The sequence below is a fragment of the Gobius niger genome (assembly GCF_951799975.1).
Source record: "Gobius niger genome assembly, chromosome: 22".
Lineage (NCBI taxonomy): Eukaryota > Metazoa > Chordata > Actinopteri > Gobiiformes > Gobiidae > Gobius > Gobius niger.
In genome coordinates, this window is record NC_136873.1 from 16,128,196 (window position 1) to 16,250,091 (window position 121,896).

At 42.1% G+C, this 121,896-nt stretch overlaps 1 protein-coding gene across 1 annotated transcript; it reads left to right on the forward strand.

Annotated features, from left to right (window-relative positions):
• Positions 1-56,521: 56,521 nt before the first annotated feature.
• Positions 56,522-121,275, forward strand: arid3a (AT-rich interactive domain 3A; the record flags this gene model as incomplete). The annotated part of the gene is made up of 8 exons (XM_079580798.1): positions 56,522-56,974; positions 58,393-58,678; positions 106,438-106,510; positions 111,604-111,787; positions 113,423-113,670; positions 113,741-114,031; positions 118,706-118,795; positions 121,151-121,275. The coding sequence occupies exons 1-8, from the start codon at positions 56,652-56,654 to the stop codon at positions 121,273-121,275; spliced, it is 1,620 nt and encodes a 539-aa protein (XP_079436924.1). The 5' UTR covers positions 56,522-56,651.
• Positions 121,276-121,896: the final 621 nt, after the last annotated feature.

The window sequence follows — 121,896 nt, forward strand, 5'->3', positions numbered from 1 at the left end:
CCGAAGGGGGAGGAGCGGGAGGGGGGCCTCTGCTGATTCAGAGGTTAGGAATTTGCATCTGATCGCTGTTTGTCAACCAATGAGTGCAGAAAGGCGAAAAAAAAAAAAAAAAAAAAAAGGCCCCCTGTGTCTCCACGCCTCTTCACCCCCCCCCGCCGTGTGCGCGTGCAGTGTGTCCGTCCTGCCTGTCTATCTATCTATCTATCTATCTATCTATCTATCTGTCGGTCAGTCCGTCAGTCCGCGCGCGCTATGTGAGCTCGGATGAAACCAAACTCTCTCTCTCTCTCTCTCTCTCTCTCCTCCCTCCCTCTCCTCCCTCGCTCCCCCCAAACACAATTACAGCCCGAGCCCCTGGATATCATGCAGTCACGAGAAGCCACTTTATTATCACAACTACTACTGCTAGCTAATAAAGCTAACAACCGCCACCAGCGACGCCGCCTCCACCACCACGACCGAGCCCCCGGCGTGTGACTCGAAACGACGAGCCCAGGAGAGGAATGAGTCTTCCGGCTACACGCACAGGCGCACACCGACGGAAACCCCACTAGTAAGTTTTTTTTAATTTATTTTATTTTATTTATTTTATTTGAATCTACGTCCACCTTTTTGCTAATTTCTGTGCGCGCGTGACCTTCTTTCTTGCGTATCGACTTTACGGCGGGTGAGGTTGACGTTTTCTTGCTTTTTTTTCTTTCGCAGAGTATATTTACGTCAACGTCAGCGTCCCCCCACGTCTTTATCGATACGTCGTTATCAAATCGCCCGATCAATTCCGAGAGAGTGCAACGTCGCCGCTAAAAAAATATATATATATACATTTTTTTTTTTTTAAACGCCTTTATTGTACGTTTGTTATAGGCTATTTGTGAAACGTTGGTGTGAAATTAAGCTAAAAAAATAAGGTTTTTTTTTGTAGCTACGCCTGGGCGCGAGGACGGGCGATCGTTTTGGTGGAAATTGACTTGTAATTGTGTTGACTGAGGTGAACGTGAGCCAAAAAAGTTCATATTTTGACAGCAGTCGCACGTGTAATGTTTGTTAAGCGTGCCAGACATAGGTCCTGTTTATTTTAATTCATGTCGTTATGTTTGTAGGATTTTACGGTCACGTATTAACGCCTGTCAGGACGGTGGGTTTCAGTTGAGAGAAGTTGGTCTAAAGCTCGTGGGCCGCTGTCTCTCTCCGCTTCACCGTTTGTGGCGTTTAACCGGTTTCTAATCTTCAAAGGGAGGCAAAGTACACGTTTCTCGGACCATGGGTTCTCAAGCCGCGGGCCGGGGACCCTCGCTTGCCCGTGCTATTTATGTAGGTCACTGGCTCCGTCGTGTACTTCAGGCGCAGTGTTGCCTGTCCGCTGCCTGTAACGTTAGATCAAATTGCATAATAAGCGACAAAGAACGGTGTCAAGCCGCGTTCAGGGACCGAATGGACGGAGTGTTTGGGCGAAAGAGCCGATGTTTGGATAGACTTGGTTTGGTTTAGTCCTGTTTCCATATGGTTCACTCCTGGTTTAGTTAAAGGTGGGTCTGAAGTGGCCCTGGCTGGTTTCTTTAGTTCAGACCAGCTTTAGTCCCTGATTATAGTCCAGGTGGAGCCCTGGTTTAGGCTTGTTTTGGTCCTGGTTTGTAAATACTTCTGGATTGTTGTACTTTACCTCAGGGCAGCTGTGGCTACAACAGCAGCTTACCACCACCAAGTATGGACTGAATGAACAATGACTACAGACAGTGTGGCGCTTTGAGAAACTTGGTAATACTGGCTTGTAAAGTGCAATACAAATGTAAACCATTATGATTATTATTTTGTTTAAACCTAATTTAGGCCTGGTTTAGCCCTTGTTAAAGAGACTACGGTATGCGGGGTTTAAAAATGTTAAATTAAGTATTTTCCTCCCCCTACATGTTCCAGCCATGTCGATTAATCGATAAGTCGACGACTAGGGCTGAAACAACTAATCGATTACTAAAATAGTTGTCAACTATTTCAGTAATCGATTAATCGTTTTCTAGTAAACACAGACTAAAGTAGAGCAAAAAAGACATGAGAATTATGTATTTTGGATGAAAACCTACTTTGTTTTTAAAGTGAGGGTCTGCAGTGTTTTGTACATTATAAATTTCATAAATATCTGTCTTTGTCTCGTCCAATCAGAAGCAGAATTAGCACAAAGAGCTTCCTGCAAATGTTTACTTTAAGTTTACTCCATCAACATGTCCTCAAGCGGCGCCACTTTAGCTTTATGTGGTAAAAAAAATGGAAAAAATACAATTTCCACGCACCTTTCACAGCCAAGCGAATAATCGATTAATCGTGAAAATAATCGGTAGATTAGTCGATAACCAAAATAATCGTTAGTTGCAGCGACGACTAATCGATTATTGAAATAGTCAACAACTATTTTAGTAATCGATTAATCGTTTTCTGGTTCACACAGACTCAAATAGAGCAAAAATGACATGAAAATGTAGTATTTTTTATGAAAACCTACTTTGTTTTTAGAGTTAGGGTCTGTAGTGTTTTGAACACTGTACATTTCATGAATATCTGTTTGTGTCTCATCCTGTCAGAAGCAGAATTAACGCGAAGAGCCTCCTACAAACACTTACTTTAAGTTTCCTCCATCAACATGTCCTCAAGCGGAGCCACTTCAGCGTTATGTAATAAACAATACAAAAAATCCTACACCATTCACAGCCAGTCGACTCATCGTAAAAATAATCCATAGATTACAAAATAATTGTTAGTTGCAGCCCTTATGTGTAGAATGAGCTCAGACCTGTTCACCACCACTGCACTTGTAACTTCAAGTCCGAAGTGCCTCATGCACAAGCTAAACATAGAAGCTGCAGTTCCGTGTAAGGCCTGTGGTGGCAGTAGTGAGGATAAAACTGACCAACTTGTATCTCGCCCCTTTAAGGTCTGGTTTAGTCCAGGTTCAATCAAGACATCGAACAAACCTCCACCTATAAGTGTAGAAGTGGACGACCATGCAAAAGTGCATCACCGGTTATCTCTTCTGAGGAGGCGAAGAGTGTTTGGTGTTAATCCGGTAATAATGTCGACTTTCTACAGTATTAAATCATGGGGATGTCCACTCCTCTGACCTCCCTGCTGGACATTTTTGATCCGTCCACATTGAAAAATCATAGCCGATCCCTGTCAGTATGAGCTGCTGCCGTTTAGGATCCCCGTTTGTTCACACAACCGCTGTAAAAACTCCTTTGTACCACACATACATCAAATGAATGAATGAGAACAACTACTACTATGTGACTGTGTTAAGTCGGGCAACCGTGGGTCTTTTTGTAACGTCTTTATGTCCTTGTATTTGTATTTACGTTTGCAAGTGACGAAATTCTCCCTCAAACAGAGAGACAAGCAATAAAATCAATCCAGTGAAGCTTTGTGGGTTAGTTTAGTCCGAGTTAAGGTTAGTTTAGACCTGGTTTAGTCTTAGTTAAGATCTACCTGGGGCTGGTTCAGTCTGTGTAAAGTGTAAAATAAGCTCGGTGTAGAACAGAGTTTGGCCTGGAGTAGTTTTGGTCTAGCTAGAACATGAAATGAAATGTCAAGTCAAAGCATTTATATATAAAGAGATTGCAAAATAATGATGACAGCACAGTAAAGCGTTTGTTAATACTTATTTCATCATATCTAAACATTTTCCAAAGCTTTGCTCATGTGTTACTCATTCATAAGCAGTTAAAGAGCGATTACTCTTTTATTCAGTGCGTGAATAAGACTTTCCCATCTCTGACCAGTCCCTGACCTTAACCAGACTCGCTCACATTATCGATTCAAGTTTACAACGGTAAGTAAACAGGGTCTTACGAAATGCGGTTTTATGCCACAGCGATGATTACATTTTGAACAGTTTATTACATAATGGCTGTGGGGATTCAGTCGAGGTCTTTAGCAGCCGGGTTCACACACTCAAGCGGATATTGAGCGACGATAGAAAAGGATAAAATGGCTTCTTTACGTGCATTTGTGCGCCAAAGCAGCGGTTCCTCTTCCCCTGAACTATACCTTTGTAATATAAACACTTCGTAATAAACACTTGCAACATACGGAAACACATGAGTGGAGGCGAGCGCGTTATAATGTGGAAACTGTTTTAAGATATTTTGTTGACAGAGCAGCCTGGTTTAGAGCTGGTTTGCATCAGGTTTAGTTCTCGTTCTTGCCTGGTTTAGAGCTGGTTTGCATCAGGTTTAGTTCTCGTTCTTGCCTGGTTTAGAGCTGGTTTGCATCAGGTTTAGTTCTCGTTCTTGCCTGGTTTAGAGCTGGTTTGCATCAGGTTTAGTTCTCGTTCTTGCCTGGTTCAGAGCTGGTTTGCATCAGGTTTAGTTCTCGTTCTTGCCTGGTTCAGAGCTGGTTTGCCTCAGGTTTAGTTCTCGTTCTTGCCTGGTTCAGAGCTGGTTTGCATCATGTTTAGTTCTCGTTCTTGCCTGGTTTAGAGCTGGTTTGCCTCAGGTTTAGTTCTCGTTCTTGCCTGGTTCAGAGCTGGTTTGCATCAGGTTTAGTTCTCGTTCTTACCTGGTTTAGAGCTGGTTTGCGTCAGGTTTAGTTCTCGTTCTTGCCTGGTTCAGAGCTGGTTTGCGTCAGGTTTAGTTCTCGTTCTTACCTGGTTTAGAGCTGGTTTGCGTCAGGTTTAGTTCTCGTTCTTGCCTGGTTTAGAGCTGGTTTGCGTCAGGTTTAGTTCTCGTTCTTGCCTGGTTTAGAGCTGATTTGCGTCAGGTTTAGTTCTCGTTCTTGCCTGGTTTAGAGCTGGTTTGCGTCAGGTTTAGTTCTCGTTCTTGCCTGGTTTAGAGCTGGTTTGCGTCAGGTTTAGTTCTCGTTCTTGCCTGGTTTAGAGCTGATTTGCGTCAGGTTTAGTTCTCGTTCTTGCCTGGTTTAGAGCTGGTTTGCGTCAGGTTTAGTTCTCGTTCTTGCCTGGTTTAGAGCTGGTTTGCGTCAGGTTTAGTTCTCGTTCTTGCCTGGTTTAGAGCTGGTTTGCGTCAGGTTTAGTTCTTGCACTGGCCTGGTTTAGAGCTGGTTTGCGTCAGGTTTAGTTCTCATTCTTACCTGGTTTAGAGCTGGTTTGCCTCAGGTTTAGTTCTTGCACTGGCCTGGTTTAGAGCTGGTTTGCGTCAGGTTTAGTTCTCGTTCTTGCCTGGTTTAGAGCTGGTTTGCGTCAGGTTTAGTTCTCGTTCTTGCCTGGTTTAGAGCTGGTTTGCGTCAGGTTTAGTTCCCGTTCTTACCTGGTTTAGAGCTGGTTTGCATCAGGTTTAGTTCTCGTTCTTGCCTGGTTCAGAGCTGGTTTGCATCAGGTTTAGTTCTCGTTCTTGCCTGGTTCAGAGCTGGTTTGCGTCAGGTTTAGTTCTCGTTCTTGCCTGGTTTACAGCCGGTTTGCATCAGGTTTAGTTCTCGTTCTTGCCTGGTTTAGAGCTGGTTTGCATCAGGTTTAGTTCTCGTTCTTGCCTGGTTTAGAGCTGGTTTGCATCAGGTTTAGTTCTCGTTCTTGCCTGGTTCAGAGCTGGTTTGCATCAGGTTTAGTTCTCGTTCTTGCCTGGTTCAGAGCTGGTTTGCCTCAGGTTTAGTTCTCGTTCTTGCCTGGTTCAGAGCTGGTTTGCATCAGGTTTAGTTCTCGTTCTTGCCTGGTTTAGAGCTGGTTTGCCTCAGGTTTAGTTCTCGTTCTTGCCTGGTTCAGAGCTGGTTTGCATCAGGTTTAGTTCTCGTTCTTACCTGGTTTAGAGCTGGTTTGCGTCAGGTTTAGTTCTCGTTCTTGCCTGGTTTAGAGCTGGTTTGCGTCAGGTTTAGTTCTCGTTCTTGCCTGGTTCAGAGCTGGTTTGCGTCAGGTTTAGTTCTCGTTCTTACCTGGTTTAGAGCTGGTTTGCGTCAGGTTTAGTTCTCGTTCTTGCCTGGTTTAGAGCTGATTTGCGTCAGGTTTAGTTCTCGTTCTTGCCTGGTTTAGAGCTGGTTTGCGTCAGGTTTAGTTCTCGTTCTTGCCTGGTTTAGAGCTGATTTGCGTCAGGTTTAGTTCTCGTTCTTGCCTGGTTTAGAGCTGGTTTGCGTCAGGTTTAGTTCTTGCACTGGCCTGGTTTAGAGCTGGTTTGCGTCAGGTTTAGTTCTCGTTCTTACCTGGTTTAGAGCTGGTTTGCCTCAGGTTTAGTTCTTGCACTGGCCTGGTTTAGAGCTGGTTTGCGTCAGGTTTAGTTCTCGTTCTTGCCTGGTTTAGAGCTGGTTTGCGTCAGGTTTAGTTCTCGTTCTTGCCTGGTTTAGAGCTGGTTTGCGTCAGGTTTAGTTCCCGTTCTTACCTGGTTTAGAGCTGGTTTGCATCAGGTTTAGTTCTCGTTCTTGCCTGGTTCAGAGCTGGTTTGCATCAGGTTTAGTTCTCGTTCTTGCCTGGTTCAGAGCTGGTTTGCGTCAGGTTTAGTTCTCGTTCTTGCCTGGTTTACAGCCGGTTTGCATCAGGTTTAGTTCTCGTTCTTGCCTGGTTTAGAGCTGGTTTGCGTCAGGTTTAGTTCTCGTTCTTGCCTGGTTTACAGCCGGTTTGCATCAGGTTTAGTTCTCGTTCTTGCCTGGTTTAGAGCTGGTTTGCATCAGGTTTAGTTCTCGTTCTTGCCTGGTTTACAGCCGGTTTGCATCAGGTTTAGTTCTCGTTCTTGCCTGGTTCAGAGCTGGTTTGCCTCAGATTTAGTTCTCGTTCTTGCCTGGTTTAGAGCTGGTTTGCAATAAGTTTAGTTCTCGTTCTTGCCTGGTTTAGAGCTGGTTTGCATCAGGTTTAGTTCTCGTTCTTGCCTGGTTTAGAGCTGGTTTGCGTCAGATTTAGTTCTCGTTCTTGCCTGGTTTAGAGCTGGTTTGCGTCAGATTTAGTTCTCGTTCTTGCCTGGTTTAGAGCTGGTTTGCGTCAGATTTAGTTCTCGTTCTTGCCTGGTTCAGAGCTGGTTTGCGTCAGGTTTAGTTCTCGTTCTTGCCTGGTTTACAGCTGGTTTGCCTCAGGTATAGTTCTCTCACTGGCCTGATTTAGAGCTGGTCTAGTTTAGTACCAGCTCCCAGTTTAGCACATGTTTAGAACAGCAGTACTTTTCGCAGTCTCGGACACATGCTTGTGACTTTTGCGTCCCACCTCGCCGTATGTGAGGTGCAAATGGAGGTGATACTATTTGCATAAAGCCTATGTGCACAGTCCTCTCGGCGGTATCTGTTGAGACGCTAAACAAAGGCGCGGCGTCTGCGCATGACACGATAATGCAAAACAAAAGCTATATTATGAACTTTTTTTTCGCTGCCGGGCTTGAATTTCCTGCTAAACCTGACATTAGAACATGACAGGGACTGTGGAGCAGCGTCTTCAACGGATTCTTTGCATCACAGCTGTATGTTTTAAAGGAGACGCGTCACACAAATGTCACTCCTTGGGGCTTTTGTGTCATGTTATAATAGTCGTATAGTGTGTTGGTCCATTGTCTGACCCAGCCTTATAAGAAGCCTCGTGTTTTGTGGCCAAATGTATGTTTTTAAGACGAGACGCTGCATAGGGACAAATATGTAGAGATTTAAATTTTAAACTTCTGTTGTAGTTTACCGACATCAATATGAGACACAAATGTATTGCAAGGTTTCTGTCATTTTCTGTTGTCATGAAAATAAGGCATTTGATACATAAAACTTGCCGACGAAATTGAAATAATGGATAGAGCCGGATTTACATGTGTAGTTTTATTTTGTGACATATTAGATATAAAGATTTTTTCAGATCTTGTTACGTTTTTGAATAAGCTAGAAGTGAACGTTCTAATTTTGCCTTGTTTTTTTTATACAAAGCTCAATGGAAAAAAAAACATTCAAAAAATATTGTTAGGTCCAAGACTGGAAAGTTTGGAACGACGTCAGGCTCGTGGGCCATAACCGGCCCTTCAGCTTTGAACCTCTGGCCTCAAGATTATGCTGAGGAAGATTATTACACAAATCAGAGATCTAATGCCTGTACCTTTGAAATACTGTCAATTCCCTTAGCACAGGGGTGTCCAAGCGTTTTTTCATGGGGGCCGTGTATGGAAGCGTATACGGGGTGAAGGGCCATAGTTCAGTGGTCAGTGGTGTGGAGCCGTTGATTAAAGTATGTTAAAGGAATAGTTCACTGTTTTTCCATGCTGAGATATGTTCTTACCTGAGCTTAGACGAGTTGATCCGTACCTGTCTGGTCTTTGCGCATGCCCGTGGAAGAGCGTGGTCGCTTCTAACTTCACTCCGTTTGGAGCTATAGGAATACATTGGGAGAGGCCAAATGCTAACAACATCTTGCGTCGTTTTGCGCGACTGAGGGCACGCACAAAGACCAGACAGGTACGCATCAACTCGTCTAAGCTCAGGTAAGAACATATCTCAGTGTGGAAAACTGGTGAACTATTCCTTTAAGCAGTGGATTTAATTGTGTGTCACACCTTTTATTTATGCTTAAAATCTTAATGTCGGCTCTGTCTCACAATAAAATGTTAGTTGTTAGGTTAGAATTGTGTAGAATTATTAAACTTAATGTAAAAATCACCATCTATGGTGATTTGTGTCGATTAAGCAAGAAGGGCCACCAAAAATTTGTCCGAGGGAAGCATTTGGCACTTGGGCCTGACTTTGGACACCCCTGCTTTAGCAGAACTAGACCTGTTGCGATAATAAAATCTGAAATGTGATGTATCGAGGCAGGAAAATGCAACGTTTATTAAAGACCTTTTCAGGCCCAGAAAGTTTGTTTTTGTTTGAAAGGTACATATTGAAATGAAATACAATAAAACACAACTTACTTATGGGTAAAAAATGAAGCACAACATTAGACAAAGAAGGGGAAAACTGCAAATACATGTAATGTACAGACGATAAGTATTGAGCCCAATAATGTATTGTTTATCTGTCATTTATTGAGCGATAAGTCGATATAGTAATTATTGTGACAGCTCTAAGCAGAACACCCATTTAGGCCATAGACAGTGATGCTTTTTGACAAAGGGCCTGGTCCTGCTCATGGTCCTTTGACAAATCGGCCCTCGACCAATACTGATTTTTCACCAAGCTGCCACGTCTTGCCTTGATATTCTCAAGAAGAAACGTGGCTGAAATGTCTGCTTTTGGCAGCGCCTCGGCTTTACAATCTCACAAAACTCCCATTTGCATAGCTGCTCTGTTTAAGACAGCGCGGGTGCGCTGGAATCGTTGCCCAGGACACCCCCCTCACCCCGGCTGGAGGGAGTGTTTGGCGACAGGCCGCTGCAGTGCTTCGGTTCTCCCCGGGACAGGCGCTCCTGTCTGGCTTCTTCATCGTCTTGAGGGCTGACGGTGGTGGTGGTGGGGGAGGTGGGAGGTGGAAGTGGTGAATGGGGGAAGGCACAGGAAGCGTGTTGGCTGTAAAATGAAAAAGTCCTGTATAGCGCTCTTGTTTGGATGACCTTACACTTTGAAGGGCCACCACTGGTAAAAGCGGAGAAAGGGACGACATTTTAGAGGCCGTTTGTCTTTTTATGTTTGTGTTCGGCAGCATTGTCTAATTGCAACGTTGATTCGATTGCGGTTAATTGCGCGCACAGAAAAATTGCTGCAAGTAGCCAGTATGAGTTGCAAGTTACTGTAACAAAATACCAGTTTCCTTGCCCTGTAAATGCGTACGTTTTGCTGTGGAATGGTGGCCTCCCTGTAATAGTTGGAGCCACTAAGCCTCCCTCCACTGACCACTCCTTAACGTGAGTGGCACTCATAAACTGCTGCCGTGCTGCCACACCGTGCAATTTGGAACTGCGGAGTTATAAATTATATCAAATTATAGTCGTCTCATAAACTGAGGCAATAGGTCTCTCTTCTTTGTAGCACTAGCTTGCGTAACGCCCATAGGAACTTTGAAGAAGGCTTTTAAGGCGAGACACTGCAGGTGAAAAAAATTATATTTACAGATATCAATTTGAAACTGTTGCTGTCGATCACTGGCATAAATGTGAGAAAAAAATACATTGTAAGTTTTCTGTCATTTTATCTTTTCATATAAGAACAAGGTGTTTTATGCCTAAAAATGCCCCAAATTTCCCATCTTTTCGGCGACAAAATCTGAATAATGGATAGAGCCACATTCAAATTTATGGTTTCATTTTATTGATAAATGAGTTGCCAAGACTTTCTCTGAGGGGATTTTGGATTTCTTGCTTAGTTTTAAAAATAAGCTGTTTTTTAGTGGAAAATTTTGTAAAAATGTAATTTTCGCCTCATTTTTTGACATTCAAAACTCAATAAATGGGGCTAGGGATTAAATAATAAAAAATCCCTCTGAAAAAATCTTCCAAATATTGTTCAGTCCAAGGCTGGAAAATGTGAAGTCTTTAGGTCCGACTGACGTGGACATAGCGTCGCCACAATGACAGAAAAATGTGTTTTGAGAAAAAGGCCCTTGAAATTGCATTCTCCCATATAAGTCTATGGGGGAACATTGAATCAGCGCAATATTTAAACATGTTATTGTGAAGATTAGGCATATATTTGGTTTCCGGGTGAAAGCTTATATGTTCAGAGACCAATTTGGCCCAAAACCTGAAAACTGAAAAAAAATGACTTTTGCCTGTAGTGTCTCCCCTTGATATTGTAGGATTATAGGAGAATATGAACATAATTGGGATTGTTTTGACTCAGGTTTATGTTTTAAACCAGTTATCTGCCCTCCACTTTTAACTTTAAGATCTTACACATATATTTCAGCAACTACAAGGTCTTAGCTTTCAACTGAGGCATTGCACCGGCCAATAGGGTTTAAACAAATGCACAACAAAAACGTTAGCGAAAGCACTGATTCATATGCTTACTGAAACAAGTGCTACAACATGTTTGTAGAGGACTAAACTACAGCGTTTGATGATGAATCCATGTCCTTAAGTTATTTTCTGTGGGAATTTGTCATCCACATCGTAAAAGGTGAAAATCCTACTTTTAGCGCGAGTTAATGGGGTGCGTGATTGAAAGCGTGCCTTCTTGAGCGGGCCCATTCTGTGCTGAAGAATTGCTCCGTGCCGCTGCTGGGTTTCACAGCTGCAGATAACAATAGCAGCCGCTTCCCGCTAATACCCGCGTGTCCCATTGAACCGTGAGTGGACAGGAACAGGGCGACGGGGCCGGCCTTGGCGTCTTCATACACTCACCGCGAGCCCATTGCCCCAGGAAACGGCAGAATGTGGAAGTGGCTCAGTGGAAAGCTATGGGAAAGTGTAGGATTGATAGCCGAGTCATGGTTTGCAAACTAGCTACAAATGGGGATTGTTATAAACCGTCTTTTGAGCACTTTATCACAGATTTACTTTTGATAATATTCATGGGATTCGCCTGAAAGTCAGTCGCCATGTTGCTGTAGCATCTGTCTAACACATAAACACTGTAGCCACATGCTAGCAGAGGAGTTTAAAGACAACTCCAGGGTGAATCCACTCACCCATTCACGCTCGCATTCATACGGCAGCCGGGGTTCGCAATCCGTGTCCAGATCCTTTGTTTTCTTTCAACATAAAAGACATGCGCTAGCTACAGTTTGCTAACATTAGCTTGGAATGTCGCTGCATGATTGTCGGCTAATTTTTAATTCTTTAATTTTTGGCATAGCAATTACTAAACGGTGAAAATTAGTCAGCTAGCATATTTGTTAGCATGTTCGAATCCTCTAAAACCCATACACACTTTTTAGATTACTGATTTAAAAGAATAGGCCACCGTTTTTACATACTGAGATATGTTCTTACCTTAGCTTTGACGAGTTCTTTAGGACCTGTCTGATCTTCCCCCGTGCCTTCAGTCACGTAAACACAGCGCAGACGGCGTTAGCATTTAGCCTCTCCCTCTTCAAAATCCAGGCAGTAATCTTCACTTTACTGTGCGGATGCCAAACTACTCCTGGTATTATTACGCCTTACAATATAGTTCCCCCTTTTTTCCGCTTAGAAAATCCACATTGTTTAATTGTGTGTAATTATACTTTGTAGTGGAACACTTCACGTAACCATATTTAAATAGGGAAAACGTGGAAGAGCTTGGTAGCTTCTATCTTGACCTGTTTTGGAGCTATAGAGGAGAGAGGGAGAGGCTAAATGCTAACGCCGTCTGCGCTGTGTTTACGTGACTGAAGGCACGGGTGAAGATCAGACAGGTCCTAAAGAACTCGTCAAAGCTAAGGTAAGAACATATCTCAGTATGTAAAAACGGTGGCCTATTCCTTTAAAGTATGATTGTGCCTAGTTGTGAATGAGAGATTTTTTTTCTTCAAATTAGTACATCCATGTGTGGGACTGGATTTGCTGGATTTGGGCATACACGATTCAAAACATCAGCGTATTTGTATTTCTGAAGAGAATATGTGAACAAAGTACAGCCTTTTGAAAATAATAATAAGCAAAAAAAAAAGAAAACGCCCAAAACCCAGTGACAGGCAGCATGACTGGAATTTACAATGTATTTAACTTGTTTACAGAGTCTCTGTGTGGAACCACCCCCTTCTCTGGATTTGAGATTTTCTCTTTCGAAATAGTGATTTTTATCAAGAAATAAGCAGAATACAGCCTATGTTACATACAAAACAGGAATTCGTCCTGGAGTGCCCCTCTACAGGCAGCTGTGGCAATCACACGTGGCAAAACGGTTAATACAAGCTTTCATTTGCAGCTAACACCATGCTAACAAATGAATGATGCTGCGATGAACACCTACTACTCAGATTAGGTCAAGTTTTTGTTTATGGACTTTGAAAATGTGGAGGACGGTTCCGGGGTCCGTCCACTACTCATGAAAATGCAGGAAGTCCCAAACAATGTCACAAACGGCTGCAGAATGAGGGCAGTTGAGCATACGTTTGTAATCCACAATCTACCCTGCCTTCTTCACATTTTGGAGATCGGAAACCCGGAGCATTAGCTTTGGCGGTTTGGCCACTGGTACCATATGTTAGACTGGGTCAGGCAGATTAGCGATTAGCCTTTTGTGAGCGACGTGATTGGCCCTACGCCGTCTGCAGGATGTGATAAGGGGATCGCCGCAGGAAAGCAGACATGCTCTAACTGCAAAAAGTGTTTTTGTGACTGATTGTGTGGGAGGGAAATCGCTTTAGTCCCTGTTTAGTGTTTTTCATGCCTTGTTTTTTGACACCACTTGATAAAACGACGCAGTTCTCAAATCATAGCGCTGTCCTCACGCTGCGCGGCCCTGGCCCTGACTTTAATCACACTTGTATCCGAACCCGCTGCTAAATCTCTTTTGTAAACATTCGCCGCCTGCACTCGCTCAATATTAGCACAGTAGGAAGTTGTGCCGCGCCAAGCTCTTGTGTTTGTCTTGGCGCCGATTAGTCATGCTCTCACACCTCTTTGTGTCGATGCAGTCTGTGGAGAGCATCTGGAGACGGGACAGTCCGGAGAGGGAACGCTGTTACACGTGCGTGAGCTCAGGCCTGAAGTATTTAAACATGTCAAGGAACTCCTGTTTGCGAATCCGAGCAAGTTGTTTTCAGACGGCAGAATGCAGCGTTTTCTGTTTTTTCCCTTCAATTTGATCTTTTTTACATTTAAAAAGACATTAAAAACATTCTCGCCCGTCCAACCCTCCCCCCCCTCTCAATATTTACAGGTATCACAATGGTCTCATACACACACACACACACACACACACACCTACACCTGGCCTCTACGCTCAAACACACACTCAGACACACACACACACACACACACAACACACAACACAATCAAAATCAAGTACATAAGGCTGGGTACAGATGAACAAGGTGAGGAAATTCCTTCAGATGATCCGTCCTCCCCGGGAGCAGCAGAACAGCCACGGCCGCCCGGGCACCGGTGTAACGTCGAGATGCACTTCTTTGTCAAGCTGCACTGACAGTATCAACGCGCATGTCTTTGTCTCTCATTAAAAACAAGTTATTAACAGCTGGTAAACTTTGTCCTGCATAATATTACGTAACTAAAGAGCAGACGACTCTTTCCTCAGCAACTTTTATGACATTTAAACGGTCATGCTTTCTGATTATTGATAAAACTTGTGCTTTTTTTTGTTTTTAAAGCCAATATCTTCAACAGACAGATATTTAAAGGCAAATTGTTTTAGCAGCTACGTCATTTACTAATTACATTTAGAATAGACTGCCTAATTCAACAGTAAAATGTATGAAATCAGGAACGAGAAGTAGTGCAACTCAACAAGCCGTCTGTTTCGATTGTACACCGGCACAAGGGTCCCCATAGGAGGCGCGGCAGAGACACCACACCTCCACCTGGGCACCCACAGGACAGCACCCACACAGCCACAGCCTGTCACCGCTCCCGAGGCAAAGGGCCCCTTCAGAGGAAACACTGGAGATTAGAAGCAGTATAAAAACACTAATAAAAGTTTAAAAAACAGAAAGAAAAAGTAGTAAAACAAGAAATACATTTTGAAAAATCAATACATATAATGAGTTCTCAAGACGAATAGATAGATACTTGAATAAATAGGACTAAAATAAAGAACTAAATAGATATCAGTTAAAAGTTAGGCTAAAAATAAAATAAAAAACACCTACAGCCTATAGCAAAAGCCTTTAACAAATATGGCTTATGAACATGGTAGAAATAGACCTTTCAGATGAACAAAATATAAATCCTTTTCACTCACAGAAAAATTCCCTCTGCTCGGACCTGCTGTGGCCTACACAGAAGTCTTAAAAATCCCGAAAGTCGATTGATTTTGGTTTATTTAGTTGCACAATGGTACAAAGGGTGATCCTATTTTCAGTGGGGGCTGGGCGTCGGTGTCTTTGATGTGTTTGAGTCCGATAATATTTTGTCTGCTTTGTCCAGAGCTCGGGGGGTAAATAAATGAACGTCCCGTAGGCTTTTCGGAGGAACGCCTTAGATATTTTGCTCGCGATGGTGATAATTTTCCGGAATCACGATTATTTCAGTCTTGTGAGATTTTGTGAAGAACGGGAGTTAGAGTTACGCAACACGACCTTTTAATGGGGATTTCTGCTTAAATTTAGAATCTAAGATCACGCCTTTTTGACCCGCCCCATTTCAGTTTTATATCACGACATCTATCATTTCAAGAAATATATCCAAATGCAAAATTTTCAAACGTCTAGGATCAAAAATAATGTGCAAAAAGAAAAGGTGAAAGTCTACATCTTGGATCGTCCCACTTTCATTCATTTTTTTCGACACAGAAGACAACAATGGCGTTAGACGTGTCCGAAAATTGCCGCTTTGATGTTTTTTTTTCTCCCCCCTGAAATGGTCGGACCTGTTGTGCGCTTTAGCTCGAGGGTGGGACATGTCCCGGGGCCGCTTCAGTGAAAGACAAGCAAGACTCTTTTGTTCTGGAAATGTCGCAGGCGGGAGACATCTGTCCAAAAGTCATGCGTGGACTCATCTGACTGGACCGGCGGCTTTCGTGACATTTCACACTGATGACAATATTCCATCCGTAGATTGTGGGCCGTGACTTCTCCGATTTGTAAGCCACTTTTAAATGTGCGCTACAAAAAGTGAATATCAAGCATTGGCTTAAATGACTGGAATTGAGGAAATGTATCTTGTTTTGAGCGGTTTTCACTCATTTAGACACTTTTCCTGATCGGACCAAGTTTACTTTGCTTGTTTGAGGACATTTCAGACCAGTTCTAGGTAGGGATGGGCGATACCACATTTTTTGGAATCGATACGATACCGATACTTTTGGGGTCTATTTTCTCGATACCGACATTTCTAAAACTGGTTATTTTATATATTTAATAGGTACATTTAAATGATATTACTTTAACTGGTTATTTATACAATGTTAATGTGAAATTAAATACATAAGCAAAGTTTAAAAGTATACTTTAATGACAAACAGAATCTAAACCAGAATGTAATGGCTGGCTTAATTCAATCCCCTGCTCCTGTGGACTGTTTTGGCTCAGAACAAAGATGTAAATTGTACTTTTATGTTTAAAATTGCTGCCACGCCTATTTTTTACATATGCAAATTAGTATCGATACTTTTTGCCCGATATCGATACTTAAAAATTAGCCGTTTGGTATCGATATATCGATACTGTGGTATCGATCCGCCCATCCCTAGTTCTAGGGTAAATCTCGCTTGAAATAAGAAAGTAAAATTGCCAATGAGATAAGACCTATTTTCTTACCCCATTGGCAAAGAAAATGACCTGAAATAAGGACGAAATGTATCGAAACGAGTCAGAAACGTCTCAGAACAAGTGAAATAATCTAGGACAAATGCCCAACAGCATCTTAACTAGTCAAAACAACTAAAATTTGGATTATTATGCTCAAATTGAGATGTTTATACTGATCTAGTTAGTTACTGTTTGCAGTGTGCACTCGTAAATTGCAGTTGCCGCAAAAACTCCAGTTCCACCAGTGTGATCAGTCCACAGTGTTGTTTGTTTATCTTCTCTGTTAAAGATAAACTCTCCGTTATAGTTCGAGCCCTTCAGCCGCCGCCGGGAGAGGAGTTGTGCGCCGGCCAAGAGAGCACATGTCTGGAGCTGTAAAACAAGCAGTCTGGAGTGTGGCTTGGCTGCCGTTCAACTCGTTTTCTGCCAAAAGCTGCGTTTGTGTGCGGCCCCACCATCGAGCGAGCGAGCGGCACGTGGCCCTCTCTGACGCTGCCAAAAAACATGACGGAAACGGCTCACTACGTACGGCCACGCTGCTTGGGCCTCAGCCACGGGGGGAATCCCAGGAATCATGACGCCGCAGAGGGAGAGAGGGAGGAGGAGAGGCGAGAGAGAGGGAAAGGAAAGGAAAAGGGAAGAAGACGGATTATGAGGGACGCAGAGCTGTGGTGAGGAGGGCCGAGTTGGAGGTATAGCCTAACTACACACTTTCAAACAAGCTACATGATCAATCAATTTGGACAAAAACATTCTTGATAATCGATTTTAGGGGGTTAAGGCCTACTTAAATCAGAAAATATATCAGTATCATTTTTCCTTTATTACATATGTGGCCAGGGGCGGACTGGGACTGAAAAACAGCCCTGGACTCTGGCCAGCCTGGTCCAAAATAACATAAATGCGACACTTCCACAAAGACCACCCGCCTTAACCGAGAGCATTTTCTCCAGTTCGGCTTTACCCAAACCTAAAGGCTTCTCAACTGGAGAGAGAAACAACGCCTATCTAGAAAAATGGCGGTAACTTTTTGTCACGTTGTCGATGCATTTCTGTCAGGTTCTTGTTGCTTTATCATTACTTTTTGTGGCTTTTTGGTGTGTTTTTATCACTTTTTTGTTGTGTTTTCGTTTCTTGTTGTTTGTTTTTTTTGTCAGGTTTTTGCACTACAAAAAGTAAATATCAAGCATTGTCTTAAATGACTTGAATTGAGGAAATGTATCTTGTTTTGAGCGGTTTTCACTCATTTCCTGATCGGACCAAGTTTACTTTGCTTGTTTGAGGACATTTCAGACCAGTTCTAGGGTAAATCTCGCTTGAAATAAGAAAGTAAAATTGCCAATGAGATAAGACCAATTTTCTTACCCCATTGGCAAAGAAAATGACCTGAAATAAGGACGAAATGTATCGAAACGAGTCAGAAACATCTCAGAACACGTGAAATAACCCAGGACAAATGCCCAAGAACTTCTTAACTAGTCAAAACAACTAAAATTTGTATTATTAAGCTAAAATTGAGATGTTTATACTGATCTAGTTAAATACTTTTTGCAGTGTGTTGCTTTTTCATTACTTTTTGTGGCTTTTTGGTGTGTTTTCATCACTTTTTTGTCGCTTTTTTGTTGTGTTTTCGTTTCTTGTTGTTTGTTTGTTTTGTTGTCATGTTTTGGTTGTTTTTTTCATTGCTTTTTTCATTGCTTCGTCGTCACGTTTTCGTCACATTTTGTTGTGTTTTTGTTGCTTTTCCAGCACATTTTTATTCTTGGAGGCTTTTCTTTTAAGCTTTTAGATTTGGGTAAAGCTCGGTTGTGCCCGGGGGTGAGAGCCAGTGGCCCTTCTGTGCTCTTCCAGAATGGACATATGGCCAGTCCGCCCCTGTATATGGCCCAATTTCTCCTCTTTCAATCTGTTTACTCTTTTAATATCGATATGTACCATAATCGACCGCTATGCATATGGACAGTAAGGCTGGGACAAAATATCGGATCAGATCGCAAGTAATTCTTACACATTTTAAGATAAACATAATGCTTCATCATAATGACTTACTGTATCTCAATGGCCCCTGAGCATCGTGATACGTATCGAAATGTGACAAAAGTGTATCGTCCCAGTCCTAGTGAACGTAGGCCACAAAAATCTGCCCAAGAAAACCGCAACTGGATGTTCTCTAGCAGCGGGGAGTTTAAAAGAAAAGTGCAGAACTGAAAAACTGGCACAGCGGTGTGGGGTGAACGACACATTTTTGACAATTTTTTTTTGAAAGAATATGAAAGATAACACCAAAAGTTTTTTTCAGTTCGTGGTTGTGTGAAGCCATTTGTGGTGAAAAAACAGAGTTGTCTCTTTTTAAATCATAATGAAAAAGGAATGTGCCAAAATGACCCTGATCCAAAGTTTACATACCCCTGGTCTGTGTATTAAATCGTTTAATGACAGCTCGGAGCCTTTTGTGGTAGTTGTGGACAAGGTTCTGTTCATAATCTAATGGTAAAGCGGCCCATTCCTCTTGATCATAATCTTTTGATCAGGGCCATTTTTGGTACTTTCTTTTTTCATTATGATTTAAAAAGAGTAAAGTCCTTCGGCCCTGGGTCTCTATAGCCTGTCCGTCCATGGGAGTGGATCTCTCCTTCTGTGGTTCTCCCCAAGGTTTCTCTTCTCTCCTGCCGGGTTTTTGAGTTTTTCCTTGCCGTGCTGGAGAGTCTAAGGACGGGGGACGCCCACGCCGCTCGTCGCTACCTTCTATTGGACATTATATTTGCCTGGACTCACCTTAACTTTTAATTGTCATATTTATTGCTCTGTTTTATTGCCTTAATGTTCGGTGCCGCCCTGTGAGGCCACTTCTGTTGTGATATTAGGCTATACAAAACCATTAAACTTGAAACTTGAACTTAAAAGTCCGTTCACCACAAATGGAAAAGAAACCTTGTGTGTTATCTTTCATACACTTTGAAATATAGCATGTAAGCTTTATTTGTATAGCACATTTCACAGACAAAAAGCCACAAAGTGCTTCACAACACAGTTTAAAAACAAAAGAAAGTACACACACAGTATAAAAGGCCAAGACAGCACCAAAAGTCATAACAGTCATAGTCTAAAAATTCAATAATTCTGCCGGGGTATGTAAACTTTTGAGCACAACTGTATTTGAAAATCTGACAAGAAAAAGAAATTACACAGTACAGCAAACCTCACCACTACAGCCTGAAGTAAAGAGCTTTTTTTTCCTGCAAATGCCAAGTGGTTCTCAAGTGGTTTTGGCTTCGGGACCCACTAATACCCAAAACAACCCAATAATATGAATTTTAACAGAATCTAGTGTGTTTCCATGCAGTTTCAGATGGAAAAAAAGGTTCCCTAGACCCACTGAAAATGGGTCTAGGGGTTGTGCAGAGTCCCAAAGTGACAGTTGAGTCCGAGAGCACAGTCCCTGTAAATGGTTTCTTTGTAAAGCGATGTTTTGTGAAACATTTCAGCAGCTGTCGGGGTTCCTGCTCCTGCCTGTTCGTCTCCACAGTCTCGCACATGCTCAGTACGTCAGCAGAGAATCCAGGACAGGGGCGGACTGGCCACATGTCCATTCTGGAAGAGCACAGAGGGGCCACTGGCTCTAGGGCCACCGGTCCCGCCTCAACCGAGCTTTACCCAAATCTAAAAGCTAAAAAGAAAAGCATCAAAATAGCGAGAAAAAAAGAGGATGAAAACAAAACAAAAATGTGCTGGAAAAGCAACAAAAACATGAGTAAAAACACAAACAAATGAAAAAAACAACAAAAATATGACAAAAAAGACGTGACAAAAAGTTACCATCACTTTTGTAGGTCTTACATTGTTGCTCTCCAGTCGAGAAGCTTTTAGATTTGGGTAAAGCCCAGTATAAAAAAACATGAATCTAAAAGGAATTCCGTGGAGTATGGTGTACCACAAGGTTCTATTTTGGGACCACTATTATTCATTATTTATATTAATGATTTTGCTTCTGTTTCTACGACCACCTTTCCCGTTCTTTTTGCTGATGATAAAAATAAACAAATAAACAAAAATGAAAAGTCAACCTGGGGAAAATGCACTCGTTAATGTTAAGGCGGGTGGTTAGAGGTTAAAATATGTATTTGTGGAGGTCACAATTACGCTAATTTGGGCCAGGCTGGTCAGAGTCCAGGGCTGTTTTTCAGTCCCAGTCCGCCCCTGATCCAGGATACTCCATTGACATACTCCACAACGAGCTGGATACTATCAGAGTATAATATTAATGTTCCACTCGACCTCATTTACCTGAATATTTGCATATTAACTTTGTTTTGCACAATACCGTGAACCCGCCCACAAACGAAAACAACTGTGGAGATGACAAGCCAAAACACTCAAAGGTCCGTCCCGCACACCTCGTCTTCATGGGTTTGGGAAACATCACAATAAACAGCGCATAAACGGGTCCGTCCGGTTTTGTTTTTGGCTTTTGCGCGTCAGCCGGACCCTCACCCCTCCTCCGCTCTAAACACGCCATACCATCAGGCTATAGGGTTACTACGGAGCAGGCGGCAACACGCTCTGCAGTGAATGAGAGGCCTGAGCCAGGGCTGGAGATTTGACACATACGTTTACATGTAGTCCTGCTGTTTCGCTCGCCGTACGTATCCGAAACCGCGTGGTGAAAGTCTGATGATGAAAGTCTAGCCTGCGGTCATGTCTTGTGTCCAGTGTTGGGGGTAAGGCGTAAGTTTGTCGCTTTATTTTCCCTGTAATGTTTCCTTTACACATGTTGTCTCGTGTTTTCTGTTCGTAGGAGTCCCTCACCACGTCTGTTGACAAATTCTTCGAAGATCCATTTGTGAATCATTCAATTGTGGACTGTTGCTGCAGTTTGTGGGGAGTGGCCCTCCATGAAAAAAATGTTTGGACACCCCTGGTACTATAGATCATGGACTACATAGAATATCAATGGACTCGAGGGTTGCTTCCATAGAAATCACAGAAATGCCTTTAGTTTTCTGAGCCTGTCCCTTTAGCGTAAATACGACACTTCCACAAATACCTCTTACAACCTCTTACAACCCGCCTTAACCGAGAGCATTTTCTCCAGTTCGGCTTTACCCAAATCCAAAGGGTTCTTGACTGGAGAGCAACACTGTAACGCCTCATTTGAAAGCTCAAATCTAGAAAAGTGATGGTAGCTTTTTGTCACGTTGTCGCTCCGTTTTTGTTTGTTTTTGTTGCTTTTTGCTGTTTTTCATTCCTTTTTTTGTGGCTTTTTGCCGTGTTTTCGTCACTTTTTTGTCATTTTTTCGTTGTGTTTTCGTCTCTTGTTTTTCTTGGGTTTTTTTTGTCATGTTTTTGTTGTTTTTTCCACTGCTTTTAACATTGCTTTGTCATCACGTTTTCGTCACATTTTGTTTTGTTTTTGTCACTTTTTTGTTGCTTTTCCAGCACATTTTTTGTTTTTGGATGCTTTTCTTTTAAGCTTTTAGATTTGGGTAAAGCTCGGTTGCGCCCGGGGGTAAGGGTAAGGTAAAGTGAGAGGCGGGACCGGTGGCCCTAGAGCCAGTGGCCCTTCTGTGCTCTTCCAGAATGGACAAATGGCCAGTCTGACCCTGCCTACAAGCATTTTGCTAGCTTGACTTGAATCCCAGACCTGATTTAAATGAATTTAAATGAATTGGGACAACAGGGGCAATACAAATGTATGGGGAGGTGTGGTTCCTTTATCATTTACATATTATAAGATGCTGTTTTAGTGGCCTCTGGATGTGTGTCTGACTCCACAAAAAGCAGAAACTGAACTGAATTTGAGTTAGCATTTAGCTCAGAGGACAATTATAGACGCTACTTTCCCGACGCTAATCTAAAGTAAAATCTCCAAAGGTCTGTACATTCATTAATGATTTCTAACAAGGCCTAATGTGGTCGATGGGTTGGCATCAGCTGAGAACATCTGGATTGTTTATAATTTGCGATGTTTGGTGGCTAATGCTAACAGGTCTAGGAAAAAAACGCTGAGCAGGCTAACAGACTCTGAAAAGTCTCCCGAACTATCCTACTCACTATGGTTGCTTCCCCCAGAGCGTTCAACACGTTTGGCTGTGTCATTGGAGCTTCATTATTTAGAATAGAGTGAAAATGATAAAGAAAATAGCGAAAGGAAAAAAAAGGGGATGCTGTTGCACACATTGAGGTAAGAATGACAAGCCTGCGTTCAATATTGACTTAAAGAAGTTTTAAAGTTACAATGGGAAGTCTATTACAGCGAGGGGTAATACAAGTGTTTATGGGATGCTTGGAGGGTCTTTCATCTCCCCCTGGTGTCTCTGGACAGAAAACCATGTTTGCAACTTGGCTGCCACCGGTCCGGAGAAAGCAATACACACTAATGAAATCACTCACAGCCAAGTGTGAGTGAAAAAAAATATTTCCATTGTATAATTGGATGCACAGTAACCCTCTCTCCCTTCGCCTTTCCTGTCAGCGTCGTATTTACTCGCCAAGACAATTAAGAAGTTAAAAAATCGTAACTTGCTACGACACCTGCAGTTGCGCTTATGGCCTCTAGGGGGAAGAGTTACTTAGTACTGCTTTAATATTCTCTCTCCCATTCATTCACAATGGCAAATATGGGTGCAGTACACTGTTTTGGCCACCATCGTCAAATTGGGGGCGCTGTTTCACTCCTTTCGCAAAGTTCAGGAAACACTGTTGTGGCGTTTCCTTCTGGGGCCCCGCTCTGTGATAAACACCAGGTGGGGCCCCAGAAGGGCGTTGTAGCATCAACTTTCCCAGTTTTCCAACTTTTATTGCAAAGGTTGTTTACCGTCACAAAGCTCTTTCAAAATGGTTTCAAAATGATCTAATGTGGCATTTTCTTTGAGTTAACAAACGGATGAGGTAAAGTCACTGTAGGTGCTGTAGATACAGGTGTACGTGAGCTATGTTGCTACAATTGTTGGTTTTGTGTTAATAAAACTAGGCTTTTGCCATAGCTAACATTTGTTTTAATGTAGTGTGTTATTTGCATAGATAGGATCAAATGCAAATATATACCGAAAAATAAAATAAAGTAACTATTTGCATTTGTAAAGTGTTTCACGCTTGACTTCGCCGTGTTTGGCCCGCGCTCCACAGGCACTTTTCCATTTTGGCCTCGGAGACAAAACATTTGGGCATCCCTGCTCTATGGTATTGATACAGACAGTGTTTGGGAGAATACTTTGTAATTGTATTTAGTTACAGAATACTGAATACTTTCCATGAAATGTTTTTTTTTGTAATGTTTCCAGTTACTTCGTCCAGTCTAAGTATTGTATTCTGAATACTTAGGATACTTTCACGTTGATTTGCATTATATGGAATGCAGTGGGCGACTGCAGTCAAATTCACGGGTCACAAGGACAAATTTTGCTGTACAGTTGTGTATACTGACTTATAAAGCTCCTTATGAATATTTATGTGTAAATACAGCGTATAATTGTTAGAACGCCTGTGGGAACGCCTGTGATAAACCTCTTTACCACTAATTAGGAACTCCAAAACGCTCCTGGCAAATGCACAGGAGCAGATCATATGACGCACATGTGCATTGTTTGTATGAACTGAGGCGTTTTAAATCTATATATCATCTTAGGAGGAAAAACAGGTCATCATTAAAAGTTACTTCTTTATAATATTATGAATATTGAGCTAAAATGTAATGATTGAGCTCTGTGATGTATTCCTTTGATTTGAGGAAAGTAATGGTATTAAATACTCTCAAATGAAAGTGTAACTGTACCAGAATACACTTACACTTGGAACTGTTCTAGTCCTCTGTGGAACTGTTCTAGTCCTCTGTGGAACTGTTCTAGTCCTCTGTGGAACTGTTCTAGTCCTCTGTGGAACTGTTCTAGTCCTTTGTGGAACTGTTCTAGTCCTCTGTGGAACTGTTCTAGTCCTCTGTGGAACTGTTCTAGTCCTCTGTGGCACTGTTGTAGTCCTCTGTGGCACTGTTCTAGTCCTCTGTGGCACTGTTCTAGTCCTCTGTGGAACTGTTCTAGTCCTCTGTGGAACTGTTCTAGTCCTCTGTGGCACTGTTCTAGTCCTCTGTGGAACTGTTGTAGTCTTGTGGAACTGTTGTAGTCCTCTGTGGAAGTGTTATAGTCCTCTGTGGAACTGTTGTAGTCCTCTGTGGAACTGTTGTAGTCCTCTGTGGAACTGTTATAGTCCTCTGTGGAACTGTTGTAGTCTTGTGGAACTGTTGTAGTCCTCTGTGGCACTGTTGTAGTCCTCTGTGGAACTGTTGTAGTCCTCTGTGGAGCTGTTCTATTCCTCTGTGGAACTGTTGTAGTCCTCTGTGGAACTGTTGTAGTCCTCTGTGGAGCTGTTCTATTCCTCTGTGGAGCTGTTCTAGTCCTCTGTGGAACTGTTCTAGTCCTCTGTGGAACTGTTGTAGTCCTCTGTGGAGCTGTTCTATTCCTCTGTGGAGCTGTTCTAGTCCTCTGTGGAACTGTTCTAGTCCTCTGTGGAACTGTTCTAGTCCTCTGTGGAACTGTTGTAGTCCTCTGTGGAACTATTGTAGTCCTCTGTGGAACTGTTGTAGTCCTCTGTGGAACTATTGTAGTCCTCTGTGGAACTGTTGTAGTCCTCTGTGGAACTGTTGTAGTCCTCTGTGGAACTGTTGTAGTCCTCTGTGGAACTGTTGTAGTCCTCTGTGGAGCTGTTCTAGTCCTCTGTGGAACTGTTGTAGTCCTCTGTGGAGCTGTTCTAGTCCTCTGTGGAACTGTTGTAGTCCTCTGTGGAACTGTTGTAGTCCTCTGTGGAACTGTTGTAGTCCTCTGTGGAGCTGTTGTAGTCCTCTGTGGAACTGTTGTAGTCCTCTGTGGAACTGTTGTAGTCCTCTGTGGAACTGTTGTAGTCCTCTGTGGAACTGTTGTAGTCCTCTGTGGAGCTGTTCTAGTCCTCTGTGGAACTGTTGTAATCCTCTGTGGAACTGTTCTAGTCCTCTGTGGAGCTGTTCTAGTCCTCTGTGGAACTGTTCTTGTCCTCTGTGGAACTGTTCTAGTCCTCTGTGGCACTGTTCTAGTCCTCTGTGGAACTGTTCTAGTCCTCTGTGGAACTGTTTTAGTCCTCTGTGGAACTGTTGTAGTCCTCTGTGGAACTGTTGTAGTCCTCTGTGGAACTGTTCTAGTCCTCTGTGGAACTGTTGTAGTCCTCTGTGGAACTGTTCTAGTCCTCTGTGGAACTGTTCTAGTCCTCTGTGGAACTGTTCTAGTCTTGTGGAACTGTTGTAGTCCTCTGTGGCACTGTTGTAGTCCTCTGTGGAACTGTTGTAGTCCTCTGTGGAGCTGTTCTATTCCTCTGTGGAACTGTTGTAGTCTTGTGGAACTGTTGTAGTCCTCTGTGGCACTGTTGTAGTCCTCTGTGGAACTGTTGTAGTCCTCTGTGGAGCTGTTCTATTCCTCTGTGGAACTGTTGTAGTCCTCTGTGGAACTGTTGTAGTCCTCTGTGGAGCTGTTCTATTCCTCTGTGGAGCTGTTCTAGTCCTCTGTGGAACTGTTCTAGTCCTCTGTGGAACTGTTGTAGTCCTCTGTGGAGCTGTTCTATTCCTCTGTGGAGCTGTTCTAGTCCTCTGTGGAACTGTTCTAGTCCTCTGTGGAACTGTTCTAGTCCTCTGTGGAACTGTTGTAGTCCTCTGTGGAACTATTGTAGTCCTCTGTGGAACTGTTGTAGTCCTCTGTGGAACTATTGTAGTCCTCTGTGGAACTGTTGTAGTCCTCTGTGGAACTGTTGTAGTCCTCTGTGGAACTGTTGTAGTCCTCTGTGGAACTGTTGTAGTCCTCTGTGGAGCTGTTCTAGTCCTCTGTGGAACTGTTGTAGTCCTCTGTGGAACTGTTGTAGTCCTCTGTGGAACTGTTGTAGTCCTCTGTGGAACTGTTGTAGTCCTCTGTGGAGCTGTTCTAGTCCTCTGTGGAACTGTTGTAGTCCTCTGTGGAGCTGTTCTAGTCCTCTGTGGAGCTGTTCTAGTCCTCTGTGGAACTGTTCTTGTCCTCTGTGGAACTGTTCTAGTCCTCTGTGGCACTGTTCTAGTCCTCTGTGGAACTGTTCTAGTCCTCTGTGGAACTGTTCTAGTCCTCTGTGGAACTGTTGTAGTCCTCTGTGGAACTGTTGTAGTCCTCTGTGGAACTGTTCTAGTCCTCTGTGGAACTGTTGTAGTCCTCTGTGGAACTGTTCTAGTCCTCTGTGGAACTGTTCTAGTCCTCTGTGGAACTGTTCTAGTCCTCTGTGGAACTGTTCTAGTCCTCTGTGGAACTGTTGTAGTCCTCTGTGGAACTGTTGTAGTCCTCTGTGGAACTGTTCTAGTCCTCTGTGGAACTGTTGTAGTCCTCTGTGGAACTGTTCTAGTCCTCTGTGGAACTGTTCTAGTCCTCTGTGGAACTGTTCTAGTCCTCTGTGGCACTGTTCTAGTCCTGAACTGTTCTAGTCCTCTGTGGAACTGTTGTAGTCCTCTGTGGAACTGTTCTAGTCCTCTGTGGAGCTGTTCTAGTCCTCTGTGGAACTGTTCTAGTCCTCTGTGGAACTGTTCTAGTCCTCTGTGGAACTGTTCTAGTCCTCTGTGGAACTGTTCTAGTCCTCTGTGGAGCTGTTCTAGTCCTCTGTGGAGCTGTTCTAGTCCTCTGTGGAACTGTTCTAGTCCTCTGTGGAACTGTTGTAGTCCTCTGTGGAACTGTTGTAGTCCTCTGTGGAACTGTTGTAGTCCTCTGTGGCACTGTTGTAGTCCTCTGTGGCACTGTTGTAGTCCTCTGTGGAACTGTTCTAGTCCTCTGTGGAACTGTTGTAGTCCTCTGTGGAACTGTTCTAGTCCTCTGTGGAACTGTTCTAGTCCTCTGTGGAACTGTTCTTGTCCTCCTGAGAGTTTAAACAGGCCTCGAGCTTGTGTGTGTCTTACATTACAGTTCAAGAGTGAGGAGAAGCCAGGTCGTCTTTTACTCAGTCAACCCAGTCCGGTGGAGGAGAACCAAGGGTCAGGCGTAGTGCGTGACTGCGCCGTGCCACACTTCCTGAATGCGCTCTTGTTGGTGCTGGACGTGAATGGAGCCAGTGTGAGGGTCTGTGGAGGTAATGCTATGAGGAATGTGCCACAGCTGACCTAATAACTGCGTCTATGTGCTCCGTACTGCGCGGGCTGAATGGATTACACTCAACAGTTAGCTGGTTATGCTACACGCTCACCTGTTTGCACGACCGGGGCATCGTGCCAAGAAGGACGTCGTCCAAGAGCACTGAGGAAACCCGGATGAGCTCGGAGCCTCTCAAGGCCCATTATGCGTTACGTTCGAAGGTTTCTGTTTGTTTCCTGCGGGAATCTAGTTGATAGTCCGGGATTAATAAAGTATATTCTATCACATTATCACAAATTATGAACGATCCAGATGTTTTCAGGTCACATTTCAAAGCATTAATGAATGTAGAGACCTTCTGAGCTTTTACTTTACATACAAATTAGCGTATAAAAGTGTCCTCTGAGCTAAATGCTAACTCCAATTTGGGCGTTCTGCTCTCCCAAAATTCCACCTGATGGGCGGGGGGGAGCGTTTAAAAAAAAAAAACATCCGTCGTTGCCTATTTCACTTCCGGTTGATTTAATGTAATGGCGAATATGGCTTACAAGCGACTGACAGTGCCTGAATTGCGTGAAAGGTTGAAGAGAAAGGGTGTTTCGAGTGTGGGGAAACGAAAGGAGGAATTGTTGTTGCTAGTTGAACGAGCGGATGGTGTTTATGAAGATTTAGAAGAAGATGAGAGCGAGCAGAGTGAACGAAAACGTCTGTGTGCGCGAGTGAAAGATGGCGACAATGTGAATGAAGTTCAGCTGAGAGGGAAGAATGTGATGATGAATGATCTTCAACTATAGCTACACACGATCTGCACAAGGATCTCCCTAGCATTTAAGCACATATCCAGCCCATATGTCCGAATAAAGGACTATTATGTGTGCCAGTGGACGATGGTTATTCCAGGTTAGCCCCGTTAGCTTGTTACAATCGCCTACAGCTCATTGTTGATGAAAAATCCGTAACAAACCACAAATGCATCAAGCCCGGCTCAGTGTGTGATCGTCTCAAAGGCTGCTTTATATAGTTACCGGCTGTATTTACGTTATTATTGCATAATACTTGTTTTCACCGGAGCTATGCGCTGCTAAGGAGCTAGTTAGCTCCGGCCGAGCGGTTAGCAGCTCGGCTACGGACTTATTTTTTGACATGGCTGATGTTCTGTAGCTAACATTAGCATATATAGCATGAAGCTTACATTAGATTTGTGGTTAGCATTGTCCTTTTTTCAATTATTTGTGGGCTGTTGAAGCAATTTGCTCCCCTCCATGTCTCTTTATTAGAAAAATATGTTCAAAATTCAGCCTTTGTTGAAGTAATGGCGGAGTTCATTTGTTTTCCCCCCTCTGGCTGTTCAAATAGGATATATGGACAATTCCAAAGATGGCGTGTGTGTCTATAGGGCTGATTCTTTCCGACTGAGCCATTAGCAGTAGTCAAATCACCCTGACTGTTTTTAAGCCTCATTTAAAGTCTCTGCGCAAACTTCATGGAAATGGGATGGATACGCAGACTATGCCTTAGTCAAAAGATTTCGTGCAAACGATAGTAAAGCAGGCTATAGATACAGACGGCATCTCGTCATAGAAGGGGGCGTGGCTTCGCCGAGGGGGAAAATAGAATCTTTAGAGAAACACAATTTTTCACTCTTTTTTGCCATTTTCTGATGGAATATCAACTTATTTATCACACATAAATAAAGTCAGGTGTAAATCGGGCCCATATGGATATTTTCTCACCGCAGATTGTTCAGTAGAAGTGAAAAAACGGCAGTTGTAGCAAGCGCTAGCTAACCGTTAGCATTAGCCCGATGCTAACATGTAGCATCAAGTTAGCATTCTCCGTTTTTTATGTATTTATGGGCTGTTGAACCACTTTGCCCCTCCCCATGTCGTTGTTTCTTTCTTTAGTAGAAAACTATATTCATAATTCAGCGTTTGTTAAAGTAGTTTTTGAATAATTAGAGAAAGTTTAGATTTTTCTCCAAATTGTTTTCCCCCTTAACTGTTTTCCAACATGATCATATATGGGCGAGTCCAGAGATGCCGGCTGTATCTATAGAGTTCGGGAATGTGACGTCATATCGCTAAGCATTATGGGATTAGCAGCCATTGTAAACTAATGGAGATTATAAAAGTTAAAATACTGGAGTTATTGTTCACATTAAACCACTTGGAGACCACGGTGTGTTAGATGTATTTACCAGCAGTATCTCAGCAGCTAACGGAGTCGTTCCACTGTTTTTTTCTCCACTTTTTATACTGTTTTTAGCTAATGTTAGTCTATGGAAATGTATGCTAACAGCTGCAAAGATGGCGGATCTCCATGGTAACTGTGGACATTCCCGTACTCTATAGGCAAAGGTTTTCTTATACATCTGTTTGTGCCTATGCTCTCAGTCAGGCTTAGCAAATGTTTAAAAAAATAAAATAAAATATGACAGCAGCTGGTTTTAAACAAAATCTCCACTCCATTTCCCCCCTCATGTTTGTATCAGTAATATTCAGCGAAGGTTTCATATTCATATCTCTAAAGTAAATCGCATAATAGCTGTGTTTTAAATGAACATACAGCAGTGAGTAACATGGAGAACACCTGTGCTATTTGCTCAGGAAGTGGATACGATCAGCCCAAATCCTGTTTTACCACCAACATGTTATGCACACCATTACATAAGGGCGCATAACAAAGCTGAGTGGGCCGGTCACAAAGGAGCACATACGTACATATGATGTGATGCGTGCACGGAGATGAGATCCGCCTGGCGTAAAGATCTGCACAGGACAAAGGTCTGTTTGTCTGGGGCCGTGCGCGGGAACATTGGGTCCCGGCATGAGGTGGATCTGCGACGGTTAATTACGTACTCCCCACCCAGGGCGGCCAGTTTAACGCCATTTATGGGAATCGACATGGCCACAATGAAACACCCCCTCCGTTCAGATTCAGTGAGCTTTTCAAACACGCCCAGGAGCTCTTTAGGCAAGAAATAACGGCTAGCTGCAAAGTATGTCGCCAAATGATATATCTTAAAGGTGCTAGATGCAAGTTATCCATTTTATACTCACTACTGCCACCTCAGGTCATACGTGTAACAGCACCTTCTGTATTAAGCTCGTGCGTGACGGCACTTCGGACCCGAATTAACACCTTTTTGAGTGACAGTGCAGGATTTTAGAGGCAGATGTGGTGAACAGGTCTGAGCTCATTCTACACATTACACTACATTGTCTTAAATGACTTGAATTGAGGAAATGTATCCTGTTTTGAGCGGTTTTCACTCATTTAGACACTTTTCCTGATCGGACCAAGTTTACTTTGCTTTGTTTGAGGACATTTCAGACCAGTTCTAGGGTAAATCTCGCTTGAAATAAGAAAGTAAAATTGCCAATGAGATAAGACCAATTTTCTTACCCCATTGGCAAAGAAAATGACCTGAAATAAGGACGAAATGTATCGAAACGAGTCAGAAACATCTCAGAACAAGTGAAATAATCTAGGACAAATGCCCAAGAACTTCTTAACTAGTCAAAACAACTAAGATTTGGATTATTATGCTCAAATTGAGATGTTTATACTGATCTAGTTAAATTTTTGAAAACAGTTAAGGGGGAAAACAATTTTGAAAAAATGAATTTTTTCTCTAATTATTCAAAAACTACTGTAACAAATGCTGAAATATGAACATAGATTCTACTAAATAATGACACAAAGACATAGGGAGGAGCAAAGTGGTTCAACAGCCCATAAATACATAAATAACGGAGAATGCTAACTTGATGCTACATGTTAGCATCGGGCTAATGCTAACGGATAGCTAGCGCTTGCTACAACTGCTGTTTTTTCACTTCTACTGAACAATCTGCTGTGAGAAAATATCCAAATGGGCCCGATTTAGACTTGACTTTATTTGTATGTGATAAATACGTTGATATTCCACCAGAAAATGGCAAAAAAGAGTGAAAAATTGTGTTTCTCTAAAGATTCTATTTTCCCCCTCGGCGAAGCCACGCCCCCTTCTATGACAAGATGCCGTCTGTATCTATAGTCGCTTTAAAGTCACAGAGGTCTGTCATCTCACTGAGACAGAAATGTTTTGCAAAAACAGCCTTAAGGTAAAAGCTAACTGAAAACATTTGCAAAAATCAATTTTAGTCATTCATTTCTCTTGTGCCCTGTTTTGATACAGATGTGTCTAGTTTTGACACGATTTCATGATTTCATTTTTAAATGGAGAGTACTAAGCACTAGGGCTGGGACGATCCACTTTTGTCACGATCCGATACGTATCACGATACTCAGGGGCCGATCCGATACGTATTGCGATACAGTAAGTAATTATGATGAGTAATGTGTTTACCTTAAAATGTGTAAAAAAAAAAACGGAATTTGTCCAATTGACAGTTGTTGAAGTGTTAAGATTGAAAAGTGCATTTACTCAAAATGTAACAAAGTGCTGTGTAACAAAGGAGTGTATAATAAAAATACCTCCAAACACAGGTATTGAAAGTATTGCGATACTTGGTGTTGTAGCAAAAAGTATTGTGATCCTGATCCGGTCCGACATTGTGTCCCAGCCCTACTGATGTGCAACATTTAAGACAGTACTAGAACTAGGAATGTCCCGATCCGATGTTCAGTGTTGGTATCATTAGCTGATGCAGTAAAGCTGCAAAGTTTATTGATATTGAATCACAATCGGGGTTTTGACAACTGTAATAACCAAACCTCTGTCTCGGGCATTTGAGTGAAGATAAGATAAGATAGGATCGAATTGTGGAGCCTCTGGTCTCAGGTTCAGCTGCGACAGATCAAAGTTTGTCTGTCTTTCCATAAAGCAGATATTAAAGTGTTCAGATAAACGCTCTGTTATTCCATCTCTGACTTGTTTTAGTCACGTGGCTGTCCCCCAGAGGTACTCTACTCTGAATGTCGGGGAAAACTCCTCCAGAAGAGGGCGCTGTCCACATAAAACCAAGCATTTTTTGAAAATAGATTATTGTGTTTTGCTTTAATTTGGGGCAATTTGAGCAAGAATGTGTTGTGTGACAAGACTCCCTTCACTCATCATTTTAGCAGTTCATGCATCTGAATGTATCAAATTTAAAAATAGCATATCGAATTGCAATCGCAGTTAGTTATTTAAAGAGTATCGGATTGGATCGGTAGTGACTATATCGGGTCTAATCCACTAAAAAGGTGCATCTGTGGCGCAGAAGCTCCGGCCTGCAGTCTCACCGCGGCGCTGCTAATGCTACCGCTAATGCTACTCCCGCTAACAGCCGCAGCTTGAGCACTCACTGAGGACGCTCTACAGCAGCTAAAAACAAAACAACGGCAAAGAAAAGATGCTTGTTACCTTTGCAGCCCTGGCATTTATATTTTACAGAGGAGCCAGAAACTCCAGAGGTCCAACAGTGGAGATGCACAACAATTAGAACGACTTGCACTTATGTCTTTTACAGTTTTACAACAGCCTTCAGAAGCAGATAGAGCTCAAACTATAACATCTGCTTTAATGTTGTTTTGTGAACAGCTAATTAGATGCGGCAAAACTGTTTTTTGCTATAATGTAAAATGCCGATTTTAGCCTCTATATTACCTAACATTTCCTTCTCATTTTAACAAATCAAAACTAAATTCAAACCTTCTCGCATTTTTAATATAATAGATTGCCAAGATGGTGAAACTACTGTATTATGCAATAGGGCTGTGCAATTAATCGAAATTAGATAACGATTTCGATTACAACAGTAAACGATTACAAAATTAGCATAATCGCAAAAAATCGATTATATATATATATATATTTTTTTTTACTATTTTATATATATATATTTTTTTACAAAATGTTTTTTTTTTTTACTATTTTTTTTTTTTTGCAAAGCAGACTTGCGTTATTTCAGGCCGCTGGGATTATTTTCCCTTCGCTTTTCTCGTGCCGTGGCTCATGCTTTTGTCTGACATAAAAACAAACGTCGCTGTGTGATGATGTCATCAGGCCGCGCTGCTCAGTTTGCTTGCGCAGGTGTGAGGGCTGGCCAGCAGGGGGCAGGTGTGAAACAGGGAGCTCTCTTTAATCGAGGCAAACTTGAAATCATTTGTACTTTTATGACTGTTCAGAAAACATAAAGTGTAGTGTAGTGTTTTGATTAATTAATAAATAAAATAAAGATAGACTTTTTTTTAAAGGCAACAAATAATCGTTTGAATAATTGTGATTTCAATTATGACAAAAATAATCGTGATTATTATTTTTTCAATAATCGAGCAGCCCTAGGTTTACTGTTTATTAGACTTACAAAGAATATCTTATATATTATTAATATCGGATCAGGACATCTCTACCTAGAGCTCAGCTAATGAATAGTTTAGTTTTAATCCCCAGTTTGAAGTTTTTCCTGTTAAAGTCATGGCACGTCACGATTTTAACTTAGTTTCACATCCTGATATAGTATCCTACATATTTATTTTTTTAAATGCAAGGCTTAATTCAAATTTAGAATCAGAGAAATCAGATCTGTAATGAAATAGTGGATGTGTGCATTGAAGGCTGTGTGTAAAAATGTAGTTTTGCTTTAACTGACTATCATTGCAATCCAGATTACCGGGTTGTTCACACAGTTATAGTTTTAAAAGCTGCTATCTGATTTTGCATCTGCCTTTCCCCTGGTGATGACTGAATAAAATGTCCCCGCCCACGGCCCCAGGCAGGCGCCGTGCCGTGTCTGCGAGCAGGTTACGCTCCGAACAATCCGGTTTTCTCTCATTCTCGCACAAAACTGTTATTTTAGTTTCAACCGACAGACCCCACCCCGATATCAGCTTTATCAGGGAGGAGCGGCCCGACACATGACACCGCGGACACGCACTTAATCCACTGGTACACTTGTGCTTCTGCTATTGGCTGTCGTCAGAGAGGTTCAGGGTCAGGAGCTGAGTGTCACAAATGGCACCAAAATGTACAAGAAGAGCTAGAATGAACACAACAATAAATGATCTGGATTGTGCTGGCGACTGAGAAAGAACATGTGAGTGGATTTTTAATTCTTTCGAACGGTTCGAGTCCTGGCCCGTGCAGTTTGCAGAGTGTCTCTCCTCCTTCCTCACAACATATTAGTACAACATATTATTACCGTAAATTCTCTTAATACTGGCCTGTATTCCATTAGCGGCCGGGTCTCTAACAGAGGCCTTTTATTAGAAACTATAGCGGTAGAAATATTCCCCATGTTAGGAATTTATCTCATACTGGTGTAAATGAAAAACTCACGTACAGGAAGTAAACAAACGGAAACCCGGGCCGATGGGGACGCTGCGGAGGAGCTGATCCGAGCGTAACTTTGACACAGATTTAGCCACTTTTCAAACCTCCAGTGACTATATTTGGAAACAGGGCAAATAGAAAATGTTGTGTGACCCTCCAGGGTTTTAATAAAGTCACCATCGCGTCTTCAAAGCACGTCCAGCTGCTCCGTGTGCAGGTCAGTCCCACGCCTCAAAATAACTCCTCCCATCAGCGCGAGCGTCTCGTCTTCTCTCGGGTCAGTCTCATGATCGATCACAAACACAAACGCTCCGTCTAAACACGCCTTTTACACAAGATAACAACAAATAATCCGGTCCGCGGTAAAAACGAAACAGAAACCTGCAGTGACACTGATGTCAATGCTCCGCTAACAGCAACGAAACACTTCCTGTTGTCCCGACAAAATAAAAGGCGTCAATGTTCCAGCCGCTGGGAGAGGGTTTGAAATGTTAATTAATAAATGAACCTAATATTTTAGGTGCAAATGGACACAAATCTCGTTTTTCTTCGTTTTCCTGGTCGTCCGTTTTGCTCCAATAGAAATAAAGGCCTGTCTCTAATTGTGGCCTGGTTCCAATAAAGGCCTGGTCCCAGATGCCCTCGAGTAAATAAAGGCCCGGGCCTATATTAGAGCATTTACGGTACTTCAACAAAATACGGGAATGTAGTGGTCATTACATTATGAGTAACTTCCGGTTCAAGTGCATTTGCATGGTTTATGTTGATGTGCAGTGGATGTCTCTGAGCTGGTCTGGTGTTGCCTCGGGGCCCCCCCAAAACAGCTGGAGGAGGTCTGCTGCGTGGATAGGGAAGTCTGGGCATCTCAGCTCAGACTTCCCCTTATGAGAGACCAACAGGCCCGGTTAGAATCGTGAGGCCGTCCTTCCGTGGACCCACCACCTGCAGGAGGAGCCATAGAGGGCCCGGCAATGGACAAGTGGAAGGAAATGAATGGTTGGAGGTTTACAGAGATTTCTTCGGCAGAAACAGCACCTATAGTTTTGGAGTTTGGATGAGACAATGGAAGATTGAAACCGGGACCTCTAGCTGTGAAGCACAAGTGCTAACTAATAATAATAAACTTCAAGCTTCGGCTGTTTAATCCTATGTGATGCTTTTTGTTTTCTGGTCAATTATAATTGTTAAAGGGACTATATCGAGTTTAAAAATGTTAAAACTAAGTATTTTCCTCCCCCTACATGTTCCAGCCATGTCCTAATGTGTTGAATGAGCCCAGACCTGTGTGCTGTCATGCTACAGTTTAATATAGAGACTGCAGTTACACGTAAGACCTGAGGTGGCAGTAGTGAGGGTGAAATGACCAACTTGCGTCTAGTCTCTTTAAAGGAATAGGCCACCGTTTTTACATACTGAGATATGTTCTTACCTTAGCTTTGACGAGTTCATTAGGACCTGTCTGATCTTCACCCGTGCCTTCAGTCACGTAAACACAGCGCAGACGGCGTTAGCATTTAGCCTCTCCCTCTCTCCTCTATAGCTCCAAAACAGGTCAAGATAGAAGCTACCAAGCTCTTCCACGTTTTCCCTATTTAAATATGGTTTAAAATTGGCATCCGCACAGTAAAGGCATCCGCACAGTAAAGTGAAGATTTCTGCGCGGATTTCGAACTACTCCTGGTATTATTACGCCTTACAATATAGTTCCCCCCTTTTATCCGCTTAGAAAATCCACATTGTTTAATTTTGTGTAATTATACTTTGTAGTGGAACACTTCACGTAACCATATTTAAATAGGGAAAACGTGGAAGAGCTTGGTAGCTTCTATCTTGACCTGTTTTGGAGCTATAGAGGAGAGAGGGAGAGGCTAAATGCTAACGCCGTCTGCGCTGTGTTTACGTGACTGAAGGCACGGGTGAAGACCAGACAGGTCCTAAAGAACTCGTCAAAGCTAAGGTAAGAACATATCTCAGTATGTAAAAACGGTGGCCTGTTCCTTTAAGTCAAAGGTGGGTCCTTAACATTGTGCTTCATACTATGTTACATTAAAAAATGCAGCAAATTTTCCAGTAAAATAAAAAAAAAACAGCGCTAAAGGCTAGCCGTGATAGCATTATAGTTAAGTTAAGTGCTTAGTCGTACAACAACGTACAAAATGCAGTCGTACAACAACAAAATTAGGGTCAGGTGTTGGGAGTAGGGGAAACTGAAGAACCCTGCCTTCAGTGATCCTCTGAAACAATGCAGCACCTTCTGTCTGTTTCAGAGCGTGGTGTCCTGCACTGGTGAGCTTCTCTGATGATCTGTTATTTTTGTACCAACTTGGCTATTAGACAACTCGGTTCCTTTCTGTCTCTGAATTTGGTGAGAGATACATCAATAATCCAGCATTGGTTCAAGCAGTTGCGCGGCTGTAGGTGATGTAGATTAGAATGTATGGACTGTTCTCCCCCTCCATGGAGGCTTCCAACACGATCCGCTGTGGGCGTTCCCAAAGATGCCACCGTTAGGCTAGGTGTTGCCATGGAGTGACACGTTTCATTCATCAAGATCATTGACAGTGTTTGATCGCTGTATGTCCCGCCTTCTCTTCGTGCGGGCGCTAGAACTCGCCTGATATAAAACGTAGGCTAATCTAAATGTATGTTAGCCTAGTATTATGTTGTGAGCCTTCTCCTTTTTAACAATCCTCCTCAATATCCTGCTGACCTATAGCTAGTGCTCAGAATAAAGTCATCCCCAAAGCCTTATCTCAGGGTCTAATTAAAATGTAATGATTTTCAATAAATGTCAATATCTCGCATTAGACTTTAGCTCTCGGATTAGCGTCTTGTTGCTAGCGTCGGTCCTGCTAACTCCCCACACACACACACACGCACATGTGGTGTTATCAGGTGGAGTTGGACCCTCTTATCAGCTGCCATGTTTGCTCAATCCCTTTGTGCTCTCCTCTGCACCAAAAGACCCCTTCGCCCTTTTCACGTAGTCATTTGACTGGCCGCAATCACCGAAAAGCAAACAAAGATTTACCACGGGGTGTTTAATGAAAGCGTTTGGAAATGCTTCAGTCCTGATCTGGAGTCAGTCCTCAGCTTTGCAATTTCACATGGTCTAGCAGGGGTGGACTGGCCATATGCCCATTCTGGAAGAGCTCAGAAGGGCCACTGGCTCTAGGGCCGCCGGTCCCACCTCAACCGAGCTTTACCCAAATCTAAAAGCTGAAAGGGAAAGCATCAAAATGGCGAGAAAAAGAGGATGAAAACAAAACAAAAATGTGCTGGAAAAGCAACAAAAACATGATAAAAACACAACAAAAAATGATTGAAAAATAATTTAAAAAACAACAAAAATATGACAAAATGTGGCGACGTGACGAAAAGTTTCCGTCACTTTTGTAGGTCTTAGCTTTCAAATGAGGCGTTGCATTGTTGCTCTCCAGTCAAGAAGCTTTTAGTTTTGGGTAAAGCCCAGTATGATAAAAAACATGAATCTAAAAGGAATTCCGTGGAGTATGGTGTACCACAAGGTTCAATTTTGGGACCACTATTATTTATCATTTATATTAAAGATTTTGCTTCTGTTTCTACGACCACCTTTCCCGTTCTTTTTGCTGATGATACCGATCAAAAAATAATAATAAAAAGCCGAACTGGGCACATGCACTCGTTAATGTTAAGGCGGGTGGTTAGAGGTTAAAATATATATTTGTGGAAGTGTCACAATTACGCTAATTTGGGCCAGGCTGGTCAGAGTCCAGGGCTGTTTTTCAGTCCCAGTCCAGCCCCTGTATTCTCGTCTTTTGTCAAATATTGATGCTCCTGGATACGGCTGCATGATTTTATTGGCCATTGTGAGTGAACAGGTTTACAACGCGGATTTTTCTTTTTCTTTTTTCGGTTCAATCGTGCAACATGAAACATAAAACATGCAACACATATCTTAGATTTAATACTAACCTATTAAAACTATATGAGGGCAATGGGGCATGCATGAAGAAGATTGTAACAAAACATGACAAGGACAACAACAATGTGACATAGAACAACAGCGTGAGTGTGTTTACAGATGTGCCTTCAGTGTTAGCAGCAGATACGAGTGTGGACACAACAGGGCTGTGCAAAGGGCTGGAACAGGTTATTACGTTTAAGAAATGTTAAAGATTGTTTCGCGGAATAGAAAATATGGCATACATAAATTAAAAAGGATAAAAATATGTGCTTCCTAAAAAGAAAAATGACCCACACTCATGCTGGGGTGCTCATTAAGCTTTGGACTCAGATTTAGAGGAGTCTCGGTGGCCCCTCCCCTTTTAGCTAATTTAGGTGTTAAAGCCATCGTGGGGGTCTATAGTGTTCTATACGTGTAACGCTATCTACTCATCGGCTCCGGGCTATAGCGGTGTGCCCCCCCCCCCCCCCCCCTGTCAGAGGTCAGCGGGCACGCCACAGGGAAGTGCTCTGAATGCTCTTTAGGGATCAGCTGTCTGTCCCCATGCTCATCAGCACCATCCGCTTCATTTCCGGATCATAGGTTTGAGGAAACTCAGCAGGATCCACTTGGATTGCTTCATATATATTCGGCTAAACTGATTTATCTACCATATATGGTAAATGGTAAATGGTCTAAACTTATATAGTGCTTTTCTACCTACATTAGGCACTCAAAGCACTTTACAGCAAGGATCCACTCACCCGTTCATACTCTCATTCATACACCAATGTACGCAGACACTATATCTAAACAAGGCTGTTTCCAAATGTCCATCATGGCTGGTAGGGCGATAGGGCCGAAGCTTTAAAGAGAAGTAATAAGTTAACGATATACATTTGGCTTCATTAATAACACTGGACAGATGACTTCAAAACCACAGCTTTTAACTTTATTTTTAATTACTGGGATGTTTGTGTTCCAGCCACACAGCGGATTGTTCCAGGTTATGCTTCTACGTCACATGCTAGTGCTCATTACTCTGATTTTGTATGGATGTTTTAAGCATTCGGAAGAGGACCTTTGCTGCACTACAGTTATCCTCTTAAAGGGCCCTTCTCACCGGCCTGGAGACTAGTTGGAGACTCAAGTTGCAGTTGGTCACGGAGGTGTCGCCAGGACGTCCCCTGGAGATAAGGCGAGTCTCCTGGAAGTCTCTGTGAACTGCATGGAGACTTTTTCAAGTTGTGGACGTTGCGTTCACTGCCAGTCTCAGTTGTCTCCGTAACGTCTCTGCAGCTCTCGTCCGGAGAGACAGGCCCTTCAGTTATTCCAAGTTCTAACCTTTACATTTCAAATGGAACACTTTGCCAACGTAAAATACTGACTGAGAGACTAGGTAGGACCATAGAAATCACAGAAATGCCTTTAGCTACTATATCTGAGCCTGTTCCTACAAATCCAGGACCTGATTTAAATGGTTTAAACATTCTAGGGAGAGACAGGCGCAATATTAGCGGTATAGATACAGACGACATCTCTGGAATCGCCCATATATGGTCATTTTTTAACAGTTAAGGGGGAAAACAATTTTGAAAAAATGTATATTTTCTCTAATTATTCAAAAACGACTGTAACAAATGCTGAAATATGAACATAGTTTCTACTAAATAATGATACAAAGACATGGAGAGGAGCAAAGTGGTTCAACAGCCCATAAATACATGAATAACGGAGAATGCTAACTTGATGCTACATGTTAGCATCGGGCTAATGCTAACGGTTAGCTAGCGCTTGCTACAACTGCCGTTTTTTCACTTCTGCTGAACAATCTGCTGTGAGAAAATATCCATATGGGCCTGATTTACACCTGACTTTATTTGTGTGGGATAAATAAGTTCATATTCCACCAGAAAATGGCAAAAAAGAGTGAAAAATTGTGTTTCTCTAAAGATTCTATTTTCCCCCTCGGCCAAGCCACGCCCCCTTTTATGACGAGATGCCGTCTGTATCTATGTGGAGGTACGTTTTGCCATTTCTGTGGTTACTTTATCATTAGCATCTTATAAGACGCACAAAAACTGAACAGAATAGCCACTTTTAGATGCTAATTTGTATCTGAAGTAACCGTCTGCGCATTGACAACAGCTGAAAACATCTGGATCGTTCATAATTTGCGTTGTTCGATGGCTAATGCTAACGGCTATAGGGAAAATACAGTGACCAGGCTAACGGACTCCTGGAATCTCCTGGAAAAGCTGACGAGGTAAGAACATATCTCAGGATGGGAAAAACATGTCTTAGAACAGAAAATACAAGCGTTCACTTTCAGCTAACGGCCTCCTGACACATCGATGGCGCCACGATGAACACATGTTGAGCTTCAGAAGTGGTAGAAGAGGAAATGATCTACATAAAACGTGTTCCTCAAACCTGCGTGGATGAAGATATAGCTTTGTCAGGTTACATCGTGGCTTTAATTAAGTTGGTGTTTGCATTTACTTGTATCGCGCAGGGTGGCTGTAAACCATAATCCATAATCCTGGCTCCGCATTCCACCTACAGCGGCCTAATGACTTTATTGCGCCTTACGTCGTGACTATAGGTCTTGGTCGGGCTCTCCGGGGTGGGGTGGGGCGGGGGGTCTTGCTGCGCCCTTTAATCTCTCCGGGACCTCTTCATTTGGCCATAAAATGTAAATCAATTGCGAGCGTAAAACCAAACAGGGGGCGGAGGGACAATGGGAGCAGACACGCTGACTAGAGAAACAACTGGCCTCATAGCCTTAGCTGCTACGTACACACAGTCCAAGCGCTACTATTGATCCGTGGGGCGAGGGGGGGGGGGTTTATTACGCTGCATTTAGGAAGTGGCCGCAGTAAAGTAGACAAGGGGGAGGGGCGGGTCATTGTATAGACGGGTATAGGCTAATCCGGTTATCTAGCCATGTGTTTCCTGGCTAATGTGTGTTGTCTTTATGGTAAATGCGGCGGATTAAACTATAGGTGGAGTCGGCCGCGTCAAGAGAAGCTGAAGGAGCAGCACAGCAACAGTGAACGCGCCAGGATTTAAGATTTCGATTCTCAGAAGTGCAGCCCAAGGGTGAAACACATTAGAAAAAGTCTGCGTTCATTTAGACGTCGTGCTTAGAAAAGTGAGGAGATGGAACTTTTGATCTGAGCCGTGGGAAGATGTTTTAGTTAGGGGGCGCTGAGGGACAAAATTTACCCCCAAAATACTTTTTCTGTGCATAAATCCTATTTATTAACCTCTTAACTCCCGCCTGAACCGAGAGAATTTTCTCCAGTTCAGCTTTACCCAAATCCTGTAGGCCAGGGTAACGCCTCATTTGAAAGCTGAGATCTACAAAACCATCTAAATGGATCTTTTTCCTCACGTCATCAGATTTTTTTTTTGGGGGGGGTATTCAACTCATTTTTTGTTCTTTTTTTGTCATTTTTTGTTCTTTTTTTGTCATTTTTTTGTCATTTTTTTGTCATTTTTTTTGTCATTTTTGTGTCATTTTTTTGTCATTTTTGTCACATTTTTTGTTCTTTTTTTGTCATTTTTTGTTCTTTTTTTGTCATTTTTGTGTCATTTTTTTTGTCATTTTTGTCACATTTTTTGTTCTTTTTTTGTCATTTTTTTTGTCATTTTTGTCACATTTTTTGTTCTTTTTTTGTCACATTTTTGTCACATTTTTGTCATTTTTTGTTCTTTTTTGTCAGCCTCATTTGAAAGACCTACAAAACCTTTTCCTCACATCAGATTTTTTTTCATCCCTTTTTTTTGTTGGGCAGTCGTCTCATTTTTGTCACTTTTTCGTCAAATTATTTGCATTTTTGTGTCAAATTCTTATCACTTTTTTGTCAATTTTTTGTCCATTTTTTGTCAATTTTTGTCATTTTTTGTACATTTTTTGTCACTTTTTCGTCCATTTTTTCCTCAATTTTTCGTCAAATTCTTATCACTTTTTTGTCAATTTTTTGTCAATTTTTGTCATTTTTTGTACATTTTTTGTCACTTTCTCGTCAAATTTGTCTCACTTTTTTGTCACTTTTTCGTCAACGTTTTCTCACTTTTTTCACATTTTCATCCTTGTTTTCGTCTCAGTTTTGTTGCTATTTTCACAACTTTTTCCCAGAAGCTTTTGGACTGGGGTAAAGCTGGAGAAAATGTGCTCCGTTCAGGTGGGAGTTAAGGGGTTAATATTGCCTGCAGTTCACAAGCTATCCACCAGGGGGTGCTGCAGCGCCCTCAGCACCCTGGGTTCCCACGGCCTTGCTTTTGACGCTTTGTCCGGCCTTTCGCTCTGGGTGATTGAGCCGTCCCCTCTGGCCTGTAATGCAGACGAGGGCCTGGATGCACGCACAGTGTTTTTACGGGACGGTTTTACGACACTCGCTCAGTTCGAGATTCCCAGCGTTGAACAAGTCGTCAGCCCTCTCCACAGCTCTGTCAACCCAATGTAGAAACGTCCTGTGATCCTTGTTTAATGTTGCAGTTACGGCACATTACAGTTTACTGAGAGAAAACCCATTGTGTAAGTGTTTGTTGCAATGGGTAATTTCACTTGTTGCAAAAGAGTAGGGCTGCTCGATTATTGAAAAAATAACACTCAGGATTCTTTTAGTCATAATTGAAATCACGATTATTTCAAACGATTATTTGTTGCCTTTAAAACAAAAAGATCTTTATGTAATTATTAAAAAAAACTATGCTGGATATTTTCTGTTTTCTGAACCGTCATAAAAGTACAAATGATTTCAAGTTTGCCTCGATTAAGGAGAGGTCCCTGTTTCACACCTGCCCCCTGCTGGCCAGCCCTCACACCTGCGCAAGCAAACTGAGGGGCGCGGCCTGATGACGTCATCACACAGCGCTGTTTGTTTCTATGTCAGGCAAAAGCATATATATAAGGGAAAATAATCCCAGCGCTGTGAAATAACGCAAGAAATTAATGTTTTTTCCCCCGATTAAGCTCATTTTGTAATCGTTTAGTGTAATAATCGAAATTGGAATCGAATTTCGACTAATTGCACAGTCCTACAAAAGAGGTCCCTTCATTTTTTCATTCACAGCAGTCACTTAAAATCTCTAGGCATCTGTTGGTATTGGATGGTATTGAATATCTTTAAATACTGAAACTTCCAGTATCGGCATTGGAAGCAAAAAAGCTGTATCGTTGCATCTGTCGGTTTCAATTTAACGTGATATTTTTCAATTCTGTATCTTGGAATCATCTTGGGACCACAGATAAGAGCCCCCCACTTCGGAAACCACTGCCTTAGAGATCATTTTGTTGACGTATTTAAGTTCGGTTGTTTTTCTGGTTCACGCTGAATCATTTGTCCAATTTAAGTCTATTTCAGATTCTTTTCAGACCCGTTTCAGCCCTGACTTGGCTCTGGTGGGACTTAAAGGTCAAATATCTGATGACGAAGCGCTTCTTTAAGGGTCTTTGCGCCTCCGTATTCTCTCTGTTACTAACCGTGTTACAATAATAGCATAATACTGAGCCATTCCTGCTGACGGGGCGCATGGCGGTGGCACATAGAACGGACTATTTCTGCTTACTCCAGCGTCTCAGAGGGAAGTGCGGCCATATTTTTAATACAACATGTGTTAATAACGGCGTTGTCACGTGCGCCGCGGCTGAGTCAGCAGCAGGCCGCCAGCTTTTGGACTCCGAAATAGAACAACGCTTTTTACGCGATCATGTGTAGGCCTGAACCGTTTTTGGAATTGCGATCCCCGAATTAGATTTGTTTCATAGACGCTTTGAACGTGACCTGGGGCATCAAGGGAAAAGGGAAATATGACTTGCTAAACGAAGAATCCCATGCCTTTCAGAACATGCAGAAGAAGCAGATTTAATAATAATGCATTTGATTTGTTTTTTTCTAAGCATTCAAGGTCGCATTGCATCAACACTGGGCTCCATTTAAGGTCAGCACACACTACACGACTTTTATGCACGATTTCGCTCTAAGTCTCAGTCGTGCCGAGTCTAATCGAGTCGCGTCTAGTCGAAGGCGGTCACAATGAGTCGGGTCGTGTAGTGTGGGGGGGTCACGACTGGACTGACGTTGGAATCGTGTAGTGTGGGCGGCAGAAAGACGCGACTAGACTCCAGTCGTAGGAAATCATTACCGTCCCTAATGTGAATGACAGAGATATATACATATATGTACAATAAGACTTTAAAGTAACATGTGCAATAATCTCTATCAGCTGCACTTTATTAACTCTTGAACGCCGACTCTGTAAAAGTGAATTTCTCCTTTGTGAGATCAATAAAGGATTATCTTATCTTATCTTATCTTATACAAAGACAGAAAAACACCGCCGCGCCTCCTTTTTTCACTTCTGTGTTAAACCAGCGGCACAAACAGCTCATTTCATGGCCACAGCCCCACACACGAAACAGCACAACTTTATATCACCAAAAGTTCACGACAACCACCTTTTCCAGCTACATTTCAACCACGAACAGAGTTTAGCGGCTCTTACACTGCAAAAAGTGAATATCAAGCATTGGCTTAAAGGACTTGAATTGAGGAAATGTATCTTGTTTTGAGCGGTTTTCACTCATTTAGACACTTTTCCTGATCGGACCAAGTTTACTTTGCTTGTTTGAGGACATTTCAGACCAATTTTAAGGTAAATCTCGCTTGAAATAAGAAAGTAAAATTGCCAATGAGATAAGACCAATTTTCTTTCCCCATTGGCAAAGAAAATGACCTGAAATAAGGACGAAATGCATCGAAACGAGTCAGAAACATCTCAGAACAAGTGAAATAATCTCGGACAAATGCCCAACAACTTCTTAACTCGTCAAAACAACTAAAATTTGGATTATTATGCTCAAATTGAGATGTTTATACTGATCAAGTTAATTACTTTTTGCTGTGTACTGAGTTTGGAGACGAACTGTTCAGCTTCACCTCGCGGCTAACGGCGGCTAGCCTCCCCGCTTTCTCCTCCGTCTCCTCCGCTGTCTCCTCCATCCTGAGGCCCGTCTCCTTTTCTTATTAAATCCACTGAAACACGTCCCGCTTCTTCCTGTCGCCAACTTTTATCTCCATTTGACAGAACTATAGCCCAGTTGAAGCTTCGTAGTAGCAGTAAGCTAGCGCTGCGGTGTTGTGACATTGTTGACACCGTTGACCAATCGGGACACACACGTTATCCCACGTTCACAAACACAGGCCTGTCTTTGTGGATTTGGGGTCAGTTTGGGAAGCCGTAGAGACGACAGACGCGCCGTGTTATAAAACATCAGCTGTTTGTCAGAATCGTGTGTCGCTCTTACGACTCTCAGTCGCTAAGTGTGAACCCCCAGATGTTCGAAAATCGCACTGAATCCAGTCGTGTAGTGTGGACCCCCCATTCTATATAAAATCGTTTACGACTAGAAAAGTCTTGTAGTGTGTGCTGACCTTAAGTCTGGAGTCAGAACAGAGATCGCAGCTAGTGATACGTGTGGTAGAAATTTTAGGCCGTTTTTTATCGTCGTCTAAGGTTAGCAGCTTCTGTGCATGATAAGACCCCATGGGCAGCTGTGACATTTTGACTTTGCAGGGGACTTAACACTATTTTTTATTTTAATTGGACCGACCAGGGTGGGTTTTCATTTTCACACAGTGGCTTATTTGCAAAACCGAGTTGGCGCGAGAGCTAGCATGCTGTGCCTTTAGAGCTTCAAAATGAGGTGTAGCATATTCACAGAGGTTTAGTCGGTGAAAGTTGAATTTTGAAAACAGTGAGAGCCAAAACAAGTTCAGTATCGGAGAATTTGAGTCAATGCCCAATCTCTTGTCTTAAAGGAACAGGTTTTTTTCCATACTGTGATATGTTCTTACCTGAGCTTAGACGAGTTGATCCGTACCTGTCTGGTCTTTGTGCCCGTGGAAGAGCGTGGTCGCTTCTAGCTTCACCCCCGTTTGGAGCTATAGGAATACATTGGGAGAGGCCAAATGCTAACAACATCTTTGGTCGTTTTGCGTGACTGAGCGCACGCACAAAGACCAGACAGGTACGCATCAACTCGTCTAAGCTCAGGTAAGAACATATCTCAGTAAAAACGGTGGCCTGTTCCTTTAAACAGGGCTCGGGCTGGGTATCGTCTACCATCACGATAATTGGTTATCGATACTATTTGTCGTCTAGAACCAGAAAACAGAACAATAATGTGCGGAAGATATGAAAATGTATAAAAATCTGCATTGTCAGACAAAATGATTATTTATTTATGATTACTTTTCTATTTATTTTTATGTTTTTCTCTTGACTTGAGATGGTAAAATGGGGAATAATTTGGGGGAAAGAATGGGAGAAATTGTGGCAAAAATAAGGAAAAACTGTGTAAAAAATGACCAAAAATGTAACAAAAAATGACAAAAATTTGATAGAAATTTGACAAAAAAAATACAAAAATTTGACGAACAATGACAAAAAATTGACGAAAAAATGACAAAAAATTTGACAAAAGTGTGATAAAAAATTGACGAAAAAATGACAGAAATGTGACAAAAAATGTAACAAAAAATGTGACAAAAAATGTGACAAAAAAGACAAAAATGTGATAAACATTTGACAAAAAAATGACAAAAATTTGCCTATTTCAAAAAAATGACCAAAAAAATGACAAAACTGTGACAAAAAATGACAAAAAAGACAAAAATTTGATAAAAATTGGACAAAAAAATGACAAAAAAAAAAGACAAAAAAGTTACAAAAATGAGTAATAAATTGGCGAAATAGGGACAATAATAGTAATACAAAAATGAGTGAAAAAGAAGGGAAAAATGGGAAAACGAGAAAAAATTGATTCAAAAAAATTTGGGAAAAATTTGGGAACAAATATGGGAATTACTTTTTTCCTGGTACAAACTTTCCATGCTTTTGTTTTCTCGATACCGGTTGTACCTAAATGTTTTTTCCCGATACCAAACTTGTATGATTTAACGGTAGCCCTAAACAGAACTACATAATGACTAAACTAAGTCTATAAACACCAAACTGGAAATGCTCGATTTGAAATGACAAAAGTCTAAAATCCCAGATGACCTTGAGTACCACCAGTGGGACACGCACCGCCCTTTGAGAACCACTAGTCTTTGGCCTTGAAGGAAACAGACATGAAGCGGGCCTCATAAAGTCAGCGCTGTCGTATAAAACGCCGGAGAGGGAGATGTGATCCCCCTGACAGACACGACGGAGCCGAGCGACGCGGGGCTATTCCTGTCCACACATGTTACACGGGAACATACATGAGCCGTGCATACTGTAGGTGCACGCCACAGACACGTGTGGGTAACGCAGACACGGACGAGCCCAGGTCAGGTGCATGGAGGAGATATAAAAAGCCAAAAATCGACGGCATTCGATCGACCTAAGACAGTTAGCAAGTTGGTCTGTTAGCTCGATCGCTACGTTTACAGTGACCTTTCTATAAGTCCAGTGAGATTCCTGGGATGTTTGGTGTGAATGGTTTTCTTGAGGTCACGTCACAGCTTCTCCATCAGGTTTAGGTCAGGGCTTTGACTGGGCCGTTCCACAATGTGTGTTTTGTTCTTCTGAAACCGTTCTGAAGTGGATTTGCTTCAGTGCTTTGTTTTTATCGTCTTGTTGCAGCACCATCCTCTTTTGAGCTTCGGCTGTTTGACAGACGGCCTCAAGTTTTTCTGCAAAACATCTCGATAAACTTGTGAATTCCTTTTTGAATTGATGAGAGCACGTTGCCCCACACCATGACTCTCCTGCTCCAGACTTCACAGTGAGGAGAGGGTTTTGATGTCCGTGCTTTTCCATTTTTCCTCCACGCATGACGTTAAGTTTTGGTTTCATCAGTCCACAGAATGTTTTGCCATTAGTGCTCTTTCGCAAACTTCAAACGTGCAGCAATGTTGTTGTTTTTTTTTAAAGCAATGACTTCCTCAGTGACGTTCTTCCATGAACCTCATTCTTGTTCAATGTTTTACGTAATGTAGATTTGTCAACAGAGATGTTGGCACGTGCCAGTGATTTCTGCAAGTCTTTCGCTGACACTCTAGGGTTCTTTTTTATCTGGATTTATCAAGATCAAGACTGTAGAGACGGTTCTGTGACCTTTTCCAGCTTTATACAGATCGACAGTTCTTGATGGTGGGTCTTCAGCAGGGGCGGACTGGCCATATGTTCATTCTGGAAGAGCACAGAGGGGCCACTGGCTCTAGGGCCACCGGTCCCGCCTCAACCGAGCTTTACCCAAATCTGAAAGCTAAAAGGAAAAGCATCAAAATAGCAAGAAAAAGAGGATGAAAAGAAAACAAAAATGTGCCGGAAAAGCAACACAAAAAGTGGCGAAAAATGTGACAAAAAGTCAACAAAAACATGACAACAAAGCAACGAAAAGGCCACAAAAACACAGCATAAAATGATAGAAAAAATGTGACAAAAACACAGCAAAAAATGTGACAAAAACACAATAAAAATGTGACAAAAACCCAATAAAAATGTGACAAAAACACAATAAAAATGTGACAAAAACCCAATAAAAATGTGACAAAAACACAACAAAAAATGAAAGAAAAAATGTGACAAAAACACAATAAAAATGTGACAAAAACACAGTAAAAATGTGACAAAAACACAACAAAAAATGAAAGAAAAAATGTGACAAAAACACAACAAAAAATGTGACAAAAACACAACAAAAAATGAAAGAAAAAATGTGACAAAAACACAACAAAAAATGAAAGAAAAAATGGGACAAAAACACAGTAAAAATGTGACAAAAAATGTGACAAAAACACAATAAAAATGTGACAAAAACACAATAAAAATGTGACAAAAACACAGTAAAAATGTGACAAAAACACAATAAAAATGTGACAAAAACACAATAAAAATGTGACAAAAACACAATAAAAATGTGACAAAAAATGTGACAAAAACGCAACAAAAAATGCGAAACAAACAAAAAAGAGGTTAAAAAATGTGGCGACTTGACAAAAAGTTACACTCACTCTTGTAGGCCTCAGCTTTCAAATGAGGCGTTACATTGTTGCTCTGCAGTCGAGAAGCTTTTAGATTTGGGTAAAGCCGAACTGGAGCAAATGCGCTCCTTTAAGGCGGGGGATAATTGCACATTTACGCTAATTTGGGCCAGGCTGCTCAGAGTCCAGGGCTGTTTTTCAGTCCCAGTCCAGCCCCTGCTCTTCAGACTGCTCTTTTGAGGGAGGCATGGTCACACTAAAGCCACTTTTCCACTCGGCAGACACTCCACAGCCCAGTGCCTGGTCAGCCCGCTTAAAGGCCCTGCACCTGATTTCTTTTTTGCGAACTACCAAACAGGGAGTGCATACATTTGAAACCGTTTGTTGTGGTCCAAACTGTACTTACGCATTTCTTGCATCATGTTTCTAACCACGTTTCACAACCGCGTGTCACAATAATGTATATAACAATAGCCAGTTCATCATCATCAATCAAAAGGCTTTGTAATGTCTGCTTTTACGACACGCTGAAGGACAAAGACGTATTTCATTGTGTCATACATTTAGTCTCACATCAGCCTAATCTACCACAGTGACTTCCACTCATATCGACTCCTGCCTGCCTTTTGCATCGTAACCTGCCGCCCGAGCGTTTCCTTCGAGCGCGGCAGATTCCTTTGCCCTGGCGTGCGATGAACATCTCGTCTCGGCCGGCTCTCTGTTCCCCGCGTGGCGTGCGAGCCGTCACAGATCGTTCAGATTGTCCCGATTGTATCACGGCGGGGGTTTCTTTTTTGAGGAAGAGGCGGTTGCACCACGAGCACAGAGGAAACGGGGAGCGCGGCGATCGCTTCTGCTTTAGCCCACTGCGCCGCGAGCCACTTCTCCAAAAACGTACATGCGCCCGTTAAATTGAATGTAAGTCTTTAATGTATACTGGATGAAAACACACCCCCTGACTGGAGACGCACCGATCCAGATTGTTTTGCTTCCGATACCGATATGTCGTTTTTCCACACTGAGATATGTTCTTACTTGAGCTTAGACGAGTTGATGCGTACCAGTCTGGTCGATTTTCTAAGTGGATAAAAAGGGGAACTATATTGTAAAGACTTTTTAGAGGGATTTTATTTATATCTAATTCCCAGCCTGATTTATTCAGCTTTGAACCCAAAAAAATAAAAAATAAAAAATTGGAGTTTTTACAGATTTTTCCACGTATGATTAGCTTATTCAAAAACCCCTTTGAAACTCCTCTGAAAAAAAATGTTGTTACTAAAATAAAACAATACATGTGAATCTGGGCTTATCCATTATTTAGATTTTGTCGCTTAAAATATCTGCAATTTTGGGCATTTTTATATAAGTACCGTAAATGCTCTAATATCGGCCGGGGCCTTTATTTACTCAAGGGCATCTAGGACCAGGCCTTTATTGGAACCAGGCCACAATTAGAGACAGGCCTTTATTTCTATTTGAGCAAAATGGACGACCAGGAAAACAAAGAAAAACGAGATTTGTGTCCATTTGCACCTAAAATATTAGGTTCATTTATTAATTAACATTTCAAACCCTCTCCCAGCGGCTGGAACATTGACGCCTTTTATTTTGTCGGGACAACAGGAAGTGTTTCGTTGCTGTTAGCGGAGCTTTGACATCAGTGTCACTGCAGGTTTCTGTTTCGTTTTTACCGCGGACCGGATTATTTGTTGTTATCTTGTGTAAAAGGCTAGTTTAGACGGAGCGTTTGTGTTTGTGATCGATCATGAGACTGACCCGAGAGAAGACGAGACGCTCGCGCTGATCGGAGGAGTTATTTTTAGGCGTGGGACTGACCTGCACACGGAGCAGCTGGACGTGCTTTGAAGACGCGATGGTGACTTTATTAAAACCCTGGAGGGTCACACAACTCTCCCCCTGTTTCCAAATATCGTCACAGGAGGTTTGAAAAGTGGCTAAATCTGTGTCAAAGTTACGCTCGGATCAGCTCCTCCACAGCGTCCCCCATCGGCCCGGGTTCCTGTTTGTTTACTTCCTGCACGTGAGTTTTCATTTACACGAGTATGAGACAAATTCCTAACATGGGGAATATTTCTACAGCTATAGTTTCTAAAAAAAGCCCCGGCCTGTTTTAGAGACCGGCTTTAATTTGCCTCCGCCAGCCGCGAACCCGGCCTCTGTTAGAGACCCGGCCGCTAATGGAATACAGGCCAGTATTAGAGCATTTACGGTAATATGAGATATATTTGTATATGCTAGCAACATCTTTGGTCGTTTTGCGTGACTGAGCGCACGCACAAAGACCAGACAGGTGCGCATCAACTCGTCTACGCTCAGGCAAGAACATATCTCAGTATGTAAAAATAGTAGCCTGTTCCTTTAAAGAGTCAGTCCTGGTGCCATCCGTCAGGGTTCGCGTTGGAAAGCTACGAATCCACTGTCGCCATGGAAATCCGCCATGTTTGACAAACGTGAGCTAAGGACGATTTCCAAAGTGGCTCTGCGCAGCGTCATCGCCAAGGTTTGAACTAAGGTTTGTTTGTGCAACGAGTAAATCACTTCGGCGTTTACACAATATCACATACGCAGCTGCACGTGTTTCTTTTGGGACTCTTCCTTTGCCGACGTTACGCGATTGTCGTGGAAATGCATGCGATTTGCTCTCTGCACATTGGTTTATTGAACCTGCCGCTGACGTTTGTCCAATATCGGAGGCACAAAATGACTTTCCCAATTGAAACCTTCACGCGCTCATTCCCCAAAGGTCCAGCCTCAAGAGTGCTCTGTCAGAGGTCCCGTCTGCTGCTTGTCTCTTCCCTCCGCCTGTACCCCGGGATGTGCCAACTGCCGGTCAGGATGCCCCGGGAAGTGTGTATAGGGTGTCCGTGCTGCATGTGCGCGGCAGCTGCAGGCTCGCTCTCACGGCTCCCGTTTCCCACGAGAAATACAGCTGCGCTAATGGTTATACGTAATGACCATGTCCTGCCGGGGGGAGAGCGCGGGGAGGCTGGTCCGACGGCCGGCGTTTTGAGGTCTGTTCCAGTGCGACCCAGGCCACTTGGATGTTTGGTCCTAGATCCTGTATGTATCAGATATTTTGCAAAGCGACTTCAGTCTGAACAGAAAAATCGTGTTATAAAGTCCCACAACGATCATTGAGATTGATCGAAGTAGGGATTGCGATTTGGATCACAGCTTTATTAATTGTCCAGCCCAATTCACCTTATTCCGCCCCGCCCACTTTTGCCACTTTTCGCGTTGTCTCGGCACCTCGTTGTCCTGAGCGCGTAGCCCGTTCATTTTAACAGAGAACGAGGGGGAATATTCTCCGCTCGAATCTGATGTTTAGTCGATTGATTTGTGTAAAATGGCCGATGTTCATTTGCACCGACATGTCGACACTGCAGCGTTTCTCTGCGCGGCCTGAAAACGGCTTTGTTTTTGTGTAGCAGTGTTCATTTCGTCGACTAAAATATTTAGTCTTAATTTTAGTCAAAGTGATATTTTTAACGACTAAAATTGGACTAAAACTAAATTAAAAGTTTCTCATGAGACTAAAACTGTGACTAAAATGTCCAGATATTTTAGTCGACTAAAATAAGACTAAATAAAAATGAAAAGGAGAGACTAAAATCATCCAAACTTCTATTGAGTGTCTGAAAGAGCCTCAGATCATGTAAATTCACTGCCAAAGGATCAGCTCTGAGCTTTGTTCATGTGGAGCAGCTCCATGAAGCAGAGGAACAAGATTAAACATGATTATAATGAATATTATCAATGCAAAGTCCACTAAATTAGTCTTAAATTTAGTCGACTAAAACTAGACTAAAATTGAAAAGATTTTTTTGACTAAATCTCGACTAAAATTAACTTACATTTTAGTCAAAAGACTAAGACTAAAACTAAATTAAAATATGTTGTCAAAATTAACACTGTTGTGTAGTGACTGATTTTATGTGGACTTCTCCAGCCCCATGTTAACACATAGGAGAAAAGGGGCGGGCACAATTCATGGCGGCGCCCACGCGAACGTCCGGAATAAGGTGAATAGTAGAAAAAAGTCAATTTTCATATTATGGAACCTTTGGTAAGACAATGCAGGGGAAGAGGGAAAGTCAAGTTTAAATGTATGACTTTATTTTGTTGATACTTAATTCATTTGAGAAAAACGTTTTTTATTCCAGAGAATTTTTAGCTCCTTATTTTGTCTTTGAGTTTTTATTGGAGAAATCTGGGGGGGAAAAATCATCAGCTTTTGTCTCCTTTTTCAATAAAGCTGGAAACAAATTTGTATGGGAAAAAAATGACTAAAAACAAACAAACACCTCAAAACAAATAAACTTGTGAGAAACCGTGAAGGTCATAAGGAGAGGTCAAATCTCTCAGCCGTTGCCTAAACTCGTTCCTAGCTTCCGACATCATCCGAGTTCATCTCAGCCAGAGTTTGTTGCGAGACAGAGTTGAGACGTGAACAGGACGGAGCGCTAATGCTAACGCTGAGCTAATTCCGCCTCGGACTTCCTGGTTCGGAATATATAATATGGATCCATAGAAGAAAATAATTTGATTACCGCCGCTCTCCCCTTTAATTCAGCCCGTTGTGAATATCAGGAAGTCGATTTGCTCCCGTGTGATGGTTTATTTATAAAGAAAGCAAACCGGACTAAAACCGGGGCCAGCCTGAGTAAACCAGGCTCTCTCCGACTGCAGGGTGCGCTTCCTAGTCCTATCATTTCTCTGTAAATACCGCTTTGATTAATGACGGCTCTTGCGCAACAGGCAGAAACTATAGGGGCTGATTACACACCACTGTACTTCACCACAGACAGGTATGGCATTTATGTAATCCCTCTGTGCCTGACTCACGCTCAGTCAGCTATGATGAAAACAACCCGCCCAGATCTCAGCAGCCGGCAGACAGACAGAGAGAGAGAGAGAGAAGGAAAAAAAAAACATCTATATAAGACATTCACTTGATAATAGACACTGCCAACACAGGAAATACAACAGTTAACCTTTATTGATTACGTTTTATCCTTTTCTGCGTCAACTCGAATACACAGAAGTGAAGCTGTCTTGATTAGGAGAACAGCGCGAAAAAAACTGTAGTAGATCTGAGTCTCTTGGATAAAAGCTAAATTCTAAATGCTCTTGACCCGCGATCAGCATCTTCCGGGAGATCAGCTGTATGTGTGCGCTCAAATGTGCACAGTGTGTTCTGTGGACATAGAGATACGATCAGATAACAGAAGATAATTATTGATCTCACAATGGAGAAATTCACCTGTTACCATTCATGCAGACAATACCAGACTGGCATAAACAGATGTGTAAAGATGGTCAAGTTACTACGCTGTCCAGCTGCTGATGCCACATCTGCCTCATGAGCCAGTGGCATATTGACTGTTCGCCAGTTTGCTGAACTTACAGTAAGTTATGCCCGTATGAGGATGATGTCACAGACTGGACAGCCTCTCCCCCCTCCAGCAAAGAGAGAATCTACAATTTGTAAAACACGCAGCATTTATTTATTTATTTAGCTCATGACAGCGCTGGAATCCTTCTGTTGTGCAAACACCAGCAGCCCACGCTTTGACACGCCAGTCTGGAACCACAGACGCACTGGCCACGTTTTCTACGCCTTTATGAACCTGTTCTGTGTAAACATATTTCCTTTTTCACGCATTTGACATATATTGCATTGAAGGTGAATTGGAGCGGCCACACCGAGCTGTGCGTAACCACGCCAGGGGCAACGCACAGGACGCATTCCTCAAAACAGTGCGATACGTGGCCAGTTTATTTGGTCCCTGAGCCACAGCCTGTCATAATGACAATAATAATATCATTTAGTACTAAATAAAGATACAGAGACATGGAGAGGAGCAAAGTGGTTCAAAAGCCCATAAATACTTAACAAATACATTAAAAACAGACAATGCTAACCAGGAAGCTAACATTAGCTTCATACTACAAATGCTAACGTTAGCAATGTTGTTGTTCGTGTCTTCTGAACATTTTTGGTGGGAAGAAACCTCCATTTGGACCCGATTTTGGCTTGACTTTATTTGTGTGTGATAAATGTGTTTATAGTCGGCCAGAAAAAGGCAACAAGAGTGAGCTGTAAGAGTTAAAGTAGAGCATGCGGATACAAATTAGGACATCGAAGGTGGACAATGTATACCGTCCACACTGAGACACTGAGGTTTCAGTCGCAAGATTTTTTTTTTTTTCAAATTTATAACAATAAACTTGAACAACAAGCAGCTTAGTAGCAGCAGCAAGTCTTTCAAGTCGTTGGATTGCGATGAACTGTCCAGCTCTGAGGCCAAACCTCAGTATGAGACCCAAAAGTAGGGCTTGGGCTTTGAGTTGAGAGAACATTCCCGCAGCTCCACTCCCTCCTTGGGCTGACAGGAGTGAAAACATTGGACCGCAGCCAAGTGTGTTCTGGTCAGAGTGAGTCACACTTTACTACAGTAAAAAGTGTGGCTCTGGCGCGGGGCCAAAACCAAGCGAGGAAACGCACACATGCTCCGTGTTGGCGAGACAATAAGGCCACATTTGTTTACCTGGATGTGTCTCAGCTGTTCCACACCGTCGGCTCGAACATTCCTGCAGCTGTCTGGAAGAGAATGCAGAGATGTCATTCACATGCCGAACACGTGTAACATTCTGAGCTTGTTTTCTCCTTTAACATCTTTGTAATGTTCGAAAAGAGAGACCTGTCTCACACATGTTGCGACGCTTATTGTGCGGCTAGATGCTGTAGATAATGTCCACAAATGTTCTCAAGGGCAGGCTTTTCAGTGCTGCTGGATGTAGCATCTCGGCTTCAGTCTGTAGAGAACTTTGTTTGATATGATGTAGCTAGAGGTCTCCAAGATGGCGGCTTTAACAGCAAAAGTATGAAAAATCCTGTGTGTGTGTCGATGTGTTAGATTGAATCAGAACGCTCCAGGCTGACTGTGTCTTCTCCGTTTTGTCTTTCAGAATTTGTAAACGCTCTCCCTCCTTCATCCACTGTGCCTTGTTCAACTTTGCTGCTGAAATCCAAAGAGGAGCTGCCCCCCGACCCTCCGACTGACTGCATGATCCTGAGCTTCCCCCTGCGTTCTTCCCTCTCGCCACCGCACACACGGACCTCCCGGGGCCACCTCATCCTCGCGGCGCTCCTCTGCGGGGCAGCCAGGGCACGCGCCGGGTCTGCAGCGGACTGGAGATGAAGCTACAGGCCGTCATGGAGAACCTTCACAGGCAGCAGAGGGCCAAGCTGCTGATGGAACAGCAGCTCCAGCTTCAGCAGCAGCAGCAGCACGGAGGGGTGCTGATCAGGGCGGGGCCCCCGGGGGCCGACGAGCACATGCGCAGCCCGGCCCCGGACAGCGAGCAGACGCAGATCGCAGCGCTGGCCGCCATGAGGGCGGCGGCCGCGGGGCTCCAGCGGGTGTCCGACAGCCCCATGTCGGAGCGCAGCAGCGGGGACGAGGACGAGGCGGGGGACCACTACAAGGACATGATGGGGTCGGATGAGGAGGAGCACATGTGAGTGTCCCAGCTTCAGCTTAAGGATACGTTTACACACAGTATTTCTAACACCCTTTAACCACGCCTTAACCTCAATCTGAAAGCTTCTTTATGGGCCAGTGTCGCACCTCATTTGAAAGCTAAGGCCTACAAAACTGAATTTCGTTGAGTTGTTGCTTTTTTGTTACGTTTTTGTTGCGTTTTTGTCACTTTTTGTCGCTTTTTTGTAGTTTTTTGTTGTGTTTTTGTCACTCTTTGTTGCGTTTTTGTTGAGTTGTTGCTTTTTTGTTACGTTTTTGTCACTTTTTGATGCTTTTTTTGTAGTTTTTTGTTGTGTTTTTGTCACTTTTTGTGGCGTTGTTGTTGCTTTTTGTTATGTTTTTTGTTGCTTTGTCATCCTTGTTTACATCTCGTTTTCGCTTTTTTCCAGAAGCTTTTAGATTTTGGTAAAGCCGAACTGGAGAAAATGTGCTCGGTGATGGATAGGGATGCACCGATACCGATGCCAGTATCGGGTATCGGGCCGATACCACATGCTTGTACTCATACTCTTACTCATTCATGAGATCCGGATACCGGAAACCGATACCATTTGACGTGTGGCCAGCGCAGCTACGAGGCGCAGCTACGAGGCGCAGCTCTCACTGAGGAGAGAAGAAGCAACAAACTGTAGAATTGTTTAGTGTAAATACAATAATCAACATAGAGCTGACTTTATTACAGACTGCGCTCTCTAAACCAGAGTCTGAGCTGGATTTAACCAGAGCTTAATGTTGTTCGTGCTGCAGCGTCTGCAGTGTTTACAACATACAGGCTAACGATGCTAACTCGCAGCTAGCAGTTTTGGCCATTCTGATGCCGTTTTAAGCCCAGGGGTTTATTCATCTGAAAAACTAACCCAGCGACTAAAAAGTCCTCAGAAAATCCAACGTAAACAGATATATTATATTGAGCGAAAATGAGCTGCCGCAGAACAATGAAAACACTGTAGCTACTCGCTAAGTTACTACAAACACACAAGAAAATCTACAAGAGCTGAAGTAAAGACAAAAAGAGACCATTTAAGTAACATCTCAATACTATTGTTTAATAAAAATACATAAATGAATAAAGCTCAGGCATTGGGAGCTTTTGGACATGGGCTTTTCTGTCTATGATGGACAGTGCAAAATAGTCCTAGATATACCTTTACCGGTGATACAACAAATCAAAAACAATGACTGTATCCCAATATATGACTTGCTATTAGCACTAGCTTCACTGGCCAGTCACAAGATGGCCGCCAGGTTTGCCACGTCAGCAAGGGTCACATCCGATCGACTGTTAAAGATCTTTGGATGAACCAAGACAAAAGAAGGACCAAACGTCTGTGACTAAAGTATCTGAAAACCATTCCTGTCTCTAAACTAACTAACTAACTACTGTCCCGTCCACAGCAAGCAGAAGTGGGACGAGGACGACTTCGAGGGCGAGATGGAGGAGGACTTCGAGGACGACCTGGCCGAGGAGGGCCTGCCCACGGCGCACGAGGCCGTCATCCCGGGGAAGGGCATCCTGTTGCTGCCTCACCGCCAGCTGCACCCCCACGGGCAGCTGCTGAAGGCCCGCCCCGCCGTGGAGCAGGAGCCCCGGGTGGCCGTCCTACCCCCCCACCCGCCGCACAGCCACCTGGGGACCGGGCAGGACCACGGTGATTGGACCTACGAGGAGCAGTTCAGACAGGTAAAGACCTCCAACACAGTCCGAGGGATGCACCAGGGTGTTGTTTTAGTTAGTTTTGCATTTCCGTTTGAGTCTGGGAGGATGAAGTGATTGATAAAAGCCTATATCGCCAAATAAATTCAGTAGCAGAGGACGAAACTCGGACGAAACTTTAACGGTACACACCCTTTCCATGAGCCTTATTCTGACTGCCGGGTCTATGATAATTAGTGGTGGGCCGTTATCGGCGTTAACGTGCTGCGTTAAAGGGACTATAAGGAGTTTAAAAATGTTAAAATTAAGTGTTTTCCTCCCCCTACATGTTCCAGCCATGTCCTAATGTGTAGAATGAGCTCAGACCTGTTCACCACAACTGCCTCTAAAATCCTGTACGGTCACTCAAAAATGTGTCACTTCGGCCCGAATTGCCGTCATGCACGAGCTTAATATAGAAGGTGCAGTTACACATATGGCCTGAGGTGGCAGTAGTGAGTATAAAATGGCGAACTTGCTTCCAGCCCCTTTAACGCGAGACTCTTATCGGGCGATAAAAAAAATATCGCAGTTAATCTATTCTCAAAGTTGGGTTTGGAGCTGGGTCTATACTCTGCTATGATGACTTTCACCGTGATATTGTATGGTCAGCACACATTACACGACTTTTATGCCCAATTTCGGACGCACAGGAGAAACGTGAGTGAATATAGCGTCTCCAAAGCGAACACTCAGAAGCAGCGGCCTAAAAAAACAACAGAAAGACACCGCAGCGCCTCCCTCTTTCAAAACAGCGACATAAACAACTCACGAAACAGCGCAATTTTCTCACCAAAAGTTCACGAGAGCCTTTTCCAGGTAAATTTCAACCGCGAGCAGAGTTTAACCGCAGCACTTACAGGGTTTAGACACGAACTTTCCAGCTCATTTTCTCCGAGTCCGTTAGCTTCACTTTCTCCGCTCTCCTCTGTCTCCTCCGCCCCGCGGCTGAGGTCCATCTCCTTTTCTCATCAAATCCAAAGAAATACGTCCCACATCTTCGTGTTGTCGACGTTTATCTCCATTTTGACAGAACTATCGCCAGGTTGAAGCTCGTAGTAGCTGCGTTGTTGTGACAGTGATCACATGACACTGTTGACCAATCAGGAGACGCGCACATGTTTCCCACGCTCACAAACAGAGGCTTATATTTTATGATCTGGTAAGATGGCCCACATTACCCGTAAATAAATACTTGGGGACTCCTGCCACAACTGTCCCATGTTCTTTAGCAGGTGATATTGTGCAGAAGAGGAGATTTAGTTCAGTTTGTCCCCAGAAAATTGATTGACACAAAGCTGCTGACTGTAAACCGTTCACCAGGACCTCTAATGTCGGCCTACAGTTCAAAATGAATGTTTAACTGAATAAACAGTGAGTAAACACAAGTGCATCTTCTTGAACATGAATTATTTTCATCACCAATTATCATAGTAGAACGTTCTCAAGCAGTTTGTGATGCATTTTGGAAACAGGAGATGAGCCCCTGGTCTAACGCACCGCCTGACCTGAGAAACTCGTTACTTTTAGTCATTATTTGGGTAGAACACATATTCTGAATGGCTTCGGCATAATTCAAGCGAGCCATTTTAATCTAGATTAATCTATGCCCACCTCTAATGATAATCCTATTGAATTTCCAGTGGTTGTACAGCACAATACGCCACTGCCCTCATGCATGAACGACGGTCCGGCTCCGGCTAAAAACAGACGTGCCGACCACACGCGCACAGGTCCATTGACGCTGAGGCGAAGACGGTTAGCGAGTTCTTTTTACGTCCGCTTAATAACCGAATATAAAGGGCGGCCTGTCAGCTTCTCCAAACATCTGTCCCGACACCCCTGACATAAGCCGGCGTGTCGCCTTCCCAGCAGCGCGCACCCGTAACCCGATCGGCGCCCGGGCCGTTCACACCCGCAGCCCGACATGTGCCCATATAAACCCGAGGGGGGGGGAGTTTTTATACAGCCGTCTTTAACACCTGCTGCTGTGGAAGGGCGATCGCTGTCTCGCATGATGGATCTCACGTGGTCCGTGCGTTCAGTAGTGACTTTTAACCAGGCTTCAGGCGGCACATAGACGTGTTTAGGGTGACCAGACGTCTGGATTTAGTCCGGTTTTCAAGCCTTTTGTCCGGTTTTACGGCTTGAGCAGGAGACGTTTATTGTTGTGCTGCCTCTGCCCCCCCGTCAGCGCCAAGACCACGATGTTAAGATGTTAAGATGTGGAAGAATGCAAATATTTATTTAGGCTAATGACAGTTTTTGTTCCTGAGACTGAAGTAGAACATTTTACTTTTTTTTTTTTTTATAAATACAAGTGTTAATGGGATGACTGGGGGGCTTTCATCTCCCCCTGGTGTCTCTGGCCAGAAAACCACAATTGCAACCTGACTGCCACCGGACCGGAGCACCAATACACACTAATAGAATCATGAAGAAGAAGCTAACAGGCTAACGGGCAAAGCTAACTGCGGGCTAACGCCACTGAAACAGTATTTACAGCCAAGTTTTTTTCAATTTATTTATATTTTTATTTTTTTTATTTTTTTTACAGCCAAGTTAGTTTATAGATACAGACGGCATCTCGTCATAGAAGGGGGCGTGGCTTCGCTGAGGGGGAAAATAGAATCTTCAGAGAAACACAATTTTTTTAGCCGTTTTCTGGTGGAATATCAACTTATTTATCACACAAATAAAGTGTAAGTCGGGTCCATATGGATATTTTGTCGCAACAGATTGTTCAGTAGAAGTGAAAAAATGGCAGTTGTAGCAAGCGCTAGCTAACCGTTAGCATTAGCCCATTATTTAGTAGAAAACTATTCATAATTCAGCATTTGTTACAGTAGTTTTTGAACAATTAGAGAAAATTTACATTTCTTCAAAATTGTTTCCCCCTTAACTGTTTTCAAAAATGACCATAAATGGGCGGTTCCAGAGATGCCGTCTGTATCTATGGAAAATGTTTGTTAACACCCACAAACATGGCGGATCTGCACGGTAGCAGTGAATTCTACATACTCTTTTGTAGCGGTTTTCTGTCGGTTTATAAACATATTTATCACACAGATGCAGCTGTGTCAAAATCGGGTCCATATTTTTTTTTTGACACTGCAAACTGTCCAGTAGAAGCGAAAAACCTGCACTTGAAGCTAGCGTTAGCATGTAGCATTAAACTACCGCTAGAATCATTGTTAGCAGTCTCTGTTGTTATTAAGTATTTATGCTTTGTTGAACCAATTTGCTCCTCTCCATGTCTCTGTATCTTTATTCAGCAGATAAATATATTCATAATTCAGCGTTTATTAAAGTAATGGTGGAAAAATAGGAGACAGAGTAGTTCTTATTCCTCTTTGTTTTTGAGTAGGACCAGTCTAGCCTGCCGTTGTGGCTAGCTGGACAGACGGCTTTACCCGCCACAGCCCTGATTGTGACACGTTCTCACAAAAGCGTCCCGTCCAAGCCGTCTTAGCATTTAACTCTTTAACTCCTGCACATTCCGTGGGCCGTGTATCTGTGTACCTTTGCTACTATGTGCCTGTGCTTGTAAACGGAAGTGTTCTGAAACGGGAGCTTCCTGTTGTGAATGGAATGGGAGGAAGCGGAGTGGGGGGAGGGGTGTGTGTGCGAGTGTGTGTGAGTGAGTGTGTATATATAAATGTGTGCGTATATTCTAAGAGATCACCATTACCACCTTTTACCATGCTGTAAAGTGGAGGAGCTCGGATCACATACCGGTAATTCACGGCAATGGAATCAGAATCACAATATGAACATCTCGACACTATTTGCTTAACCTGTGCCTAACCAAGTACATTTTCTCTTGTTATTATCCAGGTGTTCAGGCATGACCCAAGTCTAAGAGCTTCTTGAAAAGAAAAGCAACAAAAGTTACAAAAGCTATAAAAATGTGTCAAGAAAGCAACAACAAAGCAGAAAAGTGGTCAAAAATGTGACAAAAAACATAGAAAAAGTGACGACAACACAGGGAAACACGAGGGAAAATCTATTTTGTAGGCTTAGCTTTCAAATGAAACACTACTCTGGCCTATTAGGCTGTAACCTTTTAGATTTGGGCAAAGCCAAACTGGAGAAAACGCACTTGGTGAAGGCGTGGGGTAAGGGGTTAAAAAGTAGAAAGTCAGTTGCATAAAAATGGCCAAAATTGCTGACATTTTCTGCAACAAAATCTAAATACTGGATCGAACTAGGTTTAGATTTACAGTTTGATTTGATCACAGTTTGACGTACAAAAACGTTTTTAAAAAAATTGGGTTTTTGGGATTCAAAATTCAATAAATCAGGCAGGAATTAGATAATAACAACAAATATCCGATACTGAACCGATACTTGTTTTGGCTCTTTTACCAACTAAACTAAAGTGAATATGGGCTGTATGTCATTTTGAAGCTACGAACCAGGAGAATTCACTGAGTTAGTTTTTATCACCGCACAATACCGGGGCTAGAAACAGCATGCTAACGCTTACAAAAACAAATCAAAGCTGAGTCAGAAACTAAGATAGAAATACCTAAAGACGCCTAATAAAATAACAACCACTGCTGGAGCGGACAAGTTAAAGAATGACTGATCTGACACATTTTTAATGCACACGCTGTAATGATCAGATCACGTTATGTGAGCTGTTATATAAATGTAACCTAAGTGATCCTTCTTTAATGTTTTCCAATAGTTTATTAATAGATGTAATTGATAATTGATCTGTAACATCATAACAAGAAAATACTCGATTAATCGCACAATGAAAGGACCAGAGGACCATCCACTTTTCGCTCAGAGAAAGCCACTTTTAAAGAGGTATTATGCTTTTTTCAATCACATGTAATTGATTAATTTTATGTTGAGGTTTTTATTGATTCTATTTGTTTTCTTGTATTTATGCAACTGTGAAGCACTTTGAATTGCCTTGTGTATGAATTGTGCTCTACAAATAAACTTGCCTTGCCTTGCCTTGCCTTACATAGCACCAGTCTATATCACACTACAGTGATTGCTCTCTCAAAATGGCTGTAGTGAATGTCTTGAAATAGGCCTCTGTCTCTTTAAGAACCTCTGAGCCTTTCCGACACGCCCCCTCCACACGCTGTCTGTGGCATCAGTGGGGAGGGGGTTCTGCTGAGGAGCAGTGGTCGGTTACTCGGCTGGTGACGAAAGCTCGGAGGCGTCTCCAGGAGGTGGGGGCGTTCCTAGGAGGACTCAGGCAAACCTATCCCTAAAATGGCCGCCATCAGAGTTTTTACAGATGACTCAAAAATACGTGAATGTGCCAAGGCGACACTTCAGGCATGTTTTTAATGAGGGAATGACATAATAACATGATGGAAAGCTTGAAAAAGTCAATTTTGCATAACACCCCCCTTTAAAAAAGTCTCTTGGTATCGGTTAGTATCGGATATCGGCAGATACTCAAACCCCCAGTATCAAAGCTGGATAGGTGCATCTCTAGGAACAGGTCTGGACTTTGAAAATGTGGAGGACAGTTTAATGTCGCGCTCCGTCGACAAAATCTCGGGAAATACAGACTGGAGCTCTTCAGCAGTAGAAGAAGAAACAACCAAAGCAGCAACGCACCGCTCCAGATGTGTTTTTGATGAGATTATGCAACAACATGGTTAAAAGTAAATGAGATTTTGAGTTGGATGTAATTCCAGACATGTATCTCCTAATGATAGTAGTGAGTGTACAGGCCTTGTATTTTAAAGCCGTCCTCTCTGTTGTTTTTTTCCTACGGTGATGAGATAGATGAAGATAATGTAGCGGTGACAAGCTAAAAATAGGGAAAAGCAGGTGATTTCTACTTATTATGGAGGAATTCATCTGTCAAAAGCTTCATACAACTTGTCAATCATCATCCCAATTTACAATGCTTGCATCTGTTGAAATATTACTTTAGAATTTGACTTTCCCATTGATTAAAACTGAACTAAAACTATCAAATGGGAAGAAAAGTGACCGAGACTAAAGAGTGTTTGCCAAAGACTTTGAGTGCTGCAGGTGAACCTCTGTCTCTCTCCTTCACTGTGGTTTTATCAGTGCACGTCAGGAGGATTAGCGCTAAGTGACAGTTGAACACTCCGAGGCCCGCCCTGTCTTAACGTCAGACATCGTGTTACGTAAAGCCTCCTCATTAAGCCAATCACACGCGCCCAACGCTGCTCCCCCAACGCACTCCCAACTTATCAGATTAAATACCCCGCTCATTATCAGGCATTACGGCAATTATGGATAGATTTGAAACCATGGCGACGACAAAAGCGCTGGTCAAAGGACTAAACTGGTCACACGATTGCTCCTTGCTTTGCGACGGCCGCTAAACCAGGTCTGAAACTGGACTGAGTTGGTCTAAAAGAGGATTCAATCTAATGTAAACAGGGCTTAACAAACAAGGTCCCAAGAAAGAGTGGACTAAACCAGGTCGAGGTGTGAAAAAAACATGTACGCTGCGAGTAAATATCAAGCATAGATACAGACGGCATCTCGTCATAGAAGGGGGCGTGGCTTTGCCGAGGGGGAAAATAGAATCTTTAGAGAAACACGATTTTTCACTTTTTTTTGGCATTTTCTGGTGGAATATCAACTTATTCATCACATAAATAAAGTCAAGTGTAAATCGGGCCCATATGGATATTTTCTCACAGTAGATTGTTCAGTAGAAGTGAAAAAACGGCAGTTGTAGCAAGCGCTAGCTAACCGTTAGCATTAGCCCGATGCTAACATGTAGCATCAAGTTAGCATTCTCCCTTATTCATGTATTTATGGGCTGTTGAACCACTTTTCTCCTCCCCATGTCTTTGTATCTTTATTTAGTAGAAACTTTATTCATATTTCAGCATTTGTTACAGTAGTTTTTGAATAATTAGAGAAAATATACATTTTTTCAAAATTGTTTTCCCCTTAACTGTTTTCAAACATGACCATATATGGGCGATTCCAGAGATGCCGTCTGTATCTATTGGCTTAAATGACTGGAATTGAGGAAATGTATCTTGTTTTGAGCGTTTTTCACTCATTTAGACACTTTTCCTGATCGGACCAAGTTTACTTTGCTTGTTTGAGGACATTTCAGACCAGTTGTAGGGTAAATCTCGCTTGAAATAAGAAAGTAATATTGCCAATGAGATAAGAACAATTTTCTTACCCCATTGGCAAAGAAAATTACTTGAAATAAGGACGAAATGTGTCGAAACGAGTCAGAAACATCTCAGAACAAGTGAAATAATCTAGGACAAACGCCCAACAACATCTTAACCAGTCAAAACAACAAAAAATGTGATTATTATGCTCAAATTGAGATGTTTATACTAGTCTAGTTAATTACTTTTTGCAGTGTAATTATTATGCACATGAAATGTATGTATCACTCCATTGTTAAAGGCCTTGATGATGCACAGAGCATTCCCAAAGCTAATGCTACGAAGCTAAAGCTCCGATCGATCATGTGAAAACGAAAAATATGCACAAACAAAGTCAATAATCCACCATCGTTTAACAATGATCACACACTGAGCTGGGCTTGCTGATTTAGTAGTTTATTGCTCACGTTTCATGTACAATTGGCCGATTGTTCACCCGAAGCTAACTAACTAGCTAGCTTGGATTGATCTCGGGGAAAAACAAGAAAACATTACGTGGAGCTGCACTGCTTTGTCGAGCTGCACTTTGTCTTGCATAACATTACGTAACTAAAAAGCAGAAGTGTCTTTCGTCTGCAACTTTTATGACATTTAAACGCTCCTGCCTTATGATTATTCACCAAACTTGTCCTTTTTTTGTTTTTTAAAGCCTATATTTTCAACAGGCAGATATTTAAAGGTAAATTGTATTAGCAGCTATGTCATTTACTCATTACATGTAGAATAAACAGCCTAATTCGACAGTTAAAAGAAATTATGTTGAATTATGTTGTTTGCCGAAAAAGGGGAACTTGATAGTTGAATGTAAAATGACTCAATACTTCTCTAGCAACGAGAAGTAACGCCAAGTAGTGTGTTTTCACGGTGCACCGACAACTAGGGATGTAACGATCCGATATTCAGCATATCGGTATCGGTAGCCGGACAGCACAGATTCACGGCCTTCATGCCATCACTAAGCTAGGATACTGATTTGATCGGTATCGGCCAGATGAAGTGTCAAAATATCGGATGGATCGGGAGCTCAAAAAAACGGATCGGCACAACTAGTGGCTTTGGATGTGCCGTCTGAACCCACCATAAAGCATGAATCTTATGTACAGTGAATAATAAAGTACTTGATTTCATTACTTGAGTAAATAAAACAAAAGTAAAAGTTCCTGAGTCAAACGGTGACGTGAAGTGAAAGTACTGAACTCTATCACTACTTAAAGGTGCGCTACGCTACTTTTTATGCGGGAAAAAAGGTCAAATTTGCACAAATGTTAACTTTTTTTGTCGCACAAAAGTTGCCTAGTGCACCTTTAAGTAATAAAGTGCAAATGATTTGAAATAAGTGTTGTGAATATTAACTTGTATGGCAACACGACCGGGACAAATCTTCTTAATTAGCTTGTTGCACGGTACAGCTATGCTAGTTCCTGTGACCTGAAGTTGTGAGCGCCAGTACTTCCTGTCTGTATTCCTTTCCTGGAATAATAATCATATTTTCTAAAGATCACGTGGTGGGCTGTGAGTTCCCGGTAGATGATCATTTACTGTTCAGATCGGAGACCCCTGTGATCATAAAGGATTGATGGTTTGCCTTGAAGCTAAAAGCTAATATGCTATAAAAGGCATTATTTCAAATTGTATAATGATTGAAATATTAGCTTTTTGCTTTAAGACAAACTCACTGATCCTTATAAACATAGGCGTGTCCTCCATTGAAATATTTACACTGTACAGCAACTCGTTTACCCGCAGGAAGTGATCGTCTACCAGGAAGTCACTGTCCACCACAGAATCTTTAGGAAATACGATGATTCGAACGGGTCTAAGCTAATCTTCATGGAAATTAATACGAACAGGAAGTACTAGCGCCCACAACTTCAGCTCAGAGGAACTAGCGTAGCCACATTATGCAACAAGCCGTCTTGAGCTAGTCATTGGCATTGACAGGACATCTGCACAGTGCCCTCTACTGTTCCGGAGTGTACATTACAACGCTTAAATGGGACAAAACCTAAAAAATTTACTACTTTTCACTTTGGAGCTTTTGTTGAAACGTATCAAAGTTGAAAGTATTGCATTTCTCTTTTAAATGTAGTGGTGGAGTAAAAGTTCTAAAACAAAAACAAAACATTGGTACAGTACACATGCAGGCGGGTTCTCCCTTTCGGAAAAGACGGCGCTAACAGAGTAATGACACCGTCTGCGCGCTCAGATCCAGAATAATGCGCGGTGCCCGGTAATGATACGGATCACGCGGTTGCTTCGCCTATAATTTACGGACGCTTTTGGTTATCATTTATCCGCGTCATCTTCTCAGCCGCTTATCCTCTCGAATGCTGGATTTGGTGACTAAGGACTATCTTTAGCTCCGAACCAAAAGTGAACGCTCAAGGCCTCTAGTTGGACGCGCCTACATTCATAAGGGGCCGGTATAGTGTCTGTCTCGTCCGGTCCCGACAGCCGAACCTTCAGAACAGACTGGATTTAATGTGATTTTGCCCCATAATTTTGTCCAGTGTCAACTATATCGCTAATTGATTCATTTCTTAGCCCGTTGTGTTGTAAATGTGTAAAGTACCATATGTGTAGTGCACCTCATGATTATTAGAGCAGTTGCCTGGTCAGCGATTATTGCGCTTTACTGCACCTTCAGGGGGGGGCTGGCAAACTAGCCTAACCACGGGAATGTCCAACTGTTTCCTGTGTAAACAAAACCGTTGAGGCGCTAGCATCCAAAAAGGAGAAGAGGCTAGAGAGATGCCAACATGGACAGTTAGCAGGTCGGCTAGTCCGTTAGCCTGCTCAATGTATTTTTTTTTCCATACAGCCGTTAGCATCACCCATCAAACATTGCAAATTATGAGCAATCAAGATGTTTGTGCAAAAGTGATGCTAGCCCGCAGTTAGCTTTGCCCGTTAGCCTGTTAGCTTCTTCTTTGTGATTCTAGTAGTATGTACACTGCAAAAAGTACCCTCCTAAAAACAAGGGAAAAAATCTTAAAATAAGACATTCTGTCTTGTTTTAAGGAAAAAATTCTGCCAATGGGGTCAGCATTTTTTTCTTGCTAAGAATTCTTATTTCTAGAATATTTTTATTATCATAAAACAAGAAAGAAACGCTAAATTTAAGCAAATAAATAGCTAGAATTAAGCAAAATGTCCTCAGAAAATGGAATAATTTAAGGAAAACAGTCTTATTTAGTGAAAAATTTGGGGGTATTTTACTTAAATGTTGCTTGATTTAAGTAAAATGTTCTGAATAAATACTAATATTTAAGGAAAATATTGCCCGGAGACCCGTCTCCATGATGTGGAGCCAGGCTGAGGATTCACCTATTGTACATGTTTTTAGTGGTAGGGGAAACGTACACAGACACGGGGAGAACATGCTCCTCACAGAAAGGCCCCGTCCTGGTGGGAATCGAACCCAGGACCTTCGAGCTGTGAAGCTGAGGCTCTAACCGCTGTGCCACCGAGCCGCCCACTTTAAAGAATGGACTGTATTATCTCTCTGTGAGAATCAGTTCTTACATTAACTTACAAAAAAATATTCTTTGTCAAAAACTGAAGAAGATTCAAAAAGTTTTTCTTTCTTGTTACAAGAAAAATCAGCATGTTTTTAGCAAATATATCTGAACAAGAAATGGCTAGATTTTATTTCCTAAAATAAGATTTTTTTTCTCAAGAAAACTTTGCTCGGCAAAACATTACTTTTTAGGGAAAAAATAAGAATTTATTATTTAAAGTAAGACATTTTTTACTTGCTTAGATTCCACTTTTTGCAGTGTATTGCGCCTCAGACCCGGAGGCAGGGAAGTTGCAAGTGTGGTTTTCTGGCCAGAGACACCAGGGGAGATGAAAAAAAAACCAATCATCCCATTAACACTTTTTATTAAGGTTCTTATTAACAACCTTTTTTACTTGTTTAGCTCCTGATTTAGTGTTTTTAAAGTCTTGTTTTGACACAGTTTGATGAAAACTTGCTGATGGTTTTTTGTTTAAATCCATGTTGCAATGGTGTGGTCAAATATGTTGCGAAGGATTGCCATTTTTCTCATATTGTGCAGCCCTACAGTTAAATATTGCTCTCGGTAACACCCCACCTAGCTTCTTGCACTGACTATCTCGACTTTACTTCCTGGAGGTCCGGGTCCCAGAGGACAGCGTGTCCCCGATGGCCGCCTGCCTGCCCCTCCCAAAAAGTCGAATCTAAATCCAGTGGGTACAGCGTGTTCCCTCGGATCATTACTCGAAGGTTAGGACCAATTTGGCAGCGTCGGCCAATTTGATCAGAGGACATCCACTTATCCCGATATCAAATTATGCAGTATCACTGGGTTATCCGGAGCTATGCCAGGGATGTCCGCAGTCGGCGTTTTTTATTTCAGGCAGATGTCCAACGCTGCATCTGCTATGGGTAGGAGACATATAGGAGGAGGCGTGGATCGGGTCCAATCGCCATCCAGGACTACGCGAGGTCGACGGATCATCACATTTCGGTGGATATCTATGACGTGCTGAAGGATATTTGGGGATAAGGGTTATGCTTGGTAACGGAGATATGTAATCATGAAAAAAAACAAGAAATATTTATCACATTATGACAAATAAAATCCTAAAAAGTACAAATATACCGTTGTCATGAAGTTAAGAGCGTAGATGAACAAAACAAAAAAACGTTGAGCAAAACGCTGGTGATACTTCTGACGACGGCCTGCAGGTGGCGGCGTAAACCTGTAAGGTAACACTTTACATTACGGGCCGGTAAGTCCGTGGTACTTCCAGTGGTAATTACTAGTAATGGCAGTGGTACTTATTGTGGTACTTACAGTGGTAATTACAGTAGTACTTCTTGGTACTTATTGTGGTTCTAAAAGTGGTGATTACTAGTAATTAGGGTTAGGGAGTCAGAGTTACCTCTGTATCTCTCATTACAAAGAGATACAGGGGTAACTCTTAGTAATGAAGTACTTCTATTTACTTTGGTATTTTAAGTGATCGTTTCTAGTAGTTACAATGATATATCTATGGTACTTACTGGTAATTCAAGGATGCTACAGCAGTAATTCATAGGTAGTAAATGTGGTACTTCTACAAACAGAAGTAGTTTCTAGGATTGTGTGACTATAAAACAACATACATCAGCATGAGGGAAAACATGAAGTACAAGCTTCATTACTAAGAGTTACCACTGTATCTAGAAGTACATAACTTGTAATTCCCACTCTAGTATCCTTTAAGTACCACTGTAAGTACCTAGAATTTCCACTGTAAGTACCACCATAAGCACCACTGCAAGTACCACAATGAGTACCGAGAAGTACCATTATTATTACTAGTATTTACCACTGTAAGTACCACCATAAGTACCTAGAATTTCCACTGTAAGTACCACCATAAGTATCTAGAATTACCACTATTATTACTAGTATTTACCACTGTAAGTACCACCATAAGTATCTAGGGGTACCACTATTATTACTAGTATTTACCACTGTAAGTACCACCATAAGTTTCTAGAAATTCCACTGTAAGCACCGCAATGAGTATCTAGAAGTACCACTATTATTACTAGTATTTACCACTGTAAGTACCACCATAAGTATCTAGAATGTAAAGTGTTACCAAAAAGGGAAATCCTTCAAAATCTTGTTTAGTTCAAGACGGTGAAGTTAAAGCGACTAAATCGGAGATGAGGTTAAAGAGTGGAATGAAAACATGCGCCCTGTGTGTATTTCTTCCGTCTTTAGCCGCTGCTGTTTCTCCCCTAAAGGAAATGACCATATTTGGATTACAGGGTCATCTCGGTCACAGCTCGTGCTACACATGGATACCAAACAGTCCGTAATTGTGCATGAATAAGCCTGGGGGAAAAGGCCGGATGTTGTAGTTACTTCCTGGAAATCGCTAGCAACAAATGCCATCAAATAAGCATCGTCATGGGAGAGTTTAGTCTTTTTTATTGACATTAAAACTAAGACGTTAAAGGAACAGGCCACCGTTTTTCCATACTGAGATATGTTCTTACCTGAGCTTAGAAGAGTTGATGTTTACCTGTCTGGTCTTTGTGTGTGCCCTCAGTTAAGCACAACAGCCAAAGATGTTGTTAGCATTTGGCCTCTCCCAGTATATTCCTATGGCTCCAAACAGGGGCGAAGTTAGAAACCACCACGCTCTTCCACGGGCACAAAGACCAGACAGGTACACATGAACTCGTCTAAGCTCGGTGGCATATTCCTTTAAAGGCACTATACTTTTTTTTTCTCTACATGTGGAAAACATTTTTTTGTCCTCATTAGCATATTGGAAATATAGACAATTTCTTAAACTTCTTGGCGACCTTTGTATATTGTATTCTCACTGTGTTTAGTCCTGAGTCCAATACGACCCATAGATTCCTATTTTGTAGTTTTAAAGCGAACACTGTCTGAAATGTCAATGTTTTCACCTGCGGCGTCTCGCTTTAGAATATATCATTCAGATTTTTGGGCTGTAGTTTCAGTTGTTTTGTGCATACCGGTATCTCCCTTTTTGCCAGACACGTGCCACGAGTCTCACTGTCCTATCTGTAAACAATATCCTGAGTGGCCGGGGAGAGACCGGGGGCCCCTGCACTATAATATGCGCTATAATGACCTGCCTGATTTATTAAAGGAATAGGCCACCGTTTTTACATACAGAGATATGTTCTTACCTTAGCTTTGACGAGTTCTTTAGGACCTGTCTGATCTTCACCCATGCCTTCAATTACGTAAACACAGCGCAGACGGCGTTAGCATTTAGCCTCCCCTCTCTTCCACGTTTTCCCTATTTAAATATGGTTACGTGAAGTGTTCCACTACAAAGTATAATTACACAAAATTAAACAATGTGGATTTTCTAAGCGGATAAAAGGGGGAACTATATTGTAAGGTGTAATAATACCAGGAGTAATTTGGCATCCGCACAGTAAAGTGAAGATTACTGCGCAGTAAACGTGACTGAAGGCACGGGGGAAGACCAGACAGGTCCTAAAGAACTCGTCAAAGCTAAGGTAAGAACATATCTCAGTATGTAAAAACGGTGGCCTATTCCTTTAACAAGGACATGACTGGACTAGATCAGAGACACCGGATTAAAGCCTCATTGTAAACATGTGCTTGTGTATTACATACTGTATCTACACTGCCTGCGTGTCTCCTGACTGACCTTCTGTCCTGCGCTGCTGCTGCCGCTGCAGCCGGAGCCAGGACGCCCTCAGGCCTCAGATCCTCCCTGATAAAACGCACATTTTTGACTTGCTTTAATCATGCCCGTCCTCCGAGTCTCACTGTCCTATCTGTAAACAACGTCCCGAGTGGCCGGGGAGAGACCAGGGGCCCCTGCACTATAATATGCGCTATAATGACCTGCCTGATTCATTAAGCTAAAAAAAGGCAAAGTGTAATATTTCTTTTACACTAATAAGTAGGGCTGTGTACTTTTAAACAATACCAGTCTGCTATCGTAAAAGAAAAAGTGTAGGTACTCCTGATATCAGAATAATTGAAGTATCGAAAGCAGGTACTGAAAAAGAAAATCGTATCTTTAGACCCAAGTTTTATCGCTTAGTTTTATCGCTTGGACACGGCATTGCAAATTAACTGGCTGCGAAAATCTAGTTGTATTTTATTTGGTCACCCTGAGCCCCTGTGTGCCCCCCCCTGCCCTGAGCCCCTGTGCGGGATGGCGACAGGGGGGGGAGCAGCTCTGCAGATGGAGCCCAGATGGACAGTAAAGTGAGGGGGACGTCTTTAAAAATTCATAGCGCTCCGGTGATGGGCCGGTCGGCGGCGGAGGGGGCAGCATTAAACATTAAGTTGCTTTGACAAACACACTCTGGGGGGCCGGGGGGTGGGGGGGTGGGGGAGGGGCCTAAGGTGGAGAGGAGGGGGGGGGGGGGGGGGGGGACAGGAAGTGCGGAGTGGAAAAAGGAGCCAATTGGGAACGACACTTATTGGGATTAGCTGTCAGGTTTGTGCTGATACAGCTGCCTGATAAGTGCCCCGCAGGCTGGACGCCCAACCGCAGCTTTGATCTGGGCCAAGAACACGTGGACACGGGACGGGGGGGGGACATACTCACTGTGGACATGGGACAGGGGTAGGGCTGGGTACTGTTGAACGATACCATGGTGTGGTATCAGGAGGGAAAAAGGCACTACTGGTATCCGTGCCTCTCAAAAGTACTAATACACCTTGAACTTTTGCACATTTTGTCATGTTTACAACCATAAACATAAAGATTTTACTTTGAATTTTCTACTGAACGTTCACACACAAGTAACAAACAACTGTGAAGTGAAAGCAAAATGATACATGATTCCGTTATTTTTCAAAAAATAGAAAAGTGAAAAGTGGGGCGTGCATAAGTATTCTTACAGCATTTTCTGAGTGCTTTAAATTGCCTTTAAAACATTCCTAATGACTCCAGAATGTTCACACCTTGGCCTAACGGTTAAATAGAGGCCACCTGTGTGTAATCTACTCTCAGTATAATTACAGCTGTTCTGTGAGGCCCTCAGAGCTGTGGTCGGAGTGTATTGGTCACTAAACAACATCATGAAGGCCAAGGAGCACCAGAGAGGTCAGGGATAAAGTTTAAAGCAGCGTTAAGTTATACAAAGATTTCCCAAGATTTAAACATCTCCCGGAGCAACTGTTCAATCCATCATTTGGAAATGGAAAGAGTAGAGCACCACTGCCAACTTACCAAGACGTGGTCGTCCACCTAAACTAACAGACTGAACAAGGAGAGCACTGGTAAGAAATGTAACCAAGTGCCCCAAGATAACTCTGGTCGTATCTACACAAATCTGGCCTTCATGGACGAGTGGAAGAAGAAAGCCATTATTGAAAGGAGGCCATAAGAAATCCCGTTTGAAGTTTGCTAGAAGTCATATGGAGGACACAGCTCCATGTGGAAGAAGGTGCTTTGGTCAGATTGAACTTTTTGGCCCAAATGCAAAACGTTATGTATGGAGCAAACCTGACACTGCTCATCGTCCTGAGTGCACCATCCCCAGTGTCAGATATGGGGGGGGGAGCATCATGCTGTGGGGCTGCTTTTCCTCAGCGGGGACTGGGGAGATTGTAAGAATAGTTGTGAAGATGGATGGAGCCAAATACAGGGACATTTTGGAGGAAAACCTGCTGGAGTCACAAGAGAACTGAGGCTGGGGCGGAGATTCACCTTCAGCAGGACAATGACCCGGAGCACAAAGATAAATCTACAATGGAAAGGTTTAAAAAAAAAAAAAAAAAAAAACATATTAATGTGTTAGAATGGCCCAGTCAAAGTCCTGACCTAAATCCTATTGAAAATCTGTGGAAAGACCTGAAAACTGCTGTTCACAAACGCTCTCCTTCTAATGTGACAGAGCTTGAGTTGTTTTGTAAAGAGGAATGGGCTCAAATGTCAGTCTCTACATGTGCAAATCTTGTAGAGTCAGACCCCAAAAGACTTGTGCTGTTATTGAAGCAAAAGGGGGCTTTCAGTAAACAACTCAAAATGAAATCTTTATGTTTATGGTTGTAAACATGACAAAATGTGCAAAGATTCAAGGTGTATTATATTGTGTATATTTTCTCGTTTTTCCAGTTCCCCCTCCCTCATTTTTGCTCATTTTATGTAACTATTATTTTCCTCATTTCCCCCTATTTTTGCTCCATTTCCCTGCCTTTTCCCCCCCCGATTTTAAACAAAATCAAATGACATTTTCCCCATTCGTCCTAACCTAAATGCTTTCCAAAACTCGGATGGACCTCCCCTTTAGTGACTGCAGTCGAGGAGAGGGAAAGTGAATGAGGGAAGAGTGCTGCCGGCTCTTGAGCATCTGCCAGCTCTCTCTCCCCGTGTGAGAGCGAGCGAGCGCCGCTGTGGGGAAGCCCTGTTGAACCGCTGCCAAGCCCGCGCAAAGCCGCTTATGTCATCGCCGGCCCCTCCCTCGTCTCCGCAGCACTGTTTACTTTCTCTTCAGCAACACTATTCTTCCACATAACCTGATATTTCTGCAAGATAGTCAATCGGATGTTTGTGAAAAGACCCGGCGTATTGAGTGAGGAACTCGTGGGCCAGTGGTTGTCATGGTGACCCTGAAATGTGACCCCGGACATGATTAAATATCCTCATGAACTCTCCAAGAATCGGGATGTTTGAATGAGTTTGGACACAACAATGGAACATTTAAAAAAAGGCAGGTTTAGGGCCTTTCCAAACCAAAATCCACCATTGTTAGCTAATGGCATGCTAACAAATCAGTGGCGTTCTATATAAGATCAGGGAGCTCGTTTATAAAGCTCTGTAGGAACTGATGACATAATAACAGGCCAATAATGTAATAACGATTACCGGCCGATAATGACATAATTATCAGCCGTTTTTTACATCATTGGCCCGACAAGAGGAGAATCGTTCACAAATGTAATACATTCATGAAATAATACATCAATTTGAATTTATTTTCAGAAAGTAACACATAATACATAGTTTTTGTACTGTTTTCTCTAAACAGTTTTGTTTTGCTGTTTTATTGATCACTTCTGGTAGTTTGTGGTTTCTCCGACAGTTGCTCGGAGTGTGAAGGGGATTGTCTTATGATGGAAAGGTCTGTGAGTGAGTGCTTGGTGGTGGTCGGAGAGGCCAATGGCACAGTTTGGCAGCCTGCCCAGGGCAGCTGTGGCTGCAATAGTCGTCTGTGGCAGAAAGGGAAAGATTTTGTCAAGAGAACTAGCATCCTATAGTCCAGTGCTCCGGTCTCTGCACTGGCTTTCTGTCACTCAGAGAATCGACTTTAAAACAGCTCTGCTTGTTACAAGTCTTTTCATGGTTTAGCACTGAAGTACATCTCTGACATGTTAGAGCCGTATGAACCATCTCGGGCCCAGAGAACTTCAGGGAGGGGCCTCCTGGTGGTTCCAGAGTCAGGATTAAACACGGTGAGGCTGTGTTTCAGTTTCATGCAGCTAAAATCTGGAACAGTCTTCACGAGGATGTGAGACAGGCCTCAACTCTGACAATGTTCAAATTCAGGCTGAAAACAGTTCTTTTTGCCCGAGCATATGACTGAAAGTCTATGTGCACTCTTACCTTTTACTGTAATTGATTCATTTCATGTTGATGTTTTTATTGATTCTATTTCCTTTCTTGTATTTATGCAACTGTGAAGCACTTTGAATTGCCTTGTGTATGAATTGTGCTCTACAAATAAACTTGCCTTGCCTATAATCATTGTACCGAGCTGTGTTTTAGTCAGTGGTGGGATAGAGTGGTGAGACAGATTCAGACACAGGAGCAGGAACTTACTCTTAGACCCATCAGCCACTGGGACCAACCACTCACTCTCACATGCTCCACATTCACACACAGGCAGGTGGGTGAAGTGCTTTGCCCAAGGACACAGGGACGTCCTGCACTAGTGAGAGCGTAGATCGGAATCGGACCCGCGTTACCGTCTGGGCTACCCATGCAAATGAGCTGCCACGAGTTTCTTCAAGTAAAAAAAGATTTCCAGCGGTCTAGGTCTAGTCAGCCTTCATGCTGTCCCGTCTGACTCAACGCTAAGAGTGTTGTGTTGTGTTGTTTTGTTTGCTGTCCACCGCTCCTTTAGCCTCGTCTTTTCTTCAGCGCACACAAACGCAGCGTGACGCCTTCGCTGTCCTCACGTTCAGTCATGGGAGCAGCGGCGCCCTGAGTAGTTTCCCTCAGAAAGAGCCCATTCTTTCACACAGGCCAGATGAAGATCTTATTGCACATTCTCCAGGTTTGTGTGAAATGAAGGCGGCGTTCAGTGTAGAAACAGTAACTTGGTAACGGCAACTCACCATTTTTCCTCATCTTAGTTTGTGATCATTTGGTAAAGCATTTAAAGGGCAAATAAATCCACCTTTGGGGTGTTAAATCATTGTATAACCAAAAAGCAGACCTGGAGTAATATTTCACTTCATTCAGTTTGGAGTATTCGTCAAGTAGCTCATGGTACTTTCTATTCTTTATCACAGACCTGCATATAAAGAAGAACATGTACACAAATTAATATTATACTGAAGATGGTAATGACAACTGGGAAGTATCAAGATCATGGAGTATATTGTGTATACTACAGTATGTATATTAATGTGCCTTTATAACATAAAACTAGTGGCTTTTGGTAATGTTTACATGGTTTGGCATTGGTAACCATCTGAAAGAAATGTATTAATGATGATACTTGCTTTGTACTAGACATCATACATGAAACAAGACCGTTTCTGTGAAATGATAGGAATATTTAGAATAATAGATTGTCAGTTTGGTTCCATACGGTGCCTTATGTTGCATCATTGTTTCGTAATCTGTGTTACTCCCTTTTGGAGAATGTAAACAGTACAGTATATGAGTTTGCTCTTCCATGATTGGATACTGGGAGTGTGTTTAAACCTTTTTTTTTTTTTTGCTGTTGTTTCCTTGTTGTTTTTTTCCTTTTGCACTTTGTTCCTTTGTATTATTTTATTGTATGGATTTTGGGGCGTTTATGAGCTTTTGCTTCGGCCCATTCCTTTTGAGCACAGTGTTAACTGCTCAAATAAACGAATAAACAAAACTAAACCTGAACCAACCACTACCGAACAGTTTGTTTAGACTTTTGACTCATGGTTGAAATCAAAATGTTTGAAATTCAACAATTAAATCAGGGAAAAATATTGTATTCTTACATCAGCAACGAAACCAAGTCCAAACAGTAGCTACAATGCTAATCTGCAACAAAACAAAACTGTGACTAAACCAGGACTAAACCAGGACTAAACCAGGACTAAACCAGGACTAAACCAGGACTGAACCAGGACTAAACCAGGACTAAACCAGGACTAAACCAGGACTAAACCAGGACTAAACCAGGACTGAACCAGGACTGAACCAGGACTAAACCAGGACGAGGACTAATAATGCATCGGTTTTATATAGCGCTTTTCTGGACACTCAAAGACGCTTTACATTGCATTATTCATTCACTCCATACTTGGTGGTGGTAAACTACTATTGTAGCCACAGCTGCCCTGGGGTAGACTGACGGTAGCGAGGCAACCAGTCTGCGCCATCGGCCCCTCCGACCACCACCAACCACTCACTCACTCACTCACTACATTCGCTAGGCTTCCTGGTGTTACCAAACGGTCTCCCATCCAAGTACCGACCAGGCCCTTCCCTGCTGAGCTTCCAAGGTCTGACGGGATTGGGCAGAGCAAAGGCGGTATGACTAAACACCTTACAACCCGCCTTTGTTTGTTTACATCAGTGACCACTGGATATTAAACCTTTTTTTTTCTCTTGAAGTTCTCAACAAAATGGTTTACAATTTGTATTTGCCTCATGAATATGTTTGGAGGCATTTGAAAGGTTTGGTGGATTGAATGAATGCACTGTTATGCTCCTGTTATGCTCCTAAACGCCACAGACTGACGCTCATGGGCCAAATACTTTATATTGTAGGTTATACACTGCAAAAAGTATTTAACTAGATCAGTATAAACATCTCAATTTGAGCACAATAATCCAAATTTTAGCTGTTTTGAGAAGTTCTTGGGCATTTGTCCTAGATTATTTCACTTGTTCTGAGATGTTTCTGACTCGTTTCGATACGTTTCGTCCTTATTTCAGGTCATTTTCTTTGCCAATGGGGTAAGAAAATTGGTCTTATCTCATTGGCAATTTCACTTTCTTATTTCAAGCGAGATTTCACCTAGAACTGGTCTGAAATGTCCTCAAACAAGCAAAGGAAACTTGGTCCGATCAGGAAAAGTGTCTAAATGAGTGAAAACCGCTCAAAACGAGATACATTTCCTCAATTCAAGTCATTTAAGCATTTAAGGTGAAAACATTGTAAAGTATTACCGTGACAAAGTGTGTTCAGTGTGTTCCTCATGCTCCTCCAGGTCAGACGGGGATCCAGGCCTGAAACAAAGCCTGAACGTGTCCAAGGTCTGCTGGTCGATAGGCGCGTTTTAGACGGACCGTTGGAACGGCGGCCACAGAGGCTTTCCTTTCACACACGCGCGACAAAGAAGAAGAAGAAATCGATGGCAGTGAGGCTTTTGAAAGTGCGGCCTTTGGAGAATGTGTTCTGTTGTGCATTTACCGGGGAGACAAACCAAAGTACCAAAGAAACGGCGTCCATCGGGGGCAAGGTTGCTCCACTCGCCACGGAAAGAATGTATCGCAAGTATTCTGTCATTTGATGTTTTCTAACGGACAGAACCAGATTTAACACAGCTTTATTTTGTTGATTTATCGGCAACAAAGGTTTCTTCAAGCGGAATTTGGATCTTGATTAGTTTTTGAATGAGCTATTTGTAAGTGAAGGAGGAAAAAAAATGGCTTTATTTTTGGAGTTACCCTCTGGAAAAGCCCTTGTTTTAAATCCAAGGAGCGACTAAAGTGGAGATGTCTTTCGTTCTACACGTGGATACCAAACATGTCAATCTTTGTGAATGAATAAGCGTGGGGGAAAAAGTCCAGGGCTTGTAGTTACTTCCTGGAAATCTCCGGTTTGCTAGCGACTAAACGTCACGACACAAGCATCGTAAAAGGAGAGTTTCGTTGTTGTTTTTTTGCTCTGACATTAAAACTAAGTTGTTAAAGGCACTATACCTACTTTTTTTTTTCAAGTTTAGTATATTGGAAATCTAGACAATATCCTGAACTTGCAGGCGAGTTTTGTAGCATTTCTGTGAAAGTGACCCATAAAGGAACAGGCCACCGTTTTCACATACTGAGATAATATTCAGCTTAGACGAGTTGATGCGTACCTGTCTGGTCTCTGTGCGTGCGCTCAGTCATGCTAAACGACCAAATAGGGCTGCTCGATTATAGAAAAAAAAAATAATCACGATTATTTTAGTAATAATTGAAATCACGATTATTCAAACGATTATTTCAATCCAATCCACTTTATTTGTATAGCACATTTAACCAACAAAAATGTTTCCAAAGTGCTGCACATGAAATCCTAAAAACAGATACAATACTTATTAGCTCTACCACAAAAAAAATTTAAATAAATAAATAAATAAATAAATAAACTAAAACCTGCATAAAACAATAAATAGTTTGTAAAAGACATTAATAAAAATAAAATAGATAAAACAATAAAATAATTAAAAATATTGAATAAAAAAATAAAATCAACAAGATAAAATAAATAAAAGACATATTTGTTGCCTTAAAAAAAAAATATATATATTTATTCATTTTTATTATTATTTTAAAAAACAACTATGGACTACATTTTCTCTGGACGATAAAAGCATTTTTTTTTTTTTTTTAATATGCTCACGTTTCTAAACTAATTCTATCGGGAGACCTGCCGCCTGCTGGCCAGCCCTCACACCTGTCCAACAGAGCGGCGCAGCCTGATGACATCATCACACAGCGCTAATGTTTTTATGTCAAACCAAAGCCTGAGCCTTAGCACATGAAATGCGAAGGGAACAGAAACAATCATCATAAGAGTTGGGTCTAAAAAATCTCAGTACGATATTGTTTACAGTTCTGTCAGGCTGCGCTGGTGTTTCAGCTGATCAGACGCGTCATTGGGCATCCAATCGTTTGTTCTCGATTATGCTATTTTTGTGATCGTCTAGTGTAATAATCGAAATCGTAATCGAATTTCGATTAATAGCGCTGATCACGAATGACGTCAAATTTGCTCATGAATATTCATAAGCTCCGGTGACAGCGCGAGATGCCCGAAAATTCGGACACTTTACAATGGCGACACCTGCTGCAATACGAATAGTTTTGGAAGAGAACGACGTCCCAGGGGCTTCCTTTCATTATAACTCAATCGAGAAACACAGTGTAGATCAGCTTAAACGTTGGCTGACATGTAGAGGCCTCAAAGTGAGCGGTAAGAAAGCAGTATTAGTAGAAAGGTAAGCGTTTAATTAAGCTAGCACTCGCTCGGTAATCGATGCCGTATGCGGTGCAGCGTGTGGTGTTGCAAACTTTTTACTTTTTAATATAAACACATTGAAGTCACACATTTTATCTGTAGATATGAATTTTACGTCTGGCCTGTTAGTATCCATCATAAAGAACTCAGTGGTGTGCAAAAATATTGTCGATGAGTTTTACAGTATAAAGAAAAAAATTGTAATTGTATTACAAGCCCTGTTACGGGCCTTTTAATGCACACAAATATATATGCCTACATATACTGCTAAAAATAATAATAAAGGGAACACTTGAACAACACACTGATGTAAGTGTTACCTTTATTTTATGTATAAATAAAGGGAACAGTGAATATTGTCATATTCAATTATGATATAAATGTGCTAATCTTTCCATTCTGTTTGTACAGATGTCAGCATGCTGTAAATCAAAAGCTACCAATTGATCCTGCTATAGACGGTGGTGCATGGTATGACATCAAAGCTGCATCTAAGCGGGGCTCCAGTCCAGCAAATGAGGATCCTCAACCAAAGGATGGAAATTGGAAAGATTTTCCTCAATCTGGCATACCACTGAATTTTAATACAGGTCATATTTATCACCACATCATAGAATCTGTACAAGAAAATATTGACAAGGAAAATGAAGAATCAGACTGTCAAACATCAAAACCCATGAGAAGAGGCAGACAACTGTTTGAAAGTAGAAATGTGACCTTGATGCAGGATTTGTGCCAGGGTAACCTGTATCATGTAAAGGCAAAAGTTCTTGGAAGCATGCGCAAGATAGCATATAGTGTTGTGATAGTCCTCTCAAAGCACACTGGATTTGTGCAAAATGCTTCTTGTGAGTGTAAGGCTTCTTCACTTGGGCGCTGTAGTCATGTGGCTGCTGTTCTCTTTGCTATAAATGACTGTAAGGACTCCGGAAGTAATGAATCGTGTACAAGCAAACCCTGTACTTGGAATATTGGCAGGAAGGCAGGCAAAAACCCAAAGTGCATCACAGACGCTCAGTACCCAAATAGGAAGCGGAAGATGTCCGAGGTAATGAAGTTTGACCCCAGACCTGCTCTTATGCAAAGAACATCAGTAACATATGAGGAGATGAACCATTTTCTGACAGACTTAAAAACTGCAAGTTACCCTGGGGGTAGCATGTGGGAGACCATCATCCCCTGGCATTATGGTGACTACACCCTTTCCATTGATGAAATAGACTTGTTGAGGCAAAAGGTGGCCATTATTTGTCAAAATCTGATGCCAAGTGTGAGTGGTATCACAGAACTATGTCCGACACAGGGGGATGAGGCTTGGTTTGCTGAGCGCAGACTTCGGGTTACTGCATCGATAGCCAAATCAGTACTAACAGCTTCGAGTAACAGTGTTAGAGCAAACCTGGTGAAAGCAAAGCTATGGGAACCACCAGTGAAAGCTGCCAGCCTGGAATATGGCCATGCAAATGAGTCTATAGCAAGACAAGGCTTTGAGGATGTTTTCCCTAACTTTACTGTTGAAGAGAGTGGACTGTGGGTGAATTCTGAGTATCCCTACCTTGCAGCCTCTCCAGATGGTCTGTTGTATGATAAAGATTCGGACAGTCATGGGGTGTTAGAAATAAAATGCCCCATGTTACTGAAAACAATACATCCAAAAGACTTCTCCACAGCACTGACTAAGAGACAACTGGCAGGTTTCTGTTTGAAGGCAGATGGGGATAAGGTGACACTAAGTAAAAAACATGCCTACTATTACCAAGTGCAAATGCAAATGGCAATTTTACAGAGAGCGTGGTGCTACTTTGTTGTCTGGAGCCCAAAAGGATTGATTGCAAATACAATTTGTTTCGACAAAGACTGCTTTGATGCTATGGTTCCCGTTCTGAGAGACTTTCATTGTAATTACCTCTGCCCAGAATATGTTGAAATGAGACTTCCAAGACATCTCCCAATTTTGAGTTTGAAATAATAGATGTGGTAGCGACTGTGGTAGCTGATCCTAAAATGGATTGTGAAAAAATGTCTATTACTGGTCAAAGTTATTGTGATGTTAATCATTCTCTTGTCAGGACATGTTTCACTGAATTTAAATTCTCATTTCATTCTGTGGTTCTTTTATACATTGTTATTTTTGAAAACCTAAATGCATAATGTGATACATTTCCACGATACCACAGTAAACATTATCAGTAATCGTATTAAACAACCAAAATTTGTATTTGAAATATGTTTTTATTTCAACATTTCATGACAGTTTTTTCAATGTTTCTTATAATCCATGAAAATACTAAAGATGCTTCTATTTAGGCAACAAGTGGTTCTTGGAAGTTAACTAAACAGCCTGCAATGAAAACCATTTGTGAAAATACTGGCTGCAATGACAGGGGTATAACTTTGCTTAGCAATCTGAATTTCTTTATTCTCTCAATGCATCTTTCAACGTGGATTCGTACTCTTGCAATCTTTTTCGTGTAAATTTCTTCCTCTGGAGTAAGCTTTTTCCTCCCATTCAAAAATGGCGGGATGTTGAGGTTAACCCCCCTTTCTGACAGAATTTCCCTTATAGTGAAACCCCGGTCAGCAACAACAAGATCCCCCGTCTCTAGGTTATCCAGAAATCCACTTTGCTTCACAATTTCAACATCAGAAATGGATCCTTCATAGGCATCAGATACAAACATAACAGCTCCGGTAGGGGAAATGCCTATCAACACTTTGTATGTCCCATGACTTTTGTACGATGAGTAGAGATTACCCTGTTGCTCAAAATTAGAGGCTTGCTCTACAAAAAATTCAGTACAGTCAATGATAGTTCTTATCCCTTTAAATTTCTTAAAACATGAAGGGAGATTTCTCGCAACAATATCACGAGTTGCAAACATTGGTTTCTTCAATGTGGAAAACTGAAGATACATAAACTGAATCCAGGTGGTAACTATTTTTGAGACTAAACTAACAGAAATTCCAAATCTATACGCCAAATCATTATGAAGTAAGCCAGTTCTAAGTCTGATTAAGGTAAGAAATAGTTCATTGATGGGATCCAGTTTTCTTTTGACACCAGGCCTTTTTCTTGGAGATTTCTCTGACTTTAGTGAGCTTTTGTGATATGATAGTTTGTCTCTAGAGGGTCCAAGGAAATTCCAAAGAGCCATGAACTGAAGCCAAGTCAGACCGGTATAAAATTTAAACTGCTTGTCATCATTTTTAACATCATCAACAGAGAACACGTGTTTCTGCTGTGTAGCCGCGTTTTGATTTTTACACTTTGCGAGTTCATTTTTCAGAATCATGTTTTCCAGTTTTAACTTCACCACTTCATCGCATTGGATATCAGTCTGACAGGATTTGTCCATCTTATCAATGCTGTGCTCATCCGACATGACTTGGGCTGCCAGATCTGCAAAACAAAAGGGAACATATATTATAACCATTTCTGTATCAAAACAGACAGTGTGGTTTTATTTGACAGTACAAAATTATATTACATGTCATCCTACCTGAAACTGATGAAAGGTCCAGAAGGGCTGTTGCAGCATCCATTACAGTGGTTGTGTCATCATTGACTTGAAGATTAGTTGATTCATCCTCTGCCTTTTGGCTGCTTGTTGATGTGGTGGTGTTATAAGTAAACCTTTTCCTCTTTGTCATTGCTTCTTCAGCAGTGTCTTCATTTCTTGGTTTTGGGGGTTTCCTTTTGCGGGCCATTTTCTCCACCTATACCCAAGAAATTGATATTAGTTTAGGCTAATAAGCTCAAACATAAACACATAGCATTAGGGCAAGCTATTTGTGTTAGGAGTGTTTGCGGGGGAAATGGTTTGGTAGTGACAACGGGCAGGTACAGAGATAATTTTAAAGGGGAAAAAAAAAACAGCGCCAGTGGCCTCCTGGAGTAAACAAATGGCCTGAATGTCTTGCGTTGCAGTGTATGATGTGTGTACAATACTGCGGTGAAGTTACGGATCTATATTCGGCATTAGCTTGACCAGAGAGGGAAGAGCTAGTCACGATGGACAAACAAAAGCCGTAACTAGCGTCTAACTTCACCGCTGTGTGAAAAAGGCAAGTAAACGTACCTGCGCAGACGTTGCAGTTGCTGGTACTGGGTCTGGATTTTCAACTGTTGGTCCATTTCCACCGATGAAATGTAGAGAGCAAATATAGGTGTCTTTGGTCACATTTTTTACAGTAAATCCATCTCGCTTGCAAGCTAGCACCCAACGTTGACATTTCTCTGGATTCCTTCGGGGCTTAGGAATAGGAATGAAAAAAACTCCCTTCATATGCTCACGATCACCATATCGCGAGTCACTCCGGCAGACACCAAAGCAGCAGTGTTTTGTTGTTACCATAATGCGTCTCTTGAGGCAATAATTAGGAGAGAATTGCAAGTTGCTTCACTCATTTTCTCGCACAACACGCTTTACCGCTCAATATAATTGTCCGAATTGAACATGGCCGCGGCGCATGCGTAGTGCGCTGTTCTAAAAATAGCATTTTGCCGTAATCGTGATCAGTGCTATTGCACAGCCCTACAACCAAAGCTGTTGTTAGCATTCGGCCTCTCCCTGAAACGGAGTGAAGTTAGAAGCGACAAAGCTCTTCCACGGGCACAAAGACCAGACAGGTACGTATCAACTCGTCTAAGCTCAGGTAAGAACATATCTCAGTCTGGAAAAGCGGTGGCCTGTTCCTTTAAAAGTGACCCTGTGAGTGTTGGAGTAAATGTTGGAAATATGTAAGGAAAGTTAGGTATGAGTTAGGATTCGTGATCGAGTGAATGATTCCGTCCTGACTTCTGCACACACAACAGAACCCCCCTGTACCGCTGTCCCGACGTGCCCCACACCCTTCTATAACTAAGTTTATCTGCTGGACAGTGGACGTCTGTGTTCCAAAGCGCGATGAGATCTCCTTTAGTTTGTCCCCGCTTCGATTGGCTCGGATATGAGCTCCGTATCGGCCTCTCCATCCGCCGCTCCCGACCTCTCTGTCACGGCATTTTGAGTGAATTTACTTCGCAGTTAGTCTTCCAAAGCGATGCAATTGACAAGGTGGAGTCAAAATCAAGTCAGGAATGCTTCACGGTCCTTACGTGCAGGACTTTGGCGAGTTCAGGGAAGGTCTTCTCCGGCGGTTCGATAGTTTAGCTCAGCTTAAAGTGGTTTTGGTTCGTTCTTTTCTGGGATCTTGTGGTTTTGAAGTGTTTGGGTCTTTAGATCTAGAACAGTTCGGCCACTCTGCTTCTGAAAGCCAAGAGTTCTCACTGCGGATCTGGCTCGCAATCCGTATCCGAAACCAACTCCAAGATAAGTACCGGTGTAACAGGACAAATGAACCCCCGCACAGATTAAACCCGGAGTACCAAGGGTATAAAATAGCCTTGGCTAGACTATATCCCTCTGGGCCAGAATATACCTGTCTAACTCCTCACAATTTTTGACATTATTTGTTTGTAGTTTGATGAATTTCATTTTAGCCATTTTTTTCTTTTCTTTTTTTTAACCCCTTAACTCCCACCTGAACCGAGCACATTTTCTCCAGTTTGGCTTTACCCCCAGTCCAAAAGCTTCTGGAAAAAAGCTGAGACGAAAACAATGATGGAAATGGGGCAAAAAAGTGCCGTAAAATGTATGAAAAAGTGGCAAAAATGTGGCAAAAAAATTACAAAAAATGTGACAAAATGTTACAAAAACATTACAAAAATGTGATAAAAATTTGACCAAAAAAAATGACAACAATGTGACAAAAAAATGACAAAAATGTGATAAAAAAAATGACAGAAAAATGACAAAAATGTGATAAAAAATGGCAAAAAAATGACAAAAATATGATAAAAAAATGACAGAAAAATGGCAAAAATGTGATAAAAAAAATGGCAAAAAAATGACAAAAATGTGATAAAAAAATGACAAAAAAATGACAAAAATGTGATAAAAAAATGACAGAAAAATGACAAAAATGTGATAAAAAAAATGACCAAAAAAATGACAAAAATGTGATAAAAAAAATGACCAAAAAAATGACAAAAATGTGATAAAAAAATGACAGAAAAATGACAAAAATGTGATAAAAAAATGACAAAAAAATGACAAAAATGTGATAAAAAAATGGCAAAAAAAATGACAAAAATGTGATAAAAAAAAATGACAGAAAAATGACAAAAATGTGATTAAAAAATGACAGAAAAATGACAAAAATGTGATAAAAAAATGACAAAAAAATGACAAAAATGTGATAAAAAAATGACAGAAAAATGACAAAAATGTGATTAAAAAAATGGCAAAAAAATGACAAAAATGTGATAAAAAAATGACAAAAATGTGACAAAAATGTGACAAAAATGTAATTAAAAAAATGACAAAAAAATGACAAAAATGTGACAAAAATGTGACAAAAAAATGACAAAAAATTGACGAAAAAAATGACAAAAAGCTACAAACATGAGTTGAACACCCAACAAAAAAAATGATGGAAAAAAATGTGATGACGTGAGGAAAAAGATCCTCTCGGTTCAGGCGGGAGTTAAGAGGTTAAGAATTATGTAGGCTACTGTTTCTATTTCTCACGGTGTGACCCGAGCGGGGGTCACAAATCCCTTTTACTGTTAAAATGGGGGTTGCGGCGCCAAAAGGTTGAGAACCACTGCTCTAAATAATACTATGATATACTACTATATACTGCTATACTACGATAAATTACTGATTTACTGATTTCTGTTAGGACTCATTGGCACGGTAGTACAGCAGTTAGCGCTCGTGCTTCACAGCTAGAAGGTCCTGGGTTATGAAGTAGCCTTGGCCATAATACACCCCGGGGTCTCGAATGGCCTAGGCCCCTTTAACCCCGGGTGTAGTTCGGATCGGGGGTATACTCTGGCCTGTTACTCCAGGATGAAATAAATATTCTATGTTACCCAGCGCTCCTTATCCTTCTTATCTGTAAAGTCTGCTCAATGCGTGGGAAAAGTGCGATCTGGAGCCTTTCGGACACATGCTACAGTGTGTTTTGCTAACAGTAGCGGGTTTGCATGCACATGGGGGGGAGGGGGGGTCACGCGGACTGCCCACAAGAACATTTGAGACACATAAACTGGGATTCCGACAAACAAACACGCTGAATGAGCCGCTGCACTGTGCTCCCAATCTGTAATCGCGGCATTCGGGGATTGGAATCTTTAAATAGCATCAGCCGGTTGGTTCCCAGGGCCTAATCTATTCCAAACCGCGGGCTAATGAGTGACTACGGCATGATAGACCTCCTTGTAGGGCCGTGCACAGCCCCGCCGCGGGGGGAACGGGAGGGGGGGCGTGGGTGGAGCCGCGCTTGGCTTCTATAAACCGTGCAAATTAATGATAAGGCGCAAAAGTTAGGCCTTTTTATAGCAGGGCTTTCCAAACCCAGAGAACCAAAACCTCTGACGCTCCCAGTCTGATCTTCAGAGGAGCTTTTTGTCAACATGAATCGGTCTCATCTGTGGAAAGGACCAGATCCAAATTGCAATCTGAATGACTAAAGAAAACCAGTCTGTAAATGCATCAAAAAAGCGCCAAAGTGCGACAAAAGAAGTGATGAAAAAGCCGCCAAAAAAAGCAACAAAAGTGAAAAAAGAAAAGAAATTAGATGGAAAAATAACGTGAAAAAAGGCAACAATGCAAGGAAAAGGATCCGTTTCTAGTGAGGTGTCACACTGGCCTACGCTCCAATCGAGAAGCTTTTAGATTTGGGTAAAGCCGAACTGGAGTAAATGCACTGGATGAAGGTGGGTGGTAAGAGGTTAATGACTTTTAATGCAGAGCGTAAACCCTGATTATTGTTCTCTTTTCTGGTTCTAGACCAGTGGTTCTCAACCTTTTGGAGCCGCGACCCCCATTGTAACAGTTAAAGGGGTTCGTGACCCCCGTCCGGGTCACACCCAGAGAAATAGGAACATTAGCCGACATCAGGGGAAGGCAAGTTTTCTTGGCGGAGGCTCGATTTTCTTCATTGTAAAAAGACCAAGTAAAGCACCATTTTCTACAAATGCCAGCTTCTCTGTACATGATTATGGCCATACTGTTAAAGGGGCTGGAAGCAAGTTCGCCATTTTATACTCACTACTGCCACCTCAGGCCATATGTGTAACTGCACCTTCTATATTAAGCTTGTGCATGACGGCAATTCGGGCCGAAGTGACACATTTTTGAGTGACCGTACAGGATTTTAGAGGCAGTTGTGGTGAACAGGTCTGAGCTCATTCTACACATTAGGACATGGCTGGAACATGTAGGGGGAGGAAAATACATAATTTTAACATTTTTAAACTCCTTATAGTCCCTTTAAACAACACCAGTCTTGTATCGGAAAAAAAGTTTAGGTTCTACTGATGTCTAAAGGAGGTACAGAGAAAAAAAAAACGGGCTCCGATGCTGTTGCCAAGGGACAACATTAAAGGAACAGACTTTGTTGTTTCAGCTCAAATCAAATGATTTGTTTTTCCCATTTTTCCCCTATTTTTTCAATTTCTTTTTCCCCATTTCACCCCATCTTTTTTTCTTTCTTATTTAAAAAAAAAAAGAAATTCCGTCTTACTAATTTTCCCAAATTGATTCCCTATTTTTTCCCCTTTTTTTCCCCAAAACAAATGTAACATGATTTTTCCTTATTTTTAGCCACATTTTCCTTCCACACATTATGGTTCTGTTTTCAGGTTCTAGACGCCACAATATTTTAATATAGATATCGAATAAAGCATCGGACCCAGCCCTACACATGACCTAATGGGTGTTTTGCTTAGAAATTTTGACAGATTTGACTGTATTCTGCACATTTTTGAGTATTCAAACAGGAATTTGATCTCTGATTTGTGTAATATCATCTTCAAAATCATTAAAAAAAATCCTGAGGGTCAGAGCTTCTATGCTGGAGGGCCGGATTTGGCCCTCGGGCCTGATATTGCTGACCCCTGGCCAACATAATTCCTAAAAAAACAAAGAAACAAACGGAGAAAATGAAACTAATCAAATTGCGAACAAATAATGGCACTGCTACAATAAAATATTATATTATTTGCTAACAAAGATATGTATATTTAATCTACATGATCTGGCGACCCCCCCAAATGTATCTCGCGACCCCCTTGAGGGTCCCGACCCCCAGGTTGAGAACCACTGTTCTAGACAACAAATATTTCAGTATAGGTATCGAAAACAGTATCGTTCAGGTATCGGCATCGAAAACCAAGTATCGTTAAAATGCAATGGATCGAAAACAGACCGATTATTTCCTTCACACGGGATTTCCTTTTCCAGTCTTGGCAAGTTTTGAGTCATGTTCATAGAGCGTTAGCATCTTGTTAGCCAGCTGTTGTAGCATTAGCTGTTTTGTTTACATGTGACTTTATTCAGCTGGACGCTCGGAGGTCATGTGTCGTCGTTTTCAAGTGAGATTGATCCCAGTAGAACGCAGCATTAGACTCCAGAGGGGGGTGGGGCTAATGACGACTACTCTAAAGAGCTGAAAACACTTAAGCAATGTTGCTAATGGTGCGTTCCAGGCAACTGGTCAATTTCCGACCCCCTGCTTGTAAAAAAATGCGTTGGAAAACGATCAAAGCGGTAATTACAACATGTGAACTCGGAGATGGGTTAGGGTTAGGGTTAGAGTTCAGATACGAGAAGACAGCAATGGCGCCCCCCAGTGGAGAAGCATTAGTGAAGGTTACTTTCGGTCACAGCCTTCTATATAACGTTATGTAGCCTGTTTTGAATTACACCTGATGCTTAGAAACATTCATATAACATTAGCATCTTATTAGCTAACTGTGCTAGCATTAGCCGTATAAGTCATAAGCATTAGTCCTAGAAAATCCTAGAAAAAAGTCCTAGAAATCCTAGTTTACCAGTCGTTTACCAATCTTAAACGTACGATAGTGCTATACACAAGCTGACACCATTTCCCCATCTCTCAATATTTCGGGGCGAAGGTTCCGGCGTAGATTAGTGGTGACATAATGATGTTTAAAGGTTTAGAACTTCATGGCTGAAATGCATGGGTTTGTTGTATTTGTTTAGTTGTTGTCAGTTACTCCTGAATGCGCATCAGAAGTTCAGCCTGGATCCATGACACGATTTGGTTTCCATCAAACCATCTGCTGCCGTTTCAAATCCAGATCCCTAAGCTCTGGAAATGTGGCGTCTACAACATGACGCCCTGGTCAGCGTCCACTTCTCACCACTCCACTCTTGTCAACGCGACCGCAGAGGGGAATTAAAATAGTTTGGCCGAATCCCAAAGAAGCACGGTCCGTTAAGACGAGGCTAACGTTTCTCCCACAGTGCACGCTAATGTCCCCAAGGCGGTGGAGGCATCGTGTCAAATCGTTTAAAAGTTGAGGGGTGGGCAGCTGAAAATTCTATGTGGTGAATAAAGCGACGGTCTTTGTTTTTGGCAAATGTCGTTACTGCGACAAGTTCAGTGTCTTCTTCATCTGTGCGTCTAAACTGAGGTCCAGTTATTTTGGGGATAATTGCAACACACTTGCTTTGAATACATATAAATACTCTCACAGAGGTAAAGCATAATTATTATTACAAGGAAACACTTACCTTTGCAGTGCTTCCAAGTAGGGCTGCTCGATTATTGAAAAAATAATAATCACGATTATTTTTGTCATAATTGAAATCACGATTATTCAAACGATTATTTTTTGCCTTTAAAAAAATCCAGCAAAAAAGTGACAAAAATCCAGCGAAAAAGTGACAAAAATCCAGCAAAAAAAGCCAGAAATCCAGCAAAAAAAGCCAAAAATCCAGCAGAAAAAGGACAAAAATCCAGCAGAAAAAAGACAAAAATCCAGCAGAAAAAAGACAAAAATCCAGCAGAAAAAAGACAAAAATCCAGCTAAAAAAATTACAAAAATCCAAAAAATGTGGGGGGGGAAATGTGAAAAAAAAAATGTGAAAAAAAATAAAAAATAAAAAATTATAATCGATTTTTGGCGATTATGCTAATTTTGTAATCGTTTACTGTTAATTGCACAGCCCTACTTCCAAGAGTAAAGTCTGAAATCTGACAGAATCAGGAGCGCTGAAGTACGTGCTTTGTTTTTTTCGCATATTTAAGGGGCTAGATGCAAGTTGGCCATTTTATACTCACTACTGCCAACTCAGGTCACACATGTAACTGCACCTTCTATATTAAGCTCGTGCATGACGGCACTTTGGACCCGAAGTAACCACTTTTTGAGTGACAGTGCTGTAACGCCCTTCCACCGCAGATACCAGGACCACGAATGAGACCTTGAGATTTGCAAAGTTTAAGGGCTTTATTACAGCATGACGGCAGGAGAGTAGTTGGCTTTTGTTTGGATCCGGAGGAAGAGTCCGCTGTGTTCTTGCCAGGGGTCCAGGCTGCGTCTGCTCACTCTGCTTCTGGCTTCCGGGTCCTAGCCACCGGTCAGGTACTGCGACCCCAGTGTCCCCCCAGGCCCACGCTGCAGAGCGGCCGACTGGTCTTCAGACTGGCCTGGACCCCGGCTGGGCAGAGGACAAACAAGAGTGAATGAGGAAGAGGAAAAGGTTCAGCTGTTTTGAAACAGGTAGCCCCGCCCCTTCACACCTGCCAACTAGTTAACTGAAAACATGACCATTGGCCCACAGCAAATAAAAGGGAAAACACAAGTAGGAAAAAAAATGAAAGCAGCAGTGCAGGAGAGCCCAGTTCTACCATGTTACAGTGCAGGAGAGCCCAGTTCTACCATGTTACAGTGCAGGAGAGCCCAGTTCTACCATGTTACAGCGCAGGAGAGCCCAGTTCTACCATGTTACAGTGCAGGAGAGCCCAGTTCTACCATGTTACAGCGCAGGAGAGCCCAGTTCTACCATGTGACAGTGCAGGAGAGCCCAGTTCTACCATGTTACAGTGCAGGAGAGCCCAGTTCTACCATGTTACAGTGCAGGATTTTAGAGGCAGTTCTGGTGAATAGGTCTGAGCTCATTCTACACCTTAGAACATTGCTGGAACATGTGGGGGGAAGGAAAATACATAGTTTTAACATTTTTAGCTCTGTATAGTCCCTTTAAGTAAGCTTGGTAACGTTCATTGTGTCTACTAGTGTTAGTAGTTTAACTTTCAGAGTTCATTTGGTCAGACACTAGGATTAGAGATGTTGAAATCTTAATCTTTACAGGTTTCAGCCGCCATCAGAACACACACCCCACACTCACACTGCGTTTGTTAGCATGCCGTTATCATACTCCGACCAAAAAGTTTGAGACGCACACCGACACCGCCCATACCAAATAATAAGCCACTCTCGTGTATGACATGTCTGCTTTCAACACAATCAGAACCAGCTCATCGCAGCCATTCGAGTGTCCAATTCCATTTTAACCCAAACACAGGCCCTTAACGTTCTTACTTGAGGGAGCTAAAAGTGGCGTGTCAAAGCTCCACCAGGCGGGGCTAGCTCTCGCCCAGGTACCAAAGCTTAATCACATAATGTCCGGCTGAAGTGAGTTAGCTCGCGTGTGAAGCCGCACACTGGACACATTGTTGTTTCCGAGGGACACTTGAACCAAACACACAGAGGCCTTTCCCGACGGGCAGTCCGGTCAGTCAGCCTGCGCCACTTTACATTAAGCTCCTAATAGCAACTTCATGTCACTAATCAAATTCATCTGGCGCGGGCTCAATCAAGCTCGGTTTGAAATAGCCACTTTAATGGGAGAGACGAGGTGTTTGTAGAAGTTGAATGATACGAGGAAAAACAAACTTCTAAACCCCAACCATTGGCCAATTAGGCAAACTCATTTAAGGCTATTTTTGAGCTTAATGACCTTCAAAAACGATGGCTTCAATAAGTGCTTTGACCAAACATAGTCAGTTCATTGTAGGACTTCCACTCTAAAGGGTAAACAAAGACACGACAGAGCTAGCACAAAGCACAAAGCTAGCGTAGCATTAAGATTTTCTTTCCGCTCTTCAACAGCCTCTCCACTTTAGTAGCTCCTGCTGACTCCACACTTTACAGGCTTGGACTTACAATATCTGGAAGTTTAGCCTGGACCCATGACACGATTTGGTTTCCATCAAACCATCTGCTGCCATTTCAAATCCAAATCCCTAAGCTCTGGAAATGTGGCGTCTACAACATAACGCCCTGGTCAGCGTCCACTTCTCACCACTCCACTCTTGTCAACGCGACCGCAGAGGGGAATTAAAATAGTTTGGCGGACTGGGACTGAAAAACAGCCCTGGACTCTGACCAGCCTGGCCCAAATTACATATTTTAACCTCTTACCCCCCGCCTTAACATTAACGAGTGCGTTTTCCCCAGTTCGGCTTTTTATTATTATTTTTTGGACTGGTATCATCAGCAAAAAGAACGGGAAAGGTGGTCGTAGAGACAGAAGCAAAATCATTAATATAAATAATAAATAATAGTGGCCCCAAAATGTAACCTTGTGGTACACCATACTCCACGGAATTCCTTTTAGATTCATGTTTTTTTATAATAAAATCTAATATCATCAGCAAAAAGAGCGGGAAAGGTGGTCATAGAGACAGAAGCATAATCATTAATATAAATAATAAATATTGATGGTCCCAAAACTGAACCTTGTGGTGCACCATACTCCACGGAATTCCTTTTAGATTCATGTTTTTTTTAAATAATAAAATCTAAAAGCTTCTTGATTGGAGAGCAGCAATGTAACGCCTCATTTGAAAGCTAAGACCTACAAAAGTCACCACATTTTTGTCATATTTTTGTTGTTTTTAAATTATTTTTTCTATCATTTTTTGTTGTGTTTTTCTCACGTTTTTGTAGGTTTTTTTGTCTGTGTTTTTCTCACGTTTTTGTTGACTTTTCATCCTCTTTCTCTCGCTATTATTTCTTTTTAGCTTTTAGATTTGGGTAAAGCTCGGTTGAGGCGGGACTGGTGGCCCTAGAGCCAGTGGCCCCTGATTTCACCTATAAACAGCTTATTCAAAAGCAAAAAATCTCCATCTTACTTTTATCAGTAATGCACAGCAGACGTTTCCAATCAAGTCCCGCCCACCCCGCCCTCCCGATTGGACCTGACAGGCTTGGTCTCATGAAAAGCTTGCCTCATTGGTCAAAGTTAAGTCAGGGAGGAACTTTAGAGAGAGACCTAAAATATGAGCTGCTAAACCTAACGGAAGAGTGCATTTCTGAACATTTCCAGAGGTCGTCGGATCATCTGACAAAGGTCAATCTTTGCGATTAGTGAAGCCGCCCCGGAGTTATCACAGAATCAGCAGATGCTAGCACACTGTCCGTGCCAGGCGCCTGCGGTGGTCAGACCACAGTGTGCTGGTGGAATCGGTTGATCGGTTTACTTGCACTTCCTGTGTGACAGTGTATAAGTGTCACTTTGAGCCGTTGGTGCCCAGCCCTCCCTTCCCCCAGGCTTATTCAGATGTGACTTCTGTACACACCTTTGTTTCCAGGTATACGTCACCGAGCCGCGGGGATTTAAGACTTCGGTATAGGCAGAGCACAGCACAGCTAACGCCAGACAACGTTTCATTTTATAAAATTGTTAGAGAGGATTTTGGATATGCTGGTTAATACTGAAATCTGTAAAAAATACCTATATGTCAAATCCGTTTTGTTAGACTGTAAAGTCGACAAAACATCATCAAATAAACATCACGACGGGAGAGTTTGATCTGTTTTTTGAGTGCCCAGTAGGCCTAGGTACCTTTCAATTTTCTTCCAATTCCAGTATCTTTCCAAGTACCTTTAACGGTACTTGGTTTACAATGCCGATACCCAGGGACGTGCACAGATAGAGCCCAGGTGGTGCTCAAGTACCTGCCCCTCTGCCCTTTAAGTGCCCTTCTCCAGACCAGTTTTTTTTCCTCCCCAATATTAAGTATTGTTTCTTTTATTGTTCTTAGATGTGTGCCCGACTAAGCCAACATGTGCTGAAAATACAGTTTTAATGTTCAACAACTTCAAATCGCGCTTCATTCCTCCTCTGCCTCTGTCCCCGTGTTTCCCCCGTTTGAGAAGATGGTACAGCCCCTCTCTGTAGGACCCGGGAGTAAAGTGAACTAAGTAAATTCGATAACTTTATGAACAAGCCAGCGCGACATGACTGGATTATTAAAGGGAAAGGAAACGAAAGGGGCACCGGTGCGAGGACGTCAGCGCCGCCACTTTTGTCGAGATCAGGACAAACTTTAGCAACTTTAGCGATTCTGTTTTGTCGCGCTATAAAATATTCTGAAAATGAGCTTTATTACTCGGACTAAGTCAGGGCTGAGCGTAGACCAGGACCAGAGCAGTGTGAGCTGAACTAAGGGTTCTGGACACTGCATCTGTGGGAGGAGCACAGGAACACGAACAGCCCAGTTGCCCTTTTGTCTTGGTTGAGCACCTGCCCCATACTTTTTCAGCACCTATACCAAAGGGTGGGGCATGGACACTTCCTTTTTTGACAAGTCTGATGTTAAGGAGGGTCACAGTGGGTTGGGAGGGAGGCTGGACTGGAAGTTTGTATCCATATCTGGTTCAGTATAGTCGAGGGAGCGATGGGCTTTAGCCAAAGAGGCGTGTTTGTCTCTGGCATCGCACCTTTTGTCGTCATGTTCCTGATTGCAAGTCGATTTTATTGTGGGGAATGTGTCCAAAAGAAGGAAAGCACCGGAAAATGTTTGTCTCGTACACATGCAGTTGTCCTTGAGTGACCGATCTCCCTGAGAGGGGACGTAAACTGGCCTGCGTACTCGCCTGATGTAGCCCCTGACATATTCCCTGTGGGTTTTCTTCAATCCCTGGATTATAACAATTGTCCACAGACCCTGAACACCTACAGAAAAACATCCGAACTGAGATTCCCATAGTACCAGTCCGCACGTTTGAACATTTGGACCAAAACTTTCAAAATTGTCTGAATCAGTGACATTTAAGGTGTAGATCTCCAATGTTGTGTACAGTTTTTTACTTCATTTTCAGCAAAAGGAAGTTCCCACGCCCCGCCCTGTACATTCATGATGATCTAAAACCATGAAACAGAAAGATAATCCAGATACTCTCTCTTCCTGCGCTGAGATAGCTGCCGGTGTTTCCAGTCGGCCCAGCTTGGATGTGTTTATCCGACTCCCCGTGTCATTAATCTCATTTTTCTGTGAAGGGGCCACACCCTGGGAGCTGATAATGGGTGAATGTGGGTGGAGGGGCAGGGTGGTACTCCAGTATGAGGGGGTTATGTGCGTGCTATAGGCTGGAGGAAGCTCTCCAAACAACCGAGCACCAACAGTCGCAGAAAGGGAATTGTAGAAATATAGGTTGAACAGTTTGCGTAGAAACTGTAATAGTAATAGTGACAGACTACAGTATGTGCCAGAGCCGTGGGAAGATATTTTAGTTAGGGGGCGCTGAGGGACAAAATTTATCCCCAAAATACTTTTTCTGTGCATAAATCCTATTTATTAACCTCTTAACTCCCGCCTGAACCGAGAGCATTTTCTCCAGTTTTTCATCATTTTTTTTAATTTATTTTTTTTGTCAATTTTTTCTCACTTTTTTGTCATTTTTTGTCAATTTTTGGTCACTTTTTCGTCAATTTTTTCTCACTTTTTCGTCAAATTATTCTCACTTTTTCGTCAAATTTTTCTCACTTTTTCGTCAATTTTTTGTCCATTTTTGTCCATTTTTGTCATTTTTTGTAATTTTTTTTGTCCCTTTTTCGTCCATTTTTTCCTCCATTTTTCGTCAAATTTTTGCCCATTTTTGTCATTTTTTGTACATTTTTTGTCACTTTTTCGTCAATGTTTTCTCACTTTTTTCACATTTTCATCCTTGTTTTCATCTCAGTTTTGTTGCTATTTTCACACCTTTTTTCCAGAAGCTTTTGGACTGGGGTAAAGCTGGAGAAAATGTGCTCGGTTCAGGTGGGAGTAAAGGGGTTGATATTGCCTGCATTTCACAAACTATCCACCAGGGGGGGTGCTGCAGCGCCCTCAGCACCCTGGGTTCCCACGGCCTTGGTATGTGCTCTTTTCCAGCATGCACTCCTGGTTTAGCGCTGGCCGTTTGGTTTCCTGTTGTCGCCGCGATGTTACGAACTATCAATTTAGTCCAAACCACTTTCGGTTTGGATTCAGTCAGATCTGCGCGAGGATGGAAGATGTGAAGTCTCGTCCTTAATATTCTGAAAGTTTTTCCGAAGGATTTTTAAATATAATTTTCCTAACCTGATTTATTTGAGTTTTAAAGGGGGGGTATTATGCAAAATGGACTTTATCAAGCTTTCCATCATGTTATTATGTCATTCCCTCATTAAAAACATGCCTGAAGTGTTGCCTTGGCACATTCACGTATTTTTGAGTAATCTGTAAAAACTCTGATGGCGGCCATTTTGGGGATAGGTTTGCCTGAGTCCTCCTAGGAACGCCCCCACCTCCTGGGGACGCCTCCGAGCTTTCGTCACCAGCCGAGTAACCAACCACTGCTCCTCAGCAGAACCCCCTCCCCACTGATGCCACAGACAGCGTGTGGAGGGGGCGTGTCCGAAAGGCTCAGAGGTTCTTAACCCCTTAACTCCCACCTGAACCGAGCACATTTTCTCCAGTTTGGCTTTACCCCAGTCCAAAAGCTTCTGGAAAAAAGCTGTGAAAATAGCAACAAAACTGAGACAAAAACAATGATGGAAATGTGACAAAAAAGTGACGAAAAATTGATGAAAAAGTGGCAAAAATATCACAAGAATTTGACGAAAAAATGACAAAAATGTGATAAAAATTCTACAAAAAAATGACCAAAATTTGATAAAAAATTGACGAAAAAAAAAAAAAAGACAAAAATGTGATAGAAAATGAACGAAAAAATGACCCAAAAAAATGAGTTGAATACCCAACAAAAAAATGATGGAAGAAAAATCTGATGACGTGAGGAAAAAGATCCTCTCGGTTCAGGCGGGAGTTAAGAGGTTAAAGAGACAGAGGCCTATTTCAAGACATTCACTACAGCCATTTTGAGAGAGCAATTTTATACAAGGCAGTTATTTTCATTTACTGCATTTACAGACCAACAGAAGGTTTGGTCATCATTGTGGTGTGATATAGACTGGTGCTATGTGATTGAAAAAAAGCAGAATACCCCCTCTTTAAACTCCCAAAACTACATTTTTGACACAATTATTTTGACACAAATGTCTTGAAATGTCTCTGAAACACTAATGACTGCACACCAATCATTAGTTGCTGACAAAGCCTGTGAGGTGGGAAGCCAAACGTCCACGGAACTAAAACACTCAAGTCCGAGTGACAGCCACTGTGTCCTTTGTGAGACAGTCTTACAGTCCAGAATCTGAAGTGAGTCTTTAGTGTCTTTGTTTCCACAGTTAGTGAACAAACAACAAGGACAAACATCAGGCCCGTTTTTGCATGAATGTTCCTCTACTATAGAAGACAATGTTTTCCACTTAACACCGGCCTCCAGGCTTTGGGAGGAACATCATTCTGCCATATTTGGAATGATATCTCCTTTTTGATCTTTTTAAACATGTTGTTACACATTGGTTAGCTGATGGCTTGAATTTCATCTTAAACATGGGACATTCCAAGCATTTCCCCCTTTTCCAAACATCATGTCGGTAATAAAAGGCCAAATATCCAAAGAGCACAGTTATGTACGACATGTGCACTTTAATGCGCTTTATGAGGCTGTACGTCACCAGTATATGGTGATGGTTACCACATGATTCAGCATTGTAAGGAGCCTGCAGGGGCGGACTGGCCATATGTCCATTCTGGAAGAGCACAGAGGGGCCACTGGCTCTAGGGCCACCGGTCCCGCCTCAACCGAGCTTTACCCAAATCTAAAAGCTAAAAAGAAAAGCGTCAAAATAGCGAGAAAAAGAGGAGGAAAAGTCAACAAAAACATGAGAAAAACACAACAAAAAATGATAGAAAAATAATTAAAAAAACAACAAAAATATGACAAAAATGTGGCGACGTGACGAAAAGTTTCCGTCACTTTTGTAGGTCTTAGCTTTCAAATGAGGCGCTACATTGATGATCTCCAGTCGAGAAGCTTTTAGATTTGGGTAAAGCCCAGTATAAAAAAACATGAATCTAAAAGGAATTCCGTGGAGTGTGGTGCACCACAAGGTCAAAAGATTCTTGGGGAAAAAAGCACCATAAATGTGACAAAAATTCAACAAAAATGTGACAAAAATGTGACAAAAATTCAACAAAAATGCAACAAAAATGCAACAAAAATGCGACAAAAACTCAACAAAAATGTGACAAAAATTGAACAAAAATGTGACAAAAACTCACAAAAGGTGACACAACACAGCAACAACGTGAGGAAAATGGTCAGTTTTGTGGGTCTTAGCTTTCAAATGAGGTGTTACACAGCCAAAAGAGGACAGAATGCATTTGGTTAAGGCGGGTGGTAAGAGGTTAAAACATGTATTTGTGGAAGTGCACAATTACGCTAATTTGGGCCAGGCTGGTCAGAGTCCAGGGCTGTTTTTCAGTCCCAGTCCGGCCCTGGGAGCCTGTGACACATGTGGAGGGCTTCACAATGAAGGCGCTGCTCATCGGGCAGACCTTCATACGTTTGGACAAAGTGTTCTGGTTCTTCTGGACTTCTATAGTTGAGTCAAAGTACAGACTCTGCTGATGGCCGTGATTTCAACAAAAAACAGTTGCTTTATCAGCCATGTTGTTGGAATGAACAGATCCTGCACAGTTGTGGTTTGAAGTCATTCTCCTGGGGGCCCCAGCGTCGATATTTTACGTTTTACTATTTGTAACAACGTGTACGTCAAGAAATGCGAGTGAGTGAGCAGTTCTGGCTTCAGCTGCAGCTCGCTCTTTTCTGGACAGTCGCATCATGTCCCCACCAAATAAACAGTCAAATAAATAATACAATAATTGGTCATGTGATTATAATTGAATTTATTGCCCAGCTTTCGGATGAATAAAAACGTATCAATACCCACTCAAATCATATCAAATCAGCTCCATTTGAAATGAACAGGAGTCCTTTTTGATCACCAACGGCTTTGAATGTGAGCTTTTCACTGAGACTAAACTTATTATGTCCCTGCCTTATCTAGAAATAGTCCTCTTTTTCCAGAGCCCCCTCCTCCCTGCTCCACTGGGGACGTGTTTGTGAGATTAGCTTCACTACGACTGCAGCTGGGGGGGGGGGGCAGTGGTCCGGTGGTGCAGATCTGGGCTGGGTGACGTGGGGTGGGAGGGTCTGGTTTCCAGGATTTATGGCGCGGCCCTTTACTTTACGAAACGCCTGCATCCTGTAATTAAAGCCCCCCTCCCCCCCCCCCCACCCCTCAGCCTCCAGTGCAGGGCCGTACATTAGCCGGGGCCCCTCCCCGGCTGCGGTTATATGGCCCCCCAGACCCCCACTCATAATGACAGTGGAGCACTGCGAGATCTGACCATGTTAGCGCTGCTGAGAGACGTGCGCGTCAGAATCTGGGAAAATCATCATGTTTCAGCGACGGAATCGAAATAAAGGCTCGAGCCTGGTTTAAATGTACGGCCACATTTTGTTGATGTTTATTAGTTACAAAGGTTTATTCAAAGAGGTTTTTAGATAACTTCTTCCTTTTTGAATAAGCTGGTTATAAGAGAAAATAAAAGTGGTAAAAATGCACCTTTTCTCTTTTCCGGCTAAGAATTGAATACCGTAAAGTCTCTAATACTGGACTGTATTCCATTAGCGGCCGGGTCTCTGACAGAGGCCGGGTTCTCGGCTGGCGGAGGTAAATTAAAGCCGGTCTCTAAAACAGGCCGGGGCTTTTATTAGAAACTATAGCGGTAGAAATATTCCCCATGTTCGGAATTTGTCTCATACTGGTGTAAATGAAAACTCACGTGCAGGAAGTAAACAAACGGGAACCCGGGCCGAGGGGGGACGCTGCGGAGGAGCTGATCCGAGCGTAACTTTGACACAGATTTAGCCACTTTTCAAACCTCCTGTGACTATATTTGGAAACAGGGCAAACAACAAATGTTTTAATAAAGTCTCCATCGCGTCTTCAAAGCACGTCCAGCTGCTCCGTGTGCAGGTCAGTCCCACGCCTCAAAATAACTCCTCCCATCAGCGCGAGCGTCTCGTCTTCTCTCGGGTCAGTCTCATGATCGATCACAAACACAAACGCTCCGTCTAAACTCGCCTTTTACACAAGATAACAACAAATAATCCGGTCCGCGGTAAAAACGAAACAGAAACCTGCAGTGACATTGATGTCAATGCTCCGCTAACAGCAACGAAACACTTCCTGTTGTCCCGACAAAATAAAAGGCGTCAATGTTCCAGCCACTGGGAGAGGGTTTGAAATGTCTTAATTCCGCTCCAAATGACAAATGTGGATGACACCTCCGGGTTCTATCTGTTGCATCACAAAATACAGAAAATAGACGACACAACAAATGCTCAAAACTTTGTGAATGAATCCAAATGTTGCTCCAGTTTATGTTTTTGAAATCTGTGACGTTTCCATGTCAATACTTGGGTCTGTGTGCGCTGGAGTTGCCTCAGAGCGATCGCCTGCCGGGCCATTGTTGCGGAAGGCTGTTGCGTGAATCGATGTGGCGGCGGCGGAGAGACATCATGTTTCATCAGTTTGTCGTGACAGTAACGTTCGCCGAGGGGGAGGGAGTTACAAAACAACACGTGGCGATGGTGTCTGCGGGCTGCTGGGTAATGTGCAATCGTGCATTACCACAGACGAGCGTGTCTGTAGTAATAACGCACACACTCGAGAGGTGTACGAGATCATATATATGCACTTTTACAATAAAAACATGTACAACAGGCCAGGAGGAGGGTGTTTGAGAGTGGGAGGGGCTACTATCCTTGTTCATTAACGCACTGTCCCAACCAAATGAACAGAATAAACCAATAAACAGCATCGAGTTTAGCTCCAATGTCAAGAAATGTGGGGGGAAAATGTAAAAAAATGTTGATAACACTTTATTTTACACTACCCTTGATTCACCATATCTGCCTAATTAACTACAGTGTAATTGGCTTTGTAGCAATGTGTAATAACTTGAACCTAATAATACATAATGTACCAGCAAAGTACTAATACACATTATTCCATTGTGTATGTACTAACTACATAGATACAAGTCCCAGGGTGCTGAGGGCACTGCAGCACCCCTTGGTGGATAGTTTGTGAACTGCAGGCAATATTGACCCCTTAACTCCCACCTGAACCGAGCACATTTTCTCCAACTTTACCCCAGTCCAAAAGCTTCTGGAAAAAAGGTGTGAAAATAGCGACAAAGCTGAGACGAAAACAATGACGGGAATGTGACAAAAAAGTGAGAAAACATTGACAAAAAAGTAACGAAAAATTGATGAAAAAGTGGCAAAAATGTCACAAGAAATTGACAAAAAATGACCAAAAAATGACCGAAAAATGACAAAAAATTGACAAAAATGTGACAAAAAAGTGACAAAAAAATGTCAAAAAAGTGGCAAAAATGTCACAAGAAATTGACAAAAAATGACCAAAAAATAACAAAAAAATGACAAAAATGTGACAAAAAATGACAAAAAAAAGTGGCAAAAATGTCACAAGAAATTGACAAAAAATGACCAAAAATGACAAAAAAATGACAAAAAATGACCAAAAAAATGACAAAAAAGTGACAAAAATTTGATAAAAAATTGACGAAAAATTGAGAAAAAATGGCCGAAAACGTGACAAAAAATGTAAAAAAAAACTACAAAAATGGACAAAGAAGTGAGAAAAAATTTGACGACAAATTGAGAAAAAATGGACGAAAAAGTGATAAGAATTTGACGAAAAATTTTGAAAAAATGGATGAAAATTTGACAAAAATTAGATGACCGCCCAACAAAAAAAGTGATGGAAAAAATCTGATGTGAGGAAAAAGATCAATTTAGTTTTGTAGTTCTTCGCTTTCAAATGAGGCGTTACACTGGCCTACATACAGGATTTGGGTAAAGCTGAACTGGAGAAAATGCTCTCGGTTCAGGCGGGAGTTAAGAGGTTAATAAATAGGATTCACGCACAGAAAAAGTATTTTTGGGGTAAATTTGATCCCTCAGCGCCCCCTAACTAAAACATCTTCCCACGGCTCTGGGTACAATGTCTCAAGGTAGTGTAAAATAAAGTGTTACCAAATTGTGGAAAGTCTAAATAAATTTAAGGGAAATGGGGCAAAAAAGTAAAAAAAGAAAGAAAAAAAAGAAAGAAGAATATTAGGAAAAAATGGGGAAAAATAAAGAAAAAATGGGAAAGGAGATTTTCTTTTTTTCTAATGGGGAAAAATTAGGAGAAAAATTGAGTAAAAGGGAATAGGCTGCAGCGTCTCACCGGCCCCCGTGTTTAACCGTCCCACTGTCCCACCTCCGCTCATGGAAAAACCAGCCTCGGCTCAAAGAACCCTCTGTCGTCCCCTGAGCGGGCCCCGACCGTTTTTTAACTGCGGCACCTATAGGGGCCCTTCCTGGTCCACGCCTCCTTCCCGGCCTCGTAATAACTCAGGAGTCAGGAGTGGACGGTCAAAGCAGACGGGTGGATGGATATGTGGTTGGAGTAGCAGAGTGAGAAGGTTTTGAGGAACTGTACTTTTGTTTGAGAACTTCTTACTTTTACTGCAGTACAGTTACTACAGTTACTGCAGTAAGGGGCAGTGGCTGAGACACAGCAGTCATTGTACATCGAATGCTGATTGGCTGATAATTCTGTCTGTCACGCTGGCTGTAAATCATGTGTGTGGCAATACACACCTGACAATACAGGGGGGAGGAGGTGTTTAAAGGGGGGGTTTTACGCAATATTATTATTATTATTTTTTTTTAAAGCTTTCCATCATGTTATTATGTCATTCCGTCATTAAAAACATGCCTGAAGTGTTGCCTTGGCACATTCACGTATTTCTGAGTAATCTGTAAAAACTCTGATGGCGGCCATTTTAGGGATAGGTTTGCCGGAGTCCTCCTAGGAACGCCCCCACCTCCTGGAGACGCCTCCGAGCTTTCATCACCATATATGGTCATTTTTGAAAACAGTTAAGGGGGAAAACAATTTTGAAAAAATGTAAATTTTCTCTAATTATTCAAAAACTACTTTAACAAATGCTGAAATATGAACATAGTTTCTACTAAATAATGATACAAAGACATGGGGAGGAGCAAAGTGGTTCAACAGCCCATAAATACATGAATAACGGAGAATGCTAACTTGATGCTACATGTTAGCATCGGGCTAATGCTAACGGTTAGCTCGCGCTTGCAACAACTGCCATTTTTTCACTTCTACTGAACAATCTGCTGTGAGAAAATATCCATATGGGCCCGATTTACACTTGACTTTATTTGTATGTGATAAATAAGTTCAAATTCCACCAGAAAATGGCTAAAAAGAGTGGAAAATTGTGTTTCTCTAAAGATTCTATTTTCCCCTCGGCGAAGCCACGCCCCCTTCTATGACGAGATGCCCTCTGTATCTATGCCACAGCGTGTGGAGGGGGCGTGTCGGAAAGGGTCAGAGGTTCTTAAAGAGACAGAGGCCTATTTCAAGACATTCACTATTAAGACATTTTATACTTTTTTTTCTTCGTTTGATCAAGTCTGTTGGGCAGCAAACCCTTGACCCCGTGTGTGTTCCTCTCCACAGCTTTACGAACTGGACACCGACCCCAAGAGGAAGGAGTTCCTGGACGACCTCTTCAGCTTCATGCAGAAACGAGGTATCTATCTATCTATCTATCTATCTATCTATCTATCTATCTATCTCTCTATCTCTCTATCTATCTCTCTATCTCTCTAGTATCTCTCCCTCCCTGCCTTCCTTTCCTCCCGTGCGGTGTCTTCTGGGTGTGGCAGTTCTCTTCATGTCTTTGCGGATGTTCCCCCTCCCTGTGGTTCCCAGGCTATAACTGCGTGGTATATATATACATATACATATATATCATGTCTGCGGAGGGGATCGCCATACAAAAATGCGGATCCTGTGACAGCCAGCCACGCCGAGGGGTTTCCCGAGCAGGGTTGCACGGAGGCTGTGCAGTGGCGCTGACAAAAAACAACTTGGAATTCAGAATATGGAGCTTTGTCTTTGAGCATGGTTTAGTTCAGTTTGTTTATGCGATTAAAGACACGCTGCAGAAAGTTCGGTTTTACTTGTTTTCCTGGGACCGGCCTTATCCAGGTTGAAGGAAGTTCCAAACTCCGACATGTCGATTCGCATGGTACAACCGTCACCTTGAGGTTTTCCAAATGACTTTCCGAATCACAGAGGACGTGGGTCAGTTTTACCATTTACCAGAGGTCCCCAGGTAATCCTAGTCCCGGGTGTGTCTAAGATAACTTAGAGATCTCACAATGGAGAAATGTACTTGTTATAATCAGCTCTTAGAAACACTCAAATGTAAGAAAAAAACAACAACAAAAAAACAAGAGTTAGAAATAGTAAAATAGTAAAATAATGGTATCTTATGTACAATGACTACCAGCTACTTAGTGGGGACAAAAGTATAAGTAAGGATTAAACAACGAGGAGCCGCATTAGACGGTTATAATGCACGACGCGGAGTCAAGAACACCACGACGCGCAGTGGATTTGCTCGTGCATTATAACGTCTAACGCGGCTCCTCGTTGTTTAATCCGCTTATACCAGGGTCCCACAAACGTAACATTTATAATAAATGTTTTTTTCTTTGACTAAACTCACTAAATATGCCAGACTACGGGACTATTTCCTGTGGGTTATTAGCCGGTCACTGAAGGCTGGTCTCAGAGCGAGTCATTCTCCGCAGCTATTACGAGGATCTCAGTCAGGCTCAACGACACAACATCAGCACAGAATCACAACACAACAGGACTAACCCGGAAACACTTTTCCCTGGAAGTAAACACCGATATGCGGCACTCGTGGGCAGGAGTTATTTACCTTTTACGCGGTTTAACCTGAAGCTAAAGCTAGCTAGCTCAACCAGCTCAACTGTTTATGGAAACAGCTGCGGTGGAGTCGCTCACACCTGGGCCCCCCCAACTCAAACTAACATGTTTGACTTTACTAATCCAGACAAATATGCTTCAATGCAGGATCATTTTATGTACGCCTGAAAATGATGAATAGCCTTAACCGTTTTCAATAGAAATGTAAAGCTCATATGTTATTAACAGTAGCTAACCTAGCTGCTCACTCTCCTCTACAAACATTTAGCAAACCTTTTGTTTTGGCCAAAAACGTTGAAATTAACACAAAATCCATCTCATGCACGCTTGTTAGCACCCACCAGCCAATCAGAATCGAGTATTCACCCAGACCATGGTATAAACAGTAAATAATGAAGTAAAAAGACTATTGCAGATTTACATCATAGTGAAAGTGGTTGATAAAGTGATGTAAATACAGGGATTATTGCATGTATTCCGCAAAAGGGTAATTGCACATGTTACTTTACAGTCTTGTTGTTCAGTCTGACAGCAGTGGGGATGAAGGACCTGCTCCTTCTTGCACTGAGGGTGTCTCAGTCTGCCACTGAAAGAGCTGCTCAGCTCCTCTACAGTCCTCTACAGTGGGTGGGAGGTGTTGTCCATGATGGAGGTGAGCTCCTGTCCCTCACCTCCTCCACAGAGTCCAGGGGGCAGCCCAGGACGGATCTTGTGACATCAACAAACATGTCAGTGCTCCTAACGATCAGCTTTGTAGGCAGCTGGATAGATCTATTCTGTACATATTATATATAGTGTTTTTAAATCATTGGTAAAAAAATGTGGAAGCGATGATCAGAGGACGAGGAGGGGAAAAGTCCTGTTCACGATGACACTTCTATAGAGGTGAAATCTGCACAGCCTTCAACCTTCAACCCAATTTACAAAACTTTTTTTCAATACTCATCGGCCTAAAAGACAACACGGCGTCATAAGATCATTGAAGATTCTGCCGCTGACGGACACAGACAGGAAGAACCTCTGCAACACACTGTGCTTATGCAGAGGACACGTGCTGGACTGTGTTTACACTCAGGGGCGGGGTCACAGCAGGGCAACAGCGCCCTCTGCAGACGCTCTGTTGAAACATGTAGACACACACGCACTGCACAAACATGAAAACAGAAAATGGTCAAAGGTTTTTGTTTTGTATTGGCTGTTGTTTTATCTCAAGACTGTTTTACATTGTAGATTCTGAAGGCGTTTATGAATGAGCACATGTTGATTCCTCATAACAGCCGTGGTCCTCTGAGTATTGCTTTGCACTTTTGGACGTCTTCTCAATGAACTTCTCAGTATAGTCGCCAGAAATGGTTTTCGATTCACAGACCTGATGGAGCTCATGGAGAAAATGGCAGGCGTAAAAGGTGGGAACGTCCTCTCTCTCAGACTCGTCTTAATTGCATTCTCCCATCGATGTGAGGATCGATGTTTCATAACTGGAATGTTTATTCTGCTCGAAAGGAACACTGAAGATCCTTTCATCTAATCTAATATAGCGCACGATGATGAAGCGGGTTTCCGGGGCGTTTGTCTCCATTAACCAGACGCACCCAGTGAACCCGGTGAACCCGGTGAACCCAGTGAACCTGGTGTGTGCCTGCTCCAATAGCCCACAGGTACTATGGAGTTTACACAGGAGTTTTCTTCAAACATACTTAGCTTATAGATCTATAGGTTGTTTTTTTCCATACAGCAGACGGGTTGGTAATTAGTTTCTTCACTCATTTTACTTCTACACATTTAAGAGAAGTTATATCAGATTTTTTTTTACTTTTTTCATTCAATACTTTTGATTTTGACTGAATGTTATTTAAGTTGATTCATTTGGAAACTATAGAGTTCGGGAAATACCACAGTTGCCATGGAGATCCGCCATCTTTGCAGCTGTTTGCATACATTTCCATTGACTAGCATTAGCTAAAAACAGTATAAAAAGTGGAGAAAATAGCCGTGTAGCAGTTCCGTTAGCTGCAGAGTTACTGCTGGTAAATACATCTAACTCACTGTGGTGTTTAAGTGTTTTAATGTGAACAATAACTCCAGTGTTTTAACTTTTAAAATCTCGTGTTCACGATTGCTGCTAATCCCATAATGCTTTGCGATATGACGTCACATTCCCGAACGCTATAGGAAGTGGTTAAGTCCACACTGCACCATGACATAACAGTCACTGCATAGATACAGACGGCATCTCTGGAATCGCCCATATATGGTCATTTTTGAAAACAGTTAAGGGGGAAAACAATTTTGAAAAAATGAAAATTTTCTCTAATTATTCAAAAACTACTGTAACAAATGCTGAATTATGAATACTAAATAATGATACAAAGACAGCAAAGTGGTTCAACAGCCCATAAATACATGAATAGGAGAATGCTAACTTGATGCTACATGTTAGCATCGGGCTAATCCTAATCCGTTTTTTCACTTCTACTGAACAATCTGCTGTGAGAAAATATCCATATGGGCCCGATTTACACTTGACTTCATTTATGTGATAAATAAGTTGATATTCCACCAGAAAATGGCAAAAAAGAGTGAAAATTGTGTTTCTCTAAAGATTCTATTTTCCCCCTCAGCGAAGCCACGCCCCCTTCTATGACGAGATGCCCTCTGTATCTATACCTGTGTTGTTTTTATTTACTCTGATTTCTAATAATAGTTACTTATTACTACTGCCACTAGATTGGCCTCTTTTTGCATTAGCCTTAATCTAAATGTGGATTTTGCCGTGTGTTTGCGATAGGAAGTGCAGCATTTTGTTTATTTGCAGCTAAATGTTGCTCAATGTGGACATGCTGTATCTCTTGCAAAAGCTCTTGGTACACTCTTACTGAGTAGTGGATTTGTTTTACAGATGCATTAAGACCCGAAGCATAAAGCGGTTTCACACTCACTAGAGCCGTTAGCAGCTAGTTAGCAACATTAGCTGTCCGCCTTGTAAACACTGCAGACCCGGCGCTGCAGCACAATGAAGACATGTAGCTCTGGTTAAATCCAACACATTGAAACAGATACTTTTATTTGTATTTGTTCCTCAGATGTTTACAGTTTTCAGTGTACTGAAGGAGGACCAGAGGGATATGTGTTGTCCCCATGTTTCTGTGGGATGGAAGAGGTGCCGCCCCCACCCCAAAGAGTCATGTTGTAAATTATGATGTTTTTTAAAGAGGGGGTATTCTGCTTTTTTCAGTCCCATAGCAGCAGTCTATATCTCACTACAATGATGACAAACCTCCTGTTGGTCTGTAAATGCAGTAAATTAGAATAACTGCCTTGTATAAAATGTCTCTCTCAAAATGGCTGTAGTGAATGTCTTGAAATAGGCCTCTGTCTCTTTAAGAACCTCTGAGCCTTTAGACACGCCCCCTCCACACGCTGTCTGTGGCATCAGTGGGGAGGGGGTTCTGCTGAGGAGCAGTGGTTGGTTACTCGGCTGGTGACGAAAGCTCGGAGGCGTCTCCAGGAGGTGGGGGCGTTCCTAGGAGGACTCAGGCAAACCTATCCCTAAAATGGCCGCCATCAGAGTTTTTACAGATTACTCAAAAATACGTGAATGTGCCAAGGCAACACTTCAGGCATGTTTTTAATGAGGGAATGACAGAATAACATGATGTAAAGCTTGAAAAAAATCGATTTTGCATAATACCCCCCCTTTAAGAAAATATTTTTGATGAGGAATATATGCTGTAAAATCTGCCTTCTCCCGGGCTTCAGTGTTAGCGCTCCTGAACTTAATTGTCTCTATCTGATCTCAACACTTTCTCCTCCCATTTCCCGGCCGTCCACCCTCACTCTACAGCCGCGGCAGTTAACCCCCGTCCTCTTTGTGCTCGGCAGGGACCCCCGTGAACCGCATCCCCATCATGGCCAAGCAGGTGCTGGACCTCTACATGCTGTACCGCCTGGTGACGGAGAAGGGCGGCCTGGTGGAGGTCATCAACAAGAAGCTGTGGAGAGAGATCACCAAGGGCCTGAACCTGCCCACCTCCATCACCAGCGCCGCCTTCACGCTACGCACACAGTCAGTACAAGCTACACACAGCTTTCTCGCGCTTTTTAGCCGTTTCCTGCCGGACTGTGAACATATTTAGCCTCCTGGTTAGCATTGTCCGTTTTTAAGTTTTTATGGGCTGTTGAACTGCTTTGCTCCTCTCCACGTCTCTGTGTCTATATTTAGCAGAAAAATATATTCATAATTCAGCATTTTGTTAAAGGGACTAGATCCAGGTTGGCCGTTTTATACTCACTACTGCCACCTCAGCTCATATGTGTGACTGCACCTTCTATATTAATATTGAAACGCAAAAAATAAATACCGTAAATGCTCTAATACTGGCCTGTATTCCATTAGCGGCCGGGTCTCTAACAGAGGCCGGGTCTCTAACAGAGGCCGGGTCTCTAACAGAGGCCGGGTCTCTAACAGAGGCCGGGTCTCTAACAGAGGCCGGGTCTCTAACAGAGGCCGGGTCTCTAACAGTGGCCGGGTTCGCGGCTGGCGGAGGCAAATTAAAGCCGGTCTCTAAAACAGGCCGGGGCTTTTATTAGAAACTATAGCGGTAGAAATATTTCCCATGTTAGGAATTTGTCTCATACTGGTGTAAATGAAAACTCACGTGCAGGAAGTAAACAAACGGGAACCCGGGCCGAGGGGGACGCTGCAGAGGAGCTGATCCGAGCGTAACTTTGACACAGATTTAGCCACTTTTCAAACCTCCTGTGACGATATTTGGAAACAGGGCAACAAATGTTGTGTGACCCTCCAGGGTTTTAATAAAGTCTCCATTGCGTCTTCAAAGCACGTCCAGCTGCTCCGTGTGCAGGTCAGTCCCACGCCTCAAAATAACTCCTCCCATCAGCGCGAGCGTCTCGTCTTCTCTCGGGTCAGTCTCATGATCGATCACAAACACACAACGCTCCGTCTAAACTCGCCTTTTACACAAGAAAACAACAAATAATCCGGTCCACGGTAAAAACGAAACAGAAACCTGCAGTGACATCGATGTCAAAGCTCCGCTAACAGCAACGAAACACTTCCTGTTGTCCCGACAAAATAAAAGGCGTCAATGTTCCAGCCGCTGGGAGAGGGTTTGAAATGTTAATTAATAAATAAACCTAATATTTTAGGTGCAAATGGACACAAATCTCGTTTTTCTTCGTTTTCCTGGTCGTCCGTTTTGCTCAAATAGAAATAAAGGCCTGTCTCTAATTGTGGCCTGGTTCCAATAAAGGCCTGGTCCTTGATGTCCTTGAGTAAATAAAGGCCTATATTAGAGCATTTACGGTAAATAAAAAACAACAAAATGCAATGTGTGGCGGCCGATGTTGATTCTATGAAATTAGTCTATGTGTGGGAAACACTGCGCTCCAGGATCAATTGTTTTTTAGGTGTTTTAGGTGATTGAACCGTATCCATGGTTATGCATACATTCTGAAAACCTAACAGAAACCCTAAAAAAAAGCAAATGCGCTAAGCTAACCACTCAAACAGCCACTAGGACACTGACAGGTCAAATACAAACTAATATATATATTTTTACATAAAAAGTTGCATAGTGCACCTTTAAGTCGTGCTGTACTGAAGTGAATGTTGTTCCACCTCTGATGTCGACATAGAGATGAACAGTTGTGCATGAGCTCCTCCTGTGCCTCCCCTCAGATACATGAAGTACCTGTACCCATACGAATGTGACAAGCGCAGTCTGAGCAACCCCAACGAGCTGCAGGCCGCCATCGACAGCAACAGGCGGGAGGGGCGGCGGCAGAGCTTCGGCACCAGCCTCTTCACCTACTCCCCCAACGGGACGCCCACCATGCTGTCGGCCTCCAAGATCCCAGCCCCCGGCGTGGGCCTGCCCCCGGGCACCAACGGGGCCGCGTTCACCCCCATCACCAAGATCAAGAAAGGTGAGCTCCAGCGGTGTTCTCCTCGTCGATCTTGCGCTCAGTAACACCTGTTCTCCTGTTCCCGCCACAGAGGACGGGGGCTACTCGCTGCCCGGCGCGGGGATGGGGCGTCTGCATCCCGGGGCGCTGGCCGGGCACTCGGTGACCGCGGTGCAGGCGGCACAGGCTGCCATGGCGGCACAGGTGGCTGCTCTGGAGCACCTGCGGGACAAGCTGGAGACGGGAGAACCTCCAGAGAAGAAGATGGCCCTGCCTGCAGAGGAGCACCACAGACTGCTGCAGAGAGCTCTACAGCACAACCTACTGGCCATGACACAACTGCCCATGAACATACGCATCAACAACCAGCCCACAGGAACAGGTAATGCACACAGGACTGTCCAGTGGATTTTGTTCACTCATGTACAAGCCATAGGTGCCTCTGTCAGGGCCTTCTGCCTTATACTAATGAAGATGTGAGCAGAACTGACATTTTCCATAATGAAACAGCAGAAACAGACCTGTGCTTAGTTTATGTTATGACTTTACTCATAGAAAACAGGGGCGGACTGAAAAACAGCCCTGGACTCTGACCAGCCTGGCCCAAATTAGCGTAAACGTGCACTTGCCACCCGCCTTAACGGAGCGCTTTTTCTCCAGTTCGGCTTTACCCAAATCTAAAAGTACAGTGTAACGCCTCATTTGAAAGCCGAGACCTACAAAGTGATTGCAACCTTTTGTCAAGTCGCCGCATTTTTTGTCATAGTTTTGTTGTTTCTTCATTACTTTTTGTGGCTTTTTGTTGAATTTTTGTCATTTTTTTGTTGAATTTTTGTCAAATTTTTGTCAAATTTTTGTCAAATTTTTGTCACATTTTTGTTGAATTTTTGTCACATTTTTGTCATTTTTTGTTGAATTTTTGTCACATTTTTGTCATTTTTTGTTGAATTTTTCTCTTTTTTTTGTTGAGTTTTTGTCATTTTTTTGGTGAGTTTTTGTCACATTTTTGTTGATTTTTTGTCATTTTTTGTTAAATTTTTGTCTTTTTGTTGCGTTTTTTTCACATTTTTGTTGAATTTTTGTTGAATTTTTGTTGAATTTTTGTCACATTTTTGTTGATTTTTTGTCATTTTTGCTGAATTTTTGTCACTTTTTTGTTGAATTTTTGTCACATTTTTGTTGAATTTTTGTCACATTTTTGTTGAATTTTTGTCACATTTTTGTCACATTTTTGTCACATTTTTGTTGAATTTTTGTCACATTTTTGTTGAATTTTTGTCACATTTTTGTTGAATTTTTGTCACATTTTTGTCACATTTTTGTTGAATTTTTGTCACATTTTTGTCACATTTTTGTTGATTTTTTGTCATTTTTTTGTTGAATTTTTGTCACATTTTTGTTGCGTTTTTGTCACATTTTTGTTGAATTTTTGTCACATTTTTGTTGAATTTTTGTTGAATTTTTGTTGAATTTTTGTTGAATTTTTGTCACATTTTTGTCACATTTTTGTTGCGTTTTTGTCACATTTTTGTTGAATTTTTGTCACATTTTTGTTGAATTTTTGTTGAATTTTTGTCACATTTTTGTTGAATTTTTGTCACATTTTTGTCACATTTTTGTTGATTATTTTGTCATTTTTGCTGAATTTTTGTCACTTTTTTGCTGAATTTTTGTCACATTTTTTGTTTTGGTTCTGTCTCGTTTTTGTGGCCTTTTCGTTGCTTTGCTGTCGTGTTTTTGTTGACTTTTCATCACATTTTTCATCACTTTTTTAAATGCTTTTTCCGGCACATTTTTGTTTTGTTTCCATCCTCTTTTTTTCCTCACTATTTTGACGCTTTTCTTTTTAGCTTTTAGATTTGGGTAAAGCTCGGTTGAGGCGGCACTGGTGGCCCTAGAGCCAGTGGCCCTTCTGTGCTCTTCCAGAATGCACATATGGCCAGTCCGCCCCTGATAGAAAATGATGACTTTATTTTGACGGCATCTTTTTTATTTATTTATCCATTTAATATATGGCTCCACCACAAGAGCAACTACTGTAAAACTCAAACCATAAACAACTAATTTGCTCTATTTTGGTTTATTGTTGCCTTATTACAGTCACTTGCTGTGTGAACGTTTCACGCGAAGTCTCACCTTTGACCACAACAGCAGCCGTGAGGAAGATGGGCGATAGAATCAGAGCTACTTGCTGACCTACTTCACCTATAGAAACATGTACTGCGATGTGGGGAATACCCTCGAGTCGCACTAACTGCAGCTGAAAGACAGGAAACGCTATAGAGAATGTATGCAAAAGGAAACTGCTGCTTCTGAAGACACACAAAGGGCAAATATATGGTTTCGAAATGTCCAAATGCATAGATGTGGAAACGAAAGTCCCGGGTTGAGGAGTGAGGGGTCTGAGCAGGAGTGTGTTACATGTAGGTTCCATAAACTTAAAGCTTTTGATAAAGACACTCTTGGATTTCAATCCAAATTGAAGAAACACCTCGTTTACAGTTATTACGCAAATTGTATTTCGGTGTCATAAAGGTAAAAAGGTTAATATTTCAATGAAACTCATGGATGGTGTTGTGTCTCAGGGCTCTTTGAATCACTGACATCAATCTCAGACGCCTGCGATGATTAGTTTTCAGGTTAAGCCCAGTGAAGGGAAAAACTACTGAAAAAGGACGTTCCACATTATTAAGCAGATCATCATTTTCAAGCAATATGGGAAAGAAAAAGGATCTCTCTGCTGATGAAATAGTTGAATGTCTTGGTCTAGGTATGAAAACCTTCGACATTTCATGAAAGATTAAGCATGATCATCATTGTGTTAAGAGATTTGTGGATGATTCAGAGCACACACGGGTTTGTGCAGATAAATGTACAATTAGGACGGTTTTGCCAGACAAAAATATCAGATTAAGAGAACAGCTGCTACAATTTGAAGCTGCTGGTGTGTCTGGAGTCTCCTGTCAAGGTGTCGGACCCTCCAGAGGCTGCAGTTGTGCATAAAACTTCTATCCGGGCCTCCCATTAACTGTTTATTGAAGCTCGTGAACAGAAGCGGCTGCAGTGGCTCAGAAATACATGAAGACTCATTTTCACTGACGAGTGCTATGTAGCCCTGGATGGTCAGATGGCCACCATGTCCCAACAAGACCATTTTCTTCTATGGTCAGTCAAGTATGTTGAAGCTGCTATCAAATAAGGGTCCTATGTTAAAATATAACTTTACCTGTTAAAATGTTTTGGATTTAAAGCAGTGCTAAGTAACTCATGCCCCTAGAGGCCGTAAGCGCCACTGCAGGTGTCGTAGCGTGTTATGGTTTTTTACTCAATAATTGCCCGTGAGAGTAAAGACTTCGCTGAAAGAAAAGACAAAGGGACAGAGGGATATTATTCATCCAATGACACAATGGAGATCATTTTTTTCACTCAGACTTGGCTGTAAATACTGTTTAAGTGGCGCTAGCCCACAGTTATCTTGCCCGTTTGCCTGTCAGCTTCTTTGTGAGTCCATTAGTGTGTATTGGTGACACCGACCCGTAGGCAGGAAAGCTGCAATTGTGGTTTTCTGGCCAGAGACACCAGGGGGAGGTGAAAGACCCCCAATCATCCCATTAACACTTGTATTACCTCCAGAGGGACTACGGAAAGGATTTATTAAGGTTAACAAGTTACTTAGTACTGCTTTAAATAGCTTTTGATTTCGGCACATATTACCTCCTAATGGTGCAAATCCCATAAATAAAGAATTTCAGTTCTTTACAATCTATAAAATTGTATATTGAAACACTGCTGTGCAAAATAATTCTGCATTTTGTTGATTATATTTATTTTTACTTTATCATCGGGAGGGTTTTTTGGGAGTTAAATGTTGAAAGTTGTGCTGGCTGTCATTTGAGTTGACAATTTCGAAAATCTGAGATGAATAGCTGTGCGTGGTGCGACATCTAGTGGTGACTCTCCAGATTACATGTTTGATCCCTGCTGGGAGATGTGACGTTTGGATCAATAGGCCTGGGTGCTATTACTTTTTTTTTCTCGATAGGAGTACTTAAATGATACTTGGTTTTCAGTACTGATACCGTAACAAAACATGTTAAAATATTTGTCATGTAAAAGCAGAAAACAGAATACTAATGTGTGGAAAATCTGCAAATGTACAATATCGGGTTCAAATGTACAATATCGAGAAATTGGGAATAATTTTTGAGAAAGTGTGGCAAAATTGAGGGGGAAATTGTGTTAAAAATAGGGAAGAAATGGAGGGAATATTTAAGTAATTTTAAAAAAAATGATCTAAAATGCGGAAAACCAGAAGAAATCGGGGCAAAAATGGCCCAAAATAAATTGGGGGGAAAATTGGGAAAAGTAGGGCAAACACTGGACCAAAAAATGAAAAAAGAAACGTATAAACTATCCAACTATTTTTATTGATGGCAATGAAATAAAAAAATGTTAATGAATTCACCTACTTAGGCGTAACCCTGGACCCGACTCTGACTTTCAAAAATCATGTAAAAAAACTTCTTTAAAATTTAACTTGTCCAACTTTAGATTCATACGGGGGTCCCTTTACCACAGAGGCGTCCCATTTGTACCTGAACTCCACGATCCCGTCACATTTCATGTATTGTATATCGAGTTCCGGGGCCTCTTGAATCATTATATAAATCTGCACTCAAGATCCATGATAAGAAACCCAGGCGTTATCACCATTGTCAGATACTAAATAAGTCTGGAATTCTGAATTTTACAAACCTAATATTCTACTCTAGTGTTTGCTTGCTTTTTAAAATGATCCATGGAAGGTGCTGTCCCTGGACCAACAGCATCTAAAGATAGAGAACCTTTTTTCTGTATCTGTTTTCCATCCATCCATTTTCTTCCGCTTTATCCGGGGCCAGGTCTCGGGGGTGTCAGTCTCAGCAGTGATGCCCAGACTTCCCGATCCAGGCACACCCCCTCCAGCTGAGGCGACACCAGGCCAGCTCGGAGACACAGTCCCCCCAGCGTGTCCTGGCTCTTCTTCAGACAAAATGACGCCTTTTGTTGTTCCCAGACGCCAGGCCGGAGTCCGCCGGGAACCTCGGCACCAACGGCGGCAGCAGCATCAGCATGTCCGTGGAGCTCAACGGCGTGATCTACACCGGTATGTGTAACCAGAGAAGAGATCTGAAGCGTGATGCGACTGGACCGGGTGGAGAGAGAAGGGGACGCTTCGCTGCTCTCCTCAGAAGCTTCAGATGCTTCTCCTCAACAAGAGCGAGGAGAAGCATCTGAAGAAAGAAGCGAGTTGTCCTTAGCTTTTTCAACCCAGTCCAGTCGATGATACTTAAACTTTCTGCCATCATGTTCTCGGATCAATTGTTTTTTGAAGGTTTCTGTTAAGTTTTCTCTGCCGATGAAACTATCTCCATCAGTACCTTAGGCAGAGAAAACCTACCAGGAAAACTAAATCACAAATGAACCTAAAGAAAAGAGAAACTAAAGGCGGCATCCATGCAGCCACTGGGTCACTGAAAGGTCAAATACCCACAGATATAAACTTTTTGTGACTTAAGCGGTTACACAATGCTCCTCTAAGTTAAAGTCCGTGTAGATGTGCAGTTTTGGTGTGTGGCAGTGGTTCCAGAGTCAGTCAGTCACAAGAGTCAGATTGATATTACAGTGCCGACAGCATCACACCGACATCATTTGTGCGATTCAGTGTTGATTTTGTTGACTAAAGAATTTCATAATTGTCGTTAGTCCAGTGTTAATTTTGACAACATATTTTTATTTAGTTTTAGTCTTAGTCTTTTGACTGAAATGTAATGTAATTTTAGTCGAGATTTAGTCAAAAAAATCTTCAATTTAGTCGACTAAAGTTAAGACTAATTTAGTCGACTTTGCATTGATAATATTCATTATAATCATATTTAATCTTGTTCCTCTGCTTCATGGAGCTGCTCCACATGACACGGTGGCGCAGCGGTTAGTGCTCGTGCCTCACAGCTCGAAGGTCCCGGGTTCGATTCCCACCTGGACGGGGCCTTTCTGTGTGGAGTTTGCATGTTCTCCCCGTGTCTGCGTAGGTTAGTGGTTATAAAAAACATGTGCAATAGGTTAATCCTCCAGCCAGGTGTTTCTGACCACCAGCCTGGCTCCACATCATGGAGATGGGTCCCCGAGTGCCGGCCCATGCTGGCAGCTCACTGCTCCAACAGGTCGTCCCATGCGACACTGAGGATGGGTCAAATGCAGAGAACTCATTTCTCTACAGAGATTAATACAGTTTAGATTTAGATTTAGATTTAGATTTAGATTTAGATTTAGATTTAGATGAACAAAGCTCAGAGCGGCTCCTTTGGCAGAGAATTTACATGATCTGAGGCTCTTTCAGACGCTCAATAGAAGTTTGGATGATTTTAGTCTCTCCTTTTCATTTTTATTTAGTCTTAATTTAGTCGACTAAAATATCTGGACACTTTAGTCATAGTTTTAGTCTCATGAGAAACTTTAAATTTAGTTTTAGTCCAATTTTAGTCGAAAAAAATATCACTTTGACTAAAATTAAGACTAAATATTTTAGTCGACGAAATGAACACTGCATTAGTCAAAGTCATTTTTTTGCTGACTAAAATGAGACTAAATTAAAAGTTGTTTATGAGTCTAAAACTATGTCCAGTTTTTTCGTTAACCAAAATATGACTAAAATCATCCAAACTTCCAATGAATGTTTGAAAAAGCCTCACATTGCCAGAGGAAGAGCTCTGCGCTTTGTTCATGTGGAGAAATAACATGAAGCAGAAAAGCCTTGATTAAACATGATTATAATAAATGATACTTGGTTTTCAGTACTGATACCGCAACAAAACATACTAAAATATTTGTCGTCTAGAAGCAGAAAACAGAACAATAATGTGTGGAAAATCTGCAAATGTACAATATCGGGTTCAAATGTACAATATCGAGAAATTGGGAATAATTTTTGAGAAAGTGTGGCAAAATTAAGGGGAAAATTGTGCTAAAAATAGGGAAGAAATGGAGGGAATATTTAAGTAATTTAAAAAATGAGAAAAATGCAGAAAACCGGAAGAAATCGGGGCAAAAATGACAAAAATAAATTGGGGGGGAAATTGGGAAAAGTAGGGCAAACACAGAAAATTAGGCACTAAGTTGACTAAATTAATATTAAATTCAGTAACACAGAAATCACTAACAAAATTATAATACTTTGTTTTAGTAAATCAATCAATTTAAAGCAACTGTGTGTGATTTTGAAAAGTACAGATGTGATTGTAAGTATGTAGCAGCATCTTGTGTTAGCATCAGTAGTGCCTATTGTTGTTTTCACATCTTTTCTTAAATAAAATCTGCCTTTATTGCTACTGGTTTTAGCCGTAGGATCAGATAGAATTGTGAATAAATCAACACTACAGTTAGTAAAAGATCTTAACGCTCATCCTTTTTCTACCATTGCGCACCTGTCCTCTAACCCCGCCCCCTCTGTCTCCGCCCACAGGTGTCCTCTTCGCTCAGGCCGCTGCGGGGACCGCCTCCAACAAGGCCGCCCTCCCCAGGATCGTCCCGCCTCAGACCACGCCTACCTCAACCACATCCTCCGCAAACTCCGCCCCCTTGTCTTAACACAACACAACTCCTCCCTCCTCCGCATTTTTTACCCGACCACCACACAAAGCCAAAAAACCCACCTCACTTTTTTTTTTCCTGTTTTTTTCTACACCGCAGATGCCAAAAAAAAAGAACCGTTTTTACTCCACGAACTGAAAACGTCACTTGAAGTACAAAGTCTCAGGTTATTTACCCGCTCAACTATTCGTCTCTTTCGTTCTTCAAAAGCCAAAAGGAAAAACAAAAAAAGAAGAATTGTAAAATCTCATCGCAGAGCCAGTATATATGTATGCACAACCTGTGAATTATTTATTTCTACAGAACTGTACAGAGAAACGGAGAACAAAAGAGGAAACTTATAGCTTTGAATGGTTTAGACACTGTTTACACTCTACTGACTGACCGCAATCATCCGGAGAATGACTTTTCATTTTGAATCCATTATTATCATTATTATTTTTATTCTTATCGTTTTATCATTTTAAATCTATTACAATCCTCTCACTGCAGGAAGATCTATTATATATTTAGAAGTTTATGAAAAATATATTTTAAAGAAATCATCTATTTTGAATCAGAAGAGCTTTAAAGATAAAGTGTCTATGTTGTTTCTTCAGGGCATATTACGATGTACCG